The 144,179-nt window shown below is 48.4% G+C and overlaps 1 protein-coding gene across 2 annotated transcripts; it reads right to left on the minus strand.

Moving 5' to 3' along the window:
• Positions 1–2,739: 2,739 nt before the first annotated feature.
• plxnd1 (plexin D1) lies at positions 2,740–118,543 on the minus strand. Of its 2 annotated transcripts, none has more exons than XM_060835796.1 (37): positions 118,474–118,543; positions 111,076–113,965; positions 93,222–93,392; positions 86,284–86,415; positions 83,823–83,923; positions 80,486–80,618; positions 75,138–75,318; positions 72,714–72,822; positions 69,607–69,718; positions 68,528–68,632; positions 62,009–62,095; positions 60,718–60,808; positions 58,718–58,881; positions 57,769–57,920; positions 57,361–57,460; positions 53,457–53,596; positions 50,532–50,702; positions 49,792–49,882; positions 46,740–46,967; positions 45,437–45,583; positions 43,155–43,269; positions 41,853–41,960; positions 39,786–39,898; positions 38,696–38,818; positions 37,381–37,511; positions 34,441–34,639; positions 33,815–33,961; positions 27,221–27,377; positions 26,049–26,152; positions 24,390–24,453; positions 22,962–22,996; positions 22,439–22,543; positions 20,299–20,462; positions 14,776–14,923; positions 9,845–9,985; positions 8,839–8,913; positions 2,740–3,606 (listed from the first exon to the last, which is right to left on the minus strand). In XM_060835796.1, the coding sequence occupies exons 2-37, from the start codon at positions 112,297–112,299 to the stop codon at positions 3,490–3,492; spliced, it is 5,685 nt and encodes a 1,894-aa protein (XP_060691779.1). In that variant the 5' UTR covers positions 112,300–113,965; positions 118,474–118,543; the 3' UTR covers positions 2,740–3,489. The 2 variants fall into 2 exon arrangements, with proteins under 2 accessions (XP_060691779.1, XP_060691778.1); XM_060835795.1 differs by having other exon boundaries at positions 93,222–93,398.
• Positions 118,544–144,179: the final 25,636 nt, after the last annotated feature.

Below are 144,179 nucleotides of genomic sequence, written 5' to 3' on the forward strand. Positions count from 1 at the left end.
TTGGCTAACTGATCTATTCGTTGGAGAATTATCTTGGAATCCCTACAGTGTGGAAACAGACTATGCAGCCCAACTATGCCAACTTGTTCCAAAGGGCATCCCACCTAAACTCACCCCCATACCCTTCCTCTGTAACCCTACATTTCCCATGGTTAATCTATCTGACCTACATGTCCCTGGATACCATGGACAATTTCTCATGGCTAATCCACCTAACCTCCACAGCTTTGGACTGTGGGAGGAAACTGGAGCACCCAGGGGAAACCTACTCCAACACAGGGAGAACGTGCAAACTCCATACAGGTTGAATTGAGTGCAAGTCCCTGCCACTGGGAGGCAGCATTGCTAAGCAATGAGCCACTCTGCTGCTATTTTCCATTCTGTTGGGACCCTCCGGAATTTAGAATGTTCCGGAATATTTTGATTAATGCCTCCATTGTATCTAGAGGCAACATGAAGGCAAAAGGTTTTCCTAACATAGATATCGTGGTCAGCAATGTTTTTGCTAATAAGGTGTTGGAACCTGGTTCAATAATAACTTACAGCTTAGATTGAATAAATACCCACAGGCTGGGATTTGAATTGAATAAGAATCTGGAATTAAGTATCTACCAATGACGACAAACCTATTGGATTCAGTAATGGCCTTTATGAAGGAAACTGTCAACTGTGCCTGGTCCACATGTGACTCCAGACCCACAGTGATGTGGTTAACTCTTAGCTGGGCAATTAGTGATGGTAGTTGAAAATGTGTTGCTGGTTAAAGCACAGCAGGTCAGGCAGCATCCAAGGAATAGGAAATTCGACGTTTCGGGCATAAGCCCTTCATCAGGATTCCTGATGAAGGGCTTATGCCCGAAACGTCGAATTTCCTATTCCTTGGATGCTGCCTGACCTGCTGTGCTTTAACCAGCAACACATTTTCAACTGTGATCTCCAGCATCTGCAGACCTCATTTTTTTTAAAATTAGTGATGGTAATCAATGCCGTCTAGTCAGCAATGCTAGCTGTAAATGAATTTTAAAAATAATTTTCAAGCCCACATCTAACATCAATCTGTCTGGTCCGATACAATGACTCTGTTTGGGAAGAAAGGTTCTGTAACGTGAATGATGAGTGCCATTAGAGTTAATGTCTAAGGCAGCCAGTGACACTGCAGTAATGAGTGATGCCAGCCATCTTGGCACAAGGTTCAGACAGCAAACGGCTTGTCCGTCATTGAAGAAATGAGTGCGCGCCACTGAGCAAGAAAATGTTTTATTGGAAAGAAAGACTTGCAGAGCTGGTCTGAAACATTCAAATGACATCCACACTGTCCCTGGCAGGGTCTTTCACTGATTTAGGATCCACATTCCTGATGAAGGGCTTATGCTCGAAACGTCGATTCTCTTGCTCCTCAGATGCTGCCTGACCTGCCGTGTTTTTCCAGCACCACACTCTCGACTCGGATCTCCAGCATCTGCAGTCCTCCCTTTCTCCATTTTACCAATGCCAGCAATCTCCTAATCAGGACCACGCAACAAAGATGAGAGTCTGGGCATAATTGGAACAGTGAAACAAGTGCTTTATTTAAATCCATTGTATATGCTAACCCGATTTCGCCCAAGTCAATGCATCCTACCACAACTGTAACAATGGCTGTATAAAATAGCACAATGGTAGTGACCCTACCCTGGACCGGGGAGGCCTGGGAAGCCAGGTTCAAGCCTCACCTGCCCCAGAGGCGTGTAATAACATGTCCAAACAGGTTGATTAGAAAGGAAAATGGATAACTAAAACATACTTGCATACTTGAGCACAACAGAACCTGGCCTCTTCCTAAGCCTGCCTCACCTTTCAATCATCTCATAGCTGCTCTGATTTGAGCCTCAGAGCTCCAACGGTGTCTATTCCCCACATCCTGGTCAATCAGAATGGTCTAACACAATTTTGTATACGCAATGACCCAGCCTCCACTGCAGAAGACAATTCCTGAGACTCCAGCAAGGAATTCCTCCTCATCTCCGTCTTAAACAGAAAGACTTCCTTATTTTTAAAATGGAGCCCCTCACCGTGTGCTAGATTGCCCTCCTCCCTGGTGGGATTTGCACATTGGTGGTCCCATACAATCCAATAAATTCACTTGCAAGCCGGCTTCACCCTGATCCAGGTACGGATATCAGGCAGTAAAAAACAGAGGCCTTTCTTGACATTGGAGGTGGCTGATCTACCTGCGGAATGGACCCAATCATGCTAGCAAGTGGACCGGGTTCTCATTTGATATTCCCAAGATGTACCTAGTCCTATCAAACATGGAGATCCCGCCCTCCAGCTTTCCTGGGAGGCACTTTTGTTTGGACGAAGTAATGGCCTTCCATATGGTTTCCTGTTATTGTCCTATGCTGGACAGATGCAGTTTCTCTCTGGCGTGGGGGGGGGGGGTCACCCAAAAACGTCTGATTTTCATAGCCACAGAGATGTCCTCGTCTGGTCCTGGGGCACACACAGAGCTTCCGAGGCTTCCTGAGGGGCAGTCCCAACTTAGGAGGCCTTTTCCTGTGCTTCCCATCCTATTCCGACCGGATCGCAGGAAGCCCACTCTCATTATCGGAGCTCCCCAACTGCTGAGATATCCAGCTCCATTAGCACACATTAAACCACTTTGGTTAGTAACTTGTCAGTAGTTAAATATGCTAAATGTAATCAGTTGTGTCAGTAAAATTAAACACGCCCCCGCCCACCCCCCCTCCAATTCCCCCAACTCCCTATTTATGAACTGAAGCCCCTATACACAGGTTGGAAGCAACTAAACATGTCTAAGAATAGAATCTTAGTTCCTTGCCTCCATTTGAGAAACCGATCAAAGTGGTCTGACCCTGTGCAACACTGAGAATGCCTCATTTATAAAGTAAAACCACCTCTGCACACCCACCCCACGCCCCCACCCCCCCTCAAGATCTGGAGTGAATCCCTGAGAAGGAAGGGGCTGTCACTGGATGACTCCCCCATTCCCAATTGAACAGACCCTGAGATTATCAACATCCACTCTGAGTACATTTTCTACCCTCCTTTTACTCTGGTTCCTCTTCATTGACAGATGGGCACACACCCTAACCCACCCCAGCTCCTGCCAGCTGCTGCTGCCGCCCTCAATTGGGATCAGACTGTGCCCCCAGAGGTCTGCCAGATGTGGTTTTTCTCTCTCTGGCTGATGAGATCACTGTTCCAAGGGCATCCCATCCTCGCCATTCCGTCGGCACACTGGTTGACCACCTATCAGACACAGAAATGCCACTCGCATTGCTTATTGGCGCACCGGTCACCAGGGCTGTCCAATGGCCAATATTACTTGCGCTCATCCATCACTCCCAGATGTACCACACAGTCTGCTTCACATTGTGGTGTTGTGGGCATCAAACAGCATTAGTTGGCACAGGCACCAGTCCATCGAAGGTTGTCAGTGTTAGGAGGTGTAGGAGATAATGTACTCAGTCAGTCAGCCTCCGCCAGCTAGGCTTCACTGCAACATTCATAAATATTGTCTTCCATTAATGCGATCACTTGCTCAAACTTGTGTTGGAACTGCATGCGTCTGGTCACTGAATTAGATTCCAAGGCATTCATCACCTGAAGAGACAGAGAGAGGGAGAGTGTGAGAGTATGAAATAGTGAGGGGGGTGTGGGGGAGTGTGAGAGAGCATAAAATAATGAGGGGGGGATTGTGAGGGGGGTGTGGGGGACTGTGAGAGGATGAAATAGTGAGGAGGGAATGTGAGAATATGAAATAGTGAGGGGGGTGTGGGGGAATGTGCGAGTATGAAATAGTGTGGGGGAGTGTGAGAATATGAAATAGTGAGGGGGGTGAGGGGGAGTATGAGAATCTGAAATAGTGAGGGGGTGTGGGGGAGTACGAAATAGTGAGGGGGGTGTGGGGGAGTGTGAGAATATGAAATATTGAGGTGGTGGGGGGGAATGTGAGAGTATGAAACAGTGAGGGGAGTATGGGGGAGTGTGAGAGAGCATAAAATAGTGAGGGGGAGATTGTGAGAATATGAAATAATGAGGGAGGTGTGGGGGAGTGTGAGAGTATGAAATAGTGAGGGAGGTGTGGGGGAGTGTGAGAATATGAAATAGTGAGGGGGGTGTGGGGGAGTGTGAGAGTATGAAATAGTGAGGGGGGTGTGGGGGAGTGTGAGAATATGAAATAGTGAGGGAGGTGTGGGGGAGTGTGAGAGTATGAAATAGTGAGGGAGGTGTGGGGGAGTGTGAGAGTATGAAATAGTGAGGGGGGTGTGGGGGAGTGTGGGAATATGAAATAGTGAGGGGGGTGTGGGGGAGTGTGAGAGTGTGAAATAGTGAGGGAGTGTGGGGGAGTGTGAGAGTATGAAATAGTGAGGGGGGTGTGGGGGAGTGTGGGAATATGAAATAGTGAGAGGGGTGTGGGGGAGTGTGAGAGTATGAAATAGTGAGGGGGGTGTGGGGGAGTGTGGGAATATGAAATAGTGAGAGGGGTGTGGGGGAGTGTGAGAGTGTGAAATAGTGAGGGAGTGTGGGGGAGTGTGAGAGTATGAAATAGTGAGGGGGGTGTGGGGGAGTGTGGGAATATGAAATTGTGAGGGGGTGTGGGGGAGTGTGGGAGTATGAAATAGTGAGTGAGAGAGAGTCACAGAGACAGAGTAATGGAGAGAGGCACAGACAGGGATAGGAAAAGTGTGGGAATATGAAATTGTGTGTGTGTGTGTGTGTGTGTGTGTGTGTGTGTGTGTGTGTGTGTGTGTGTGTGTGAGAGAGAGAGAGAGAGAGGAGGTGAGGGAATATGAAATAGTGAGAGGCAGAGATGTAGAAAATGGGCGTGACAGAGACATTAATAAACTGAGAGGGGAAGGGTGGACAGGGGAAGGGAGGGGAGAGTAAGTATTAGCAGCTAACATTCACAACTGAGTTTTAAATGTGGTTTTCCTCTCAAAACCTCTGAAAAGTGTTCCTAATGGCAGCACCATTAGGTGGGACACCAGTGATGCTACACTGGGACTTTGTGAGACCCTATTTGGGCCTGATGGCATTTACCCTAGGATTCTCTGGGAAGCTAGAGAGGACATAGCGGGGCTATTGGCCTTGATTTTTATGTCGTCATTGTCAACGGGAATAGTGCCAGAAGACTGGAGGATAGCGAATGTGGTTCCTTTGTTCAAGAAGGGGAGTAGGGATAGCCCTAGTAACTATAGGCCAGTGAGTCTCACTTCTGTTGTGGGCAAAGTCTTAGAGAGAATTGTAAGGGATAAGATTTATGAACATCTGGATAGGAATAATGTGATCAAGGATACTCAGCATGGTTTTGTGAAGGGCAGGTCGTGCCTCACAAACCTTATTGAGTTCTTTGAGAAGGTGACTAAGGAGGTGGATGAGGGTAAAGCAGTAGATGTGGTGTATATGGATTTTAGCAAGGCGTTCGATAAGGTACCCCATGGTAGGCTAATGCAAAAACTACGGAGGTATGGCATTGAGGATACATTAGAGGTTTGGATTAGGAATTGGCTGGCTGGAAGGAGACAGAGCGTAGTAGTTGATGGACTAGGTTCATCTTGGAGTGCAGTTACTAGCGGTGTACCACAGGGATCTGTTTTGGGACCGTTGCTGTTTGTCATCTTTATAAATGATCTAGAGGAGGGGCTTGAAAGCTGGGTGAGCAAGTTTGCGGATGACACAAAGGTCGGTGGAGTTGTGGACAGTGAAGAAGGATGTGGCAGGTTACAGCGGGATATAGATAGGTTGCAGAGCTGGGCAGAAAGGTGGCAGATGGAATTCAATGTAGCTAAGTGTGAAGTCATTCACTTTGGTAGGAGTAACAAGAAGATGAATTACTGGGCTAATGGTAGGCTACTTGGTAGTGTGGATGAGCAGAGGGATCTTGGTGTCCATGTACACAGATCTCTGAAAGTTGCCACCCAGGTAAATAGTGCTGTGAGGAAGGCATATGGTGTACTGGGCTTTATTGGTAGAGGAATTGAGTTCCGGAGTCCTGAGGTCATGTTGCAGTTGTATAAGACTCTGGTGCGGCCTCATCTGGAGTATTGTGTGCAGTTTTGGTCGCCATACTATAGGAAGGATGTGGAGGCACTGGAACGGGTGCAGAGGAGGTTTACCAGGATGTTGCCTGGCATGGTAGGAAGATCGTATGAGGAAAGGCTGAGGCACTTGGGCCTGTTCTCATTGGAGAAAAGAAGGTTTAGGAGAGATTTGATAGAGGTGTATAAGATGATTAGGGGTTTAGATAGGGTAGACACTGAGAACCTTTTACCGCTAATGGAGTCAGCTGTTACTAGGGGACACAGCTTTAAATTAAGGGGTGGTAGGTATAGGACAGATGTTAGTGGTAGATTCTTTACTCAGCGGGTTGTGAGTTCATGGAATGCCCTGCCAGTAGCAGTGGTGGACTCTCCCTCTTTATGGTCATTTAAGCGGGCATTGGATAAACATATGGAGGTTATTGGGCTAGTGTAGGTTAGGTAGGATTTGGTCGGCGCAACATCGAGGGCCGAAGGGCCTGTACTGCGCTGTATTTTTCTATGTTCTATATGTTCTATGTTCTATTCCCCTCACTGTCCTGTAGAGGGGGGGTTACGTGAGGGATGTGTGGGAGATTATCCCTGCCTTTGAAATATGGAAGCATGGGACAAATGCCAACAAATTTCCACCCTCAGAATGGGAAACAAATGGAACTGTGAGAGTGACAAGAAGTCTCGTTAGTGACGTCTTGAAAGGAGGAGAGCCCGAGGTTTTGGCAGCTTGCTCTGGACTGAGGAGGTGTGGAGACTCCCGCTGAAGTCAAACATAAGGCAAAAAGGAAGAGGTTAGACAGTAAAAGTCACAGAGCAATGTGGATGGGGGTGAGGGGAGGGGATGTGGTGATGGAGGATGAGGTAAGGAAGGAGAGTATGAGGGAAGTTGGGGTGAGGGAGAATGGGGGTGAGGGAGGATGGGAGGAGGGAGGATGGGGTGATGGTGGAAGGGGTGATGGTGGAAGGGGTGAGGGAGGATGGGAGTGAAGGAGGATGGGGGTGAGGGAGGATGGGGGTGAGGGAGGAAGGGGTGAGGGAGGATGGGGGTGAGGGAGGATGGGGGTGAGGGAGGATGGGGGTGAGGGAGGATGTGGTGAGGCAGGATGGGGGTGAGGGAGGATGGGGGTGAGGGAGGATGGGGGTGAGGATGGATGGGGGTGAGGGAGGATGGGGGTGATGGTGGAAGGGGTGATGGTGGAAGGGGTGATGGTGGAAGGGGTGAGGGAGGATGGGGTGGGGGAGGATGGAGTGAGGGAGGATGGGGTGAGGGAGGATGGGGTGATGGTGGAATGGGTGAGGGAGGATGGGGTGAGGGAGGAAGGGGTGAGGGAGGATGGGGTGAGGGAGGATGGGGTGAGGGAGGAAGGGGTGAGGGAGGATGGAGTGAGGGAGGATGGGAGGAGGGAGTGAGAGAGGATGGGGTGAGGAAGAATGGGCGTGAGGGAGGATGGGGTGATGGTGGAAGGGGTGAGGGAGGATGGGGGTGAGGGAGGATGGGGGTGAGGGAGGATGGGGTGATGGTGGAAGGGACGAGGGAGGATGGGGTGAGGGAGGATGGGGGAGAGGGAGGATGGGGGTGATGGTGGAAGGGACGAGGGAGGATGGGGTGAGGGAGGATGGGGGTGAGGGAGAAGGCAGTGAGGGAGGATGGGGGTGAGGGAGGAGGGGGGTGAGGGAGGAGGGGAGTGAGGGAGGATGGGGTGATGGTGGAAGGGGTGAGGGAGGATGGGAGTGAGGGAGGATGGGGTGAAGGAGGATTGGAGTGAGGGAGGATGGGAGTGAGGGAGGATGGGGTGATGGTGGAAGGGGTGAGGGAGGATGGGAGTGAGGGAGGATGGGGTGAAGGAGGATTGGAGTGAGGGAGGATGGGGGTGAGGGAGGATGGGGTGAAGGAGGAGGGGAGTGAGGGAAGAGGGAGTGATGGTGGAAGGGGTGAGGGAGGATAGGAGTGAGGGTGGAGAGAGTGATGGTGGAAGAGGTAAAGGAGGATGGGAGTGAGGGCGCGATGGTGGAAGGGGTGAGAGGAAATGGAGATGGAAGAGTGTGGGATGAGGGTGGATGGGGTGATGGTGGAAGGGGATGAAAGATGATGGGGTGAGGGTAGAAGAGGTGACCGTGGATGGAGTAAGATTGACATGTCGTGTACAGTATGTCCGAGCAGCAGTGTGCCACCCCTACTGACAGACTGCACGTTTTGTGAGCAGATGGACACAGGGTTTCAGAAGCACACACTACTTTCAATATTTCCCTCCTTATCCCAGCGGATGGGGAAAACCCAGTGATAAGAGTCGCTGTGTCTGAACTCAACTCATTCGACTTTGTAATATTCTTCCCCAGAGCCCAGTGGAGGTTGGACTCAAGGCAGATTGAGACTGTCAGGGGTTATCGGGGGAGTGGGAGGAACGTGAAGATCAGAGCTATCACAATCTTATTGAAGGACAGAACAAGATCAGAGGGCCGATTGGTCTGTTTTCCATCCTAGCTCATGTGATGCCAGCACATGTGCGCCAATAAAGGAGAACTCAGTTGGAGTGTGAGTCTGTGTCCCAGTCTTTGAGGGTGAATGTGTCTGACTTGTACCTGAGCCTGACAGTGTTGGGAGTGACGAGAGGGAAATATTTGTGGATGTCCCTGCATGCCTCTCCACATGGTAGTGAGGGAGGAAGGGAGTGCGGGCTGGGCTTGGGGGGGGCAGAAGACTGTCTACTGGGCTCCGATTGGTTACATGACCTGTCAATTTCACAAGCACCACCTTCTGCAGAACAGAAACAGCCGGAACTAACACACACAGTGGACCCACCTGACCGCGATATCTCTTGGCGTATTTGTAGATTTCAGCCATGGCGAAATTAGTGTTGAACTCATTTTGGTGTTTCTGCAAACAAAATAAAATGAGAATGCTCCAATTTCAGAAACACCGTTTTGCTACATCTTACTGGCAGAATGCAAAGCCAGTTTCATTGTTGATTCAGTTCAACATTTGACAGCTATCAGCACAAAGGAACAACATATCACATTGACTGTACTCTTTCTTACTGCATCAAATACAGAGCTCCAACAGTACTTACCTCATCAAACACTCCCATGACAGGGACAGCACAGAGTTATATACAGAGTAAAGCTCCATCTGCACTGTCCCCTATCAAACACTCCCAGGACAGGGACAGCATAGAGTTATACACAGAGTAAAGCTCCATCTGCACTGTCCCCTATCAAACACTCCCAGGACAGGGACAGCACAGAGTTACACACAGAGTAAAGCTCCATCTGCACTATCCCCTATCAAACACTCCCAGGACAGGGACAGGGACAGCACAGAGTTATATACAGAGTAAAGCTCCATCTGCACTATCCCCTATCAAACACTCCCGGGACAGGGACAGGGGCAGCACAGAGTTATATACAGAGTAAAGCTCCATCTGCACTATCCCCTATCAAACACTCCCAGGACAGGGACAGGGACAGGGACAGCACAGAGTTATATACAGAGTAAAGCTCCATCTGCACTATCCCCTATCAAACACTCCTAGGACAGGGACAGCATGGGGTTAGATAAAAGTAAATCTCTCTCTATATTGACCACCATCAAACATTCTCAGGGCAGAGACAGCACATGGTTAGATACAAAGCTCCCCCTACACAGTCCCCATTAAACTCTCCAAGGACAGAAACAGCGTGGAGATAGAGACAGAATAAATCTCTCTTTAGGGTGTCCCCAGAAAACACTCCCAGGTCAGGGACAGCAGAGGGGTTGAATACAGAGTAAAGCTCCCTCTACAACCTTCCACTCAGTCTCTGCTGCTTACCCGAGACTCCTCTGCCAGGTGAGCATTCATTTCCTGTTCACTCAGTGTGATCATTTCCTGGATCTCTCGGTAATATCTCTGCACAGCTTTCTTGTATTCTGGGATTTCCTTTGCGTATAAGAGTTTATTTGTTGGTGAATCCTAAAGGAGAAATAAAAACAACAGAAGATTCTGCATTGTGATCCTATGTTGCCAAGATGTAGGAGTATGTAAATCAGGAGTAGGCCATTCAGCCCCTCAAGCACTACTGTCTCAGAAGGTCCTGGCTGATCTGAGGGCTCCATATTCCTGCCCAGCTGCTGATAATCTTTCATCCTCCTTACTTAAGGTGAATGCTTAATGATATTCCCACCTCCTTTTGATGCAAAGCATTCCAAGGACTCATGACTCTGAGAGAAAATTGCTCCCTGTCTTTGCCTTCAATGAGTGACTCCTTATTTTTAAACAGTGTCCCTGAATTTTCGAGCCTCCCACAACATCCTCTCCATGTCCACCCAGTGAAGGTCCCTCCAAAACATAGGATCCTATCAAATCACCTCTGACTCTTCTAACCTTCAAAGGATACACACCCAGCCTGGCTAGCCTTTCCTCAGAACACAGGCCATTCCAGCTTTTAGTCCAGTAAACCTTCTCTAAGATGCTTCCAGCATGTTCACATACATATACTGACTAGTACTGTACAGAGTACTCCAGGTGTGGTCTCACTAATGCCCTGTATAACTGAAGCTTATCCTCCCTCTTCTTGTATCCTTTGTCACAATAAAACATAACATTCTGTGAGCTTTCTTGATTACTCACTGTACCTGCACACTGACCTTCTGCACTAGGACACCCAGGTCTCTCTGCGCGTAAGAGCACTGCAGCCCCTATATTATAACAGATAATATGCTTCTTTTTTTAGTCTTCGTCCCAAGATGGACAATTTCCAATTATTACACTCTCTGGGTTGAACCTTACGGTTTTTTTTTGGTTGATTAAATGCAAGTTGAGTTTTGCGAAGGGATTCTCACTATGAAGTTTCTCATCTTTTCTTACAGGGCTCACTGCATTGAGTGGGGTTTCAGTACCTGCAGTGTCTCTGATCTGATCGCTGCCCCCATCCTAACGCTCGCCGTTCCCGGTGCAACTTGTCTCTCGGCAGTGATCCTGGAATTCACCGGCATTCTGATTTAAATCCTGGTGCATACCTGGACACGCACAGTCAGTCTGGAGCTGTCCTGTTCAGTTTCTGGCAGGAGGGTGGATAGGGCAGATGGTGGGGTCTGAAATTGGTGTGACACTGTGCAGGCAGAGAGTTTGCAGTAATATTGCATGTGGTGGTGCAGAGACCAGATTTCTGAGGACTAGCAGTGGAGGCCACAACACCTGACCTTGGTCCGAGTCTCACCATCTGGAGGATTACCCATTGCTCAGTGTCCTTCTCCACTTTGCCAGTGTCAGGGCCATCGTCTTCTCTCTGTTAGTTTGCACTCACGGTTTCTCCATGATTCTCACCGAGATTCATGCTCCACCACTCTCACAATTGCCTGTCACCCACCCCAGCCTCCAATACCACCAATTGAGCCTGACCCCTGTGCTGCCTGCTCACTTACTTGAGACATCTCCCCACCTGCGCCAACAGCACCAGCTGAACCACCCACGTTCACCTCCAATTAATACCTGGATCCTTTTATTGCAGGAGGAAAGCAGCCCCCAATAGAGCAGACAGAGTCAAGATGGATGGCTCCTCACCCATGGACTCTGTCTCTTGTGTCTCACCCATGGACCCTGTCTCCTGTGTCTCACCCATGGACCGTGTCTCTGTGTCTCACCCGTGGACCGTGTCTCGTGTGTCTCACGCATGGACCCTGTCTCGTGTGTCTCACCCGTGGACCCTGTCTCCTGTGTCTCACCCGTGGACCCTGTCTCCTGTGGCTCACCCATGGACCGTGTCTCTGTGTCTCACCCGTGGACAGTGTCTCGACTGGGACTGCCCCCAAGGATGGTGGACTAGCCAAATCAAAAGGCCCTGCCCTAGTATCAGAGACTACTCTAATTTAATGGGGGGGGGGGGGGGCCTAAGTGAAGGGTCAACTTGACTGAGGCTGGCTGACAACCACCACAAGCTTCTTGCTTGGTGTATGTGCTCAATGGCAAGGCAGGACGGGAGTAATATTCGCTTTGATTCTCTGGCTGACCTGGCCAAAAAAGAAAGTGAGTGGATACTCTAGCAGTGAGAGAAGAGGCCGGAGACACAGCCTATCCCAGGCCATGAGTTGGGTATGTGTCCCTCAGCATTATAATGAGTGTTACTGGCACAGCCTGAGGTGCAACACTGAATTGCAGATGCTGAGATTGCCTTGCTTCCCCATGTCACTCAGAGCCTGCTGGGATTCTGTCCCGATTGCCACAAACCTACCCTACTCACTCAACACATCACTTTGTATTCTCCATAAGTCCTCCTTACAAATTACTTTCCTCTCTATCCTTGTGCCATTGCAAATTCAGCAACCATTCCTTTGATCCCGTCATCCAAGACCATAATAGTTGTCATCTTGTCAATATGCTACCCGCAAAAACACAAGCATAAGGTTTCTGTAATAAACGTAAATGCTGCAGCTTATCTGGAAACCTACATACGGTATATTCCACTAATTCTGCCCTATCCACAGCATGTATTACCTACTCTAAGAACTTCAGTACATTGGTCATATATGATCTCCCTTTCACATAACCATGATGCTTCTGCCTGATTACCTTGAATCTTTTTTTAGCTGCCCTGATAGAACATCTTTAATAAGAGTTCTAAACTTTCTATATTCTCGATTCCAGTCTGGAACTCACTCCTAGGTATCTGTTATTCTATATACAAATAGAATGGTTGCTTTCTTATGAAGCTCTGCATTATAGGAAAACCATGCTTTAGAAACAGTGCTTTAAGTGTTGGCAATGCAATTGCATCACAGCCACCACTTTTTAAAAGTTTGCACTTTAGAAACAGTGTCTAGATTAGAGTGGTGCTGGAAGAGCACAGCAGTTCAAGCAACATCCGAGGAGCAGGAAAATCGACTTTTCGGGCAAAAGCCTTTCATCAGGAATAAAGGCAGAGAGCCTGAAGGGTGGAGAGATAAGCTAGAGGAGGGTGGGGGTGGGGAGAAAGTAGCATAGAGTACAATAGGTGAATAGGGGAGGGGATGAAGGTGATAGGTCAAGGGCGGGGTGAGGGTGGAGTGGATAGGTGGAAAAGAAAATAGGCAGGTAGGACAAGTCATGGGGACAGTGCTGAGCTGGAAGCTTGGAACTGGGATGAGGTGGGGGAAGGGGAAATGAAGAAACTGTTGAAGTCCACATTGATGCCCTGGGGTTGAAGTGTTCCAAGGTGGAAGATGAGGCGTTCTTCCTCCAGGCGTCTGGTGGTGAGGGAACGGCGGTGAAGGAGGCCCAGGACCTCCATGTCCTCGGCAGAGTGGGAGGGGGAGTTGAAATGTTGGGCCACGGGACGGTGTAGTTGATTGGTGCGGGTGTCCCTGAGATGTTCCCTAAAGTGCTCTGCTAGGAGGCGCCCAATCTCCCCATTGTAGAGGAGACCGCATCGGGAGCAACGGATACAATAAATGATATTGGTGGATGTGCAGGTAAAACTTTGATGGATGTGGAAGGCTCCTTGGATGGAGGTGAGGGAGGAGGTATGGGCACAGGTTTTGCAATTCCTGTGGTGGCACGGGAGAGTGGGTTTTTGGGGGGCGTGGACCTGACCAGGTAGTACGGAGGGAACATTTCAACTCCCCCTCCCACTCTGCTGAGGACATGGAGGTCCTGAGCCTCCTTCACCACCGCTCTATCACCACCGATGCCTGGAGGAAGAACGCCTCATCTTCCACCTTGGAACACTTCAACCCCAGGGCATCAATGTGGACTTCAACAGTTTCCTCATTTCCCCTTCCCCCACCTCACCCCAGTTCCAAACTTCCAGCTCAGCACTGTCCCCATGACCTGTCCTACCTGCCTATCTTCCATTCCACCTATCCACTCCACCCTCCTCTCTGACCTATCACCTTCTTCCCCACCCCATCCACCCATTGTACTCTTTGCTACCCTCCCCCACCCTCCTCCCCCGACCTATCACCTTCATCCCCTCCCCCACTCACCTATTGTACTCTCTGCTACCTTCTCTCCACCCCCACCCTCCTCTCATTTATCTGTCCACCCTTCAAGCCTGTATTCCTGTATGCATGTATTCCTGATGAAGGGCTTTTGCCCAAAAGGTCGACTTTCCTGCTCCTCGGATGCTGCCTGAACTGCTGTGCTTTTCCAGCACCACTCTAATCCAGACTCTGGTTTCCAGCATCTGCAGTCATTGTTTTTACCTACTTTAGAAACAGTGTCCCGATTCGTCAATCGCGTTACACGAATTCACATTATATAAAACACGTGTTGTTGCAGAATTCCCTGTATAATCTCTACCAAACACCTCGATTAGATTCCAGTCTGTAACACTCCCAGGTATCTGTCATTCTATATATAAACCCCCACCTCACCCCTCGACTAGATTCCAATCTGTAACTCACTCCCAGGTATCTGTTATTCTATATATAAATCCCACCTCACCCCTCGATTAGATTCCAATCTGTAACTCACTCCCAGGTATCTGTCATTCTATATATAAACCCCCACCTCACCCCTCGACTAGATTCCAATCTGTAACTCACTCCCAGGTATCTGTCATTCTATATATAAACCCCCACCTCACCCCTCGACTAGATTCCAATCTGTAACTCACTCCCAGGTATCTGTCATTCTATATATAAACCCCCACCTCACCCCTCGACTAGATTCCAATCTGTAACTCACTCCCAGGTATCTGTCATTCTATATATAAACCCCCACCTCACCCCTCGATTAGCTTCCGGCCTATCATTCCTCACTAGTTGCCCACTGGGCTGGGTTTTTACCTTGCCCAGCTGCAGGTCAGAAATGGAGCAGGCATCAATGAATGCTTGGGCTATGACTGACAGACAGGCATCCATATGGTCAGTCTTCTCCACATCGAAAACAAACTGTGGGTTCTTCAGGATGTTCACCCAAAAACGCAGCGGCAAGCTGGGAAGGAAGGATAAACCACACGTTACTCTGAAGGGCTAGGGATATTACTCCACACAGCAGCGTGGAATTCTGAGCAGAACTGAACAGGGAACCTTTCTGAGGATACCACTTGCTACATTGAAAAGGGAGAACCAGTGGACATGGTGTGTTTGGATGTTCAGAAGGCATTTGAGAATGGCCCACGCAGGAGGTTAGTAACTAGACTGAGAGCACATAGGATTGAGGTAACTATAGGAGTATGGTTTGAGAATTAATTAATGGAGAAAATGCGGATGGCAGCAATAAATGGTTCTTTTCAGAACTGCAGACTCTGTGGTACTGGAAGGATTGGTGTTAGCTGGACAAGTGTTCACAGTCTTTATAAATAATGTGGAAAATGGCTCTTGTAGTGTAACAGTAGTGTCCTTAAGTCAAGAGGCCTGGGTTCAAGTCCCATCTGCTCCAGAGATGTGTCATAACATCCCCAAACAGGTTAACTGAAACTATCCAGATGTGGGGCACAGATTGTGACATCTCCAAGTTTCTGATCAGCTCCCGAACTGAGTGGAAACAGATGTTGTGGTAGAAATGCGAAAAGGTTTCAAGATGACTTGAACAGGCTGAGTGAGTGTGTTACAACAAGAAGGTTGTTCTAATCTAACGTGAGGAACTAGGTTATTCACTTTGGTGAATAAACAACAGCAAGGCAGTGTGTTATGTTAACCAGTGAGAGGTTGGGAAGAAACTGGGTGTTCAAAGGGTTCTGGGTCTAACTGCCCATGAGGAGAAAATGAGGACTGCAGATGCTGAGATCAGAGCTGAAAATGTGTTGCTGGAAAAGCGCAGCAGGTCAGGCAGCACCCAAGGAGCAGGAGAATCGACGTTTCGGGCATGAGCCCTTCTTCAGTAATTTCGGCTCATGCCCGAAACGTCGATTCTCCTGCTCTTTGGATGCTGCCTGACCCGCTGCGCTTTTCCAGCAACACATTTTCAGCTACTTGCCCATGAGTCAGTCAAAGCTGGGTCAAAGAGAACAAGGAAACACATTGGTCAATGAGAACAAGGAAGCATTCATAAGGTCTAGGAGGATGGGAACTGATGAAGTCATGAAGTATATAAAGAAAATAGGAAAGAACTTAGACAAGCATTCACAAGGGCTAAAAGGGGTCATGAAAAGTTGTTAGCAAATGGGATTGAAGAGAAACCCAAGGCTTTTTATACATATGTAAAAAACAAGAGAGTAACGAGGGAAAGGGTTGGTCCACTCAAGGACAAAGAAGGGAATCTATATGTGGAGCCAGAAGAGGTACTTTATGTCAGTATTCACCAAAGAGATGGAATTGGTGGAGGTTAAGTTGAGGGAGTGGAGTGTCGAATTTCTAAGCCAAGTTGCTATTAGAAAGGAAGAGATGTTGCATGCCTTAAAAAGTATTAAGTAGTTAAGTCCCTAGGTCCTGATGGGGTCTATCTCAGAATATTGAGGGAAGCGAGAGAACAAATTGCTGGACCATATACAGACATCTTTGTATCCTCTTTGGTCACTGATGAAGTCCCAGGGGACTGGACAATAGTCAATGTTGTCCCATTGTTTAACAATGGGCAGTAGAGGTAATCCAGGAAATTACAGGCCTGGAGCCTCATGTCGGTAGTACGGAATTCAATGGAAAAGATTCCCAGTGACAAGATCTATACTCATTCAGAAGCAAATGGACTTATTAGGATAGACAGGGGAGGTCATGCCTCACAAACTTGTTTGTGGTTTTTGAGGAGGTGATGAAAATAATACATGAGGGAATGAGGGTAGAGCAGTTGATGTTGTCGATATGATCTTTAGTAAAGTCTTTGACAAGGTTCCTCATGGCTGATGGTACAAAAGGTGAAGTCACAAGGTATCAGGGTTGAGCTGGCAAGATGGATACAGAACTGCCTTATTCATAGAAAACAGACGGTAGCAGTGAAAGGATGCTTTTCAGAATGGAGGGTTGTAACTAGTGGTCTTCCACAGGGATCAGTGCTAGGATCTCTCCTGTTTGTAGTCTACATAAATGATATGGAGGAAATCGTGACTGGTCTAATTAGTAAGTTTGCAGAAGATACAAAGATTGGTGGAGTTGCAGAGAGTAAGGAGGATTGTCAGAGGAGACAGCAGGATGTGGATCAGTTGGAGGCATGGGCAGAAACCTAGCACAGAGTTGAATCCAGACAAATGTGAGATGATGCATTTTGGAAGGTCAAGTACAGGTAGAAATCATACAGTGGATGGCGAAACCCTAAAGAGTATTGATATGCAAAGGGATTTTGGCGTGCAGGTCCACAGATCGCTGAAGGTGACGGTGCAGGTAGATAAAGTAGGAAAAAGACCGATGGAATACTTGCCTTCATTGGAAGGAGCATTGAGTATAAGGATAGGCAAGTATGCTGCAGCTTTATAGACTTTTAGTTAGGTTACACTTGGAATATTGCTTCCTGTTTTGGTCAGCACACTACCAGAAAGATGTGGATGTTTTCGAGAGGGTGCAAAACAGGTTTAACAGTGGGGGGCTTTAGCTACGAAGAAAGGTTGGACAGACTGGGTTTATTTTCACTGGAATGCAGGATGTTGAAGGGGCAACCTGATAGAAGTTTATAAGATTGTGAATGGCATGGATAGAGTTGGAAGTATAGGATGGAGGGGTCAGTTACCGGGGGACACAGGTTTAAGATGTTGTGGGGGTGGGATGAAGCTTAAGAGATGTGCGAGGTAAGTTTTTCACACAAAGGGTGGTGAATGCCTGGAACACGCTGCCAGAGGATGTGGGGGAAGCAGACACAATAGCGGTATTCAAGAAACACATGGACGAATACATAAATAGGAAGGGAATAGAGGGATACCGGTCCTGTAAGTGAGGATAGTTTTAGTGTGGAAGGACAAAATGCGCTGTTGGAGAATATAGATCTATTGGAGAGTTGGACATTGAAATGGCAGTTGGAGTGCAATCCAGGCAAATGCAAGGTGTTGCATTTTGGAAGATCCAAGTCCTTCCCTAGAAGGGTGGCACAATGGCTCAGTGGTTAGCACTGCTGCCTCACAGCATCAGGGTCCCAGGTTCAATTCCAGCCTTGGGTGACTGTCTTTGTGGAGTTTGCACGTTCTTCCTGTGTCTGCGTCGGTTTCCTCCGGGTGCTCTGGTTTCCACCCATAGTGCAAAGATGTGTAGGTCAGATGAATTGGCCATGGTAAATTGCCCGTAGTGTTAGGTGCATTAGTCAGAGGGAAATGGGTCTGGGTGGGTTACTCTTCGGAGGGTCGGTGTGGACTTGTTGGGCCGTAGGGCCTGTTTCCACACTGTAGGGAATCTAATCTAATCTAAATGGAAAGGTCCTGGGAAAAATTGATGCACAGAGAGATCTGGGTGTTCAGGTCCATTTTATCCTGAAGGTGGCAACGCAGGTCAATAGAGTGGTCAAGGCGGCATATGGCATTGCTTTTCTTCATCGGACGGGGTATTGAGTACAAGAGTTGGTAGGTCATATTACAGTTGCATCGGACTTTGGTTCGGCCATATTTGGAACACTGCGTACAGTTCTGGTTGTCACATTACCAAAAGGGTGTGGATACTTTGGAGAGGGTGCAGAGAAGGTTCACCAGGATGTTGCCTGGTATGGAGGGTGTTAGCTATGAAGAGATGTTGAGTAGGTTAGGATTATTTTCATTGGAAGGACAGAGGTTGAGGGGGGACGTGATTAGAGGGTCATAGTATATAGGAGCAAGACTTGTTACAACTTCATGAACCATTGGTTAGGCCACAAATGGAATACTGTGTGCAAATCTGGTCACCATACTATCGGAGGGACGTGACTGCAGTGGAGAGGGAGATTCACCAGGATGTTGCCTGGGATGGGAACTCTCAGTTATGAGGAGACAGTAGATAGGCTGCACTTGTTTTCCCTGGAACAGAAGAGTTTGAGGGTGGATCTGATTAAGGTACACAAAATTCTGAGAGGCACGGATAGAGTTTTAAGGAGATCTGAAGAAAATCTTTATTCACCCGGAGAGTGGTAGAAATATGAAATGTGTGCCTGAGAGGGTGGTGGAGTCAGGTACTCTCACAATATTAAAGTTTGAGTTTGATTTATTGTTGGAGAGTGAGGACTGCAGATGCTGGAGATCAGAGCTTAAAAATGTGTTGCTGGAAAAGCACAGGGTAACAGAACAGAGAGAATACAGTGTTACAGTCACTGGGAAGATGCAGAGAGGGAGATCAACATTAACATTTGAGAGGTCCGCTCAAAAGTCTGATAAGAATCAGGAAGAAGTTGTTTTTGAATCTGGTTGAATATGTGTTTAAACTTCTGCCTGATGGAGGAGGGTGGAAGTGAGTACAACTGGGGCAGGAGGGGTCTTTGATTATGCTGGTCGCTTTCCCTTGGCAGTGCAATGTATGGATGGAGTCAATGGATGGAAGGCTGGTTTGCATTCGTAACTCTCTGTAGTTCGTTATGGTCTCGAGCAGAGCAGTCATCATACCACGTTGTGATACATCCAGATAGGATGCTTTATATAGTGCATCTATAAAAATTGGTAGGAGCCTTAGTGGACATGCTGAAAATTTGAGAAGCATTCAGATGAGAACTCAAAATGCCAGGCTACAGACCAAGTGCAGGGAAATGGGATTAATGTAATCTTGTGTTTGTTGGCCAGTCTGTTTCTGTGCTGTATGACTCTATGACTCCATTTGTGGATAACTTGTTTGTTAGCTTGTACTAAATTAAATATATAATGTCTGAGAAACGAATGCTGTCTCTTAGGCTGAACCGAGTGATGATTATTGCGAAAATCAATGAATTCTTCAAATTCTGCTTCTGTCTAAGTCCAAATCCCCTCTGTATCAACAGAAAGAGTTGACTCTTATTGACTACATCACCTCATGAAAGAGTAAGCGAGTCTGTAAAAGGAGCCCCTGAAAATGGCAGATGGCCAAAAATTAGGAAAGAGACCCTGCGAAACCTCAAAAGGGGTCTTCGAAACAACATTCGAGCTCTGATCAATGGCAGTGATACTCTAACTGTGTATGAATGAACAGGAGACCAGTGCAAGGTTAGAACATAGAACATAGCACAATACAGCACAGAACAGGCCCTTCGGCCCACGATGTTGTGCCGAACATTTGGCCTAGCTTAAGCACCTATCCATGTACCTATCCAATTGCCGCTTCAAGGTCACCAATGATTCTGACTCTGCCACTCCCACAGGCAGCGCATTCCATGCCCCCATCACTCTCTGGGTAAAGAACCTACCTCTGACATCCCCCCCCTCCAATACCTTCCACCCTTCACCTTAAATTATGTCCCCTTGTAACACTCTGTTGTACCCAGGGAAAAAGTCTCTGACTGTCTACAGGTTACTCACGCACCTGTTGGTTTTCCAGATGTGCAGGGTGTCCGGGTCTGTGGTGCCTCGTTTCTCAGCCTGCTCTTCCAGAAAATCAAAGAAATATTTCACCGCAAACGGAGGCTTCACTGCATGGATACTGAGCACTGCTCGGAACAAATCATCCAGGAACTTCTGCAGCGTGCCCTAAAGGAAGAACAGAGTCAGTTAGAGGGAAATAAGCATTGTCCAGAAGGGGAGAAAGGCATTGAAGGAACGCTGATGTATTTTCAAGCCAGGATGGTGAGTGTCTTGGAGGAGAACTTACCAGAGATGTTCCCCTGTATTTGCTGCCTTGCTTTCCCCTGGATGGAGCTGCTGTCATCCAGGCAAGTGGAGATTATTCCATCACACTCCTGACTTATGGCTTGTGGACAGGCTTTGGGGAGTCAGGAGGGGAGTTACTTGCCATAGCATTCCTAGCTTCTGCCCTGCTTTTGTAGCAGCTGTGTTTGTACGATGAGTCCAGTTGAGCTTCTGGCCAATGGTAATCCCCAGGATGATGATAATGGGGAGTCAGTGATGGTACACTATTGAATGTCAGGGGCAGTGATTAGATTGTCTCTCATTGGAGACAATCACTGCCAGGCATTGTGTGGCATGACTGTTACTTGCCACATTTCAGCCCAAACCTGGATATTGACCAGGTCTTGTTGCATTTGAACATGGACTAATTCAATATCTGAAGAGTCGCGAATGGTGCTGAACATCCCCATACATTATGATGGAGGGAAAGTCATTGACAAAGCACCTAAGGATGGCTGGGCCTAGGGCACTACCCTGAAGAGCTCCTGCAGAGATGTCCTGGAGCTGAGATGACTGACCTCCAACAAACACAACCATCATTTCTAACCTTTGACCTGCTCTTGAAGCCAATGTGATTGTGTAGTGAATCCAGTGGAGTTTTTAATCAATGGTAAGCTCCTTGGATATTGATAGTGGGAGGATTCAGAGATGGTAATGTTATTGAATGGCAAGGGGCAATGTGAACTATATTTGAAGCAAGAGTGAACCATTTGGTCTCTGCCATTTCACTAGATCTGATTGTCACCCCATATCCACATTCTCACAACTCCCTGATTCACTTTCACCCCTTGCTCATTGAGAACCTATCCACCACTACCTTACAAATATTCAAAGACTCAGCTTCCATCACCTTCTGAGCAAGAGAACTCCAAAGACTCTTGACCCTCTGAGAGAAAAGAATTGTGTGAGTAACTTTTCAAATCCAAATTTATTATGTCTTCAAGGTTTACAGTGGCAGGGTTTGAGCTGATGTGAGGGGCCCGAGGATTTTGGAAAATCAAATCTACCTTTCACTGCACTGCCACATATGATACCCAATGTGAAGAGCCTCATAAACATTGACACAACTTCTCTTTCCCGCTCTCTCTCTTGTATACACACACAAACACAGGTAGCAAACCTATCTTTCTTTTACACACACAGACACATACACACATATACAAACGTCTCTGTTACACACACACCCCTCTGTCATTCATACACACACAGATATACACTCTCTCACTCACACACACAGATACATACTGTCTCTCTCACTTACATACACACAGATATACTCTCTCTCTCACTCATACACACACAGATATATACTCTCTCACTTGTACACACAGACACAGATATACATTCTCTCTCACTCTCACACAGTCTCACACACACACAGATATACACACTCTCTCACACAGGTATACACACTCTCTCTGTCTCTCACACACAATCACACACACAGATATACACACACATGTACACACTCTCACACACAGATATACACACTCTTTCACACACACATACACACACAGATATACACTCTCACACACATACACACACAGATACACATTCTCTCTCTCACACACATACACACACAGATATACACACAGATAAACGCTCTCACACACACACATACACTCTGTCTCTCAAACACATACATGCACAAACACACACTCATGTACACATACAGATATACAGTCTCTCTCTCTCACACACACAGATGTACATTCTGTCACACACACACATTCTCTCTCTCTTACACATGCACATGAAATCCTTGTCTGGGTCTCTGAGTGGGTTGTGCAGCAGCTCTCATGTTCTCTGTACTGTACCTTGGTGGAGAGCAGTCTTGTCAGGTAGATCTCTGGTAAAACCTTCTTGCGGTGACTGTGCTTGTGAGATTTCTTCGTTTCGATAAGTTCGTCATTTGGAAGGACCTGGTATGGGAGAAAGGAAAAGTTCCAATGGATCAGGAGCTGAGTGCAACTCAACACTGCCATGGTTCATATCACAATTTCCTCTAGCCTGTACTACCACCATCCACCATTCAGATCAGACACTATTACACATCCCATGTCAATTCTTCACTCTGAACTCAACTGTGGTCTAACTATAAATCCCCACCAAATGAGAGGTGGAGATTGAGATTGTCAAGTATTAGTGACATTCAATTTCCCGAGTGAGGCCCAGTCCATTCTCCATATCAACAGCAAATAGCTATCAGGCTAGCTAGTAAGGGCCAGTGTTGCTCCTGTCTGAGAGCTCCACTTGGTCTGCTGGTCACCCAGAGATCGTACACAGAATGAGAGTTTGCTGCAGTGGCAAGTGAATGATTCTGAGCTCCAAGGCACTCACCAAGTGGAAGTATTTTTCAGTATCCAAGTCCTTCACTGTAAGAGAAAAACTGACCATTTAAAGTGTCCATTTGAATACATTAATATTTATAATATAAATAAAACCCAGAAGAGTCAATATTGGCCCATTTTTGCCATAGAGTATGGATGGAACAGGATAGTGATCCCAAACTTTCTTGGTTGATCTTGCGTCAGCTTTAATTGGCAGAAAGGAGAGGAGTCAGTGGTGTAATGGCAGTGACCCAGGTCCTAATGCTTTGGGGACATGTGTTCAAGACCATGAGTTGGGAATTTTAATTCAATCGATAAATCGAGAATTGAAATCCTATCCTCACTGAGGTAACCACAAAACTGTCCTCGGTTGTTGTGAAAGCCTGTCTGGTTCCTTACCCTACCCACAGAGCCACAGCAATGTGGGTGACTCTGAAAAGCCCTTGCATGCCACTCAGTTCATGGGTCATTAGGGGTGAAGACCAAATACCAGCCTTGCCAGTGACCATCAAAGAGCCTTACCACTTTCTTGCCTCAAAGCAGGAAGTCTCACTGTTTAACATGGCCCTTAGAACAGAACAGAAAGCCATTTGGCCCCTTGAACTTATTCTGTCATTTCATTCGATCAAGGCTTTATTCACATGTGTTGGTTCAATCCCTGCTAAGCTAAAACTAAAGCTCATGGATTTGAGGGGAAATGATTGACTTTGTCAGAAGATTGGAAAAGACAAAAGAGTGAGGACAATAGTGTGTAACCAGATTGGAAGTAAGTCACTAGTTGTGTCCCACAACTATCTGTGTCGGTGCCTCAACTATTCACTGTACTTGTTCATGACTTAGATAACACAATAAAGAGACATTGAACCAAATTAAGTGAGTGGGCAAAATGTGGCAGTTAGATTTAAACACAAGAAAGTGTGAGGTCACTAAGTCTGGACCAAACAAACAAACATCAGTCTCAGTATCCATGAAATGATTAAAAAGTGGACGCCAAAGAGGTTTAAGGGCTCATCGTTCACAAAGCATTAAAATGATACGAAGGTTAATTTATGAAATGCTAGGTTTTCTACCCAGAACAACCAGAGAGCTGCATTTACCACCCTAGCTATTCATACATCCTGTACTTACCTATGAGTTATTCATACCCCTTTACTTACCCTCTGGAATTCATACCCCTGGGCTTTTCACAGATTCTGTATTTACTCGTTGACGATTCACAGAACTGTAATTACCCCCCCCCCCACCCCCGAGTAACTGCTTTTACTCCCTGGGCCACTTATCCCCCTATTTTTTTCCCCCTGGGCTGTTCACAGTTCCTGTTTTACCCCCAGACTTCACAGAGCTGTATCTGTCTCCTTGAAGTATTGCCTGTGTTTTCCCTTCTCGACAATTCCAGAAACGTTAGTATAGCTGGAGGTCCAACATCGATGAGACCCACCTCGTCCGAGTGTACCATCCCACTTGTCCTTTAAGCTCATGGCCAGGGAGGCTCCATCAGGGACCTGAAGACAGAGGTGAAAGGTCACTACCACAGTGTCACATCGCAGCCAGCCCCGAATGTAGCCGGTCCTGGAGTTATGGTAATACGCAGAGTGAGATCTGGCTCAATTTTACTTTGTTTTGTTAATGTGGTGGTTAATCACTGAGACACGTTCACATGAGCCATCAAGTCTTACAGAGCGGAAACAGACCCTTCAGTCCATCCCGTCCATGCTGACTAAGTTTCCCAAACTAAACTAGTCTAATTTGCCAATGTTTGAATCATACCCGTCTAAGCCTTTCTTGTTTCTGTACTTATCTAAATGCCTTTTAATGTACCTGCATCTACCACATCCACACCTGAACCACCCTCTGTGTGAAAAAGTTGCCCCTTATGTCCCTTTTAAGTCTTTCTTCTCTCAACTTGAAAAAGATACTCACCAACCCCAAGGGAAAGATCTTTGCTATGCCCCTTCACGCCCTTCAAGCCTGCCATGTCATTCAATAAGATCATGGCTCATCTGATTTTAATATCAACTCCACAATCCTTCACAACCCTGATAATCTTTCATCCCCTTGGTAATTAAGAACTGACCTTAAAAATATTTAAATATTCTGTGAGGAAGGGAATTCCAAAAACTCTCAATCCACAGAAAATAAAAAGTCCCAATCTCTAGGAGGAGGGGGAGGGGGGGCGATGGGATTTGGTGTGAATTAGGAGATAGACAGCTCAGGTTTTGCGAGTTGCCAACAGATTGTTGTTATGGTGAACTCCGGAGGAATCAGAGAGTTTGAGGCCTGCAGGAGCAGAGATCGGAGGAGTCAGGTGGTGTTCCTGAGGGGGAGCTCAACAGTTTGCTGATAGTCAGCATTAATGGTAGGGAGTTTGGAGTCAAACTGAGGGACGTAGAGAGGCTGGTTCAGTCTGAGTCAGGGCAGGACTCACTGCGGCAGGGTCTGAAGGGAGGGTGTCAATCATCGCAACATTTAACAATATGAAGTTGCAGCTCATCCTTGCATTGTTCACTGCATCCCACGATGTTTATCTTCACACGTTTACTTCACGCTTAGTAATTTACTGACTCTGGGACTGCTTAAGATCTATGAGGAAAACAAAATGTTCAATATATTTAGCCGTGTCAGAGAGATGAACAAGGGTCTCAGACAGTGTCTGAGAGAGACAGACAGACTGGAAGGGTTTGTATGTGGGGCGTCAGTCAGTGTCAGGGATGGTTAGCTGGAGTCAGCAACTTTGAGTGTAGTAGCCTTCAAGGGAAAGCAACAGGCTGAGGACACATACGCTATCCAAAGATTTGCAAATTTGGAGGACTAGCCATGCTAAATTACCCATAGTGTCCAGGGATGTGCAGGTTAGGTGAATTAGCCATAGGATTTGCAGGATTACAGGGAGAAGGGAGCAGGATGGGCCTGGGTGGGGTGCTGTTTGGAGGGCTGGTGCAGACTCAATAGACTGAATGGCCTGCTTCCACACATAGGATTCTGTGATTCTACCCCAGTGAAGGCTGATGCTGGGAGACGTTGGTTAGCCTCTGCAGTGGGGCTCCCAGGGCTGGCAAGTGAATTGGTTTGGAATGAATTTGACCCAGCTGCTTCTTACCTTGCAATGGGCCAGGGTGTTGAGCTTCTTTCGGCCGTCCTCCATCACCGAAGTGTTGTCCAGGTCCCGCAGGATCCTGCTGTCGCTACTTGATGCAAACCACTCTACCAGGAAGAAAGGGAGCTCTGTCACAATGAACTGTAGCCGAGATTCAAATACAGCATTACCGCACTCTTACCAGGTCCTGTGCTTCACACTGGGGGCTGGGCCTGGTCTCTGTGCTTCACACTGGGCACTGGGCCTGGTCTCTGTGCTTCACACTGGGCACTGGGCCCGGTCTCTGTCTTCACACTGGGCACTGGGCCCAGTCTCTGTGCTTCACACTGGGCACTGGACCTGGTCTCTGTGCTTCACACTGGGCACTGGGCCCGGTCTCTGTGCTTCACACTGGGCACTGGGCCCGGTCTCTGTGCTTCACACTGGGCACTGGACCTGGTCTCTGTGCTTCACACTGGGGGCTGGGCCTGGTCTCTGTGCTTCACACTGGGCACTGGGCCTGGTCTCTGTGCTTCACACTGGGCACTGGGCCCGGTCTCTGTCTTCACACTGGGCACTGGGCCCAGTCTCTGTGCTTCACACTGGGCACTGGACCTGGTCTCTGTGCTTCACACTGGGCACTGGGCCTGGTCTCTGTGCTTCACACTGGGCACTGGGCCCGGTCTCTGTGCTTCACACTGGGCACTGGACCTGGTCTCTGTGCTTCACACTGGGCACTGGGCCTGGTCTCTGTGCTTCACACTGGGCACTGGACCTGGTCTCTGTGCTTCACACTGGGGACTGGGCCCAGTCTCTGTGCTTAAAACCGGGCCTGGTCTCTGTGTTTCACACTGGGCACTGGGCCCGGTCTCTGTGCTTCACACTGGGCACTGGACCTGGTCTCTGTGCTTCACACTGGGGACTGGGCCCAGTCTCTGTGCTTAAAACCGGGCCTGGTCTCTGTGTTTCACACTGGGCACTGGGCCCGGTCTCTGTGCTTCACACTGGGCACTGGGCCCAGTCTCTGCGCTTCACATCGGGCACTGGGACCGGACTCTGGAATTCACACTGGGCACTGGGCACAGTCTCTGCGTTTTACACTGCAGACTGGGCCCGGTCTCTGTGCTTCACACTGGGGGCTGGGTCCACTGGCATTTCACACACACATACCAAATCTGCTCACTGTGATCACTTACCCAGATCCACATCTTCTACTCTAGGCCACTGAGAGAAAGGTACATTTTTGTAAAATCCTTCCAGAATCTTCTCCTTGACTTGGCTGATGGAGTCACTGTCCATGACACGAACTGTGATGGAATCCATTCCACAGCCTTGGAACGAGACGTTGAGGTTCTGTGGGAGTGGAAGGACAGAGAGTCACCGTACAGTCCACAATGTGGCAGACCACTCAAAGGAGGGGTCTGGCTTTAAATTTTAATTTTTGTAAACTCTGTACCAGACTACAGATGCTGAGGATCAGAAACAAAAACAGGACATTGCTGGAGAAACTCAGCAGGTATGGCAGCATCTGTTGAGTGTGTTTACATTTTGGGTCCCAATGACCCTTCTTCTGTGAATAATAGTTTCTTCATTTAATTCCTGAAAAGTTTGACTCTCTTTTTTAAGATGATGCTCGCTCTGCGTGATATATTGTGCTTCCTAGAAATTTGAAATAAGCACATTTTTAAACAGAAAGACTGAAGTTTTGAGTGTATTTTTTCAAATCTGACTGTAACCCTACAAATCTACATGTAACCCTACCAGGATAACATTGCTCCCAAATCATATTGGGAAGAATGGAACAATGTGACATTAACCATGTTGCTTCTCTCTCGGATTCAGTGAGAGTTCACATTATGCAGTCAGCATTTTAAACTGTCTACCTGGGTCATTGTGTGTCCTGGCAGTATTTACAGACTATTTTGTCGTGATCTTGTTCCTTCCTATCAAAAAGCAATTGTGCTTCAAGAATAAAGGATGGCATTCAGTAGTGACTGAGGAGGGTGGCACGGTAGCACAGTGGCCAGCACCCCTGACTCACAGGGTGAGAGACCCGGTTTCGACTCCAGCCTCAGGATGTCTGTGATCAAGTCTGTCTTAGACTGTCTGTACATTCTCCCTGTGAGTGTGCGGGCTTCCTCCCACGGTGAAAAGATGCGCAGGTCCGGGTGGATTGGCCATGCTAAATTGCACAAAGTGTCCAAGGATGTTTAGGTTAAATGTATTGGCCATGGGAAATGGTGGGGGTGGGGGGCGGAAATGTTGTATGGAGGGCTAGTGTAGTCCCAATGGGCTCAATGGCCTCTTTCTGCCCTGCGGGAATTCTATGATTCCAGGTGTTCGTGCACTCACCACAACTGAAGAGAGGATCGCAGAGCTCTCAGTGCCAAAAACAGCTTGGATTTTCCTATCAGCCTCACTCATTCCCCCACCATAGAAAAGCTCTCTCCTAGCCACAAAAGGATGGACCTGACACTTCCATTGTCATTAGTGCCTTTTTGAAAATTATCAATTGTCAGCCTGCACTGCTCTTCCAACTCCTCAAAGTCATCTGCCCTTTTCTCTTTTTTTTCCACTCTTTCTCTCTCAGGCACTATTTCCGGCTTATTTCTTAATCTATTTTGACACTCTGTTCATTGAGAATAACTGGGCTTTTACTCAAAGACACCTGCTGCCACCATGTTGTGTTGTAATTCCCAGAATTCAATGCAACCTCACCAAGGGATGGAGTGTATTTGAAGTCCATTGTTGTCAGATCTCACTGTGTGTTCCAGAAAGATATAGTTTTGCCTCAGTATGCTAACTGTAAATCAGTAAGTACACAGGACTCTGGAAATACTTGTATACTTTGTGGGCGGCACCGTGGCACAGTGGTTAGCACTGCTGCCTCACAGTGCCAGAGACCTGGGTTCAATTCCCGTCTCAGGCGACTGACTGTGTGGAGTTCGCACATTCTCCCTGTGTCCGTGTGGGTTTCCTCCGGGTGGGTGCTCCGGTTTCGTCCCACAGTCCAAAGATGTGCGGGTCAGGTGAATTGGCCACACTAAATTGACTGTAGTGTTAGGTAAGGGGTAAAGTAAATGTAGGGGTATGAGTGAGTTGCGGGTCAGTGTGGACTTGTTGGGCCAAAGGGCCTGTTTCCACACTGTAAGTAATCTTTTCCACACTGTAAGTAATCTAATTTATGCAGGTCAACGTAGCCCTGTTATCCTATTAGAATAAGAATTTACTGTGCCCGAATGTAACAATATTGCAACAATCTGATTTTCTTAATGCCCTGAAAACATCAACCAACTCTGTGGGGTCCCACAGGGGCCCTTGCTGTGTGTGTGATGGGGTGGTAAATAGTGAGAAAGATAGCCTTAGATTACAGGAGGATATAGATGGGCTGATCAGTGACAAATAGAATACAGTCCGGACAAATATGAGGTGATGCACTTGGGCTGGACAGACAAGGCAAGGGAATACATGGAACATTAGGACCACAGGAAGCACTGAGGATCAGAGACACCTTGGTGTACATATACACCAGTCCTTTACAGTATGAGGATGGGTGAATAAAGTAGTTAAGAAAGCAGATGGGATACTTGCTTTAATTAGTTGAGGCATAGAGTTCAAGAGCAAGGAGATAAAGCTGGAACAGTATAAAATATTGGTTTGGCCACATCTACAGTATTCACATTACAGGAGGGATGTGATAGCGCTGGAGATTTACCAGGATGTCGTCTGAACTGGAGAGTTTCAGTAATGAAGAGAGGTTTGACACACTAGGGTCCTTTTCCTGAGAGCAGAGAAGACTGAGAGGGGACATGATTGAGGTGTATAAATGCATGAGGGACATAGATAGAGTAGATGGGAATAAACTAGTCCCCTTGATGGTCAGTGACCAGGGGCATATATTTAAAGATAAGGGGTAGGAGGTTTACAGGAGATGTGAGGAAAAACGTTTTCAGCCCGAGGGGAGTGGAAATCTGGAGCTCACTGACTGTAAGGATGGTAGAGCAGAAACCCTCAACAACACTGAAGATATATTTAGGAGTGCACTTGCGATGCTATGTCATACAAGGCTATGGGTGAAGTGCTGGAGAATGGGATTGGAACCGTTAGGTAACTGTTTTTGATCAGTGTGGATGCAATGGACTGAAGAACCTTTTACTGTGCTGTAGATCTCTATGACTCGAACTCATCCATTAATCTGCTAAATTCCAGTAAATGCAGCCTCCTCAAAATCCATGCATTGTTAGCTTTGGGGAAGGAGGTGTAATTCTGGTAAGTTTGCACTGGACTCTCCCTTTGAAGTCAATCCTTCCTTCTGACAGTGTGTCAGAGTGGCTTACAATGTCTTTAGGTGTGATCTATCCTGGGCATGGTGTACAACTCAACTATCACATCCACTCCGGGTGACATGGTGGCACAGTGGTTAGCACTGCTGCCTCACAGTGCCTGAGACCTGGGTTCAATCCCCGCCTCAGGTGACTGACTGTGTGGAGTTTGCACGTTCTCCCTGTGTCTGCGTGGGTTTCCTCTGGTTTCCTCCCACAGTCCAAAGATGTGCAGGTCAGGTGAGTTGGCCATACTAAATTGCCTGTAGTGTAAGGTAAGGGGTAAATGTAGGGGTAGGGGTATGGGTGGGTTGTGCTTTGGTGGGTCGGTGTGGACTTGTTGGGCTGAAGGGCCTGTTTCCACACTGTAAGTAATCTAATCTCCCTTGTATCCTAGTCTCTGGGTAGAAAGGCAAGTATTTCATTGGCCAGTTTTGAAGAAGTTTGTGACATTTTAATGACCAAATATATGGACTGTCAGATTTCTCAGCTTCTCCAACTGCTGTGGCCCGTTCAGCCATTCCTAAGGACGGAGGTGTATCCTATCCTGGGCCCACTGGTGGTGTGGTTTCCATATGCCGTGTTTAGGGATCTGATTCTGGAACAGGAGAACGGGATCTGCTGCAGGCTCTGGGGACATTTTAGAATCGGTACACAGCACATTCAACTCCCAGTCGGAGCCATGTTTTCAACTCGTCCCCTCGGGGCTTGGCCAGGGGTTGGGAGGAGAGGTGGGAGTGGGAACAGGGATGTCCCTAAGTGGGGACAGGCCATTCGATCCCGCATCTCCAAAGGGTCACTGGGGTTGGGTGTTAGTCTGGGGGTGCTGGTGTTGGGTGGGTATGGGGTGGTATTTTTCTGGGAGGGGTAGTGTTAGTCTGGGGGTGCTGGTGTTGGGTGGGTGTGGGGTGGTATCTTTCTGGGAGGGGTAGTGTTAGTCTGGGGGTGCTGGTGTTAGGTGGGTGTGGGGTGGTATCTTTCTGGGAGGGGTAGTGTTAGTCTGGGGGTGCTGGTGTTGGGTGGGTGTGGGGTGGTATCTTTCTGGGAGGGGTAGTGTTAGTCTGGGGGTGCTGGTGTTGGGTGGGTGTGGGGTGGTGTCTTTCTGGGAGGGGTAGTGTTAGTCTGGGGGTGCTGGTGTTGGGTAGGTGTGGGGTGGTATCTTTCTGGGAGGGGTAGTGTTAGTCTGGGGGTGCTGGTGTTGGGTGGGTATGGGGTGGTATTTTTCTGGGAGGGGTAGTGTTAGTCTGGGATGGTGGTGTGGGGTGGTGTCTTTCTGGGAGGGGTAGTGTTAGTCTGGGGGTGCTGGTGTTGGGTGGGTGTGGGGTGGTATCTTTCTGGGAGGGGTAGTGTTAGTCTGGGGGTGCTGGTGTTGGGTGGGTGTGGGGTGGTATCTTTCTGGGAGGGGTAGTGTTAGTCTGGGGGTGCTGGTGTTGGGTGGGTGTGGGGTGGTGTCTTTCTGGGAGGGGTACAGTTAGTCTGGGGGTGCTGGTGTTGGGTGGGTGTGGGGTGATGTCCTTCTGGGAGGGGTGGTGTTAGGGCCACCCCCTCTTCTGTGGCTCTGCTGAGCACAAGAGATATTGGCCTCTGATTGGCCAGCACGTGTTGCTAGGCAGGTGCATCCTTCTCCGTCCCTCTGGTACTGATTCCAGGGCAGGGGTCACCAGTGGCCTCAATGATGGTTGGTGGAGGTGGGGTGCTGGGAAGGTGCTCCTCCCAAGTGGAAGCAATCTGGGTCACTCTCCAGCAAGAGGGCAACCCTGAGCGCGTCCCCCCTCCCCCAATAACTTAATGACTTTTCATTCAGTGACTATACATAGCAGCAGGCCCTTCAATCATCGTAAAAAGGCTATCAGTTGGCACTGTTCCCCCTCAGTCCTCATCCTTCCACCTCAGCCCTGCCATTATAACTGCTTCAATTATTAACCCAAATGGCTTTGAAAACTTTCTGCTGAACCTGCCTCCATCAATCTTCAGGCAATGGCTGTATTCCATGACCAAGGGAAATGGGAGAGTTCCAGCCAAGGCCAGGCAGTTTCTATGTTCACAAACTAATCAAATCTCTGTACACATTGCATCCCATGTCTCTGTTTGCACTTCTAATGAGCTCATTCTTAAAGGAACTACTATGTAAACATGTCACACTGCATTTAGTTTCCTGTCAATAGGGACTTATCAATCCCCAGTCTGAGATGGGACTAAACAACCGGCCTTTCGCCACGGTCTCCAAAACCTAGCCCAAATCCCCCAGAAACACCGTTAGATTGAGCTGTGGTCAATGTTCCATTCTGTTCATTGTCGTGTTCCCCTTACCTCCACTCCCCTCCCTTCCATTCCTCTCCTCTCCATTGTGGTCCCCTCCCCTCTATTCCTCTCAACTCCATTATGTTCTTCTCCCCCCACTCCATTCCCCTCCCCTCTGTTGCCCCCCCACTCCATTCCCCTTCCCTCTGTCACCTCCACTCCATTCCCCTCCCCTCTGTCACCTCCACTCCATTCCCCTTCCCTCTGTTGCCCCCCCACTCCATTCCCCTTCCCTCTGTTGCCCCCCCACTCCATTCCCCTCCCCTCTGTCACCCCCACTCCATTGCCCTCCCCTCTGTTCCACCCCACTCCATTCCCCTCCCCTCTGTTCCACCCCACTCCATTCCCCTTCCCTCTGTGTCTCCACTCCATTCCCCTTCCCTCTGTTATCCTCCCCATTTCATTCCCCTCCCCTCTGTTCCCCCCCCTCCATTCCTCTTTCTTCTGTTCCCCCCCACTCCATTCCCGTTCCCTCTGTTTCATACCACTCCATTCCCCTCCCCTCTCCTCTGTTCCCCCCCCACTCCATTCCCCTCCCCTCTGTTCCCTTCAATTCCACTCCCCTCCCCTCTGTTCCCTTCCACACCATTCCCCTCCTGTCTTAGCTTACTTACAGTGTGGAAACAGGCCCTTCGACCCAACAAGTCCACACTGACCCGCCGAAGCACAACCCACCCAGACCCATTCCCCTACATTAACCCCTTCACCTAACATTATGGGCAATTTAGCATGGCCAATTCACCTAACCTGCACATTTTTGGACTGTGGGAGGAAACCGGAGCACCCGGAGGAAACCCACACAGACCAAACTCCACAGGGACAGTCGCCTGAGGCGGGAATTGAGCCTGGGTCTATGGCGCTGTGAGGCAACAATGCTAACCTCTGTGCCACCCTGCCGCCCCCTCTGTTGCCTTCCACTCCATTCCCCTCCCCTCTGTTCACCTCCACTCCATTGCCCTTCTCTCTGCTCCCCCCCACTCTGTTCCCCCCTCACTCTGTTCCCCTTCCCTCTGCTCCCCTTCCCTCTGCTACCCCCCACTCCGTTCCCCTCTCACTCCATTCCCCTCTCACTCCATTCCCCTCCCCTCTGTTCCCTTCCACTCCATTCCCCTTCCCTCTGTTCCCCTCCAATCCGTTCCCCCCAATTCCATTCTGCCTGTTTCTTACCATCGGTCTTGCTTCAATATTTTCTCTGAGGAGCCACTCTTCATTCAGGGTGTACCGAGCTTTTCCTGTAATGGCGTCCACGGAGCCTTTATTAATCTGCTGCTTCATGGCACACAGTAATAAGAAGAAAGGCTCTCCAACAGTGTCCTGTGATACAGCACATACAGACAGTGAAAGGCACGGTTCAGGCCAGAGTGACTGCGACATCCATTTTGGGGACAGCATCGCTGGACACAGCATTGCTGCACAGGCAGCAGCATCATAGAGTACCAGCATCACTGGACACTGTGTCACAGGTACAGTGTCACCCAGCACAGTATCATTGGTTAGTGCCAGCGGTTACACTGTTACTAGTTACAATCCTGCAGAGCACAGCATTACTGGGTGCAGTGTCACTGGTACCACCCAGTGGCACTGGGTACAATGTCTTCAGTTCATATCAGTGGTTACAGTGCCATTGGGCACAGCCGTATTGGTTAGTGCCATTGGTTACAGGCTCCACATGGTGCTCTCTTATCCCTGGATATGGACAGTCCCGGGGCAGTGTGTGGAATGCTCGAGGGGCCCTATGATTCTCAGTGGGGCTGAGTCTCTGGGGAAGCTTGCTAAGAGCGGTCAGTCCATACCTTGAGGAAGCTGTACATACAGATGGACATCCAGTTGGTCAGCATCTTCTCCACCACCGACTCTGTCCGCCGCAGCATCAGCTTGGGATTCTTGGAGGCTGAGGCATCGATGAGATCCACCAGCAGCTCCTTCATGATACTGGTGTAGTATTCCAGCTTCCCGTGCAGTGCGATGGTCAGTAAAGAGGCCAGATTACACCTGGAGGGCAGGGGGAACAAATAACTCCGGTCTTATCCCTAAATCCCAGAACTGTTGAGGTGCAGGAAGAGGTCAAGTTCATACCCTAGTGCTAATCTACTGTCTTTGCCCCCTATCCCTGCACACCATTTCTACCCAAATAACCATCCAACGTTCAAAGTTTATGAGATGGTTTGTAGCTCGGGTGCTCATTGTGGTTCTGCTCGCAACACAAGTTCCCAGCTCGGCGACCATAACCACAACAACTATCCAATGTCCCTCTTGAATAACTCAATTGAACCTACCTTGAAAGAATGCATTTCACAATTTAACCATTCACTACGTGGAAAATTTTTTTCTCACTTCCCCCCACCCTCTTTGCTTCGTTTGCACATCATTTTGAATCCATTCCCTGTGTTTCTTGTTCCTTTCACAGGCAGGAACAATTTCTCCTTTTCCCCTCTATCTGGCCCGCTCACGGATTTTGAAAACCTCCATCAAATCTCCTCCCTGCCTCCTTCTGTCCAGCGAGCACTGACCCAACTTCTTCAACCTATCCTCACGGCCGACGGTTCCGATAACCCGTAAAACTCTAACAAGATTGGTCAGGGTGCAAACTGGAAAGATGTTCCCAATGACTGGGGAGTCCAGCACCAGGGATCGCAGTTTAAGAATATGAGGTGGGTCATTTCGATTTGATTTGATATGTTTTGATTTATGGATGTAGGTTTGCTCACTGAGCTGGAAGGTTCATTTCCAGATGTTTCGTCACCCTACTGGACAACATCTTCAGTGGGCCTGAGGCAAAGCACTGCTGAAAATTCCTTCTTTCTATTTATATGTTTGGGTTTCTTTGGGTTGGTGATGTCATTTCCTGTGGTGAAGTCACTTCCTGTTCCTTTTCTCAGGGGATGGTAGGTGGGGTCTAACTCGATGTGTTTGTTGATAGAGTTCCGGTTGGAATGCCATGCTTCTAGGAATTCTTGGGCGTGTCTTTGTTGGGATTATCCTAGGATGGATGTGTTGTCCCAGTCGAAGTGGTGTCCTTCCTCATCCATATGTAAGGATACTAGTGAGAGAGGGTCATGTCTTTTTGCAGCTAGTTGATGTTCATGTATCTTGGTGGCTAGTTTCTGCCTGTTTGTCCAATGTAGTGTTTGTTACAGTCCTTGCACTGTATTTTGTAAATGACATTAGTTTTACTTGTTGTCTGTATAGGGTCTTTCAAGTTCATTAGCTGCTGTTTTAGTGTATTGGTGGATTTGAGGGCTACCATGATGCCAAGGGGGGTTTTGATTTATTTTTGTCATGTGTACCTAGGTACAGTGAAAGGTTTTGTTTTGCTTGCAGTACAGGCAGATCACACCATACAAAGTGTATTAAGATATGAGAACTGAGCAAGGAATACAATGTTACAGCAGCCGAGAGGGTGCACAAAGAATGAGGTCAACATTAAAATGGAAAGCTGAAAAATGTGTTGCTGGAAAAGCGCAGCAGGTCAGGCAGCATCCAAGGAGCAGGAGAGTCGACGTTTCGGGCATAAAGCCCTTCCTGGAGAAGGGCTTATGCCCGAAATGTCAATTCTCCTGCTCCTTGGATGCTGCCTGACCTGCTGCGCTTTTCCAGCAACACATTTTTCAGCTCTGATCTCCAGCATCTGCAGTCCTCACTTTCTCCTGTTAAATTGGAGAGGTCCATTCTGAAGTCTAGTAAGAGTGGAGAAGAAGCAGGACTTGAATCTGTCGGCCCACGTGTTTTGAGTATTTGTATCTTCTGCCTGACGGAAGAGATTCTAAGCAAGGTGGGTGGGATCTTCGAGGACGTTGGCTGTCTTTCCAAGGCAGGGAGAAGTGTCAATGGGGGTAGAAGTAAAGATTTCAGACCGAGCTGAGGAGAAATGTCTTCACCCAGAGCCTGTGGAATTCTATGTTGCAGAGAGTGATTGAGGTTAAAAAAAAGGAGTTGTGATAGTTCTTTGTTTCTTTGTTTCCCATTCCTGTAAATCATTTCAGCTCTCTCTCTCTCTCTCCCTCTCTCTCCCTCTCTCTCCCTCTCTCTCCCTCTCTCTCCCTCTCTCTCTCTCTCTCTCTCTCCCTCTCTCTCCCTCTCTCTCCCTCTCTCTCCATTGCATTAACATCTTTCCTATAATGTGGCACCCACAGCTATACACCATACTCTGGTTGAGGTCAAACAAGGCTTTGGTCCAAGTTGTCATCACCTTCCTGCTCTTGTACTCTAAGGTAAAGTTGCTGGAGAGAGAGATAACTCGGGTGAAAGGGGCTGGGTGGGGAGGACAGCCTTTCATTGTGACCTGAGTTGGTTTAAGGAATTGAGCCCACACTGTTGGTGTCACTTTGCATTACACAACAACCATCCAGTCAACTGAGCTAACCAAAGTAAGAGAGATGTATATGGGCGGTGTGGTGGGTCATTACAGAGATACCACACAGAGATGGAGGGGGATTACACAGACAGAACACAGGGCTGGGGGAGTAACAGACAGGGCATTGGGATGGGGTGTAACAGAGACAGGGCATTGGGATGGATGGGTAACAGAGAAACCCACCCATCCCAATGGAGTGGGGGAGTAATAGACAGACTCAAAGACAGTCTGCCCCTGTCCTCCATGTGACTCCAGTCCAACAGCAGTGGGCGAGTCCTAGCACCCAGTGAAGGGAGGGAGAGTAAAAACTGGCGCTATCACAGGGCAGCGAGTGCTGGATGAGGCCGGTCAGAGAGAAGCAGCCTCCAGGTATACCTACCTGTCCCGTACAGCAAAATCCTTCTGCTGTTCAAGGGCATGGACAAAGCTGATGAGGAAGTGTTTGTTGTTGAGGAGAAACGAGAACAGGCTGATCCCCTCCTCCATGTTCTGACGACAGTTTTCCGGAACCTACAGGGAGGGCAAAGAGACAACTTCCAATCAGACCAGAGACAGCAGCAGAATGTGGTCAGTATGAGTAAATAGCCCTCCCTCACCTTGGTAAAGGGTCAGTATGAGTAAATAGCCCTCCCTCACCCTGGTAAAGGGTCAGTATGAGTAAATAGCCCTCCCTCACCCTGGTAAAGGGTCAGTGTGAGTAAGTAGCCCTCCCTTACCCTGGTAAAGGTCAGTATGAGTAAATAGCCCTCCCTCACCCTGGTAAAGGGTCAGTATGAGTAAATAGCCCTCCCTCACCCTGGTAAAGGGTCAGTATGAGTAAGTAGCCCTCCCTCACCCTGGTAAAGGGTCAGTGTGAGTAAATAGCCCTCCCTCATCCTGGTAAAGGGTCAGTGTGAGTAAATAGCCCTCCCTCACTGTCCCTTGCCCTGGTCGAGGGTCAATCGGAGTTAAATAGTCCCTTTATTTATCCCACCACAGTGCAAGTGAAACAACTCACTCACACCTCTCAGCCTTGATATAGAGTCTCTCAGAGTCTGGATACCCCCCTCACTCCCCAGTACAGGGTCACTAACTGTGGATACCCCCCCCCCCCCCCCCTCACTCCCCATGCAGGGTCACTGTGAGTGTAGATAACGCCTCACGCTGAGTATGGATACCACCCCCACACTCCCCCTGGTACAAAGTCGTGCAGTTCCCACTGTCCCAGCTGGAGCTCCGGGAGCCCCTTCCCCAGTGTTGCTGCACCTTTATGTGTACACAGAGGTACGCTGAAACTACAAGCAGTGTACATGGGCTGCTCTGTTTGTCCCAGAGGCCTGCTCTCCGCCCTGGCCTGCCTCACACTGATTTCGGAAATTCATCTTTAAGTATTGCGAACTCATCTGACCTGCCCCTCCCTAAAGGAGTGGATTCCTGAGCTGGATCCGTGGGGGTGGGCCTGACCATGTGATTAGACAACACTTACAAGTCACCTCATACACCATGTCGCCTGTATCATTAGATCCAGAGTCCAGTTAAAAAAAAATCATAGTCATATTAACACCAGGGGACTTAATGGAACAAAACCACTTTCACTTGCTACAAAAGTCACCACAGACGTGTGCCACTGGATCCAGTGTCACACCAGAGGCAGCTTCACTGGACTCAGCATCATACTGATATCAGGCAGTGATTCCTCGCCCCTCGGGTCTCACCTTCCAATCAGGCTGCAGCAGGGGGTGGGTCTCTGGAGGGCTCCGGGAAATGGCAGCTATGCGGGACTGAGTGGTCAACTGGTGGAAACGCTCTGGGCTCTGGCTTTCACTGTCAATGGAGCACTGGAAGAAAAGATGGCACAGTGGCAGGGTGATTGTCAGTCAGACACACACACAGGGAAAGGTCTGGTCATTTTGAGTAAACCCCCATCTGCCTGGTATAGACTGAGATTGCTGGGCAGTCAATCATTGCTTCTGTCTGGGTTTACCCTCCGTCTTCAATGGATGCAGATATTTCCCAGGCAATTATATTCACTTCTCCTTCCAGATCACATGCCAGCAGGATAAAAACATTTCCTGTGACTCAATTAAATCCCATCCAAACGAATTTTGATCCCAGGCAAAATCTGTCTGATCCCAGGCAAAATAAATCCTACCCCAGTCAAATTCTTAACCAACTAAGTCAAAATCAGTATAATCCCAGTCAAAATCAGTATAATCCCAGTCAAAATCAGTCCAATCCCAGTCAAAATTAGTCCAATCCCAGTCAAAATTAGTCCAATCCCAGTCAAAATCAATCCCATCCCAGTCAAAATCAGTCCAATCCCATCAAAGTCAATCCCATCCCACTCCATAGGAATCCCATCCCACTCCATAGCAATCCCATCCCAGTCAAAGCCTGTCCCATCAAAGTCAAGATAATCTAAGGAAGAGATGAAGGTGAGGGAAGATGAAGTGTGAGAGGGAAGAAGTGGTGAGTGAGTGGAGAAAGAGGTGGGGTGTGGAGGTGTGGGAGTGAGAGGAGGAAAGAGAAAAGAAAGACAAGAGGGGGGTACGGAGAAAAATGAGATCAGTCGAGGAATCAGTGGAAGGGAAGGAAGAAAGAGGAAAGAAGGGAGGAAAGAGGAAATGAAGAAGGGAAAAGTGGGGGAGAGGACATGATTGAGGTATGGTTTGTGGGTGGATGGAGAGGCTGAGAGAATGTGCTGAAAGATAGGAGAGAATGAGTGAGAGAGACAAACAAAGAGGGGGCCCATCATGAGGCACTGACTGTGAAACTGAAACAGATAGGGAGATGACGGGGCCTTACCTTCGGGAAGAAAGTCCGGATGACAAAGTATCTGTACTCAAGGAACGGGATTCCCTGACTGCGGTTTAACTCCTTCGTCAGATCCGTCATATCAGTCTGTAACTCAGCAAAACCTGAAGCACCAGAGAAAGCCCAAAGGTTAGGGCGAGGCAAATCCCAAAAAGCAAGATTTGCATTTGTATAGCAACTGTCACAACCACAGGAGGACGTAAATCACTTTCCAGCCATTGAAATACATTCGAAGTGGGAAATACAGCAAAGGAGCTGTTCACTGTCCCATGACAGTGAATGCAATGACAACCAAGTAATCAGTTTTTGTGATTGCGACCAATGGCCTATATCTGGGAAAGATCTCCATGGCTCCATCTCAAAATAAATCCATGGAATCTGACTAAGTAGCTCTCCCTCAGTCCTGCACTGGAGAGTCTGCTTGAATTTAAGGTTAAAGCCTCTATAACTGGAATTGAACACATAACCTCCTCAAAACCATCAGAAATTATTTGGGTGAACATGTTTAGTATCATGAGATTCATGCCTATGGGAATAATACAGGAAAGTGGGACTAATGTAGATAGTACAGATTCAATTGGTTAAAGGGTCTCCTCTGTGCTGTATGATTCTACGATTCTCTCCATGAGAGAAGAGAGTCTATCATTAGCTAAATTGCCTATCGTAACCAGGAATGTGTAGATTAGGTGGATGAACCATGGGAAATGCAGAGGTACATGGGTACGGTAAAGTGGATGGGTCTGAGTAAGATGCTGTTTGGAGGGTCAGTGTGGACTCAATGAACTGAATGGCCTGTTTTCACACTGTAGGGATTCTATGGTTCTATGACTCAAAATTGCTGTGAAACAGTCCTAAAATATAGATCAGAGAGACTTAGTTTGGATTCAGATGGGATACTGAGGGGGTTGGGTTTAGATTAGTTCACAGGTCGAAGTGCTGTATTGTTCTATGTTCTACAAATTGTTGTACACTGGAAACTTTGCTCCTATATAATGTAGATGTAAATAAATCTAAATCACGGCTTAGTCACATGCTTCACGTTTTTTGATCTGTGTTGCACAATATTTCTTCCTGAAGCAGTGAAGGAGAGGATTTAAGACTGAGGAAGACAGAGATGTTTCTAAGTTTGGGAAATTCTGCCTGACGACATCCCTCTGTCTGCCTGGGCTGCAGACTGTTAGAAGCTACAAGTGCGAAAGCCTGCAAACAGAAATCATCCAACTCTCATTCTCCCTTTTCCTTTCCATGTGGAAAAATGCAGAATAATCAATAAAGCCTAAAAGAGACAATATGAACCAGACCTAGATCTAACTGATCGCTTATCCAACTGAAGAATGAACATCACTCTACAGAGAACAATATGTCCTCAGTGAGAAAAAATTAAATAAGACTACGCGAGACAATTTAACCCTCCTTTGAAATTTGGACTTGAGATCTTTGGATATTTTTTGTTCACTGTGTCTGAGTTCTTTTCCCACCTGTAATATCTATGACAATGGTTTGCCTTTTGCCTGCCTTTATTCTGATCTGAGTGTGCATGGATTTGGGTGTTGCAGGGTATAGTTTTTTTTACATAGTGGTAGATTAGAAATCCTTTCCTCTTTCTGCTTTTTTGTTAGAGTGAAGTAGGTTTCTGTTAATGCTAAAACCTGTTGTGAGTTGCTTTTGCTCTGATTAGCAGTCAAGCAGGTAAATGGTCATTCTTAATAAGGATCACTGGATCCAAAACGCTAACTCTGATTTCTTTCTACAAGTGCTGCCAGATCTGCTGAGTTTTTCCAACACTTTCTGTTTTGTGGTCAATTACACATTTTTGGTGGCCTAACTGGGGAACAATGAGGCAGCATTATCAACGCACTGTTCCCAGTGAACAGCATGTGTGTTTATTTTGTTTCAGCTTCCATTGTCGAAGGTGGACTGGGCTGACTTGTCAAAACTGAAAAAGGCAGATCAAGTTTTCTCACTGAGTCAATGGGAAAGCCTGCATTGCTCCAATTCTCCCTGGGGAGCATGCCAAGGTGGAGGGGTGGGGGGGGAGGAAGCTCACAACTCCCATACCTTTTCGGATCTCCTCCCTGATCTGAGCCTCCATCTCCTCCATCTGGAGCAGGGTCTTCTGCCGATATCGCTCTGCCCGTCTGCTCTTTGTACAAAAAACAACCAGAGCTGGAAAATACAAAGACACATGGAAATATGGGATGTTGGGATAAACTGCTGGACATCAGGATAAACATAGACATTGGGATGAACTGATGGACATCGGGATAGACTGATGACATCGGCATAGACTGCCAGACATTGGGATGAACTACCAGACATCAGAATGAATTGATGGACATCAGGATAACTGCAGGACATTGGGATAAACTGCTGGATATCAAATATTGAGATAAACTGACAGACATTGGGATAAATTGATGGGACATCAGGATAAACTGCCGGTCACCAGATGAGCTGTCAGATTTTGGGATAAACTGTAGGCCATTGGAATAAATTGCTGGAAATCAGATTAAACAGCTGGATATTGAGATAAACTGCCGGACATCAGGATAACTGCTGGATATTGGGATCAAGTGCCGTGCTTTGAAATAAACTGCTAGATATCGGGAAGTAATACCAGGCATTGGGTTGAAATTAGGAGATTCCTCAACCACACAGGAAGGCTCTGACAGTAGGGAGTGAGCTTTGGGGAATTCATCAACTCAACAGGAACCAGCACACAAATAGCATGAGGTCATTCAGCCCATCAACCATCATGGAGAGGAACGGGTCACGCCATTCAGGCTCTGGAACCTGTTTTGACATTCAACAGGTTTTAGGCTCATTGGGTACCAATACCCTATTCCCCTCCACCAAGTTACTTGTGTCTATCGTGTATGGGGATTGAACCTCGCTTCAGCCTACACGGTGAAGCAGATTTCATGACAGAGCTGATTAGATTAGATTACTTACAGTGTGGAAACAGGCCCTTCGGCCCAACAAGTCCACACCTACCCTCCGAAGATCAACCCACCCAGACCCATTCCCCTACATTTACCCCTTCATGGGCAATTTAGCATGGCCAATTCACCTGATTTTTGGACTGTGGGAGGAAACCGGAGCACCTAGAGGAAACATACGCAGACACGGGGAGAATGTACAAACTCCACACGGACAGTTGCCTGAGGCAGGAATTGAACCTGCGTCTCTGGCGCTGTGAGGCGGCAGTGCTAACCACTGTGCCACCGTATCGCCTCCCTGTTAATTTTGCGTCAATTCCCCTGTCACGTGAAACAGAAGCTCCCCCAAGTATAATTCCCATCGAGTCTGCTTTGCTGCTGAGAAATGCTGCCTTTTCCCACATGTGGGGTAAATTCTTACCAATAGCACAGGCCAGCAGCAACACCACACACACCACAATGGACATGATGATGGAAAAGTCGCTCTCACTCAATTGTACCATTGCAATGGTCTCATTGTATTTCCCTACGTGTACCTGCAACACAATTCACATGTGTTAGTCCAGAAAATCAACACATCAAACCTGTGTACACCAGCATCTACCAACCCAAAGTATGCCAGTATATACCAGGATTTATTAAACCATAATGACCATTAAGATGGAGAGCGATGTAGGTGATTCGGAGACTAAAGGTCTTAGTACTAAAAAAGGAAGCTATGATGTTATGAAGCTTGGGCTGGCTATGATAAATTGGTGAACATTACTTAAAGAAATGTCAGTGGATAGACAATGGCAAACATCTCAAGAGTGCAAGGAGGAACTGAACAATTGTTCCTTCCTGTCCAACATAAACAAATTAGGAAAAGTGGATTGACCATGACCACAAGGTTAATTTAGGGATGGTGTTAGATCCAAGGAAGGAACACACAAATTGGCCAAAGGAAAACGCAGCAGACCTGAGGACTTGGAGCAATTTAGATTTCAGCAAAGAAAAACAAAGGGTTTGATTAACAGGGGAAAATTAAGTATGAGTATAAACTTACACAGAGCATACAAATTGATCATAAATGTTTCTATGGGTCTGTGAAGAGAAAAAGATTTGTCGCTTATAGTTGGAAACAGGGAAAATTATAATGGGAAACAAAGAGATGACAATTAAATGCATGGGTTGGTGATGTCATTTCCTGTGTTGATGTCATTTCCTATTGTGATGCCATTTCCTGTTCTTTTTCTCAGGGGGTGGTAAATCGGGTCCAAGTCAATGTGCTTGTTGACAGAGTTCTGGTTCCTACCCAAAGAAACCCAAACATAAATAGAAAGCTGGAATCGTCAGCAGTGCTTCATTCGGAGGCCCACTGAAGATGTTACCGAGTATGGTGACGAAACGTCTGAAAACGAACCTTCCAGCTCAATGAGCAAACCTACATCCAGAAACCCAACCTAAGCTTCAAATCTTATCAAAACTCGCTAAATAGTGGATACATTGGTGGTCATCTTCCAAGATTCTATAGGCTCTGAAACAGTCCCTATGAATTGGAGGGTTGCTAATATAGCCCCTCTGCTTAAAAAGGCAAGCCGAGATAAATCCAGGAATTACAGAACAGTTAGACTGACATCAGTATGATGTCATATTGATCGGGAGGCAAATACTTGAGCCCATTATAAATTGCTTAATAGCAGAGCACTCTGAAAGCAATGACAGGATCAGACAGAGTCTGCATGGACTTATGAAAAGGAAATCAACGCATGACCAATCTAGTGGAATTCTTTGAGGGTGTAACTAGTAGATTTGATTAAGGGGACCTGACGGATGTGGTCCACTTGGACTTTCAGAAGGCTTTTGACAGAATTCCACGAGATGAATGTGTAAAATGAAAACACATGGGATTGAGAGTCATGTACTGAAATGGATAGAAAACTGGTTAGCAGGCAGGAAACAATAGGAATGGCAGGCACTCACTAGTGGGTCACCACAGGGGTCAATGCTCGGATCCCAGCTATTCATAGTATGTAGGAATGATTTAAATCTAGGAACTAAATGCAATATCTCCAAGTGTGCAGATGACACAAAGTTGGGTGGGAGGGTGAGCTGTGAGGAGGATGCAGAAATGTTGCAGTGTGATTTGGCCAGGCTGCCTGAGGGCGTACATGCACAACAGCTGAAGCACAATGTGGATAAATGGGAGGTTATCCACTCTGAGAGCAAAAACAGGAAGGCAGATTATCATCAGGAAGGTGATAGATTGGGAATGGGAAAGGTGCAACAAGACGAGGGTGTCCTTGTACACTAGTCACTATCGGTGAGCATGCAGGTGTGGCAGGCGGTGAAGAAGGCAAATGGTACGTTGGTCTTTGTAGTGAGAGGATTTGAGTACAGGAGCAGGGATGTCTTGCTGTAATTATACAGGGCATTAGTGAGACCACACCTGGAGTATTGTTTGCAGTGTGCCTTGTTTAAGGAAGGGGGGGTTCTGGCTTTGGAGGGAGTGAAATGAAGGTTTACCTGACTGATTTCTGGGACAGACATATGAAGAGAGACTGGATAGGTTAGGATTATATTTACTGGAGTTCCGAGACTGAGGTGGGACCTCATAGAAACCTATAAAATTCTAACAAGGTAAACACAGAAAGGACGATCCTGATGACTGGGGAGTCCAGACCAGGGGCAACAGTTTAAAGATTCAGTCACCATTCCACTCACCGACACTGGTAACTGCCTCTCGTCGGATTCCAAAGAGACATTCACTGAACAATGAATCTTTCCCTTCACAACATAGATATCACAGGGGAAGGAGCCAATCATCACTTTGTACTCTTCAGGGGCTAGGTTCAAGTTGTCTTGTATTTTCTGAAAGACAGAGAGAGAGAGAGAGAGAGAGAGAGAGATGATGCAGTGAGAATACAGACTAAAATGTAGAGAGAGAGGGAGAAAAGGGGTTGAAGAGAGAGAGAGAGGGAAAGAGAAACGGAAGGAGAGAGATGGAGAGATGGGAGAGAGAGAGAGAGAGAGAGAGAGGAAGACAAAGAGGAGAGAGAGGAAGAGGGAGAGAGAAGCAGAGTAAGAGAGAGAGTTAGAGAAAGAGAGAGAGAGAGAGAGAATACAGAATATAGACCATGAGAAAGATAGAACATCGTGATATAGAGACCAAGTGACAAGGGAGTGACAAAGAGTGACTGAGAGGGATCAGGAGCAGGAACCCTGACTGACAATCCCCCCACCCCCTCTCTAACCCAAGGATCCGGAGCAGGATCCCTGACTGACAATCCCCCCACCCCCTCTCTAACCCAGGGATCAGGAGCAGGAACCCTGACTGACAATCCCTCCACCCCCTCTCTAACCCAGGGATCAGGAGCAGGAACCCTGACTGACAATCCCCCCACCCTCTCTCTAACCCAGGGATCAGGAGCAGGAACCCTGACTGACAATCCCCCCACCCCCTCTCTAACCCAAGGATCAGGAGCAGAAACCCTGGCTGACAATCTCCCCACCCTCTCTCTAACCCAGGGATCAGGAGCAGGAACCCTGACTGACAATCCCCCCACCCCCTCTCTAACCCAAGGATCAGGAGCAGAAACCCTGGCTGACAATCTCCCCACCCCCTCTCTAACCCAGGGATCAGGAGCAGAAACCCTGGCTGACAATCCCCCCACCCCCTCTCTAACCCAGGGATCAGGAGCAGAAACCTAGACTGACAATCCCCCCACCCACTCTCTAACCCAGGGATCAGGAGCAGAAACCCTGACTGACAATCCCCCCACCCCCTCTCTAACCCAGGGATCTGGTGCAGAAACCCTGACTGACAATCCTCCCTCTCTTTCACTAACCCAGGGATCACTGGACAGTGATTAAGGACAGGACCCTGGCTGATTTCCCTTTTATCTTTCTACAGTGGTCCCTGTGATCTTGGACTGTGAGTTATGAATAGTCCCTGGATTGAGAATTGTCTGTGATTGAGGGACAGACCTTCCTAAAGAGGAATAAAGGTGAAATTAGGTGTCCTTACCTCAATCACCAGGGTGAGTGGCTCTCCCTTATGGTGTTTAATCAGTTTCTCTTTACGATAGAAATGGGGGTCATTGTAATAGTGCAGTGTAAAGGCTGCACTGGCACGAGCCAGACTTGCTGCTTTTTTATAGCGGATCCCATTAACCTCAAAGTGAACATTCACTGTGGAAACTGGATATGGAGGTGACGGGCAGGTTAGGATGGAGTCACTCTCGATGATACAGACCTAGAGATAACACAGTACATGTCAGTGACACTCTCACCCATCTCATGTTCTCTCATCTAACACTGTCCCTGTCCCACCCGACTCCTCCACAAGTCATGCACACATTCCCCTTGCCTTGTGCATTGATACTCCTGTCAGTATCATTCTCTCTCTCCATCAGTATCAAACCACTCTCCATCAGTAACCCCCCCGTGAGTATCCCCTCTCTCACTGTCAGTATCATCCTCTCTCTCGATCAATATCCCCCTCTCTCTCTCTCCGTCAGTATCTACCTCTCTCTCTTCATCAGTATCCACCTCCTCTCTCCATCAGTAGCCACCTCCTCTCTGTCATTATCCCCCCCTCTCTCCTTCAGTATATACCTCCTCTGGATCAGTATCTCCCCCTCTCTCCATCATTATACACCTCCTCTCTGTCATTATCCCCCCCCCCATCAGTATCCACCTCCGCTCTGTCAGTATCTCCCCCTCTCTCCATCAGTATACACCTCCTCTGTGTCAGTATCTCCCTCTATCTCTCTGTCAGTACCCAACACCTCTCCATCAGTATCCAACCCCTCTCAGTCAGTATCCCCCCTCTCTCTCTGTCCGTATCTCCCCCCCCCCCTCTCTCGGTTCGTATCTCCCTCCCACTCTCTCTGTCTGTATCTTCCCCTTTTCTCTCTGTCCGTATCTCCCCCACTCTCTCTCTGTCCGTATCTCCCCCCTCTCTCTGTGTCCGTATCTCCCCCACTCTCTCTCTGTCCGTATCTCCCCCCTCTCTCTGTGTCCGTATCTCCCCCACTCTCTCTCTGTCCGTATCTCCCCCCTCTCTCTGTGTCTGTATCTCCCCCTCTCTCTCTCTGTCCGTATCTCCCCCCATCTCTCTGTCTGTATCTCCTCCCTCTCTCTTTGTTCGTATTCCTCACTCTCTCTGTCAGTATCTCCCCCTCTCTCCATCAGTATCCACCTCCGCTCTGTCAGTATCTCCCCCTCTCTCCATCAGTATACACCTCCTCTGTGTCAGTATCTCCCTCTATCTCTCTGTCAGTACCCAACACCTCTCCATCAGTATCCAACCCCTCTCAGTCAGTATCCCCCCTCTCTCTCTGTCCGTATCTCCCCCCTCTCTCTGGCCGTATCTTCCCCCCTCTCTCTCTGTCCGTTTCTCACCCCCTTTCTGTCCGTATCTCCCCCCCTCTCTCTGTCCGTATCTCCACCCCACTCTGTCTCTGTCCGTATCTCCCTCCCCCCCTCTCTGTCCGTATCTCCCTCTCTCTCTGTCAGTATCTAACCCTTCTCCATCAGTATTCTCCCACCTCTCCATCAGTATCCAACCCCTCTCAGTCAGTATCCCCCCTCTCTCTCTGTCCGTATCTCCCCCCTCTCTCTGGCCGTATCTTCCCCCCTCTCTCTCTGTCCGTTTCTCACCCCCTTTCTGTCCGTATCTCCCCCCCTCTCTCTGTCCGTATCTCCACCCCACTCTGTCTCTGTCCGTATCTCCCTCCCCCCCTCTCTGTCCGTATCTCCCTCTCTCTCTGTCAGTATCTAACCCTTCCCCATCAGTATTCTCCCATCTCTCCATCAGTATCCAACCCCTCTCAGTCAGTATTTCCCCCTCTCTCTGTCAGTATTCCTCCCGATCTCTCTCAGTCAGTTTTCCCCTCCTCTCTGTCAGTATCTCCTCCTTTCTCTCCATCAGTTTTTCCCTCTTCTCTATCAGTGACCCCTATGTCTCCATGATTGCCCCCCTGTCCCTGTCTAGATACTTTCTATTCAGCCTGTTAAGGGATGTTACGTCACGTATCTGGGGCCAGGTGGGACTTGAATCCATGCCTCCTGGCTCAGAGATAGGGTCACTACCACCCCACCATAAGAGGCCCCTCCCTCTCCCTGTCGCTTACACTCCCTCCATTAATAAATGCCCTATCTAATGTAAATGACACCCTCTCATACAGCCACATGCCCCAGTATAAAGCACTGAAGGACAAAGCTCTCTCTTGAAACACACCCAAATATGCGAGTTATTAGAATAAAGCCTTCCGTTGACAGCACATGATGTGGATAGGCAACATAATCATATTTAAGGAGAAAGTGAAGACTGAAGATGCTGGAGATCAGAGCTGAAAATGTGTTGCTGGAAAACTGCAGCAGGTCAGGCAGCATCCAAGGAGCAGGAGAATCGGCGTTTCGGGCATGAGCCCTTCTTCAGGAATGAGGAAAGTGTGTCCAGCAGGCTAAGATAAAAGGTAGGGAGGAGGGACTTGGGGGAGGGGCGTTGGAAATGCGATAGGTGAGACAAGGTGGGGGGAGGGGAAATGAGGAAACTGGAGAAATCTGAGTTCATCCCCTCTGCCCAGTACACACCCCAGGTCATCTCCTCTGCCCAGAACTTCCGCCTGGGAACCCTCCAACCACAAGGGATGAACTCAGATTTCTCCAGTTTCCTCATTTCCCTTCCCCCCACCTTGTCTCAGTCAAATCCCTCGAACTCAGCACCGCCCTCCTAACCTACAATCTTCTTCCTGACCTCTCCGCCCCCACCCCACTCCGGCCTATCACCATCACCTTGACCTCCTTCCACCTATCGCATTTCCAACGCCCCTCCCCCAAGTCCCTTCTCCCTACCTTTTATCTTAGCCTGCTGGACACACTTTCCTCATTCCTGAAGAAGGGCTCATGCCTGAAACGTCGATTCTCCTGCTCCTTGGATGCTGCCTGACCTGCTGTGCCTTTCTAGCAACTCATAATCATATTTAACTCAAATTTTAACCAGCTGAACCTGAGCTCTGTCAACGCAGAGCTGTGCCGAGACTGATCAATTGCAGGCAGGGTTAGAAACTCACTGACTGGGCTTTCCCACCGTCTTCAATCACCATGAGGATGCTCTGCGCTAAGCGGAATCTCTGTCCGGTCACTGTGATACGCCTTCCACCACTGTGGGACAAAAGGAGGATGTTACAACAGCCCCTCCCTATCCCCCCTGCCAAATTTGCTGAACAAGGTCCCTCCCCTCTGCAGGTGGAAGTGAGCTACACTTGGACAAAACATCTGGGGAAGCTGGTGAGATGGACAACAGAAAACTGCATCAGTGGTGAGCTCAGCAATACAGGCTGCAGTTACAGAGGCAATATTTCAATCACTCTGCTGTTAATCTCCCAAACAGGGAGACATTTCTTCACATCCACACAGTGCTGTTTACCCTGATCCGATCCATCCAAGATGCAGCAGTTATGGGGTCTTTACCTTCAGCCAAGATCATTGTCCCTTAATGAGACAATCCTTACATTGAGCTCCCTTAATGTAAGAACGAGAAGGACTGAGGGCTGGGAGGTGAGCAAAATCCTGAATGATTCATAGGTTCTTACAACAGCTCCTGGCATCTTTCTGTATTACAGGCTCTGGCCTAGACCTGAACTAACACTTCAATTGTAGCAGTAACAATGTGCCACGCTGCAAGTGAACTGGTACTATAGTGTCAGAGAGTTTGATGCTTTCAAACACTATGATATAAGGATGCCTTTTATAAGATGCTGAATCTGGGACGTAAATCTAACAATCTCCCTTCCACATACTCCTCTCTTACCTGACGTAGCTGGTATTGGGACTGATGCCTTCGATCAGTGGGTTTTCCCGATACCAGAAGGTCATGTTCTTCCTGAGGCAATGTTTCTTCTCAAACTGGACACATATCGGAACAGCAGACTCAGTGACATGAAACGATGGCATGACGCAGACGATCGACCTCCCCGTCCGTCTGAACAAAGAGATGGAGAACAGGTCTGAGCCTCACAGCTCTGAAGCTTGAGCTGAAAAACTCAGTCACAGGAAGGGGCTGGAGCTCCATTGGAAAGGTTGGCATAGTAAAAGGAAGCCTTGGATCCCATCTTGGAAGAGGACTGAATTCCTCAGAAGGGAATGTGGGACTGGAACTGCGAACCAGTTAGAAAGTGTTGCTGCTTTCTCTGTAGCTTATAGTGAGGAAGAGGTAGATTTGGTAAGGGAGAGATCAGTGGTTGTTTAAGAATTGAGTTGATAGCTAAGGGCACTCAGAAGTGAGTTTGTACAGATTTCTTCGAATTGTGTGTCACACAGGAGCTGATAGGAGGGGGTATCTGCTGAATGGGCATTGGGTTGGGTAAATGGAAGGGAGTGGTGGAGATTCTGCTTCACTCTGTGGGGTTCACTGGGTCTATTCATTTCCCATGGACACTCCCCCCCCCCCTCCTCCAACCCAGTTTCCAAATAGCCTCTTTATCAGGATCATCCTCCTCCATTTCTCCTACTCCGGTGTGTTGTGAAGATGTGGGTGTACTGTACCTTTAAGAGAGTTAAAAGCTAGCAGAACTACCTGACTCAGCACCAAGTGTTCTGAACAAGGTAACAATGTAACAGTCGGTTGAAAACTAGATTAGCTAGGTTGCTTGGAAACAACAAAACAGATTCAAATTAGGCCAATCAGTTTAAATTATACCCCGAAAAGTACCAAACTCCAATCAAGTTTGAATTGAGTACATTGACAATCTTAAAAGCCAATGACACAACCCAATGCTTTGGTGGTATAAGACCGGGGAAAATTGAACAGTTGGGTGGAGATCTGCCAAACCAAGACATCTGCAGACTGCCCGGAGAATAGCTCTCTTCAAGGTACCTTTATCGATCTGTGACCTGTGAAACATAATCTCTAAGAAGAGGCAAAGAAGACAAAGGAAGATCCAAATAGAAGATTTGACAGCTGGCTGGTTTTGAAAACTTGAATCTTTGGTAAATTTTAATCGGGGGGGTTTATTGGACTAGTATGGTCGAAGGGGAAGGTAAAAGATAGGTTAGAAGAAGGAGTTGTAAGTAGTTGTTAGTTAATTATTCTCTGTTATATTTTAAGAAATAAAGTTGTTAATTTTTACTTTAAATAGTTCTTAGACTCATGAATTTTCATAGATTACTGCATGGGATGAATGTTTTCTGTGTTGCTGGTTTAAATTAAGCAGGAGGGTTTACCCTGTGTCGTAACAAGTGGGATGCTGCTACCAAATACATTTGCCCCTTCTCTTCCTTGTGAGCATTCTGTGAGGATCGATTAGACCAAATAGCCCAGTTCACTCCTTCATCATCTCTTCCCACTGCTCATCTACATGCAATCGCAGGAGATGAAATTGCGTGGCCTCCTTTGTCCTCACTGTCCAAGGTTCCAAATGCTCCTTTCACGTGAAGCAATGATTTATGAGTACTTCTTTCAATCTAATCTATTCACTCCTCACAATGCGATCTCCTCTACATTAGAGAGACCAACACAGACTAGACAATTGCTTTACCGACACTGCCATTCAGAGTTCTCCACCTTCCCCTCACACTGACATCTCGATCCTCAAACTGATGTATGGTTCCAGTGAAGCCCAGTAAGGAACAGCACCTCAACGTTCAATCCACCACTTGCCAATCCTCTGGACTCAGTGTTGAAGTCAGTCATTTCAGATCATGCAGTATGTCCTACGTTTTGATTCATTTTGCTTTGCTGGCATTTGTCTTTAATTTTCTTTTAAAAGTCTCTTTCTCTCCTCTTGTGTACAGCCACCATTGCCATTTCCCTTCTTTTATGTCATCAATGTTGGCATCTCCCTCCAGCATTGTCCCTTTCCTGTTTCTGCAGTCTCTTCCAGCCCCACAACTCTCTAAGGTTCTAAGCCATTTGGCACGCTTGACTTCAACGGTCAGAGCATTGAGGACAGGAGTTGGGACATCATGTTACAGCTTTATAGGACATTGGTCAGGACACATTTGCAGTACTACATATCATTTTGGACCTGGGAAGGACGTTAATTAATTGGAAAGGGTACTCAACGGATCAACAAGGATGTAACCGAGACTGGAGGGCCTGAGTAGAGGCTAGATATACTGGGACTTTTTTTCCCTGGAGCGTAGGAGGCTGACAGGTGATGTGATAGAGGTTTATAAAATCATGACAGCCATAGACAAGGTGAATAGCCAAGGTCTTTTCCCTAGTTCAGGGGAGTTCAAAATCTGAGGGTATAGGTTTAAGTTGAGAGGGGAAAGATTTGAAATATCGAGTATGGTGCGGACATGGAATGAGCTGCCTGAGTAAGTGCAAGAGGTGGGTACAAACTCAACATTTAAAAAAACATTTGGACATGTACGTGGATAGGAAAGGTTCAGAGGGTCCAAAATCAGGCGAATAAGACTAGTTCGGTTTGGGAAACCTGGTTGGCATGGACGAGTCGGGCCACAGGGCCTGTTACCATTCTGTCTGACTCTATAATCCTGGGTGCTATATAAATGCTGTTTGCTGTTGAGGGAGATAATTCCAATTTGTCGGTACTTAACCTTCAGGTTTCTTGGAAGCTTAAAGTGAAATATAAATGGATGCCCACTTTAAAAGTGATCCTCACCACCTCTTCACTTGGTCCCACTCAGTCAGATATGTCCAGCACTGAAATGCACAGAGGAGACAGGAACAGCTATTTTCCCCAAGGCTAACAATGTGTGTATCACTTACTTTAAACTTGTACAATCCTTCGCGCCATTGACAAGGACCCTCAGGGCAGAGCCGATGTGTAAGTTGGTGCCATTGATGGTAATCCTGGTGCCCCCAGCTTTGGGTCCTTGATCTGGATAGAGTGTACCAATCTCGGGAAGCTGCTCAGGATCAAGACCAACAAAAAGAGAGGCGAGAGTACAATTTGCAGCAATCTCCTAACATCCCATTAACCGCACTAACAAATCAATAAACAAACTATCATTGTGGAAAGGCAGTGTCATATCAGACAGTGGAGTAGAGTCAATGATGACATTGTTCGGGGTAACTCTGTGTCTCTATTAACACATTGAGTGCATAGCAATGACAAACAGCTCAATGTTAAACCCCTTCCCAAAATGCAACAGCCATTCCCCCTCACTGCCCTAGTGTCCGTAGGCCATCTTACTATCAGCCCAGTGTCTAACTTCACCACACTGTCAGTCCAGTATTCATCCCCCAGCACAGTGTCCATCCCCCAGCAGTGTCCTGCCTTCAGACCAGTGTCCATCCTTCAGACTAGCGTCCATTCCCCAGCACAGTGTCCATCCTTCAGACCGGTGTCCATTCCCACAGCAGTGTCCATCCTTCAGACCAGTGTCCATTCTCAGATCAGTGTCCATCCCTCAGACCACTGTCTATCCCTCAAACCAGTGTTCACTCCCAGCCCAATATCCATCTCTCAGGCAGTGCCCATCCCCCAAACCAATGTGTATCCCTCAGACCAGTATCCCTCTCCCAGCCCAGTGTCCATCCCTTTGCCCAGTGTTTATCCCCCCCCAGCCCAGTGTCCATCCCTTTGCCCAATGTTTATTTCCCCCCAGTCCAGTGTCCATCCCTCAAGCCCAATCCGGTCCTATTGGCTGGATCCACAGATTGATGAAGATATTTGGAAGTGGGGATTACTGGCTGTGCCCGGTGTTGGTTCTGACTGTGACAGACAGAGTGCAATGTTACCTAGCAGCCTGCTCCTTATCTCACACACACACTCTGGATGATGAAATGACAGTTTATAGGACCAGTCATATTCCAGGGCATGACACAAAGGCAATAGAGCAATTCCTTTTCCGTGAGCTGCGTTAAGTCAGATATCCCTACAGCTCAGTGTGCAGCTGTTTCCTGTTTTGTTTCCCGGGTTATTCTGGGATTTCCACTGAGATCTCTCTCCCTTTGTCCAGGTCCTGGAATGTTCCCTGGTTGAAATCAGACTCAAACAGCAGATCAGGCCCAACAGGAAGCTTCCACAATCCTCCTGGACAGTGGGCAGTCCACATTTGGCAATTTCCACATCCCCAAGGGCAGGCTTCCCAGCAGCCAAATTTCACAACATCTACCACCCAGACTTCACAATAAATAGGGCCAAGGATTAACAACTTAAGCAGAGAATATTGCAGAATGAACAACTGTACTAAATCAAACAAATGCTTCAGAGAAAAAGACTGAATTGAATTACAATCTGGAAGCTAACCAAGGGGTTCAGGGAAGAATGCTGATACAGAATAACAGAGGCCAAGTGTGAGTTACAGTATGGGATCTAGTCAGGGTGTTTGGGGTGGTTCATGTATAGAATAACAGATACTCAGGAGTGAGTTGAAGACTGGAATTTAATCAATAAGTTCAAGGTGTTTATATATAGAATGACACACTAGGAGTGAGTTGCAGATTGGAATCTAAATGAGGAGTTTACATAAGAAATAACCGGTACCCGGGAATGAGTTGCAGACTGGAATCTAATCAAGTGGTTCTTTGGAAGGGGGGGTGGGAAATATTCGTACAGAATATCAGATACTAGGAGTGAGTTACAGACCAGAAAAGGAAATCAGTTAGCTGAGTTGGCAGGATGGATGCTTTTTAATGCTGCCCAACGCCAGCAGGTTGGGTTTGATTCCCTCACCAGCTGAAGGAACCAGGAATATCCCACTTTCTCAATCTCATCCCTTACCTGAGGCAGTATGACCCTTAGGCTAAATCACAACATGTCCTTTCTCTCTAACGAGAGACGGTGGGCTTGTGTGGCTGTGGCAAATTTACTTGAATTGGGCGTGTCAAGGGCAGCTGGCAGTTGAAGAGGAGAAGAATTACAAAAACAAGACTCTCCCATTCCGGTTGAGCTCGATCTGGGAAAAGTGAGTTCAAGAAAATCATGGACTGTCGGCCATTGCAGAGGCTGAGATGCGACGGCTAGGTCGGGATGTTGAATGGAGCCAGTTTCTGAACAGTGCTCGGTGGAGATAATTATCTCACAAAGGGAGGAAGAAGACATGAATGATGAGATGTTAATCACCAGCATTTAAGTTCAGATAGGGGTTAAACGACGATAACATTAAAGTAGGTCCATTACATTCCAGACAGTCATGAATTTCACAGTGGTGTATAGGTCCAAGTTAGAGACAAACTATAACACACCAATGAACCAATAGGGTTAATCCTGACTATCTAGAGAGCAATTTAATTTTAAATTGAATAACGCAATGCATAAGGACTTCTCAATGTCAATAAAATCATTGTTTTTCCTCAGTTTAATAAATAGAATGGCAGTTTAAATGGGAAACAAACACAGATTAGGATACTTTGAGTGAGTTTGGAACTCATTATCTGATGAACCTCTCGATTAGATTCCAGTCTACCGGGAAAGTTACCATAGTCTTAGCAGCACTGAGGTTTACTCTATCATTAGAGAGTGGGAGACGACTGGTGGTGGTTTAACCTGAGGGTCACCATGCCTCAGGTGAGAGGGGAAGTTGACAAGGAGAGTCCTTCATGGTGCCCTCAGCTGATATTGAAATCGAACTCATGCAGTTGGCATCACTTGACATTGTAAACCAGCTACCCAGCCAATTGAGCTAATGGACACCGAATGCCTCCAATTCACCATCTGGGTTATAGCCTTGTTTTACTCCGTCCAGGATCCCAAAAGTCCTTTAGCCTCTCGTTTCTGATTGACGTAACTGCCCACACTCTCGACTCTGATCTCCAGCATCTGCAATCCCCACTTTCGCTTAGTAATCTGCCCAGATACAAGCCAGGCCATCATGGCCAACACCAGATGTTACACGTTAGTTAGACAGAGTCCAATCGCACACTATCTGCTCAGGGCTTAATTTCAATCTACAACAGGACAAACTACAAAACAAAAGTTCGTTTGCTTGATTTCTGTCTACAACCTGCTAAGAAACGTTATGAGGAGGAAGAACTTGAATCCAGCCTTCCTGTCTCAGTGCCAGGGACATTACTATTGCACAACAAGAGTTCCTTCCCCATTCTCACCTCATTACTCCTTTATTTACATACAACCACCAACTATTCCCTAGTTACAAAACATATGAGATAATGATAGATATCCCCATTTTTATAAATAATTATATAAATAATAACATTCAAACAAAACTAAAACATGAAATGATAACTTATTTTGAAGATTCACAAAGTTATGTTTCCATGCCTTATTTTTGTTGTTTATATACCCCCCTGTCCATCATTTTTAACTATTTCTTGGAGTTTGCTCCTTTCCCTGTAAAGGGAATGAACTAACGGCCACTATCCACCCTCCCAATATCAAGGTTTCTCTGTTCTCTAGCTTTGAGCTTGGCAGTTGATTGTCAGTCATCACTAACTGATGTATTCTCCATGGCAAGTTACAAACAAACAACACTCCTCTTATACAGTATGAATGTTATTTCCCCTTTAGATTGGTACTTAGCATGAATTGTCCTGATGTGTGCAAGACCAAAATGTCTTTTATCTAAAAAATCTAAATTCGGTCCTACCGAATGATAATCATTCAGTTCTCGTGCTTTCTGACAGTATCCTCCTGGCTGTTCTAGCTGACAGAGAATATTGAGATCTGAGGGAATTATATGTGGTGAAAGGAGAATGTTAGACTTACCAGGAATGAGAATTTCTGGCTGGAGTGACCTTCCTTGTGGACCTTCACTGTCACAGAGTCTGTAAATACTTGATTCGCTCCATTAGTGCTGCACACAATCCTGCAGAAAGGAACACAACCAGGCAGCAGAAAGGCAAACCATTTCTCACAAGTCTCCCTCACCATCCAATCCATATCACCTCACAGCCCCCTCTCTTCAATTCCTATTTCTTTCCCTTTCTAACTCACACACACACACTTATGCACACAGACACATATATATGCACACTCATATGCACACACATGCAGACACACACACACTCACATGCACACACGCACTTAGATGCACACACTCACACATGCACACCAACCATCCGGAGGTGGGAGAGGGGATTTATGAAATCCACTGCCACCAGTTGAATTACTCACTGCTCAGAGACGATGTAGCTGTCCTGCACAGGCACACACGCCACTTCACCAATGCATACGCCGCTCTCAATGTCGCTGAACCTACGGCCCAGGTTCTGGCCTCGAATCGTGAGGAGGGTTCCTCCATCTACAGGACCAGTCAGTGGCTCTATCTGAAAGACAACCAGCAGTTAGTCAGCCTCCTCCTCATTGAGAGGTTAGCATTTAACCAGAGTTGGTTCAAAACCTCACAGTTAAAAATTCACACCCGGGATGTGGGCACCACTGGCATTTATTGCCCTAGTTGCCCTTGAGAAGGTGGTGGTGAGCTGCCTTCTTGAACCGCTATAGTCCACCTGCTGTAGGTGGACCCACAATATCCTTAGGGAAAGAATTCCAGCATTTGACCCAGCGATACTGAAGGAATAGCAATATATTTCCAAGTCAGGATGGTGAGTGGCTTAGAGGGGAACTTGCAGGTGGTGGTATTCCCATATATCTGCTGCCCCTTGTCCTTCGAGATGGAAGTGGTCATGGTGCTGTGTAAGAGTCTTTGTGGTGAATTTCTGTAGTGCACCTTGTAGACGTTACACACTTCTGCTCCTGAGTGCCTGGGGGTGAAGGAAGTGGGTGTTTGTAGATGTGGTGCCAATCAAGCAGGCTGCTTTGTCCTGAATGGTGTTGAGCCTCTTGAGTATTATTGGAGTTGCACCCATCCAGGCAAGTGGGAATTATTCCATCAAACTCCTGACTAGTGCCTTGGACAGACTTTGGGGTGGTCAGGAGATGAGTTACTCTCTATATCCTTCTGACCTGCTCTTATGGCCACTGTATACAGGTTGAGTTTCTGATTAACGGTGATGCTTCGGTGGGGAACCAGAGGAGCTTCAGTGATGGAGAGGGAGATATTATTGACAAAGGAATCCAGAGCGAGGTCTGGGCAGAGCGTGACATGTCAGGAATTACTCACCTGATGAATCTTAGGAGCAGGGCAGGTCGCCTCGATCATTCCACACTCAGAACGCAGTTTACAGCTCTTCGTGCTCATACACCAGGCACACTTGTGACCCCAGTCAACCCGACCCCAGCAAGCAGAGCAGTCAGATCTCCCAACCTCACAGTTATAAACCTCCACTGCAGAGAGACACACAGAATGCAGCAGTTAGTGATGAAACTGAGGGAACGCATCCATGCAAACAGCCTGAGCATTGAGGAGCATCGTTTTACGGGAAATATTCTTCCCGTGACTGAAGTTGATCATAAGCCCAGCACTGTCCCTATCTAAGACTTCCCATGACGGGAACAGCACAGGGCTAGATACAGAATAAAGCTTCCTCTACACTGTCCCCCTCTAACACTCCCAAGGACAGGGACAGTACGCAAAGTAAAGCTCCATTGATGATGTCCCCATCTACGACTCCCAGGACAAGGTTATATGGGGTTAGATACAGAGTAAAGTTCCCTCTGCACTATCCCCGTTTAACGGTGGACAGCATGGGGTTAGATACAGAGTAAAAACCCCACCCCCTCCACACTGTCCCCCATCAAACACTCCAAGGACAGCACAGGGTTTGAACAAAATAAAGCTCACTCTACACTGTCCACATTAAACACACTCAGGAAAGGGACAGCACGGGGTTAGATTCCAGAGTAAAGCTCTCTTTACATTGTCCCCATTGAACACTCTGCAGGACGGGGACAGCACCAGGTTGGATATAGAGTCAAGCTGCCTCAACCATGTCCCCATTCAGTACTCCCAGGACAGGGACAGCATATGGTTCAATACAAAGCAAGTCTCCTTCAACACTGTCCCCATTAAAGACTCCCAGGATAGGGACAGCATGGTGTTAGACAGCATTTCAAAACTGTAGTCCTTTCTGCACTCGATTCTTTGCTAATTCCACCTTGACTCTCACTTTGTGTATGTATGATAATTCATTCATTAAGGGTAGGAGGTTACAGGGACTCTGTGCTGTACTGTTTGGGTGGGTTTGATTTTTGATGGCTGTTCCCCTCTCCTCCTCTGCCCTGAAGGGTACCTCACCTGCTGCTGCTTCAGTCTGGAATATGAGGAGCTGAGGTACCAGTGACTAGATGCTGACCGCTCTGTTCTGAGACCAGGGGAAGGAGCTGCTGGTGTGTTCAATCTCACAGGCTCAGAGGCCAGTCTTGGGCCCTCAGCCTGGTACATTATTCTCACAAGCTTGAGCCTCGGCCTAGTGCCTTCCAGCCAGAGACCTGAGCGGCCCATGATCCAGGTTCTGGTTGGCTCTGGGTAGGTCAGGCCTACCCACACAATGTGTACCCATCACAGCAGCACAGGCTTGGCAACGCCCAGTCTGATCAACACTCTGTCTTAACCACCCGCTGGACCTCCCGACGCACCAGCGCTTCACTATGAGGGCAGAGCCAAGCAGGATCCAGGTAATTCGAGAGGTGTGTGGAGGGCACTTTGTGCTGAGGTCCTTTGGCAACAAAGAGACAGAACAAGTCTGAGCAGAAGTAGGCTCTGATGGGGGTAAGGTTGGAAAGGAGCACCAAGGGGGGGGCACCCTCCAAGGATTTGACCTTTGCCCAGTTTTCTCCCCAGGCACACCATCCCCCCACCATCTCAATCCTAGTTAATCAATGCTGGAGGATAGAAAGCTCCAAAGGATCCTTCTCAATTGGTTCACACACACACACCCCCTTCCCCCCACAAACTGGCACTGACCGCAGTTCAAACCCTGCTCGACTTCAAATATCTCTGATTCTCGAGGGGTGGTCTCAGTGTGGGTAACACAGGGGAGGGCAGTTCGTGCTCACCACATCCTGCTCAAAGCCAGCTCGCGTCAAAATGTCAAGGGTGTCCTGCCGAGTATGGCAGTCACCATCCCCCGCCATTCCCCCATCACCGCGCTGTTACCTCTCACACCACCCCCCCCCCCCCACCCCCCAACTAATTATCATGAAGGCACTGGTCAGTGAAACCTGAGGTGGTGGTTGGATTGTCGATAAATCTGTGGTCCCCGCTCAACCTCAGCTGCACTGGAAACAAACGGCTCCTGTTCAATGTGAACAGCTGAAAGAGGAAAGGAGAAAAGGTGGGATGGGTGTGAGCTGCAGAGGGTCACTCAGGTAAGGGTGAGGCACGGGGGTGGAGAGCATGGGTGTTAGAGAGGGGGAGTGGGCACCGCGCAAATACTTGAACACGGCAAGCACTGGAACCTGTAAACAGGGTAACTACCAGACACTGTGCACTGGATAGACCTGCCAGGTTAAACAGCAGTCATGTGTAGTGAGGTTATAGTTAGGGAGGTTACAGAGGCTTAGTAAAGGTTGTTAGGGAAGATTATACAGCCTTAGTAAGGGATAGTTAGCCATGTTATAGAGACTTAATAAGGGTCACTTAGGGACCTTATAGAGGCTCAGTAAGGGACAGTTAGCAAGGTTATAGAAAATTAGAATTATGAGGTGGAGATGTCAGTGTTGGGTTTCTGACTTTGCCTGACAAAGGAGCATTGCTCCAAAAGCCTGTGATTACCAATCAACCCGTTGTTGTATGACGTCAGGCTTAGAGTCAGTTAGTGAGGTTATAGGGCTTAGTAAGTGTTAGGGAGGTTATAGGGTGCTGATAAGGGTTAGTTAGGGGAACTTTAAAGTGTTGGTAAAGTTTGATTAGTCAGTTTGTTTTAAGGAAAGTAGCTGGTTTGCAAAGATTGTGGTTAGCTTACAATTCCATTTCAAACAGCTCAATAAGATAAACAATCCAAACACGCGCGTTTGACAGAGTGAGAGTAAGAATGTACTTGAGCGATACTGTGTAAGAGTCTGTCAGAGAGAGAGAGAGAGAGAGAGTGTGTGTGAGAGCATGAGAGTGAGGGTGTGCCCAAGAGACTGTTTCAGAGAGCGATCTGGAGAGTGAGTGTCTGAGAGAGTGACGGTGTGAGAGTCAGTGAGAGAGAGAGAGTGAGACACAGAGAGAGTGGGGGAGTCTGAGAGAGCATGTGTATGAGGGTGAAAGTATGTTTAACTGTGAGAGTCAAGTGTGTGGTGGTGTTAGAGTTTGACAGATTGTAAGTGTGAGAAATTGTGAGCGTGTGTGAATGAGTGCGGGAGAGTATGTGTGTGACAGAGAGACAGACAGAGTTTGAGTGCGAGTGTGAGAGTGATAGTAAGTATGAGTGTGTGAGTGTGAGTGTGTGAGAGAGAGATCATGAGATTGTGTGTGTACATACTTGCCCTGAACAAGGTTGGCAGAGAATTTCACTGTCACACTTACCGTGACATCCTCACAGAGCACCTGGGAGCTGTTGAGCCAACGTGCTCGGTATTGCTGGTGACCAATCTCACACCGTAGGTCGGTATCCTAGTGGAGTGGGGGGTGGGTGGGGGGAGGGGGGACATCGAGAAAGCAATGAGAATCTGACCACACTCTGTCACAGGAAGCACACCTGCCAGTCTGAACAACTGCCTTCTGACATTGAGGTGGTCACTGCAAACCACATCGGGTGGACTGTGGAGCATTAGTCAGTGCAAGGATACAGAGCATCAACTGTAGGTCAGTCATTAGCCCCAGCCAGGCACGAGTATCCCCTCCCACCTTCCCATCCATCTCCTCCCACCACTGCACCCAGGCCTTCACCTTCACTGAAGCCATCTCCTCATCTACTGCACCCACTTCCCTTCCCCACCCCACCTGCATTCCCTCACCCACCCACCCACCCACATCCCTTCCCCACCACACCCACCTCCCCTCCCCCACCCCACCCCACCTGCCTCCCCTCCCCCACCCACTCACATTCTCTTCCCCACCACACCCCTATCCCTCCACCCCACCCGCATCCCCTCCCCCACCGCACCCGCATTCCCTCCCCCACCCCACCCACCTCCCCTCCCTCACCCACATTCCCTTCCCCACCGCACCCCCATCCCCTCCCCCATTGCACCCACCTCCCTTACTCCACCTGCATTCCCTCCCCACTGCACCCACCTCCCCTCCCTCACCCCACCTCACCCGCATTCTCTCCCTCACCCCACCCCCAGCCCACCCACATTCCCTTCCCCACCGCACCCCCATCCCCTCCCCCACTGCACCCACCTCCCCTCCCTTACTCCACCCACATTCCTTTCTGCACCGCACCCCCATCCCCTCCCCACTGCACTTACCTCCCCTCCCCCACCACAACCACCTCCCTCCTCCACCCCACCTGCATTCCCTCCCCCACCGTACCCACTTCCCATCCCCCAATCGCACCTACATTCCCTCCCCCACCCCACCCAACCCCACTTACCTCCCCTCCCCCACTCCACCCACTTCCCCTCCCCATCACAGCTGCATTCCCTCCCCCACCCCACCCCACCCACATTCCCTTCCCCAATGCACCCACCTCCCCTCCCCCACCCCACCCACATTCCATCCCCTACCCCACCCACCTCCCACACCCACTCCACTCACTTTCCCTCCCCACCACAGCTGCATTCCCTCCCCCACCCCACCCCACCCACATTCCCTCCACCACCGCACCCACATTCCCTCCCCCACCCCCACCCCACCCACCTCCCTTCCCCCACCGCACCCACCTCGCCTTCCCCACCCCACCCACATTCCCTCCCCCACCCCCACCCCACCCACCTCCCTTCCCCCACCGCATCCACCTCCCTTCCCCCACTGTATCCACTTCCCCTCCCCACTCCACCCACATTCCCTCCCCCACCGCACCCACTTCCTCTCCCCCACCTCACCCATCTCTCCACCCACAGTGCACTCACCTCTGCTCACCCATACACACTATCGCCCCTCCCAAACCATCGTCAATGGACTATTAGCTTCCTCCTACTCCTACTCCTCCCTGCTCCCTTTTCCCTAAGCCCTCTCCTCTTCCTCCCCTTAACCTTCTACACCTCACCTCTTTGCTCTCCCCCATCCCCGAGGTAAAAACAATGACTGCAGATGCTGGAAACCAACTTCTGGATTAGAGTGGTGCTGGAAAAGCACAGCAGTTCAGGCAGCATCCGAGGAGCAGGGAAATCGACGTTTCAGGCAGAAACCCTTCATCAGGAATACGGGGCTGAAAACTGGGTTCTGGAGGAGCAACTCTAGACTGGGTATCCCTGATGTGCTTCAAGCCATCAGAACTGTATTCCAGAGGCCTACAGCATTTGGAGCTACCCAAGCTGTAGAGCTACTTAACAGCAAATAGATAGTACCCACTTCTGTGATTTATGGCTTTTAGTAAAGTGTACTGAAACATTCTAAATGGGTTTAACTTCTGGTTATCTCAAATTCCTGAAATGTTCAACGACTTAGCACCATTGTCAGCCGTAAGCAACAGAGAAATCTGCTATAAAATGCAGGAAAAGAAAGATGGAATATTCAACTTTGCACTTTTGGTTTATGGTTCTTACCAATCCCTCTGTCTTATCTTCTGTACTGATAGGCTATGAGTATCCATCATTAGAAATGGGGACAGTAGTGGGCCCTCTGCCTTCGGTTAGTTTATTTGCTTTTTCATGACTAGATGTAGCGGGATCGCAGTGGTAGTCCTATTTTTCACTTCGTTAAGTTGACTCCTTGTTTTTAAGATATGCCTGGTGTAGCTCCTGGCAAGCTCTCCTGCATTCTCCTTTGAACTAGGATTGATCCCTTGGCTTGATGGTAATGTCAGAATTGGGAAGCTGCTGAGCCATGAGGTTACAGATTGTGTTGGAGTTTAGTTCTGCTGCTGATGACCCACAGCACCTCGGGTGTCCTGTCTTGAGTTGCTAAATCTATTTGAAGTCCATCCTATTTCGCACGCTGATAGTGCCACATACCATGATGGGTATTCTCATGCTGAAGGTGGGATTCTTCATCCACAAGGACTGTCCATTGATCATTCCTATTAATACAGTCTTGAGCAGATGTGTCTGCAGCAGACAGTTTGAATGAGGTTATGTACGTTTGACCGTCTTATTGATTTAGGAGAAAGTGAGGACTGCAGATGCTGGAGATCTGCACGGTGGGCGGGCGGCACGGTGGCACAGTGGTTAGCACTGCTGCCTCACAGCGCCTGAGACCCGGGTTCGATTCCCGACTCAGGCGACTGACTGTGTGGAGTTTGCATGTTCTCCCCGTGTCTGCGTGGGTTTCCTCCGGGTGCTCCGGTTTCCTCCCACAGTCCAAAGATGTGCGGGTCAGGTGAATTGGCCATGCTAAATTGCCCGTAGTGTTAGGTTAGAGGTATGGGTGGGTTGCGCTTCGGTGGGTCGGTGTGGACTTGTTTCCACTCTGTAAGTAATCTAATCTAATCTAATCTGAGCTGATCCCGGCACCTTCCCCTGCAACCGCAAGAAATGCAAAACTTGCGCCCACACTTCCCCCCTCACTTCCCTCCAAGGTCCCAAGGGATCCTTCCATATCCGCCACAAATTCACCTGCACCTCCCACACAGGTGCACCTGATGTGGCCTCCTCTATATTGGGGAGACAGTCCGCCTACTTGCGGAACATTTCGAGAACACCTCTGGGACACCCGGACCGACCAACCCAACCACCCTGTGGCTCAACACTTCAACTCCCCCTCCCACTCCACCGAGGACATGCAGGTCCTTGGACTCCTCCATCGCCAGACCATAGCAACACGTCAGCTGGAGGAAGAGCGCCTCATCTTCCGCCTCGGAACTCTCCAACCACAAGGGATGAACTCAGATTTCTCCAGTTTCCTCATTTCCCCTCCCCCCACCTTGTCTCAGTCCCAACCCTCAAACTCAGCACCACCTTCCTAACCTGCAATCTTCTTCCTGACCTCTCCGGCCCCCACTCCCACTCCGGCCTATCACCCTCACCTTAACCTCCTTCCAGCTATCGCATCTCCAACGCCCCTCCCTCAAGTCCCTCCTCCCTACCTTTTATCTTAGCCTGCTTGGCACACCCTCCTCATTCCTGAAAAAGGGCTCATGCCCGAAACGTCAATTCTCCTGCTCCTTTAATGCTGCCTGACCTGCTGCGCTTTACCAGCAACACGTCTTAATGATTTCCTCACTATATGCTGTAGACACAGTCTACCAGCTTTGTCCTGTAAGATTTGACCAACTTGCCCATACTTTTGCTGCTGAGCCACTTGATGGACATTCAAGCTCCCCACAGTACATTTTGATTCCTCCCTGTAAGGGTGGGTTACCTGGTAATTAGCAAGTGTCTTCTTTAACTTGATACCATGACACTTTGTGGGTTCTGGGATGCTGAGGTGTTGTCTGGAGTGTAGTATATTAGATGTGATTCGCTGGATATGACTATACCAGGCTGTTGCTTTACTAGTCTGAAACAGCTGTCCTTATTTTAGCATATAGAAAAAGACTTTGAAACATTGAGTTTACATCTGAATTATTGGTAAAAACTACAGGTGCTGGAAACCAGATTCTGGACTAGAGTGGTGCTGGAAAAACACAGCAGTTCAGGCAGCATCCGAGGAGCAGGAAAATGGACGTTTCGGGCAAAACGCCTTTCATCAGGAATACAGGCAGAGAGCCTGAAGGGTGGAGAGATAAGCTAGAGGAGGGTGGGGGTGGGGAGAAAGTAGCATAGAGTACAATGGGTGAGTGGGAGTGAGGATGAAGGTGATAGGTCGGGGGAGGAGGGTGGGGGAGGGTAGCAAAGAGTACAATGGGTGGATGGGGTGGGGAAGAAGGTGATAGGTCAGAGAGGAGGGTGGAGTGGATAGGTGGAAAGGAAGATAGGCAGGTAGGACAGGTCATGGGGACAGTGCTGAGCTGGAAGTTTGGAACTGGGGTGAGGTGGGGGAAGGGGAAATGAGGAAACTGGTGAAGTCCACATTGATGCCCTGGGGTTGAAGTGTTCCGAGGTGGAAGATGAGGCGTTCTTCCTCCAGGCGTCTGGTGGTGAGGGAGCGGCGGTGAAGGAGGCCCAGGACCTCCATGTCCTCAGCAGAGTGGGAGGGGGAGTTGAAATGTTGACCTACAGGGCGGTGTGGTTGATTGGTGCGGGCGTCCCTGAGATGTTCCCTAAAGCGCTCTGCTAGGAGTCATCCAGTCCAGTGTAGAGGAGACCGCATCGGGAGCAACAGATACAATAAATGATATTGGTGGATGTGCAGGTAAAACTTTGATGGATGTGGAAGGCTGTATTCCTGATGAAGGGCTTTTGCCCGAAATGCCGATTTTACTGCTCCTTGGCTGCTGTCTGAACCGCTGTGCTTTTCCAGCACCACTCTAATCCAGAATCTTCCCCCATCCCCTTCTCCCTTCTTGCCTCACTACCCCCTTCCTCTCCCTCCTCCCTCTCTCCCTTCACACCATCCCCTTCCCCTTTCCTTCTCCCCTCTCCCCTCCCCGCTCCATTCTCCCCTCTTCCCTTCCTTCCTTCCTTCCTCTCTCTCTCCTCTCGGCCGCCTCCTCTCCCTCTCTACACCCTCCCTTTCCTCCTCCTCTCCCTTTTCCCTCTCTCCTTTCCTCCCCCTCTCCTCCCCCTCCTCCTTTTCCCAAACGCTTCATAAAGCCAACAGCAATGTATGAGTTAATTTAATCTTGGTTGTGGGGAGCACGGCTGACACTTTCAGAAACAATAGTCCAGGGCAGAATCAATGAGAGAATCACATATCTGCAGGAGGAGGCCATTTGGCCCATCATATCATAGACGGCTCTCTGAGTGACAATATCTCTTAGTGCCATTCCACTACCTTCTCCTGCAAACTGTGAGGAATACAGTGCCGAATTTCTCAAAGACAGGTTCGGGGAATGGCAAACACAATAGCAGTTGAGATTGAAGGCCGAGAGATCATACGTGATTCATTTCAGTGGGATCAATGCCGAGAGATAATTGAAACTAAAGGGTGTGGTCAGAAAGATGGGTGCATGAGCAGAGGAACTAGCGGAATGGGCACAACTCAGTCAATGGGACAGGACAGGTTCAGAGGGCATTTAACACAACATGCGGCAGCTAGGGAGAAAGAGTAAGGTGGTTCTGTTAAAAATATATTCATCACCAGAGTACGGTGTCTGGATCCCACACATCAGCAATAATGTGAAGGCAAGAGAGAGAGAGAGAGAGAGAGAAAGAGAGAGTGAGTGCAAAACAGGGTGCAGTGTCTGGAATGTACTGTGTGAGAGTGTGGGGGAGGCAGGTTCAGCCGAGGGGTTAGGGTCTGGAATATACTGTCTGATAGAGTGGGGGGAGGCAGGTTCACATGAGGGGTTAGGGTCTGGAACATACCATCTGAGAGTATGGAGGGGGGGGTAGGTTCAGTCAAGGGGTTAGGGTCTGGAATGTACCGTCTGAGAGTGTGGGGGAGGCTGTTAGGGTCTGGAATGCATTGTCTGATAGAGTGGGGGGAGGCAGGTTCACTCGAGGGGTTAGGGTCTGGAATGTACCGTCTGAGAATGTGGGGGAGGGGCAGGTTCATTTGAGGCTTTCAAGTGGAAATTGGAGAATCATCTGAATAGGAATAATTCTGCAGGGTGACGGGGAACAGGTGGGGACTGGGATAAGGTAAACTGCTCCTGCAGAGGGATGGTATTGACAATGAAGTGCTGATTGGTGTCCTACTGAGAGGTAAAAGATGACACTGAATACCACGCATCATGTCCTATCATATTCCTGTTACTCCTCGATATCCTGTCAGCTGCACTGACCAACTGATATCAGGGTCTCACTGATAAAGATAATGTGACCAAGGGCTGGGGGATGGAGTACTGAGATAACACCAAACACCAGGCCTCTTTCTAACCACACTGTTGAAGTTAGAAGTTTCCCACCATTCCCCTCTCTGCTGCTCTATGAAACCGAAATACATTTAGAAGTTTACCTTCAGCAACTGACTGTTGACCAGGGAGACTGAAATGTCCAATGTTCCTCCTGTTGGCACAGGGTCGATGTCTGTTGGTATGACCTGTGGGCAGTGGCTGGAGTTCTGTAATAGAGAATACTTCATCAAGAGTCAGTTCCCAGCTTCAGATTGTTACAAAATCACCTCAACTTGGTTGGTGGAGGGGTGGGGTTCCTGATCACTGTCCAGTAATCTCTGGATTAGAGAGAGGGGGGAAATCAGCCAGGGCTCCTGCTCCTGCTCACTCTCCAGTCATCCCTGGGTTAGAGAGACAGAAAGGGGAAATCAGCTAGGGTTCCTGCCCGTGATGACTCTCTGGTGATCCCTGGATTAGTGGGATAGACAGAGAGAGAGAAGAGGGGAGATCAGCTATGTTTCCTGTTCCTGATGACTGTCCAGTGATCCCCGGACTAGAGAAAGAGAGAGAGAGAGAGAGAGAGAGGCACAGCCAGCCAGAGAGTGAGACAGAGAGAGAGGGTAGGGTGGAGAGTGGAGGGTGGGGGGTAGGGAGGGGGTGGAAAGGTGTGGAAATCAGCCAGGCTTCCTGTTCCTGGCCACTGTCCAGAAATCCCTAGATGAGAGAGAGAGAGAGAGAGGGAGAGAGAGAGAGAGAGGAGGAGGGGGGTGTAGGGTGGAGGAGGGGGGTTTGTTAATGGGAAGGTGCGGAAATCAGCCAGGCTTTCTGTTCCTGGCCACTGTCCAGAAATCCCTGGATTAGAGAGAGAGAGAGGTGAGGGAGGGGGTGTGGAGGGAGGGAGAGAAAGAGAGGGGAAATCAGCCATGGTTCCAGCTCCTAATCACTGACCACAGCCCGGCACACTGCAGCCAGTAACTCCCACACAGTCACACATCTGGAATAACACAACCTGAAGCTTGTAGCCCTGTCCAAAACCAAACACCCAGCGTTTCCCCAGTTGAGACTCCAGTATCCTGTATCCCATGCAGTTCAGAGACAATCCCATCTCAGTCTTCAGAAGCGAGTTGATTGTTTATGCAGGTCATGGCGAAAGCTGTATGGAGGGACAAATATCAGTGAATTAACCCTGTCCTGGCCTTACCTCAGACAATGCACCTAGTGACAGCCCATGACAGTGCGCTCTGTCTGACACACATCGGTGCTCAGTCACACACCAGAAACAGGCCCATTTGGTCTGTAGACAACTTCTGCACCTGGAATAGAAACAGTTGCTGGGTCAGACTGAGAGCTCATCTGTGCAGCAAGCAAGAGGAACCAACCCCTAGGACTGCAACCCCACACCCTCTTCCACCCCTCACCCTCAGTCTAACTGCCTCTGTACTGACTTCCCGCAGAGATTCAAATTGCAACCCCTCCAGCACAACTACTGCCTTCCTGCATCAGGTCCCCCATCCCACATGTCCCCCTTCCCCGGAAAAGAGATACTGCCACTGGAATCGTCCAGTACATATACCCACAAACACAGCCCAATAAATACACCCACAGATACAGTCCGATAACACTGACTGATAGTCTCCCAGATACACCATCCAATACAATCACCCAAAGGCCGTCCGATACAATCACAGAGAGAGAGAGATAGAGAGGGGATGGAGATGGGAATGGAGACTGGGGAATGGGAATGGGGAATAGGGAATGGGAGGGGGAAGGGGAGAGGGAATGGGAACAGAGGAATAGAGATGGGGAATGGGAATGGAGAATGGGAGGAGGAAGGGGACAGGGAATGGGGAGAGAGGAATAGGGATGGGAATGGGGATCGGGAATGGGAGGGGGAAGGGGGCAGGGAATGGGGACAGAGGAGAAGGGGTGGGGAATGGAGATGGGGAATGGAATTGGAGAATGGAGATGGGGAATGGGGATGGGGGGGTGAAGGGGACAGGGAATGGGGACAGAGGAATAGGGATGGGGTAATGGGGCTGGGGAGTGGGGAAAGGGGATGAGGAATGGGGAGGGTGAAGGTGTAGGAGGACAGGAGATGGGGAACAGGGAGGGGGAGTGTGAACAGGGAATTGTTAATGAAGAAGGTGGAATGGGGGCATGGAATGAGGATTAAGAATGGGACAGGGAATGCAGAATGGGGACGGGGAATGGGATGGGAATTGGGATTGGGGAAGGGAGTGATGTGGAGTGGAAAATAGCAGTGGGAGAGGGACATGGAGCAGGTCAACAGCACAGACAAGAGAACTCCCAACATTGCCCCATGTATCCCAACATCCCCATTTCCCCCCCCACCTACTGAAAGACAGAGCCCCATTGAAAATCCGTGGGTAAGAAATGTAACAAGCGGAAATTCCCAGTCATTTACAATTGTATGGAGAACTCCAGCCCTTTCCCCCAGCAGTGGGCAGTGTCTATATAAAGGTAGTATTGCATACAAACCACTCTGCCACTCAAATACTGTCCATTTTTTAAAAAACCTGCATATTTACCAGATGAAACACAATCGAGGTGCAGGAATTTTCATTTGAACCGTATCATTCAGTCTGGAACAGTACACAATGTCCCAGTGAACCAAACACTCCTGCAGAATATGGTACAATTAGTCTTGATGTTTTAAAAATTGCTCAGGGGTCTGTGGTTTAAGGATTCATTTTTATCTGATTAAATATCCCTTTTGTAACCTAAATATCCCTGTTAAAGGCCAATAATCGGTTGTGACTGCGGTTGTCACAATCTGAGAGTTTCGATCCCCTCTCTGAAGAGCTGTATTTTCCAACAGTACAGCGTGAACTTTAACTTGCTTGTCAACAGGCATGTTTCAAACTCTCACTTTAAAAACAAATTGGGGCTTGACTTTGGAACAAAAATGACTTGGTTATCATTTTAGGCGTCACTTGATGATGTTCAGATGTCTCAAGCAGCTCTATAATCTCCCTCCCACCCCCTGCCACTGTCCCAGGAGAACGGACACCATTTGCCAGTGGTTTTCCTCAGAGCCAGCAGTTTCCTGATGATGCACTGTGAACTAGCTGTAAATTATGAGCTGTCTGTACAGATGCCGCAACAGCAGACAGCTCTGGGGTTACTCCAGGTCATGATGAGAAAGTGGAGGGACTGTACAATCTAAAGTAAAGAATGGATTGAGCTGTACTCTCAGGCTTCACATCCTCAATGTTAGCACACAGATTTCGCAACACGTTATCTGAGTCACACTGCACTGACTCAGTCTCCGTTCCCAGCAACAACTCTCTTCCAAGACTCCCCATCTCAGTCTCCAATTCTCGTCTCCAATCTCTATCCCAGTCTCCAATCCCAGTCAATCCTAATCCCAGACTCCATTCCCAATCTCCAATCCCAGGCTTCATCTCCAAGCTCAGTCTCCAAACCTAGACCTCAAATCCCAGTCTCCATCCCAATATTCAATCCCAGTCTCAATAGACAATAGACAATAGGTGCAGGAATAGGCCATTCTGCCCTTCGAGCCTGCACCATCATTCAATAAGATCATGGTTGATCATCTTTAATCAGTATCCTGTTCCTGCCTTATCTCCATAACCCTTGATTCCACTATCCTTGAGAGCTCTATCCAACTCTTTCTTAAGTGAATCCAAAAACTGGGCCTCCACTGCCCTCTGGGGCAGAGCATTCCACACAGCCACCACTCTCTGGGTGAAGAGGTTTCTCCTCATCTCTGTCCTAAATGGTCTACTCCATATTTTTAAACTGTAACCTAAACTGTGAGAGTCTCCAATCCCTAATCCAGTTTCCGTTCCAATCGCCAATCCCATTTTCAACCTCAGTCTCCAATCCCAATCTCTAATCCCAGTCACCAACCAATTCCAGTCTCCAAACCCCATGCCTATCTCAGTCTCTCAACTCAGCCTCCAATCCCAATCCCCGTCATCATCCCAATGTCCAATTCTGGTCGCCAAACCCCGTCACCAATCTCCAATCCCAAACCCAATATCCAATCTCCATCCCAATCTTCTATTTCAGTTTCCAATCCCAATCCTGGTCTCCATCCTAATCTCCAGCCCAATCTCTGATCTCAGTTTCTAATCCAAGTTTCCAATCTCTGTCTCCAATCCTAGTCCCAGTTTCCATTGCCATTGCAACTCCAGTCTCTTTAATCTCCATCCCATCTCTAAATTATGTGATCCATGATCTGTCGGTTCCATAACTGGAGATTCCTCTGTCTCTGTCTCTGGTGACAGGGTTAGTGACAGGTGATAAGTGACAGTGACTTACGCTGTTTTGGGGTAAACCTGTCCCGTTTTCTCACAATTGTAGATGGTTAAATTTCCCCACATGATCGGTCGATTCAACACCTCAATTGCGACTGTCAGCAGAGCATGATCTGAATATGAGATGACTGATGTTAGTCGGGACTTTGTGATGTACATAGGTAAATATAGCAGCAAATGTTAGCCATGTTTCTGTATTCTCAATATTACATGAACAAACAGGACTCTCTATGGACTGTAAAACACATTTCTTGCCTGTGATGTCCTTTTAGAATGCGGGGTTATATTGAAAAATGGTTTCCTGTTTATGTCATCATTAGGTGCCAAGGAATGCCATGTGACCTGAGTTTGCCATGATGTGGACAGCTAAGAAGGAAAAGGCAATTAGAAAGCTCACTGTAGTGCAGTTGGGTCAGCAACTGTTTGCTGGTGGCCATTTCAGAACAAACTTGAGAATTTGATGGAACAAGCAAGGTTGTCTCTAAATGGAACAGTGACAGATGGGCCAGTCTTTGACCAGATCCCCTGGGCCTAATGCAGCTCTTTGAGAAAACTGCAGAGGTGGTGTTACTGGGGGAGTTATCCAACTGGAAAGAGCCGAGAGAGAGCTAATAACAGAAACAGTGAGGAATTATGGATTGAAGGAGACCTATTGTTATTGTTCTAACATTTCCAGAGCATTTAAAGACAATTAGCCAGAGTTAGCCAGTGCCCAGTGAAGTGAACTCTGTGAATTAGCCAGTGCCCAGTGAACGTAAACCTACGAATTAGCCAGTGCTCAGTCAATGGAAACCTGTAAGTTATCCAGGGTTAAGGCTATGAAACCTGAGAACCTAGCCAGTGCCCAGTAAACCGTAGTCTGTGAACTAGCCAGTGCTAAGTCAAATGAAACCTACAAATTAGCCAGTGTTCAGTGAACTGAACCCTGTGAATTAAACAGTGCCCGATGAACTGAACCCTGTGGGTAAACCAGTGCTTGAACAGTACATGATCGACGATGCCCTCCACCGCATCTCCTCCACTTCCCGCTCCTCCGCCCTTGAGCCCCGCCCCTCCAACCGCCACCAAGACAGAACCCCACTGGTTCTCACCTACCACCCCACCAACCTCCGTATACAGCGTATCATCCGCCGTCATTTCCGCCGCCTCCAAACGGACCCCACCACCAGGGATATATTTCCCTCCCCTCCCCTATCAGCGTTCTGCAAAGACCACTCCCTTCGTGACTCCCTCGTCAGGTCCACACCCCCACCAACCCAACCTCCACTCCCGGCACCTTCCCCTGCAACCACAGGAAATGCAAAACTTGCACCCACACCTCCTCCCTTACTTCTCTCCAAGGCCCCAAGGGATCCTTCCATATCCGCCACAAATTCACCTGCACCTCCACACACATCATCTATTGCATCCGCTGCACTCGATGTGGCCTCCTCTATATTGGAGAGACGGGCCGCCTACTTGCGGAACGCTTCAGGGAACACCTCTGGGATGCCCGGACCAACCAACCCAACCACCCCGTGGCTCAACACTTTAACTCTCCCTCCCACTCCACCGAAGACATGCAGGTCCTTGGACTCCTCCATCGCCAGAACATAACAACACGACGGTTGGAGGAAGAGCGCCTCATCTTCCGCCTGGGAACCCTCCAACCACAAGGGATGAACTCAGATTTCTCCAGTTTCCTCATTTCCCCTCCCCCCACCTTGTCTCAGTCGATTCCCTTGAACTCAGCACCGCCCTCCTAACCTGCAATCCTCTTCCTGACCTCTCCGCCCCTACCCCACTCCGACCTATCACCCTCACCTTGACCTCCTTCCACCTATCACATCTCCATCGCCCCTCCCCCAAGTCCCTCCTCCCTACCTTTTATCTTAGCCTGCCTGGCACCCTCTCCTCATTCCTCATGAAGGACTCTGGCCCGAAACGTCGAATTTCCTGTTCCTTGGATGCTGCCTGACCTGCTGCGCTTTAACCAGCAACACATTTTCAGCTCTTGAACAGCTAAGCCAGCTGAGCAGAGCGAAGGTAAGGGGGAGGAGGAGGAATGGTGGGTGCAGAGCTCTCAGGAGTGGGGAAACCTGGAGGGAAACTCAAGGGGAGCAGCATGACTCTTTCAGTAATCTGTGTCCACACAGCACGGGAGGAAGGGCAGGGAACTCCTGGCACACTCTGACGGAGCCGGGCACGAGAGAGAAATGACATGGGTGGGAGGTCACAGCATCGATGTAAATCTCATCAGCCTCACATTAAGCTGCAGGTAAATGTTTCAAAGAGTCTTCCCCACACTTGCATGGTCTGCGTATGGGCGATGGCACATTTCCCCACTAGCTCTATGCTCACCACCCTGTAACACAAGAGGTGCTTCAATCCTCTCTCTCTCTCTCTCTCTCTCTCTCTCACCTTCTCACTAGTCCACAAGACTCCGTACCTTTGTCCACCAAGAACATGGAGTATTTATCCTTCTTCAGAAAAGGACAGTGAACTAACTGGGATTGGCTGGAGTTATTTTCATAGGCAGTGACTGGGGTCTTCTCCTCATCCCCATAAACACAATAGACGTCTCTCCCAATCAGCTGGGGCACATTCCCATGGATGGTGATTCCGATGTTCTGGTGGGGTTAAAGCAATAGCCTAGTTAGCAATGCTACAACAACAACAACCTGTCTTCATACAGCACCTTGTGAATAGAACCACCAAATGGTTTGCATGACGACCAAACTGATTTTCACACTCAGTCACGCTAAGGCGAATAATTAACCCATACAGGGTGTGTTTTTTTAACCAGAAAGCTGATAGCTTCACCCTCACCAGACCATGCACACTGGCTTCCTCATCCAGACTGGAATCACTGCTTGATTTCCAGTTCATCCAGTTGCTCTGGTGAGAGGAGAACTTATTTGTTTGGAACAGTATTCCAGGATTCGGGATTACAGCAGCAGTGACATAACCGCCAAGGATCATCTTCGCTATCAGTCAGGATTATTCCTGACTGTATTCACCATCGGTCAGGATTATTACTCAGCTCATTCACTATTGGTTGGGATAGTTAATGTGTTTTCACTATCAGTCAGGATGGTTAATGTGTGTTCACTATTGGTTGGGGTAGTTAATGTGTGTGTGTGTTCACTATTGGTTGGGATGGTTAATGTATGTTCACTATTGGTTGGGTTGGTTAATGTGTGAATTCACTATCGGTCAGGATGTTTAATGTGTGTGTTCACCATCGGTCGGGATGGTTAATGTGTGTTCACTATTGGTTGGGATAGTTAATGTGTGTTTACTATTGGTTGAGATGGTTAATGTGTGTATTCACTGTCGGTCAGGATGGTTAATGTGTGCTCGCTATTGGTTGAGATAGTTAATGCGTGTTCACTATCGGCCAGGATGGTTAATGTGTGTTTACTATTGGTTGGGATAGTTAATGTGTGTGTTCACTATCGGTCAGGATGGTTAATGTGTGTTCACTATTTGTTGGGATGGTTAATGTGTGTGTTCACTATCGGTCAGGATGGTTAATGTGTGCTCACTATTGGTTGAGATAGTCAATGCGTGTTCACTATTGGTCAGGATGGTTAAAGTGTGTGTTCACTATCGGTCAGTATGGTTAATGCTTGTTCACTATTGGTTGGGATGAATAATGTGTGTATTCACTATCGGTCGGGATGGTTAATGTGTGTTCACTATTGGTTGGGATGGTTAATGTGTGTTTACTATTGGTTGAGATGGTTAATGTGTGTTCACTATCGGTCAGGATGGTTAATGTGTGTGTTCACAATTGGTCGGGATGGTTAATGTATGTTCACTATTTGTTAGGATGGTTAATGTGTGTGTTCACTTTCAGTCAGAATGGTTAATGTGAGTTTTTACTATTGGTCGGGATGGTTAAAGTGTGTGTTCACTATCGGTCAGGATGGTTAATTGTGTTCACTGTTGGTTAGGATGGGTAATGTGTGTATTCATTATCAGTCAGGATGGTGAATGCGTGTTCACTATTGGTTGAGATGGTTAATGTGTGTGATCACTATCAATCGGGATGCTTAATGTGTGTTCACTATATGTTGGGATGGTTAATGTGTGTTCACTATCGGTCGAGATGGTTAATATGTGTATTCGATTTCAGTCGGGATGGTTAATGTGTATTCAGTATTGGTTGGGATAGTTAATGTATGTATTCACTATCGGTTGAGATGGTTAATGTGTGTTCACTATTGGTTGGATTAGTTAATGTGTGTGTTCACTATCGGTTGGGATGGTTAATGAGTGCTCACAATTGGTTGGGTTAGTTAATGTGCGTGTTCACTATCGGTCGAGATGGGTAATGTGTGTGTTCACTATTGATCAGGATAGTTAATGTGTGTGTTCACTATCGGTCAGGATGGTTAATGTGTGTGTTTACTATCGGTCGGGATGGTTAATGTGTGTGTTTACTATCAGTCGGGATGGTTAATGTGTGTGTTCACTATCGGTCAGGATAGTTAATGTGTGTGTTCACTATTGGTCAGGATGGTTAATGTGTGTGTTTACTATCAGTCGGGATAGTTATTCTCCATGTTCACTATTTGTCAGAATGCATCAATCAGGCGATAAAGAGGACATGTGACAAAGGCTGTACATTAATTGTGGGTGACTTTAGCCTTTGTGTAGATTGTCAGGGAAAGCCAGCAGGAAGAATTCATAGAGAATATTCAGGAGAATATAAGACCATGCTGTTTTGGATCTGGTGATGTGTAATGAGGCAGGTTTAATAAATGATGGCAGAGTAAATGATCCACTTGGAAACAGTGATCATAACTAGAATTTAACATTCAGTGAAGAGAGAGGAACTTGATTTGGCAGCAACATTGAAAAACCTAAGTAAGGATAATCACAAGGAACGAGAGGGCAGCTCTCTGTTTAGCAGAAAAGACAGGGGAGGAACAGGAAGAAATTGAAATATATTGAAGAAAATAGTTCATGACTCACGGCAAAGATATATTCCACTGAGGAAGAAGGATTCTGGGAAAAAAATAAGCCAACCCTGGTTAACAAGGGAGGTTAAGGATAGTCTCAAATTGAAAAAATATGGCAAAGACGGATGATAAGCCAGAGGACTGGGCAAGTTATAAAAACCAACAAAAGTCAATCAGAAAAACAATGAGAGCTAATAAACTTTGAGGGCGGACTTGCAAAAGTCTGAAGACAGACAGCAAAAGGTTATTGAAACGTATATAAAAAAGGAGAGAGATGAGCCAAAACTAACATAGGCCCCTTAGAGAATGAGGCTGAGGATATATTAATGGCAAACCAGGAAATGACTGGGGAGTTGAATAAATACTTTAGTATCAACCTTCATTATTAGCATTCCAAAACTCAAAGGGCAAAAGGAGGAGCAGAAATAAATACACTATCACTGGAGAATAAGTGCTCGGGAACTAATGGGGCTAAAGACAGAAACGCCCCCAGACTTGATGGGATGTATGCTAGGATATTAAAGGAAGGCGCTACAAAGATAGTGGATGAACTGGTAGTAATCATCCTGAGTTCCTTTAGATTGTATAAAAATCCTAAAGTATTGGATAACTGCCAATGTAATATCTTTATTTAAAATGGAAAAGAGACAGTAAAAACAGGTAACTATAGGCCAGTTAGCCTAAAGGGTGTTATTAGGAAAATGTTTTAGTCTATTATAAAGGATGCAGCAACAGACCATTTAGAAATATATAATCTAACCAAACGGAATCAGCATGGTTTCGTGATGGGAAAATCATGTCTGACAGGTTTACTATGCTGATCAACGATAAGGCTACAATTATTTACAATACATATTAATGACTTGGGTGTGGAAAGTGAATGTGCTGTTGCCAAATTTGCAGATGACTCAAAGGTAGGTGACAGGGCAACTGTGAAGATTTCACACAGAGTCTGCAGAAGGATAGAGACAGTTTAAGCGAGTGGGCTAAAATGTGGCAGATGGAATATAAGGTGGGAAAATGTGAAGTTATACACTCTGGCAGGAACTGAAAGGCTGAATATTATTTAAATAGAGAATCATAGAATCCCTACAGTGTGGAAACAACCCTTCGGCCCAACAAGTCCACCCTAGATTAACCCACCCAGACCCATTCCCCTACATTTATCCTGACTAATGCACCTAACCTACACATCCCTGAATTGAATATAGAAGCAAAGAGGTGCTTCTGCAGCTGCACAGGGCCCTGGTGAGACCACACCTGGAGTACTGTGTGCAGTTCTGGTCTCCAAATTTGAGGAAAGACATTCTGGCTATTGAGGGAGTGCAGCGTAGGTTCACGAGGTCAATTCCTGGAATGGCGGGATTACCTTACACTGAAAGACTGAAGCGACTGGGCTTGTATACCCTTGAGTCTAGAAGACTGAGAGGGGATCTGATTGAGACATATAAGATTATGAAAGGGTTGGACACTCTGGCAGCAGGAAACATGTTTCCGCTGATGGGTGAGTGCCGATCCAGAGGACACAGCTTAAAAATACGGACAGAGATGAGGAGAAACTTCTTCACCCAGAGAGTGGTGGCTGTGTGGAATGCTCTGCCCCAGAGGGCAGTGGAGGCCCAGTCTCTGGATTCATTTAAGAAAGAGGTGGATGGAGCTCTCAAAAATAGTGGAATCAAGGGTTATGGAGATAAGGCAGGAAGAGGATACTAATTAGGAATGATCAGCCATGATCATATTGAATGGCGGTGCAGGCTCGAAGGGCTGAATGGCCTACTCCTGCACCTATTGTCTATTGTCTATTGTCTATTTAACAATTCGCCTAACATGCACATCTTTGGACTGTGGGAGGAAACCAGAGCACCCGGAGGAAACTCAATAGAAATGGGGAGAATGTGTAAAATCCGCACAGACAGTTGCCCGAAGCTAGAATCGAACCTGGGTCCCTGATGCTGTGAGGCAGCAGTGCTAACCACTATGCACCGTGCCACTCAGAAAGAGTGCAAAAGCTATAGAACAGAGTCCTCATCCATGAACCACAAGTCACTAGCACCCCAAGTTCAGTGGGTAATAGGGAATGTGGTGCTCCTTGTTTAGCGGAGTATGGGAAGTATGAAAAGTAGGGAGGTTTTTGCTAAAACAACACAAGGCACTTGTCAGATCTCTGCTGGAATACTGTGAATAGCTTTGGACCATTATCCAAGGAAAAATATACTGGTATGAGAGGCAGTCTGAAAGAAAATTCCCTGGGTATGAAGGGACAGTCTTACGAGGAGAGATTGAGTAGATTCGGCCCATACTCACTGGAATTTAGAACAATAAGAACGTTATTGAAGCATTTCGGATTGATTGGGAACTTGATAGGGTAGATGTGGAGAGGTTGTTTATCTGTTGTGGGAGAGTTCAGGAACAGGGGTCAAAATCTCAGAAAAAGGGGTGAAGATAGAGATGAGGAGTGAGTGTTGAAGATGTGAAATTCTTCACCACAGAGCGCTGTCGAGGCTGTTAAAGGCTGAGACAGATAGATGTTTTATTAGAAAGAGAACCAAGGGTTATGGGAAACAGGTAGGAAAGTGGAGTTAAGGATTATCAGGTCAACCATGGCCTCACTGAATGGTGGAGCACTCATAGTGTACTGAACGGCCTATGCTTTATGGTCATATACCTCACCTTGTTCTCAGCTGGTCAGGACTATTACTGAACATATTTAGCTTTGGTCAGAAATACGAGAGATCCTGGCCTTTTGATTTGACGTCAAATTGAGCCGGTGAAATTGCAAACAGTGAAGCTATAGCTGCAGCCATCGGATAAGCTGCTGGACAGGTACCTGCTGGGCCACGCTGGCTGCATCGATTTCCGATGGTACAATACTCATGCTGGGGCACAGCTGAACACCAGAGCTCAGGCTGGTCCAGAACAACGGCTCGCTGGAATTCACACAGTCCTGCTGCAGGGAACACCTGCCAGAGAGATCAAGGTCACTGCTGGAGAAGAATGCACGAGAGAATCCCACATTGTCTAATTCACACAAAGCAGCCTCACAAATGGATATTTGCTGCTGTGACAAATGACAATGTTTTGTGTTATATGTAGTGTGCCAAACAAGCCAGTTTAGATTAGATTACAGTGTGGAAACAAGCCCTTCAGCCCAACAAGTCTATACCGACCCGTCGAAGCACAGCCCACCCAGACCTAACACTAGGGGCAATTTAGCATGGCCAACTCACCTAACCTGCACATCTTTGGACTGTGGGAGGAGCACCCGGAGGAAACCCATGCAGACACGGGGAGAATGTCAGTCGCCTGAGGCGGGTATTGAACCCGGGTCTCTGGCACTGTGAGGCAGCAGTGCTAACCACTGTGCCACAGTGCCACCCTATTTACATTTTACTGTCATGCTGTCCAAAGCTGTGTTGGATGTTAGTGAGCCCATTGGATTCCCAGCATATTCCGAGCCGCGGCTGAGTTATCTCTTGAGGACCAGTATTCTTTCAATCAGATATTTCTTTCCTCATGGTTCCTCACTGCTCCTCACTCCTCTTCACTGCTCCTCACTGTTCCTTATTTCTCCTCACTGCTCCTCATTCCTTCTCCCCACTGCTCCATTTTCCTCCTCACTGCTCCTTATTCCACCTCACTGCTCCTTATTCCTCCTCACAGCTCCTTACTCCTCCTCACTACTCCTTACTCCTCCTCACAGCTCCTTACTCCTCCTCACTGCTCCTTATTCCACCTCACTGCTCCTTATTCCTCCTCACTGCTCCTTATTCCTCCTCACAGCTCCTTACTCCTCCTCACAGCTCCTTACTCCTCCTCACTGCTCCTTATTCCACCTCACAGCTCCTTACTCCTCCTCACAGCTCCTCATTCCTCCTCACAGCTCCTTACTCCTCCTCACTGCTCCTTATTCCTCCTCACAGCTCCTTACTCCTCCTCACAGCTCCTTACTCCTCCTCACTGCTCCTTATTCCACCTCACAGCTCCTTACTCCTCCTCACAGCTCCTTACTCCTCATCACAGCTCCTTATTCCACCTCACTGCTCCTTATTCCTCCTCACAGCTCCTTATTCCACCTCACTACTCCTTATTCCACCTCACTGCTCCTTATTCCTCCTCACTGCTCCTTACTCCTCCTCACAGCTCCTTATTCCACCTCACAGCTCCTTACTCCTCCTCACTGCTCCTTATTCCTCCTCACAGCTCCTTACTCCTCCTCACAGCTCCTTACTCCTCCTCACTGCTCCTTATTCCACCTCACAGCTCCTTACTCCTCCTCACTGCTCCTTACTCCTCCTCACAGCTCCTTATTCCACCTCACTACTCCTTATTCCTCCTCACAGCTCCTTATTCCACCTCACTACTCCTTATTCCACCTCACTGCTCCTTATTCCTCCTCACTGCTCCTTACTCCTCCTCACAGCTCCTTATTCCACCTCACAGCTCCTTATTCCACCTCACTGCTCCTTATTCCTCCTCACTGCTCCTTACTCCTCATCACAGCTCCTTATTCCACCTCACTGCTCCTTATTCCTCCTCACAGCTCTTTACTCCTCCTCACAGCTCCTTATTCCTCCTCACAGCTCCTTATTCCTCCACACTCTTCCTTACTCCTCCTCACTGCTCCTTATTCCACCTCACAGCTCTTTACTCCTCATCACAGCTCCTTATTCCTCCTCACAGCTCCTTATTCCTCCACACTCTTCCTTACTCCTCCTCACTGCTCCTCACTGCTCCACACTCCTCCTCACTGTTCCACACTCCCTCACTCCTCCTCACTGCTCCTCACTCCTCCTCACTCCTCCACTCTTCCTCACTGCTCCTCACTCCTCCTCACTGCTCCTTACTCCTCATCACTGCTCCTCATTCCTCCTCACTGCTCCTCATTCCTCCTCACTCCTCCACACTCTTCCTCACTGCTCCTTACTCCTCATCACTGCTCCTCATTCCTCCTCACTCCTCCACTCTTCCTCACTGCTCCTCACTCCTCCTCACTGCTCCTTACTCCTCATCACTGCTCCTCATTCCTCCTCACTGCTCCTCATTCCTCCTCACTGCTCCTCCTTCCTCTTCACTGCTCCTCCTTCCTCCTCACTGCTCCTTACTCCTCATCACTGCTCTTCATTCCTCCTCACTGCTCCTCATTCCTCCTCACTGCTCCTTACTCTCCCTCACTACTCCTTACCCCTCCTCACTGCTCCACACTCCTCCTCACTGCTCCTCATTCCTCCTCACTCCTCCACACTCCTCCTCACTGCTCCTCATTCCTCCTCACTGCTCCTCATTCCTCCTCACTCCTCCACACTCTTCCTCACTGCTCCTCCTTCCTCCTCACTGCTCCTTACTCCTCCTCACTGCTCCTCCTTCCTCCTCACTGCTCCTCCTTCCTCCTCACTGCTCCTTACTCCTCATCACTGCTCCTCATTCCTCCTCACTGCTCCTTACTCTCCCTCACTACTCCTTACTCCTCATCACTGCTCCACACTCCTCCTCACTGCTCCTCATTCCTCCTCACTGCTCCTCATTCCTCCTCACTCCTCCACACTCTTCCTCACTGCTCCTCCTTCCTCCTCACTGCTCCTTACTCCTCCTCACTGCTCCTCCTTCCTCCTCACTGCTCCTTACTCCTCATCACTGCTCCTCATTCCTCCTCACTGCTCCTTACTCTCCCTCACTACTCCTTACCCCTCCTCACTGCTCCACACTCCTCCTGACTGCTCCTTACTCCTCCTTACTCTTCCTCACTCCTCCTAAATGAGGAGGCTTGTATGTTCCCGGGATTAGGTGGTCAGTTTGTGCTGCATGATGAATGGATCGGGTAGCAGGATAGAGGGAAACTGTTGTCATTGGAGAGAATGGTAGAACCGGGGTTGTGGGGGAATGGGGCATCATGTTACAATTGGAGCCAGGCCAACTGGCGTGCCCTCAGCAGGCATTTCCCGACATAAAACCCAGTGACGATTGGCAACTTCCACACCTCGGCCCAGTCTGGCAATCTGCGGACACTGAACATTCCCCAATTGGGAATAATGCTTGAGAAAGGTTGAGGGAAATCAGGAGATCAGGATCATGCTGTAACTGCAGCTGAAAGACTGACCTGCCATCACCTCAATACCTGAGAGAGTAAAGAGCTAACCATCCCCTGAGCATCCTGACCAGCTTTGTACCTGCTCTCCAGGGTACACCATCCACAGTGGGCATCGTCTGCTGCGAGGCACTCCTGGCATGTCTGGTACTGGCCACACGTAGCCACCTTCACCCGACTAACCTATAGAAAGCAAAGGTGCAAAAGTGAGAGGTGGACTGGGGAAAGACCACTGGGAGGAATCAAAGGGCATGGGGAGGGCAGAGATAGCCGGTAAATGACCAGGCAGGGTGGCCAATGGGAACCCACACAGTAACAGGATCCCTGCATCACTCATTGACCGGGCAGAGTGACCAATGGGAATCCACACAGTGACAGGATCCCTGCATCACTCATTGACCGGGCAGAGTGACCAATGGGAATCCACACAGTGACAGGATCCCTGCATCACTCATTGACCGGGCAGAGTGACCAATGGGAATCCACACAGTGACAGGATCCCCTGATCAGTCACTGGCCAGGTAGGGTGACCAATGACAACCCACACAGTGACAAGATCCCATACTGACACAATGAGGCAGAGTGAAGTCACGATTGGTTGGTTAGTCTTGCAGAGCGGGCGAGCTCTGATAGAGATAGACTTGTTATTGCTGCTCATACACAGGGTGAGGGCAGCCAGGATCAGTCAAAGCACAGGGTAACGCAGTGGCAACATAAATACAGGAAACTCAGCAGGCAGCCTATCAGATCCCCGGGGGTGAGTTACACAACTGGACTCTAATTAAAAGGTTCGGGGCAATTATATATAGAATAACAGATAACCGGGGGTGAGCTACAGATGGGAATCTAATTGAAGGCGTCAGGGGCTTCTATATATAACAGCAGATACCTGGGAATGTATTACAGACTGGAATCAAATCAATGGAGTTCAGGGGGGTTATGTATAGAATAACAGGTATCCAGGAGTAAGTTACAGCCTGGACTCTAATCGAGTGGTTCAAGGTGGTTTATATATAGAATCCCAGTCACAGTGAGCACTGGTAGGTGTCCTGGTCACAGTGAGCACTGGCAGGTATCCTGATCACAGTGAGCACTGGCAGGTGTCCTGATCACAGTGAGCACTGGCAGGTATCCCGGGCACAGTGAGACTACTGGCAGGTGTCCTGATCACAGTGAGCACTGGCAGGAATCCTGGTCACAGTGAGCACTGGCAGGTATCCTGATCACAGTGAGCACTGGCAGGTGTCCTGATCACAGTGAGCACTGGCAGGTGTCCCGGGCACAGTGAGCACTGGCAGGTGTCCTGGTCACAGTGAGCACTGGCAGGTATCCCGGGCACAGTGAGCACTGGCAGGTGTCCTGATCACAGTGAGCACTGGCAGGTGTCCCAGTCACAGTGAGCACTGGCAGGTGTCCTGGTCACAGTGAGCACTGGCAGGTGTCCCGGTCACAGTGAGCACTGGCAAGTATCCCGGGCACAGTGAGCACTGGCAGGTGTCCTGATCACAGTGAGCACTGGCAGGTATCCCGGTCACAGTGAGCACTGGCAGGTGTCCTGGTCACAGTGAGCACTGGCAGGTGTCCCAGTCACAGTGAGCACTGGCAGGTATCCTGATCACAATGAGCACTGGCAGGTGTCCCAGTCACAGTGAGCACTGGCAGGTGTCCTGATCACAGTGAGCACTGGCAGGTGTCCTGATCACAGTGAGCACTGGCAGGTATCCCAGGCACAGTGAGCACTGGCAGGTGTCCTGATCACAGTGAGCACCAGCAGGTATCCTGGGCACAGTGAGCACTGGCAGGTGTCCCAGTCACAGTGAGCACTGGCAGGTGTCCTGGTCACAGTGAGCACTGGCAGGTGTCCCGGTCACAGTGAGCACTGGCAAGTATCCCAGTCACAGTGAGCACTGGCAGGTGTCCTGATCACAGTGAGCACTGGCAGGTGTCCTGGTCACAGTGAGCACTGGCAGGTGTCCCAGTCACAGTGAGCACTGGCAGGTATCCTGATCACAATGAGCACTGGCAGGTGTCCCAGTCACAGTGAGCACTGGCAGGTGTTCTGATCACAGTGAGCACTGGCAGGTGTCCTGATCACAGTGAGCACCAGCAGGTATCCTGGGCACAGTGAGCACTGGCAGGTGTCCCGATCACAGTGAGCACTGGCAGGTGTCCTGATCACAGTGAGCACTGGCAGGTGTCCCGGTCACAGTGAGCACTGGCAGGTATCCCGGGCACAGTGAGCACTGGCAGGTGTCCTGATCACAGTGAGCACTGGCAGGTGTCCAGGTCACAGTGAGCACTGGCAGGTGTCCTGATCACAGTGAGCACTGGCAGGTGTCCCAGTCACAGTGATCACTGGCAGGTGTCCCGATCACAGTGAGCACTGGCAGGTGTCCCGGTCACAGTGAGCACTGGCAGGTGTCCTGGTCACAGTGAGCACTGGCAGGTGTCCCGGTCACAGTGAGCACTGGCAGGTACTGGTCACACTTACTGCTGGATTGTTTAAGATGTGCTTATACTTCAGGTTCTCACTTTCTGCTCACCTGGTATGTTGTCATAACATAGAGGTAGCTCTCATCCGCAGGGTCAAAGTGCATGATATGGTGCACAGCCTCGCCTGGGGCCAGGTACAACAGTTCCCTCTTCCCGATTGACAGGTTATTGCGCAGATTGAGCTGGAAGGATAAAGTTCAACGGTGAACACAACAGGAGTCACTTCATGCAGAAAGAGACCAAAGGGCCCAGAGCTTTGTGTGACTTCACCTCAGGCAGGTTCCTGCTCAGGAGCCAGCTCCGATCAGATACTGCTTCCAGTGGGAATGGCCAGGACCATCACCACCACTTCCAATCCATCACCAACTCCTCCAACCCCATCACCAACTCCTCCAACCCCATCACCACCACCTCCAATCCAATCACACTTCCTCCAACACCATCACCACCACCTCCAACCCCATCACCAACTCCTCCAACCCCATCACCAACACCTCCAACCCCATCACCAACTCCTCCAACACCATCACCAACTCCTCCAACCCCATCACCACCACCTCCAATCCCATCACCACCACCTCCAACACCATCACCAACTCCTTCAACACTATCACCACTTCCTCCAACACCATCACCACCACCTCCAACCCCATCACCAACTCCTCCAACCCCATCACCACCACCTGGGCGGCACGGTGGCACAGTGGTTAGCACTGCTGCCTCACAGCACCAGAGACCCGGGTTCAATTCCCGACTCAGGCGACTGACTGTGTGGAGTTTGCACGTTCTCCCCGTGTCTGCGTGGGTTTCCTCCGGGTGCTCCGGTTTCCTCCCACAGTCCAAAGATGTGCGGGTCAGGTGAATTGGCCATGCTAAATTGCCCGTAGTGTTAGTTAAGGGGTAAATGTAGGGGTATGGGTGGGTTGCGCTTCAGCGGGTCGGTGTGGACTTGTTGGGCCGAAGGGCCTGTTTCCACACTGTAAGTAATCTAATCACCAACTCCTCCAAACCCATCACCACTTCCTCCAACACCATCACCACCACCTCCAACCCCATCACCAACTCCTCGAACCCCATCACAACTCCTCCAACCCCATCACCACCACCTCCAACCCCATCACCACTTCCTCCAACACCATCACCACCACTTCCAACCCCATCACCAACTCCTTCAACACCATCACCACCACCTCCAACCCCATCACCAACTCCTCCAACCCCATCACCACTTCCTCCTACACCATCACCACCACCTCCAACCCCATCACCAACTCCTCCAACCCCATCACCACCTTCTCCAACCCCATCATCACCACCACCTCCAACCCCATCACCACCTCCTCCAACACCATCACCAACACCTCCAACCCCATCACCAACTCCTCCAACCCCATCACCAACTCCTCCAACACCATCACCTCCAACCACATCACCAACTCCTTCAACACCAGCTCCTCCAACCCCATCACCAACTACTCCAACTCCATCACCAACTCCTCCAACCCCATCACCAACTCCTCCAACCCCATCACCAACTCCTCCAACCCCATCACCACCTCCTCCAACCCCATCACCAACTCCTCCAACCCCATCACCAGCTCCTCCAACCCCATCACCAACTCCTCCAACTCCATCACCTCCAACCCCATCAGCAACTCCTCCAACCCCATCACCAAATCCTCCAACCCCATCACCACGACCTCCAACCCCATCACCAACTCCTCCAACCCCATCACCAACTCCTCCAACCCCATCACCACCACCTCCAACCCCATCACCAACTCCTCGAACCCCATCACCACCACCTCCAACCCCATCACCAACTCCTCCAACCCCATCACCACCACCTCCAACCCCATCACCAACTCCTCCAACCCCATCACCAACTCCTCCAACCCCATCACCAACTCCTCCAACCCCATCACCTCCAACCCCATCACCAGCTCCTCCAACCCCATCACCTCCAACCCCATCACCTACTCCTCCAACCCCATCACCAGCTCCTCCATCCCCATCACCAACTCCTCCAACCCCATCACCAGCTCCTCCATCCCCATCACCAACTCCTCCATCCCCATCACCAACTCCTCCATCCCCATCACCAACTCCTCCATCCCCATCACCAACTCCTCCATCCCCATCACAACTCCTCCAACCCCATCACCACCACCTCCAACCCCATCACCACTTCCTCCAACACCATCACCACCACCTCCAACCCCATCACCACTTCCTCCAACACCATCACCACCACTTCCAACCCCATCACCAACTCCTTCAACACCATCACCACCACCTCCAACCCCATCACCAACTCCTCCAACCCCATCACCACTTCCTCCTACACCATCACCACCACCTCCAACCCCATCACCAACTCCTCCAACCCCATCACCACCTTCTCCAACCCCATCATCACCACCACCTCCAACCCCATCACCACCTCCTCCAACACCATCACCAACACCTCCAACCCCATCACCAACTCCTCCAATCCCATCACCAACTCCTCCAACACCATCACCTCCAACCACATCACCAACTCCTTCAACACCAGCTCCTCCAACCCCATCACCAACTACTCCAACTCCATCACCAACTCCTCCAACCCCATCACCAACTCCTCCAACCCCATCACCAACTCCTCCAACCCCATCACCACCTCCTCCAACCCCATCACCAACTTCTCCAACCCCATCACCAGCTCCTCCAACCCCATCACCAACTCCTCCAACTCCATCACCTCCAACCCCATCAGCAACTCCTCCAACCCCATCACCAAATCCTCCAACCCCATCACCACGACCTCCAACCCCATCACCAACTCCTCCAACCCCATCACCAACTCCTCCAACCCCATCACCACCACCTCCAACCCCATCACCAACTCCTCGAACCCCATCACCACCACCTCCAACCCCATCACCAACTCCTCCAACCCCATCACCACCACCTCCAACCCCATCACCAACTCCTCCAACCCCATCACCAACTCCTCCAACCCCATCACCAGCTCCTCCAACCCCATCACCTCCAACCCCATCACCAGCTCCTCCAACCCCATCACCTCCAACCCCATCACCTACTCCTCCAACCCCATCACCAGCTCCTCCATCCCCATCACCAACTCCTCCAACCCCATCACCAGCTCCTCCATCCCCATCACCAACTCCTCCATCCCCATCACCAACTCCTCCAAACCCATCACCAACTCTTCCAACCCCATCACCAACACCTCCAACCCCATCTTCACCTCCTTCAACCACATCCTCTACCTTCATCCCCTGCACTGCCTCCTCCACATCCATCTCCATCACTACGGCTATGTCCACCTCCTCCACCACCTCCATCATAGCCTTAACTCTCTTCCCACTATCTCATTCCCCTCCAACTCCCCTTCTCTTCCTTCATTTCCACCACCTCCACCTCCACTTCCTCCAAACTCTCTATCATTTTCATCCTTTACTTCCATCCCCACATCCTCTTCCTCCACCTACATCTCATCTTCCATAAACTCCGATTCCTCCACTCCCACATCTTCCTCCATCTTTTCACTTTCGCCATCATCTTCTTCTCCACCTCCTCCACCTCCATCACTCCATCTCCTCTTCCTCCAACTCCACCTTTCTGTCTCCTCTTCCTCCTCCACCTCATCTGTGTGCATGTGTGTGTATGAGGGTGTGTGGGTGTGTGTGTGTGTGTGTGGTGTGTGTGTGGTGTGTGTGCAAGGGTGTGTGTGTGTGTGTGTGTATGAGGGTGTGTGTGTGTGTGTGTGTGTGTGAGGGTGTGTGGGTGTGTGGGTATGTGTATGTGTGTGTGTGTGTGTGTGTGTGATTGTATGTGTGTGTGTGTAGGCACGCGAGACTGTGTGCGTCTGTGTGTTGTCATGTTAAAGATGCTATCTTAGTTCAGGTTGTTGTTAAAGGAAATGCAAGGCTGGCCCTTGTCTCCTGGAGCGGAAGGAGAATTCCAATGGCAGTGATGGAAGCCAGGCAGCCCTACAGCTTCCTGAATACTCAGCCTTGGACTAATCAGCTCTGTAAAAGGGAGATAGCATTGCTCACTGCGGGCTGCGAGGAGGTGTTGGAGAGAGCGGGCGAGAGAGAGAGAGAGAGAGAGCAAGGGGTTGTCAGGAAACTGCAACCTGTGTGACTTGGACCATGGCTGTTTACAAAGCATTGTGGTGTAGGCAAGACCAAACCAACAGGGAATCCACACTTCCAGAAAGGATGGATCCATCCAACAAAGCACAGCGTCCCATTGACAAAGAGGGGAGGGGTGGAGAGCAGCAGGAATGGTATCCGGACTGGGGGAACAAAAGAGAGACCCTAACAGTAAAGTATAAGAGAATAGGACCTAGGAACAACTGTGGGTCTGGGATTAGATAGCACAAGAGAAGTCTGAACTGTGCTATTTATTGTGTAACTTCAATCACACTGACTCCTGAGCTGATGGAAATATACCAGTGAGAGCAGGAACTAAGGGTGCCAGCCCGTGGTACTGCAGTTCAGTTCAGTTATGGTGAGACAATGCAGATTGACTGATGGAGACTATCACAGGCTGGCTTTGGAGTTAACTACTCAGTAAATGTGTTGTCGAACAAAGAGACGTCAGGGTGCAGACCCATAGTTCCTCGAACGTGGTGTCACAGGGTAGACAGGGTGGGGAAGAAAGCATTTGGCATGCTTGCCTTCATCAGTGAGAGCGCTGAATACAGGGGTTGAAGGCTACATTTGGAGTACTACGTTCAACTCTGGTTGCCCTGCTATAGGAAAGATGCTATTAAACCAGAAAGGTGCAACAAAAGACCTATTCCCGAGGCTGGAAGGTATGAGTTATAAGGAAAGGCTGGAGGGTGTGAGGCTGACAGGTGACCTCGAGGAGAAAGTGAGGACTGCAGATGCTGGAGATCAGAGCCGAAAACGTGTTGCTGGAAAACCGCAGCAGGTCAGGCAGCATCAAAGGAGCAGGAGAATCGACGTTTCGGGCATAAGCCCTTCTTCAGGACAGATGACCTCATAGAGGTTTATAACATCTTGATGGGCAGAGATAAGGTGAATAGCCAAGGTCTTTTCTTCCAAGGCTAGGGGAGTTCAAAACTAGAGGGGAAAGCTTTAATAAAAGGACTTGAGGGGAACTCTTTCACGCAGAGGACAGCGCATGTATGGTCTGAACTGCCAGAGGAAGTGGAAGATGCAGGTACAGTGATAATATTTCGATGACATTTGGACAATTACATGGGAAGGGAAAGGTTTAGGGGGATGTGGGCCAATCACAGGCAAATGGGACTGCTCAGTTTAGGAAAGCTGGCTGGCACGGACGACTTGGGCCGAAGGGTCTGTTTCCAGGCTGTCTGACTCTATGACTCCCCCACCCCCACCCCCCTGCCACTGTTCCCTTCACAAGGCATCACAGATCCAGCTAAAACAGCCCCTTGGTCTAATGCCATCCACCCTGCCCCGCCCCCTTCAAAACATTGTGGAGATGTCTGCCAGGAGCTGAAAGGCTTAAAAAAACTGATTATAAAAGCCCCAACCATAAAACTATAGAACGCATTGTATCTGTGCTAGTCAAAAACAACCAGCTAAACTATTCCAATCCCGTTCTCCGCCACTTGACATGTAGCCTTGGCAGTGCAAGTGTAGATCTAAATATTTCTTCAACGTTTTGATGGCCTGAGGATTTGGTAAGAGAATAGTGGGTGACGCGGTGGCACAGTGGTTAGCACTGCTGCCTCACAGCGCCAGAGACCCGGGTTCAATTCCCGCCTCAGGCGACTGTCTATGTGGAGTTTGCACATTCTCCCCGTGTCTGCGTGGGTTTCCTCCCACAGTCCAAAAATGTGTGCAGGTTAGGTGAATTGGCCGTGCTAAGTTGCCCCTGGTGTTAGGTGAAGATGTAAATGTAGGGGAATGGGTCTGGGTGGGTTGATCTTCGGAGGGTCGGCGTGGACTTGTTGGCCGAAGGGCCTGTTTCCACACTGTAAAGTAATCTAATCTAATGTAGGTCCTTGTGTGAGACAGGAACGAGGAACTTCAGCCATGAGGATGGACTGAAGAAGTTGAGACCATTCTCCCTGAAGGGGGAAGAATGATCAAGATTTTCAAAGCCACATACAGGCTGGACAGACTTAATAGCAGGGGAGGGGAGGGGGGCGCTGGGGGCGGCTGTTCCTGTCTGTAAGAGGAAATACACTCAAAATGATGCACAAACAAAACAAAGGGGGAAAAGTGAGAAGAAACGTTTGGACACAGCAAGTACCTATGGTATGGAAATATGGAGGGAGCAGGCACAGTGGAGGTGTTTAAGATTATCTTGGTAGAAATAGTGTGCAGGATAGGAGGAAAGGCAGGAGATTTGCACTAGTGCATAGAACCAGCACAGGCAGAATGAGCTGAGCATTCTCCTCTGCACTGTAACGGAGCTTAGACTTGCTCCTCCTGACAGTCTTCGGGGTAATGTTAAGAGTCGATCCTGAAAACCTGTTTTAGAATTACATTCAACCACGTCTTGTTTGTTGTTCCAGGCTCTTCTATCCTCAGGGACACTGGACGATGGGAGCCCCAAAAGGCTTGACACATTGAGTTGGTACAGAAGGCAGCAGATACATACACTGACAGTGCAGTGCTCCCTCAGCACAGGACTGAGGTGTTCGCTCTCATTCTGCGTTGAACCCTCAAGCTCCCACCAGCAGCCACTTGTCCTCCCCGGTGATACTGAGGGCAGTTCCCAATCAATGCACACAGTCAGTGAACTACCCATCCCAATAACGCAGGGTGAGCTGAGGCCTCACTCACCTCCCCCTGAACCTCCAACTGACTGCCGGGGTCACCATTTGGAAAGCAAAGCAGTGAAGGTGTCAGGGGTAACTCTGTGAGTGAACTGGCTCCTGGACAGTACAGGCTGTGGTTTCAGGGGATGTAGAGAGCAGTGAGTGTGTCACCCAAGGAGGGAGAGCACTGGGCCTTTGCCCAGCCAAGTGACATACCTTCAGCAGCTGCCCGCTGACCGTGCCCAGGAACACCACTGTGTGGTTATTCACACTGGATACTGCCACTGAGGTGAGGCCTCTGTCTGTGTAGATGGGCCGGGCTGTCAGTGGCTTTGTTATAGACAGGGGATGCTGGAGGTGAGCAGCTCCACAGTCCAACTGTTCATTCTGCAGCTGTCAACGCAAATAGAAATGCAGTTAGTTCCCACATGCTCTCCGAGAGGCCCCAGTCCCGTCCACCAGACCCTCTCCACCAGCCTTTCAGACCCCCTCCCCCTCCCCCCCACTTCTCTCCCTAAACCCCCTCCCCGGATCTCCCTGAGCTCCACTCCTGTCTCCCCCTCTTCCACAGCCCATCTCCCGTAGCACCCCCCCCTTGCTCCTCTCCCCTCTCCCACAGCCCCACTCTCTGGGACCCTCTCCCCTCTCCCACCCTACCCCAGCCACTCTCTCTCCCCTCCACTGTCTCCACACGTTTTCCTGAGCCCCAATCCCGCTTTCCCAGACCCTCTCCCCTCGACCTCTCTGCCCCCACCTCTCTCCCCATTCCCTGCTCTCCCTTTCCCTTCTCTCCCCGAAACCCAGCCTCTCTCTCTCTCTCTCTCTCTCTCTCTCTCTCAATCCCTACTCCACTTTTCCCCTCTCCACCAAACCGTCTCTTCCAGCTCCTGTCCCCGGGGCCCAGCCCATCTCTCCCCTCCCTGCCACCAAACCTCCAGCCTCTTTCTCTCCCTGCCCCCTCCCCTCTTTCCTCAAAACCCTCGCCCCAGACCACTCTCCCCTCAGCCCTTACATTCCTTCTGATGTCTGCTGACAGTTCCCTCTCATACTTGACCTTGAGCTCACACGTTGCCTTTCTCTCTGAACTTCCTGCATCCATCTGCCTCATCATCACCCAGCGCCGTCCTTTCTAGCTTCACTTCACTCTCTAACCCCTCGCCATCCAGCCAGTTCTGGCTTTTTTGGTCTCCCTTTCTCCTCATTGGAGAGATATTAATGACTGAGGCTGGACTACCTTCTCCTTATAGGGCGGCCATCTTTCCTCCTACCTTCTCCTTATAGGGCGGCCATCTTTCCTCCTACCTTCTCCTTATAGGGCAGCCATCTTTCCTCCTTCCTTTCCTTTCTGGTTCTGCTTTCAAATAGCAGTCTTCCCTTGAGCTAACGTGATGGAACTGGCAGCAGCAGCTTGACTATGGTTCAGAATGAGAACCACATACAATTCCATCACCCAGGAGGGCGCTTCCTTCAGCTGTGGTGCAGGCCTGAGGGCCTTGTGTGAAGTCTGGAATTGACTGGTTTCTGCATAGTGACTGAGTTTATGTTGTGGTGCTTTCTTGATAACGAGAATCTCCTGGAGCCTCTCTCCTTTGGGAATTAAACAGAATTTCCCACAGCTTTTCCAATGTCTGGTTTTGCTGATTTTGTTCTTTGCGAGGAGTCTGTCTGACTGATGGCTGGGGGAAGAGGCTGATTCACGGTGGTGGGAGGGAGTGGGGGGGGACTGGGGAGGAAGGCACGCATGATGGTAGGGGAATGTGCAGGGAGTGAGTGTGACAGTGGGGGAGTGTGCGGGGAGTAAGTGTAACGGTGGGGGAGTGTGTGGGAGTGAGTGTGATGGTGGGGGAGTGTGCGGGGAGTGAGTGTGACGGTCGGGGAGTGTGCGGGGAGTGAGTGTGATGGTGGGGGAGTGTATGGGGTGTGAGTGTGACGGTGGGGGAGTGTGCGGGGAGTGAGTGTGACGGTCGGGGAGTGTGCGGGGAGTGAGTGTGATGGTGGGGGAGTGTATGGGGTGTGAGTGTGACGGTGGGGGAGTGTATGGTGCGTGAGTGTGATGGAGGGGGAGTGTGCGGAGTGTGAGTGTGATGGGGGGGAGTGTATGGGGTGTGAGTGTGACGGTGGGGGAGTGTGCAGGGAGTGAGTGTGACGGTGGGGGAGTGTGTGGGGAGTGAGTGTGACGGTGGGGGAGTGTGTGGGGAGTGAGTGTGATGGTGGGGGAGTGTGCAGGGAGTGAGTGTGATGGTGGGGGAATGTACGGGGGGTGAGTGTGACGGTGGGGGAGTGTATGGGGAGTGAGTGTGACGGTGGGGAAGTGTATGGGAGTGAGTGTGACGGTGGGGGAGTGTGTGGGGAATGAGTGTGACGGTGGGGGAATGTACGGGGAATGAGTGTGACGGTGGGGGTGTGTGTGTGCAGTGAGTGTGAAGGTGGGGGAGTGTGCGGGGGGTGAGTGTGACGGTGGGGGAGTGTGCGGGGAGTGAGTGTGATAGTGGGGGAGTGTGCGGAGAGTGAGTGTGATGGTGGGGGAGTGAGTGTGACGGTGGGGGAGTGTGCAGGAAGCGAGTGTGACAGTGGGGGAGTGATTTGTGGTTGAGGCCTACAGGGCCAATCATTCAATCTGAAATTCCCAGATTGATCCCTGCTAAATCAGGCTCAGATCACAAGAGGACGATCAACTTCCCCCATCAGCCCAAAAGTCAAGATCTTTGAGGAGTCGTCTACTGAAGTAGTATGTGCTGAGGTTAGAAACAGGAAAGGAGAGGTCACCGAATAGTTCCTGAGCTGTAGAGGAAAGGATAGCAAAGGTGATTCTGGATAGGAGCGAGAGTGACAGGGTAGTTGTTACGCGGACTTTATCTTCCCAAATATTGACAGGAAATACTATAGTTCAAGTACTTTAGGTGGGTCCATTTGTGTCCAATGTGTATAAGAGGGTTCCTGACACAGTATGTAAGCAGGCCAACAAGGGGCGAGGCCACATTGGATCTGGTACTGGGTAATGAACCCGGCCAGGTGTTAGATTTGGAGTTAGGTGAGCACTTTGGCGATAGTGACCACAATTCAGTTGTGTTGACTTTAGCGAAGGAAAGGGATAGGTAAATACCGCAGGCAAGATGGTGGGGGGGGGGGGGAAAGGCAATTATGATGCGGTTAGGCAAGATTTAGGATACATATGATGGGAAAGGAAACTGCAGGGGATGGGCACAATTGGAATGTGGAAGTTATTGATGGAACAGCTACTGCGTGTCCTTGATAAATTATGTCCCTGTCAGGCAGGGAGGAAGTGGTCAAGTGAGGGAGCCGTGGTTTACTGAGGAAGTTGAATCCCTTGTCAAGAGGAAGAAAGAGGCTTATGTTAGAATGAGACGTGATGGCTCAGTTAGGGTGCTTTGGAGTTACGGTTAGCCAGGAAAGACCTAAAGAAAGAGCTAAGAAGAGCCAGGAGGGGACATGAGAAGTTGTTGGCAGATAGGATCAAGGAAAACCATAAGGCTTTTTATAGATTTATCAGGAATAAAAGAAAGACTAGAGTATGAATGGGCCAATCAAGGACAGTACTGGGAAGTTGTGCGTGGAGTCCGAGGAGATAGGGGAAGCACTAAATGAATATTGTTCGTCAGTATTCACACCGGAACAAGACAATGTTGTCGAGGAGAATACTGAGAAACAGGCTACTGGACTAAATGGGAAGGAGGAGGTGTTAGCAATTCTGGATAGTGTGAAAATAGATAAGTCCCCTGGGCCGGATGGGATTTATCCTAGGATTCTCTGGGAAGCCAGGGAGGAGATTGCAGAGCCTTTGGCTTTGATCTTTGATCTTTATGTCACCATTCTCTACAGGAATAGTACCAGAAGACTGGAGGATATCAAATGTTGTCCCCTTGTTCAAGAAGGGGAGTAGAGGCAACCCTGGTAATTATAGACCAGTGAGCCTGACTTCAGTTGTGGGTAAAGTGTTGGAAAAGGTTATAAGAGATAGGATTTATCATCATCTAGCAAGGAATAAGTTGATTCAGGATAGTCAACATGGTTTTGTGAAGGTAGGTTGTGCCTCACAAACCTTACTGAGTTCTTTGAGAAAGTGACCAAACAGGTGGATGAGGGCATAGCGGTTGATATGGTGTATATGGATTTCAGTAAGGCGTTTGATAAAGTGCCCTATGATAGGCTATTGAACAAATACGAAGGCATGGGATTGAGGGTGATTTAGCAGCTTGGATCAGAAATTGGCTCGCTGAAAGAAGACAGAGGGTGGTGATTGATGGGAAATGTTCATCCTAGAGTTTAGTTATTAGTAGTGTACCACAAGGATCGGTTTTGGTGCCATTGCTGTTTGTCATTGTTATAAATGACCTGGATGAGGGTGTAGAAGGATGGGTTAGTAAATTTGCAGATGACACTTAGGTCAGTAGGGTTGTGGATGGCGCTGAAGGATGTTGTAGGTGACAGAAGGGCATAGATAAACTGCAGAGCTAGGCTGAGAGGTGGCAAATGGAGTTTAATGTGGAAAGATGTGAGATGATTCACTTTAGAAGAACTAACAGGAATGCAGAGTACTGGGCTAATGGTAAGATTCTTGGTAGCATAGATGAACAGAGAGATCTTGGTGTCCATGTACATAGATCCCTGAAAGTTGCCATCTAGGTTGATAGGGTTATTAAGAAGGCATACAGTGTGTTAGCTTCTATTAGGAGAGGGATTGAGTTTTGGAGCCATGAGGTCATGCTGCAACTGCGCAAAACACTGGTGCGGCCACACTTGGAGTATTATGTACAGCTTCTGGTCACCGCATTATAGGAAGGATATGGAAGCTTTGGAAAGGGTTCAGAGGAGATTTACTAGGATGTTGCCTGGTATGGAGGGAAGGTCTTATAAGGAACGGCTGAGGGACTTGTGGCTGTTTTTGGTAGAGAGAAGAAGGTTGAGAGGTGACTTAATTGATACATATAAGATAATCAGAGGGTTAGATAGAGTGGCAAATGGGACTGTTCCTGGTCAGCATGGATGGGTTGGGACAAAGGACCTGTTTTGTGCTATGACTCTATAAAGGGTAGAGAGAGTGTTGCTTTCCATTTACTTTTAAAATAAGTGAGTAGAGAGGGTTTACCATTCTGCACCTGTTCTGGGAGTCCTTTTTTTTTGATGGAGGCTGTGTGGAGGGACCTTTGAGTTCAGTTTGCTTTCAGTTTAAGAATGTACAGGCAGCTTTACTCAATATCCAACCCCATGCTGTCCTGGAAGTGGCAGTGTAGAGGGAGTTTTACTCTGTATCAAACCCTTTGCTGTCTCTGTCCTGGAAGTGTCTGATGGGGGACAGTGTGGAGTGAGCTTTACTTTGTATCTAACCCTATGCTGTCCATGTTCTGTGAGAGCCTTTTTCCTTGTATGGTGATGGCTAGCACAGGGGGACATAGTTTTAAATTGAGGGGTGATAAATATAGGACAGATGTCAGAGGTAGTTTCTTTACTCAGTGAATAGTAGGGGCGTGGAACACACTGCCTGCAACAGTCGTAGACTCACCAACTTTAAGAGCATTCAACTTGGATAGACACATGGATGAATCCAATCCAAAGATGTGCAAATAAGGTAAATTGGCCATGCTAAATTGCCCATAGTGTTAGGTGCATTAGTCAGAGGGAATTGTTGGGTGAGGGAATGGGTATGGGTGGGTTACTCTTCAGGGGCTGGTGTGGACTTGTTGGGCTGAACAGCCTGTTTTCCTACTGTAGGGAATCGAAACTATGAGTGGAATAGTGTAGGTTAGATGGCCTTCAGATTGGTTTCACAGGTCAGCACAACATCAAGGGCCGAAGGGCCTGTACGGCGCTGTAATGTTCTATGTTCTACGTAATTAGCAAAAGTAAAGTACTCCAGAACATGGAATTAACAACAGAAAGCTCGGGAATTACTCAGCAGGCTGAGCAGCCGAAGCATTGAGGTGACAGAGGCTCCTAGTGACAAATCTGCAAAATGGACAGGTGGCGAGAGAACCAACAAAGCGGGGAAAAACAAATTCAATCTGACGGCTGCAGGTGCATCTGTCCATGACAGTATTGGCTAAGAGTAACCACCACAATAGTGGAGACAAAGTCCTGCCTTCACACTAATAATACCCACCATTGTGTTGTAGAACACAGAACATAGAACAATACAGCACAGAACAGGCCCTTCGGCCCACGATGTTGTGCCGAACATTTGTCCTAGCTTAAGCACCTATCCATGTAGCTATCCAATTGCCGCTTAAAGGTCACCAATGATTCTGACTCTGCCACTCCCACAGGCAGCGCATTCCATACCCCATCACTCTCTGGGTAAAGAACCTACCCCTGACATCCCCCCTATACCTTCCACCCTTCACCTTAAATTTATGTCCCCTTGTTGTATCCAGGGAAAAAGTCTCTGACTGTCTACTCTATCTATTCCCCTGATCATCTTATAAACCTCTATCAAGTCACCCCTCATCCTTCACCGTTCCAATGAGAAAAGGCCTAGCACTCTCAACCTATCCTTGTATGACCTATTCTCCATTCCAGGCAACATCCTGGTAAATCTCCCCTGCACCCTCTCCAAAGCTTCCACATCTTTCCTAAAGTGAGGTGACCAGAACTGCACACAGTACTCCAAATGTGGCCTTACCAAGGTCCTGTACAGCTGCAACATCACCTCACGACTCTTGAATTCAATCCCTCTGCTCATGCTCTGCTAATACACCATAGGCTTCTTACAAGCTCTATCCACCTGAGTGGCAACTTTCAAAGAGCTATGAGCATAGACCCCAAGATCCCTCTGTTCCTCCACCTTACTAAGAACCCTACCGTTAACCCTGTATTTCGCATTCTTATTTGTCCTTCCAAAATGGACAACCTCACACTTGATAGGGTTGAACTCCATCTGCCACTCCTCAGTCCAGCTCTGCATCAAATCTAAGTCCCTTTGCAGCCGACAAAAGCCCTCTTCACTATCCACAACTCCACCTATCTTCGTATCATCTGCACTATCACCGTGCTAAATGGGAAGGACTTTGAACAGATCTGACAACTCAAGACTGGGCATCCATGAGGTGCTGTGGGCCATGAACTGTACTCCAGCACAATCTGCAGTCACGTGGCCTGGCATATTCCCCCAGTCAACCATTACCATCAACTCTGGCTCAATGGAGAGTGCAGGAAGGCAAATCAGGAATAGCACCAGGCATTCCTAAAAATGAGGTGTCAAACTGGTGAAGCTACTAAACAGGACTACTCGCACACAAACAGCATAAGCAGCAAGTGATGGACAGCTCAGTGAGCCAACAAACAAGTCTATGCTCTGCAGTCCATCCACATGTAGTTGTGCATAATGGTAGGCAACTAAACAACTCACTGGTGGAGGATACATACACATTCCTACCCTCAATGCTGGAGGAGCCCAACACATCGGTGCAAAAGAAAAGACTGAAGCATTCGCAGCAGTGTTCAGTCAGAAGTGCAAAGTGCACATTTGCTGCATCTGCTGAATCCCACACCATCAACATCCTGGGGGTTACCATTGACCAGAAGCTCAACTACACTCGCCACATAAACACAGTGGCTACAAGAGCAGGTCAGAGGCTGGAAATTCGACAGTGAATAATTCACTTCCTAACTCCCCAAAACTTGTTCACCGTGTACAAAGTACGGGTCAGAAGTGTAATGAAGGACTCCCCACTCTCCTGGATGGGTGCAGGTCCAACAACATTCAAGAAGCTTGACACCATCCAGGACAAAGCAGCCCGCTAGATTGGCGCCAGATCCATTCTCTCCACCACTGAGCTCAGTAGCAGCAGTGTGCACTATCTGTAAGATGTACTGCAGAAATTCACCAAAAATCTTCAAACAACGCTTTCCAAACACACGACTACTTCCATCTAGAGAGCAAGGGCCATAAATACGAGGGAACACCATCCCCTGCAAGTTCCCTTCCAAGCCACTCACCATCCTGACTTGGAAATATATCTCTGTTCTGTCACTGTCACTGAGTCAAAATCCTGAAATTCCCTCCCTAAAGGCATTGTCGAACTTCCTACAGCACAGGGACTGCAACAGTTCAGGAAGGCCACTCACACCAACGTCTTAAGAGGCATCTAGGCACTGGTAAGAAATGCTGGCACAGCCAGCGCCACCCATGTTCTGTGAATGAATAGAAAGAGTGGTGTTTACTGAGGGGATGAGACAGTGAAGTGTGAGAAGTCGAGTTGGAGGTTTACCAAAGCATTGAAAAGAGAATGAGTGATTGTACATTCAGTGATTTTGTGACTGATGGTGAAAGCTGTGTTGGTTGCACTGAGCAGGAAGTGTGGTACAACAGGGAGGGAACAGAGTGTGGGTGATGGATCTGTCACTGTGATATCCTGAGCTTTCATCCTCTGCACAGCCACAATTAACAAGAGGAAGACAAGATTGGGAATGGACGGGAAACAGAAGTCGGAAGTGGAAGGGTTGGCAAGAGTCAACACAGAGCTTAGTATTATGTTACAGTCCATAAATAATTACACTCCCAGGACATGGACAGCACGGGGTTAGATACAGCATAAAACTCCCCTCGACATGGTCCCCATCAAACACGCACAGGGCAGGGTCAGCATGGGGTTAGATACAAAGTAAAGCATCCTTTATACTGTCCCCATCGAACACTCCCAGGACATAGATAGCACGGGGTTAAAAACAGGGTAAAACTCCTTGACACTGTCCCCCCATCAAACACTTCCAGGACAGAGACAGCATAGGGTTAGATACAGAGTAAAACTATCTCTACACTGTTCTCCATCAGACACTCCCAGGACATGGAAAGCATAGGGTTAGATACAGAGTAAAACTGCCTCTATCAAACATTTCCAGGACAGCATGGGGTTGGATATTGAGTAAAGTTGCCTCTACTCTCTTAAACTGAAAGCAAACTGAAAATAAAGGTCCCTCCACACAGCCTCCATCAAAAAAGCACTCCCAGAACAGGTGCAGAATGCAGTTAGAAACAGGTAATCTCTCTCTACTCATTTATTTTAAAAGTAAATGGAAAGAAACACTCTCTCTACCCTTTTGTAGAGTCATAGAGTCACACAGCACAAAACAGGTCCTTTGTCCTAACCCATCCATGCTGACCAGGTTTTCTTAACTGAGCTAGTCCCACTTGCCTGCATTTGGTCCCTATCCCTTGAAACCTTTCTTATCTGTATACCTGTCCAACTCCTTTTTAAATGTTGTAACTGTACCTGCCTTTATCACTTCCTCTAGAGACAAAAAAACTCTAGATACTGGAATCCAAAGGAGACAGGCAGGAGGCTGGAAGAACACAGCAAGCCGGGCAACAGCAGGAGGTGGAGAAGTCAATGTTTCAGGTGTTAACCCTTTCTCAGTCCTGAAGAAAGGTTATACCCGAAATGTTGACTGCTCTACCTCCTGATGCTGCCTGGCTTACTGTGTTCTTCCAGCCTCCTGCTTACCTACCTCTAGCACTTTCTCTGTCAGTTCATTCCATATACACACCAACCGCTTTGTGAAACAGTTGCCCCTCAGATCCATTTTAAGTCTTTCCCCCCTCAACCTAACCAATGCCCTACAGCTTTGGACACCCCCTACCCTTGGAGAAAGACCTTGGCAATAAACCCTACCTACGCCCCTCACGGGTTTGTAAACCTCTATAATGTCAACCCTCAGCCTCCTATACCCCAGGGGAAAAAATCCCAGCCTATCCATCCTCGCCTTACAATTCAAATATTATATCCATCCCCTTGTAAACCTTTTTACACCCTCCCCAGTTTAATAACCTCCTTCCTCAAGCAGGGTGACCAGAATTGGATTCAGCACTCCAAATGTGGCCTTGCCAATGGGCTGGACAGCCGTAACATGACATCCTACGTCCTGTACAAAATACTCTGACCGGTGAAGATAAGCATGCCAAACGCCTTCTTTATCACAGTGTCTATTTGTGATTCCACTTTCAAGGAACTATGCACTTGCACCCCTAAATCCCTCGGTTCAGTGATACCAGGATGCTAAGAGGCTGCAGATTGACTTGACTGGCTGGTGAAGTTGACAAATGCAATTTAATGTGGATAAATGTGAGGTTAACCAGTTTGGTGGCAGAAACAGGAAGGCAGATTATTATCTGAATGATGAGATTAGATTACTCACAGTGTGGAAACAGGCCCTTTAGCCCAACAAGTCCACACCGACCCTCCGAAGCGCACCCACCCACACCTATTACCTTACATTTACCCCTTCACCTAACACTACGGACAATTTAGCATGGCCAATTCACATAACCTGCACACTTTTGGATTGTGGAAGGAAACCGGAGCACCCAGAGCAAACACGGGGAGAATGTGCAAACTCCACACAGAGAGTTGCTTGAGGCGGGAATTGAACCTGGGTCTCTGGCGCTGTGAGGCAGCAGTGCTAACCGCTGTGCCACCGTGCCGCCCGGTGGCAAGGAAAAGGTGAGGTGCAATGAAACCTGGGTGTTATGGTAGAACAGTCACTGAAGTTTGGCATGCAGGTGCAGCAGGCAGTGAGGAAAACTAATGGCCTTCATAGTAACAGGATTTGAGACTAGGAGTAGGGATGTCTCGCTACAATTACACAGGGCCTTGGTGAGGGCACACCTTGAATATTGTGCGCAGTTTTGGTCTCCTAGCCTGAGAAAGGATGTTCTTGCTATTGAGGGAGTCCAACAAAGGTTCACTAGAACAATTCCTGGGATGGTAGGACTCACATATGGATCAACTGGGTTTGTACTCATTGGAATTTAGAAGGATTGAGGAGGGGGGTGGGTGCCTCATAGAAACACACAAAATCCTGTTGAGACTGGACACGCTGGATGTGGACAGTATGTTCCTGATGTTGAGAAAGTTCAGAACTAGGGGTCATAGTCTAAGAATAAGAGGTAAGCCAGGAATTCCTTCACACAGAGAATAATGAACTTGTGGAATTCTCTACTGCAGAAAGCTATTGGGGTTAGGTATATTCAAGAGGGAGCTAGACGTGGTCCTTGCAGCTGAAGGGATCATGGGGTATGGAGAAAAGGTGGAAGGGGGATACTGGAAGTGTATGAGCAACCTTGATCATGTTGAATGATGGTGTATGCTCGAAGGGCCAAATGGCCTACTCCTGTACCTATATTCTGTGTTTCTATGGGTCTATTAACTGTCTAAGTCTTGCCCTGGTTTGTCTGACCAAAATGCAACACCTCACATTTATCTAAATTAAACTCCATTTGCCACTCCTCAGCCCTCTGGCCCAGTTGATCATGATCCTGTTGTACTTTTAGATAACCTTCCTCATTGCCCACTGAATCACCAACTTTGGTGACATGTGAAAATTTCCTAATCAAATTGTTTATATAAATGACAAACAACAATGGACTCAGCACCAATCTGATTGGCACATCTGTGGTCACAGGCCTCCAGTCTGAGCAACAACCCTCTTCCACCACACTCTGTCTTCGACAGTCAAGCAATTTTTTGTATCCAATTGGCTAGCTCTCCCTGGATCCCATGTGACCTAACCTTACTAACCAGTCCACCATGTCGAATCTTGTCGAAGGCCTTGCTAAAGTTTATGTAGACAACATCTACCACACTGTCTTCATCTATCTTCTTGGCTACCTCTTTAAAAAATTCAATCAAATTTGTTAGACACAAGTTTCCATGCACAAAGCGGGATGGGACCATTCGCTGCCGCTGATTAGCCACTGCCCTTTCACCGCTGAGGACGCTCAGCCACTGCCCATTGGCCGCTGAGGACGCTTAGCCACCGCCCATTGGCCGCTGAGGACGATTCGCCACCGCCCATTGTCTGCTGAGGACGCTTAGCCACCGCCCATTGGCTGCTGAGGATGCTTAGCCACCGCCCATTGGCCGCTGAGGACGATTCGCCATCGCCCATTGGCCGCTGAGGACACTTAGCCACTGCCCATTGGCCGCTGAGGACACTTAGCCACTGCCTATTGGCCGCTGAGGACGCTTAGCCACCGTCCGTTGGCCGCTAAGGACGCTTAGCCACCGCCCATTGGCTGCTGAGGATGCTTAGCCACCGCCCATTGGCCGCTGAGGACGATTCGCCATCACCCATTGGCCGCTGAGGATGCTTAGCCACCGCCCATTGGCTACTGAGGACGATTCGCCACTGCAAGTGTTTGTAACTCATTTTTATGTATAAACCAATAAAATGATATTTATTTCACCTCTTTTTTTTAATCAATATTTTGTTGTATAAATAAAGGGGACTGAGAAGTATGGAAGAACAGACAGGAGGGAAAACAATCACTACATATATATCCTTCCGGTGGTGAATAGTCTCCAGAGGTCAAACGACCCCAGTGGAGAAACGCTGGTGGCGAATGAGCAGTGGCAAATCGTCACTAACCCACACAAAGCCATGCTGACTATCCCTAATTGATTCTTGCCTTTCCAAACACATGTGGATCCTGTCCCTCAGAATCACCTCCAACAACTTAGCCACCATTGACCTCAGGCTCACTGGTCTGTAGATCCCTGGCTCTTCCTTGCAGCCTTTTTTTTAAATAAAGGCACAGCATTAGCCACCCTCCATACTTTTGGCACCTCTCCTGTAGCTGGAGAGGTATACAAATATCTGTACTAGTGACCCCACAATTTCTTCCCTAGTTTCCCGTGATGTCCTGAGATACACTTGGGTTTTAAGACCTCTAGCACCTCCTCTTCTGTAATGTGGATGCTTTCCAAGCCATCACCACTTACCTCCCCAAGTCCCCCAGCTTCCATGTCCCTCTGCACAGTAAATACTGACAAAAATATTTGTTTAGGATCTCACCCATTTCCTGTGGCTCCATACATATATGGTTACGTTACTATTTAATGGATCCTATTCTCTATCTAGTTACTATTTTGCCCTTAATATATTTGCAGAATCACATTTACTTTATGCGCAAAAGCTATCTCATAGCCCCCTTTTGCGCTCCAGATTTCCCTGTTAAATGTTCTCCTACACCCTCTATAATCCTCAAGGGATTCACTTGATCCCAGCTACTTTCACCTTACGTATGCTTGAGTCAAAAAGTGTGGCACTGAAAAAGCACAGCATGTCAGGCAGCATCCGAGCAGCAGGAGAATCGACGTTTCGGGCCTAAGTCCTTGGTTACTGGTCCCAAAGTGCTCCCCCGCTAACACCTCAGTCACTTGCCCAGCCTTCTTTCTCAAGAGGAGGTCAAGTTGTGCTCCTTCTCTGGTTAGGGCAACCTATATATTGAGAGAGTTTTCCTGAACACACTTAACTAATTGCCCCCCATGCAGGCACTTAACACTAGGGTAGTCCCAGTCTATGTTTAGAAAGATAAGAACCCCTACTCTTACAATTATTATTTCGTCCCATCAAAAACTCTCAGGGCAGGCACAGCATGGGTTTAGAGACTGATAAAAGCTGCCTCGACTCTTTTAAATGGAAAATGAAGCTTCCTGTGCACTTTTAATATGCTTTAAAACTAAGAGTAAATTGGAATCAAATCTCCCTCTGCACTATCCCCATCAAAAACTGCTAGGACAGGGTTAGATAGAGTAAAGCTCCCTTTACATTGTCCCCATCAAACACTCCCAGGACAGGGTTAGATAGAGTAAAGCTCCCTTTACATTGTCCCCATCAAACACTCCCAGAACAGGGTTAGATAGAGTAAAGCTCCCTTTACATTGTCCCCATCAAACATTTCCAGAACAGGATTAGATAGAGTAAAGCTCTCTTTACATTGTCCCCATCAAACACTCCCAGAACAGGAAGCATGGGAAAAAGACAGCATTAAAAAGCATCATTTGCCAATGAGACTTTGTTGACTCGTCCATACAGCCCTCCTGTGAGTTCTCTGTTGCTGCTCTTTCCAAATAATTCAATAATTTTCTTTCTACTTGAACAATTTATCCAATTTGCTGTGAGATATTGCTGCCAAATTTGTATTGTTTCTCCCACCCCCATCATTGATGAGATTCCACATCCCAACCAATCTCTGGGAAAACATACTTAATTCTCATGTTGCCTCTGGTTTCTTTATCAGTCTGTGTGTCCTGGAGTTATAACACTTCTCCTTACACAGATTTCCCTTGACTCAAAAAAAATGGAGTGAACAACACAGTCCTGTATTAATCTCAGTCAATACCGATTGCCTCACTCGCTTCCCATCGTCCTGTATCAATCCCCAAATTAATCCCATTGCCCTACACTCCTCCCATAGCTCTGTATCAGAGAATAGAACATTACAGCACAGTACAGGCCCAGCGGCCCTTGATGTTGTGCCGAACTTTTATCCTACTCTAAAGTCAAACTAACCTACGTCCCCTTCAATTTACTATCATCCGTGTGCCTATCCAAGAGTCGCTTTAATGTCCCGAACATATCTGAGTCTACCACCACAGTTGGCAGTGCATTTCACACACCCACCACTCTCTGTGTAAAGAACCTATCTCTGACATCTTGCCTAAACCTTATTCCAATCACCTTAATGTTATGCCCCCGTGATAGCCATTTCTTTGACTAGCCACTCTATCTATGCCTCTCATCACCTTTGTACATCCCTATCAAGTCACCTCTCAGCCTTCTTCACTCCAATGAGAAAAGCCTCAATGCCCTTAACCTTTCTTCATAAGACATGCCCTCCAGTTCAAGCAGCATCCTGGTAAATCTCCTTTGCGCCCTCTTTAAAGCTTCCACATCCTTTCTACAATGAGGCGACCAGAACTCAACACTTTTTTCCAAGTGTGGTCTAACCAGGGCTTTATAGAGTTGCAGCATAACCCCACAGCTCTTAAACTCAATTCCCCTGTTAATGAAAGCCAACACACCGTATGCCTTAATAACCCTATCAACTTTGAGACATCCATGAACATGGACCCCAAGATCCTTTTGTTCCTCCACACTGCCAACAATCCTGCCTTTAACCCTGTATTATGCATTCAAATTTGACCTTACAAAATGAATCACTTCCCACTTTTCCAGGTTGAACCCTGTCTGCCACTTCTCAGTCCAGCTCTACATCAATGTCCCATTGCAACCTCCAACAGCCCCCCGCACTATACACCATTCCACCAACCTTTGTGTCATCAGCAAACTAACTAACTCGCCATTCCACTTCCTCATCCAAGTCATTTATAAAAAATCACCAGGAGCAGAGGTCCCAGAACAGATCTCTGCAGAACACCACTGGTCACCAAGCTCCAGGCTGAATACTCTCCATCTGCTACCATCCTCTGTCTTCTATGGGGCAGCTAATTCTGTATCCAGAAGGCAATTACCGTGTATCCTGTGCCTCCTTACTTTCTGAATCAGCCTACTGTGGGGAACCTTATCAAACTCCTTGCTCAAATTCACGTACACTACATTCACTGTTCTACCTTCATCAGCGTGTTTTGTCACATCCTCAAAGAATTCAATAAGGTTTTTAAGGCATGACCTGCCCATCACAAAGGCCGTGCTGACTATCTCTAATCAAACTATGGGTTTCCAACTAATCATAAATCCTCTCTCACAGAATCCTCTCCAATAATTTGCCCACTACCGATGTAAGACGGACCGGTCTGCAATTCCCAGGACTAGGAGGAAATGAGAACTGCAGATGCTGGAGAGTGGGGTGTTGGAAAAACACAGCAGGTCAGGCAGCATCCGAGGAGCAGGAGAATCAACATTTTGGGCAAGAGCCCTTCATCAGTAGTGGCTACTCGTGAAGGGCTCTTGCTCGAAACGTCTACTCTTCTGCTCCTTGGATGCTGCCCAACCTGCCGTGCTTTTCCATACTCTCAATTCCCAGGGTTATCCCTATTCTCTTTCTTGAACAAAGGAATAACATTTGCCACCCTCAAATCATCTGGTACTACTCCAGTGAGGACGCAGAGATCATCGCCAAAGGTGCAGCAATCTCTTCCCTCATTTCCCGTAGTAACCTTGGGTATATCCTGTCTGTCCCAGGGGACTTATCTATCCTAATGTTTTCAAAGCTTTCAGCACATCCTTCTTCTTAACATCAACCTGTTTGAGCATATTAGCCTGTTTCACAAATGTCCTCACAAATGACAAGGTCCCTTTCACTTGTGAATACTGAAGCAAAGTATTCATTTAGGGCCTCCCCTACCCCCTCCATCTCCAGGCACAAGTTCCCTCCACTATTCCTGATCAGCCCTACCCTCATTCTGGCCACCCTCTTCCTCCTTATATTACTGTAGAATGCCTTAGGGCTTTCCTTAATCCTACCCACTAAAGCTTTCTCGTGCCCCTTTCTAGCTCTCCTAAGTCCATTCTTCAGTTCCTTCCTGGCTACCTTGTAACCCTCTAAAGCCCTGTCTGATCCTTGCCTCCTCAACCTTAAGTATGTTTCTTCTTCCTCTTGACTAGATGTTCCATATCCCTTGTCACCCAAGGCTCCTTCGCCCCACCATCCCTTCCTTGCCTCAGTGGGACAAACCTATCCAGCACTATCAGCAAGTGCTCCTTAAACAACCTCAAGTATCAATCCTCAAAGGACAGAGGATAGTAGTTGATGGTAAAGGTTCATCTTGGAGTGCAGTTACCAGCGGTGTTCCGCAAGGATCTGTTTTGGGACCATTGCTGTTTGTCATTTTTATAAATGACCTGGAGGAGCGGCTAGAAGGTTGGGTGAGCAAGTTTGCAGATGATACGAAAGTCGGTGGAGTTGTTGGCAGTGAGGAAGGATGTGGCAGGTTACAACGGGATATAGACAAGCTGCAGAGCTGGGCAGAAAGGTGGCAAAGGGAGTTCAATGTAGGTAAGTGTGAAGAGTAACAAGAAGATGGGCTAATGGTCGGATACTTCGTAGTGTGGATGAGCAGAGGGATGTTGGTGTCCATGTACACAGATCTCTGAAAGTTGCCACCCAGGTAAATAATGCAGTGAAGAAGGCATATGGCATACTGGCTTTTATTGGTAGAGGAATTGAGTTACGGAGTCCTGAGGTCATGTTGCAGTTATATAAGACTCTGGTGCAGCCGCATCTGGAGTATTGTGTGCAGTTTTGGTCGCCATACTATAGGAAGGATGTGGAGGCACTGGAACGGGTGCAGAGGAGGTTTACCAGGATGTTGCCTGGTATGGTAGGAAGATCATATGAGGAAAGGCTGAGGTACTTGGGGCTGTTTTCAATGGAGAAAAGAAGGTTTAGGGGTGACTTGATAGAGGTGTACAAAATGATTAGGGGTTTAGACAGGGTTGACCATGAGAACCTTTTTCCACGTATGGAGTCAGATATTACGAGGGTCATAGCTTTAAATTAAGGGGTGGTAGGTATAGGACAGCTGTTAGGGGTAGATTCTTTACTCAGCGAGTCGTGAGTTCATGGAATGCCCTGCCAGTAACAGTGGTGGACTCTCCCTCCTTATGGGCATTTAAACGGGCATTGGATAGGCATATGGAGGATAGTGGGCTAGTGTAGGTTAGGTGGGCTTGGATCGGCGCAACATCGGGGGTCAATGGGCCTGTACTGTGCTGTATTTTTCTACGTTCTATGTTCTAATACTAATATCACTGCTCTGTGCTCTCCCTGCAGTCCTATATCCATTCCAAACTAATCCCACTGTCCTGCACTCTCCCCGTAGCTGTGTATCAATCCCAAATTAATCCTGCTGCCCATGCTCTCCTCATAGCACTGTATCAGTCCCAAACTAATTACACGGTTTCCCCCAAGATCTCTCCCCTTGTGTCTGTATCCTGCACTATTTGAAGTTTTTATAATGAGTGCATGTCTGTGAGTCATGTTTCTGCATTACTCATACCTGCAAAGTTCTACAAAGTTGCAGTGTATTCTTGCTCAACATTCACATTCACCCCCACACTCATCCCAGCTAAAACATCCACTCCTCTCCCTTACCCTTCCTCTTCTCGAAGCCCCAGTTCCCCACAGCTTCCCTGTTGCCCCTCTCCCTTCATGACTGCGGGTCTACCCTCTCACGTCAAAGCCCAACTCTAGGTCTAGTCCTCTCTCCTCACCTTACTCCTTCGCCTTTTCCTCAGCCTCCTTTCCCTCAGTCCCGCTGCCGTCACTCTGCCCGTGTAAGCCCCCTACCCTTCCCCGCCATGCCCCGCTCACCGTGATGTTCCGGCGAACACAGGCCGGGCCGCTCCCCTGGATCACGCTGTCCAGCACCATCACCTCTTGACTGTGGTCCTCCTCGAAGCACTTCCTGCGGGCCTCGCGGATGCGCCGTTCGATGTCCGGGAAGCTGAACAGGCAGAGGGCTGTGTCCCCGCTCCTGGACTCAGGTCTCTCGAACAGGCCATACAGGCTCTGAGCAGGCCCGGCCCACACCGACAGCAGGCGGCTGTAGAGCCTGAGGTCTGAGCTGCACCGCAGGCCCAGCTGGATGTACGACTCGGTCAGTTTACGGCTCTCGGTCCCTCTCGGGCCCCGGGCGCCGGCGCAGATGCGGGCCAGCAGGCTACGCGGGCGCCCGCCTTTGCTACCCGAGTTAGCATCATTGTTGAGGGCGAGGTAGGTGTAGGCCCCGTGGCCAAAGGCCCTGATAAAACTGAGCCGGTTCCGGGCCTTGGCTTCAAACTTGATCTTGAAGACGTTGTCCTCGGAGGGGTTGATGTCATAGGTGAAGAGCCGCGAGAGGCGGCCAGTGTCCAGGGCGCGGATGGCGATCTCCGGAGTGTTCTCGAATCGCAGGTCCTCGCGGCTGCTGTTGGTCGGGAAGTAGCGGGTGCCCAGGCCCGTGTAGGTGGCAGCCACCAGTAACCGACTCCCAGGCTCCGACCCACCGCCAGGGCCTCGCAGGACCAGGCCCACGGTGGAGGCCTGAGGGTGGTTGGCAGCCACGTACAGCATGCTGGGGAAGACCAGGTCTGTGCCAGCTGCCGGCGGGAACTGCACCGCCAAGTGACTGATGTTAACCAAGGCCCGGAGTTGGCAGAAGCCCTGATGCACGGATCCACAGACCACCAGCAGGCCCTGGGCACGGTCAGCCTCCAGCAGCTTGTTGTAGTTGTCCGTCAAGCGGCGGGGATGCTCGCAGTTGTTCTGGGGCAGTTGCGAGGCGTGGCACAGGGCACTGTCATTCACAGGGCCCGTCTTCACCTGGCTCTGCAGCCGCAGGCCCGGCCCCAGCTGGTACACCGCATTGACAGCCCCCACGTACACCCGAGGCTCAGGTTCCAGGCCCCGGCCTCGCTGCAGGCCCCCCACCACAAGCAAGTTGTTGGTGGGCGTGGAGCTCCGAAAGGTATCCTCGAGCTTCATGGCCAGCACGGTAGGAAGGACCCCAACTAGGAGGCCAATCAGGAGCCCGAGAGCGAGCCCCATCAGGCCCATCCTTCGCCTCTCTCCCTACTCCCTGAGATACACACTCACTCCCTGCTCCTGAAGGCCCCTACTTACTTCCAAGACTCTCGTCACTCTCTGCCCCAGAGACACCTCCTCACTCCCTACCTCCTCCTCACCTCCTATCCACCCAGACGCCCCCTCACTCCTTGCCCCTCCAGAGACACCGCTCACTCTCTCCAGTTCCTCCTTACACAGCCCACAGCCTTTCCTCACTCCACCCTGCCCCAGCCCCTGCTCACACTCTCACTTCCTCCTGTAATCCACCCCACCCACTGCTGTTTATGTCACCCTAGCTCCAACCCTGCAATCTCTCACCCTGTTTCTCCCTGCCCTGCTGCCTGATTCTGCCCCTTTTTTCCCTGTTTCTCAGTCTCTCTCCCTCTTTCCCTGTAGTGCCTGTGAGCTTCCTCTTTCTCAGTGTCCCTCTCCTGATGTCACCCGGCTCCGTGTCCCCCGATTCCTGTCTTCCCCTCTTCTATTCTTAATCTCGCTCACTCCCTGTCTCTCCCTTTGTGTCTGTCTTTCTGTGTTCCTCTCTCTCTCCTCGTGTCCCTCACTCCCTCTCTCTCTGTCTCTCCCTGTGTCTCCCTCACTCCCTCTCTTTCTGTGTCCCTCTCACTCCCTCTCTTTCCGTGTCCCTCTCACTCCCTGTCTCTCTCTCTCTCTTTCTGTGTCCCTCTCACTCCCTCTCTCACAGTCTCTCCCTGTGTCTCCCTCACTCCCTCTCTTTCCGTGTCCCTCTCACTCCCTGTCTCTCTCTCTCTCTGTGTCTCCCTCACTCTCCCTCTCTCACTGTCTCTCTCTGGGTCGCTCTCTGTGGCACTTTCACTCTACGCTCCCCCTATGCCTGGATCTCACTGAATGATTCTCTGACAGCTGTCTCTCTCTGCCCCTCTCTTTCTGTCTATTACTATTTCGATCCCCTTTCCCTCTCTCTCTATCTATCACTCTGTCTCACTCTGTGTTTCCTTGTCTTTCTATAGTCCATTCTTGTCCCTCTCTGTCTCTGCCTGACAATCTCTTACCCTACTCCCTTGGGTTCTGTCCCCCTGTCCTGACTCTCCAGCCGACAGTAACTCAGTCAGAAGCTCCCAATCCCGGTTTTCCCACCTGTCTGCTCCGGCTCCCTCCTTCTCTCTCTCTCTCCGTCCGGTTGGAATGGTTTACTGCTTCTCGCTCTCTGTCGGGCTGAGTTTAGCGGATGGTTTTCCTCTGCTCTGATCACAGGAAGACCCTTGTTTCCTGTCAAGACGTTCGGGCTGTGTATGACGCGAGTCAGTCCGACTGAGACACCGAGCCTGAGAGAGGGGGAAAGAGAGAGAGAGAGAGAGAGAGAAGGGGAAGTGGACTGGGGAAGATGGGTGGGAGTGACAGAGAGAGGGGGGATAGGGGGAAAGAGGGAGACAGAAGGGGGGCGGGCGTTGGGGTGAGATGGGTGGGAGTGACAGAGAGAGAGAGAGACGGGGGCACAGAGAGAGGGACAGAGTGATAGAGAGAGAGTGCCAGGGAGAGAGAGAGAACAGGATGGAAAGAGAGGGAAAAGAAAGGGGGACAGAGAAAGAGGAGATAGAAAAGTTGGGGATGGGGGTGTGTGTAGACGGAGAGGTTTAGAGAGAGGGGATTGAAGGGGCGGGGGCGGTAGAGTGAGAGGGATCTAGGGGGGAGAGGAATGAAAGTAGGGAAGGGGGAGAGGAATGGATAGAGAGATGGGAATATTATAGAGAGAGGGAGGGAGATAGAGAGACTGGAATAGGGAGAGTTAGGGACTGGGGTATAAATCCGGTCCCAGGTCTCCGCTCCAAAGTCTGCTCATGATACAGCAGCTCAGCAGCCGGGATAACTCCGGTCCCAGCCGGGATAACTCCGGTCCCAGCCGGGATAACTCCGGTCCCAACCGGGATAACTCCGGTCCCAGCCGGGATAACTCCGGTCCCAGCCGGGATAACTCCGGTCCCAGCCGGGATAACTCCGGTCCCTGTCTGTCCACCTCATATCTCCTGTTATCTCCATATAACTGTCGCCAGTCAGTGTCGGTATAACTCCGGTCCCAGTCGTTAAAAGATTAGTCCCTGGCAGGATAATTCTGACCCATGTCGGTATAACTCCGGTCCTTCTCAGTGCCACCAGCCAGTCTGATTCCAGTCCGGCTCTGTCCCCAGTCCTGGCAACACAGCACCGGGCTGATGCTGGTCCCGGCAAGTAAAAACACCAGTCCTTCCCAGTATAACTCCAGTCCCAGTCGGTATAACTCCGGTCCCTGTCAGTATAACTCCGGTCCCAGTCGGTATAACTCAGGTCCCAGTCAGTATAACTCAGGTCCCAGTCGGTATACCTCCGGTCCCAGTCGGTATAACTCAGGTCCCAGTCAGTATAACTCAGGTCCCAGTCGGTATAACTCCGGTCCCAGTCGGTATAACTCAGGTCCCAGTCGGTATAACTCCGGTCCCAGTCGGTATAACTCAGGTCCCAGTCAGTATAACTCAGGTCCCAGTCGGTATAACTCAGGTCCCAGTCAGTATAACTCAGGTCCCAGTCGGTATAACTCCGGTCCCAGTCGGTATAACTCCGGTCCCAGTCAGTATAACTCCGGTCCCAGTCGGTATAACTCAGGTCCCAGTCAGTATAACTCAGGTCCCAGTCAGTATAACTCAGGTCCCAGTCGGTATAACTCAGGTCCCAGTCGGTATAACTCCGGTCCCAGTCGGTATAACTCAGGTCCCAGTCAGTATAACTCAGGTCCCAGTCGGTATAACTCAGGTCCCAGTCAGTATAACTCCGGTCCCAGTCAGTATAACTCAGGTCCCAGTCAGTATAACTCCGATCCCAGTCAGTATAACTCCAGTCCCAGTCAGTATAACTCAGGTCCCAGTCAGTATAACTCCGGTCCCAGTCGGTATAACTCAGGTCCCAGTCGGTATAACTCCGGTCCCAGTCGGTATAACTCCGGTCCCAGTCGGTATAACTCAGGTCCCAGTCAGTATAACTCAGGTCCCAGTCGGTATAACTCCGGTCCCAGTCAGTATAACTCCGGTCCCAGTCGGTATAACTCAGGTCCCAGTCAGTATAACTCCGATCCCAGTCAGTATAACTCCGGTCCCAGTCAGTATAACTCAGGTCCCAGTCAGTATAACTCAGGTCCCAGTCGGTATAACTCAGGTCCCAGTCGGTATAACTCCGGTCCCAGTTGCTATAACTCCAGTCCCAGTCAGTATAACTCGGGTCCCAGTCGGTATAACTCCGGTCCAAGTCTGTATAACTCGGGTCCCAGTCGGTATAACTCCGGTCTCTGCTGTCGCTGTCAGTACAACTTCGGTCTATGTCAGTATAGCTCCTGTCTGTGTCAATAGAATCTATGTACCTGTCAGATTAGACTCTGTCTTTGTCGGTGTTACTCCTGTCTGAATCCAGAAACCACCAGTCCCTGGCAGTGTAACTCCAGTCCCTGTTGGTATAACTCTCCTCTCTACTGGTATAATTCTACTCCCTACTGATGTAACTCTGCTGTCTGCTGGTATAAATGTTGTCTGCTGGGATAGCTCTGCTCCGTGCTGGTATAAGCCTACCCTTTGCTGGTATAACTCTTCTCCCTCTAATAACACCGCAGTTCCTATCAGTATATGGGTGGCACGGTGGCATAGCGGTTAGCACTGCTTCCTCACACCGCTAGAGACCTGGGTTCAATTCCCGCCTCAGGTGACTGACTGTGTGGAGTTTGCGCATTCTCCCTGTGTCTGCGTGGGTTTCCTCCGGGTGCTCTGGTTTCCTCCCACAGTCCAAAAAATGTGCAGGTTAGGTGAATTGGCCAATGCTAAATTGTCTGTAGTGTTAGGTGTAGGGCTAAATGTAGGGGTCTGGATGGGTGCGCTTTGGTGGGTCAGTGTGGACTTGTTGGGCCGAAGGGCCTGTTTCCACACTGTAAATAATCTAATCTATAACTCTGGTCCCTGTCAGTTATAACCCTGTCCATGTTGGTATAACTTTGATGTGTAGTTGGTATAATCCTGGACTCTGTTGGTGCAACTCCTGAACTTGATGATATATAGCTGGCCCTTGTCTCTGTCAGTGTAACTCCTATCTCTGATGGGATAACAACTGGCCAGTGTCCATGAAATCATATTATGATGTAGGATCAGTCATTGACCATTCGGCCCATCACGTCTGCTCCACCATGGCTGATCTGATAATCCTCAACTCCACTTTTCTGCCTTTTCCCCATAACTCTTAATTTCCTTGCTGATTAAAACGTGTCGATCCCAGCCTTGAATGTCTTGAATGTTTTCCAGAAGGAGTTGAAGATTCTGTCCTCTGGTCCTACACTCCCACAAGGGAAACCAACCTTTCCTCATCTACACTGTCAAGGTCCCTAAAAATTTTATATATTTCAATAGAGTCACCTCTTGTTCTTCGATATTCCAACTCATCCTCATAAGACAATCCCTCCATACCAGGGGTCATTCTAGTGAACCTTCTCTGAAGTGTCTCCAATGAAATGATATCTTTCCTTATTAACGGGATCGAAACTGCAGACAGTAGTCCAGATGTGGTCTCACTAACACCTTGTAGTCCAGATGTGGTCTCACTGACACCTTGTAATACTTCCCTACTTGGATACCCCAACTCCCTTGAAATAAGAGGTCACATTCCATTGGCCTTCCTAATTACCTGCTGCCCGTGTGTGCTAGCTTTCTGTGTTTCGTGAGTAGCCTCAAGTCCCTTGGCGTTGAAGTCTTCTGTAGTTTATATCCATTTAAATAACATTCACTTCTTTTATTCCTCCTTCCAAATTGAACAACTTCACATTTTTCCATATTATACACCATTTTCCAAGCTTTTGCCTGCTTATTTTAGTTATCAATTGTTGCTGTTGCTTTCACTCTGTAAACTGTTTGTATCCTTCTCACAACTTGCCTGTGCGTCATCTGCAAATTTAGCTGCAGTACATACACTTCCTTCCTCCAAGCCATAAATATATGTTGTAAACAGTTGCAGTCCCTGCAGAGCCCCACTGGTTACAGGTCACCAACCTGAAAAAGAATCCCTTATCCCCACTCACTGTCTCCTCCCCATTAGCTAATTCTCTATCCATACCAATATACTACCTCCAACACCTTAGGGTCTTATGACTTAACCTTTAATGAGCTATCTTGCCGAATGCCTTCTGCCCAAATACAGCACATCCACTGCTTCCCATGTATCCTCTCTGATTGAGAATTCCTTGAAAAACTCAATTAGTCAGACACTATTTCCCCTTCATGAAGCCATGCTGACTCTGTTTAATTAGAGTCTGATTTTCTGAATGTATTGTATTGATGTTGCCTTGGCAACACAAGTGCACACCAAAATGCTTCTTCAGTGTCACAGGGGTTGCTGCCTCTACCAACCTTGCAGGGAGTGAGTTCCAGATTTTCATCACCCTCGTGGCAAAAACATTTTTCCTCGCATCTCCTCTGAGCCTTCTGCCCCTTCCCTTAAATTTATGCTCCCAGTCAATGATCCCTCCAAAACGGGGAAAGGTTTCTTCCTGTCTTCCTGTCTATGCTCCTTCATTATTTCATACATCTCAGTCATGCCCCCTCTCAATCTCCTCTGCTCTAAGGAAAACAACCTCAGACCGTCCAACATCTTTTCAGCCCTTACAACATCTGGTAAATCTCCTCTGCACCCTCTTCCAGTGCTATCATGTCCCTCTTATCTAATCCTTGTCTAGTTCCTGAGAGTATAGCTTCCTTCCCAATTCCAAATCCATTAGTTTAGGGGTGTGTCCTGCCTGTTTCCTAACCAAGCTGTTCCAGGTAGTTACAATACCAATATCTACCTGAAAGTATGAACGATTTCCCAGCTAAATCCTGTACACAACAATCAGGAAGACCTGGCCAATTACAGCTAGTCTACTCTTGATCATCAGTAGAGTGATGGAAAGTGTCCTCAACAGCACCTGCTCAGCAATAACCTGCTCAGTGATGCTCAGTTTGGGTTCCATCAGAGCCACTCAGCTCCTGATCTCATTACAGCCTTGGTTCAAACATGGACAAAAGAGCTGATGTGAGAGTGACAGCCCTTGACACCCAGGCAGCATTTAACAATGTGTGGCCTCAAGAAGTCCTCGCAAAACTAGAATCAATCAGAATCAGGAGGTAAGCTCTCTGCTGGTTGGAGTCATACCTGGCACATAGGAAGATGGTTGTGGTTGTTGGAGGGTCAGTCATCTCAGCTCCAGGACATCTCTGCAGGAGTTCCTCAGGGTAGTGTCCTAGGCCCAACTGTCTTCAGCTGCTTCATCAATGACCTTCCCTCCATCATAAGGTCAGAAATGGGGATGTTCACCAATAACTGCACAATGTTCAGCACCATTCACAACTCCTCAGATACTGGAGCAGTCCATGCTCAAATGCAGCAAGATCTGGACAAATCCAGGCTTGGGCTGATAATGGCAAGTAACATTTGCACCACATAAATGCCAGGCAATGACCGTCACCAATAAGAGGCAGTCTAATCACCGTCCCTTGACATTCAATGGTGTTACCATCACTGAATCCCCCACCATCCTGGGGATTACCATTGACCAGAAACTGAACTGGACCAGCTCTATAAATACAGTGGCAACAAGTGCAGATCAGAGGCTAGGAATACTGAGGTAAATAGCAATACTCCTTCTCTTTGATGATTAACATGGCAACCACCTCACCTTCCATTTCCAAGAGATGGAAGAGATTGGCCAGAGTGGACGAGACTGAGCTGTTAATAAATCAACCTCCGGGCAAACAATGAGAAATATTTCAATAATTGTTTGAGAACGAGTACGTTCCCCTAAAAGGCAAAAGCTCCACTTGTGCTGTTAACTGTGATCAACAAGCGAGATATCAGATCATGCTCCCACGGTGCCTGCAACATGGAACTGTGAAGGCTGGATGGAACAATAAAAAACCCTCTAAAGATAAGTCCGAGCAAAGGACTGTGAACCAAATGGAAGAGATAACAAAGCCTGGGTCAAATGGTTTTGTAAATATGTTACGAGAAAGAAAGTGGGAAAGGGAAATCAGACCCATTAACAAACAATACTGGACAATAATAAAAACTATATTCTGATTAAATGATGAGGAGGAGCCGGTATTGGACTTGGGGTGGACAAAGTTAAAATTCACACACATCCAGGTTGTAGTCTAACTGGTTTATTCAGAAGCACTTGCTTTCGGAGCACTGCTCCTTTATCAAGCAGGCGCCGCCCTCTAAAAGCTATGATTTGCAGTTGCCAGTGTTGGACCGGGGTGGGCAAAGTTAAAAATCACATAACGACAGGTTATAGTCCAACAGGTTTAACTGGAAGCACTAGCTTCCGAAAGCTAGTGTTTTCAAATAAACCTGTTGGACTATAACTTGGTATTGTATGGTTTTTCACTCTGTTTATTTCTATTTCTCTTTAAACAAAGTGACTAAAATATAAAGGGGATAAGAAATGTAATAATAAGCTAAAAGGACAAAATGGACAATTTATCATAAATGATATAAAATTATAATTCAGAATCTAACTGTATTTAGAGTAACTTTGCGATATGGGTTGGGAATTGGTTGTATGGCCAGATTTGGAATGTGGGTCTGGAATCACTTGGAGACCAGAGCAGGTAAGCTGGATTGTTACAAACATTGACAGTAGTTAGATGGTCACTGAATTCAAATATCACCATCTAGCATGGCAGGACTTGATCCCAGAACCATTATCCTGGGGTTCTGGATTTCTGGTCCATTAAGATTACCATGGCACCACCATCTCCCCCTAAAGTTTTCTCAATGGTGGGGAACTTGAAACTGTAGAGCAGTAAATCAATTGGGAGTTTATGTCCTGTCTATTTCATTCACTGTTCCCATCTACACTGTTGCTTTTACTTCACCCAGCATCTGAAAGGACAAATTGGCATAGTGCCTGGTCACCAGAGTAGTTGATTAGATTAGATTACATTAAATGACTTACAGTGTGGAAACAGGCCCTTCGGCCCAACAAGTCCACACCGACCTGCCGAAGCGCAACCCACCCATACCGCTACATTTGCCCCTTACTTAACACTATGGGCAATTTAGCACGGTCAATTCACCTGTCCCACACATCTTTGGACTGTGGGAGGAAACCGGAGCACCCGGAGGAAACCCACGCAGACACGGGGAGAATGTGCAAACTCCACACAGTCAGTCACCTGAGGCAGGAATTGAACCTGGGTCTCTGGTGCTGTGAGGCAGCAGTGCTAATCACTGTGCTACCGTGCCACCCACTACCACCGTGCCGCCCACCGCTGCCGGTTTTCAAGTTTTCCAATCAGTTTAGAACTTTTGCCAACCAATTCTCTCCCCATGAGAGTTCACTAAACCCCCAAACCCACGAACGTTAGTTTTACATGCTCATCTGTTATGTGAGTCCTTGTGAGAAGCGTTCTGCAAGTCCAAATAAACCACATCCACTGGCTCTGCCTTATCAACTCTACTAGTTACATCCTCAAAGGATTCTGCTAGATTTGTTCAAGCATGATCTCTCTTTTATAAATCCATACAGAATCTGTCAAAGCTTGTCACTGTTTTCCCAATGCTCAACTATTATATAGAGTCATAGAGCTGTACAGCACGGAATCAGACCCTTCGGTCCAACTCATCAATGCTGACCAGGTATCCTCAACTAATTTAGTCCCATTTGCCAGCATTCGGCTCACATCCCTCTAAACCCTTCCTATTCATATCCCCATCCAGATGCCTCTTAAATGTTGCAATTGTACCAGCCTCCACCACTTCCTCTGGCAGCTCATTGCATAGACATACCACCCTCTGCCTGAAAAAGTTGCCCCCTTAGGTGCCTTTAAAATCTTTCCCCTCTCACCCTAAACACATGCCTTCTAGGTCTGGACTCCCCCCACCCTGGAGAAAAGACCCTGTCTATTTACCTTATCCAAACCCGTCATGATTTTAGAAACCTCTGTAAGGTAACCCTCAGACTCCGACGCACCAGCCTAATCAGCCTCTCCTTATAGCTTGCTTTTATAATGGATTCCAGCATTTTCTCCATCAAGTTGACTGGTCTATAAATTTTCTCTCATTCTCTTTTTAAACAGAGAAGTCACACTAGCTATGCCGTGGTCCATAGGAACTGTTGTAGAACCTAAAGAATTTTGGAAGATGACCATTCATGTATTCTATTCCTAGGGCCTTTGGATTATCAGGCCTGATTATTTATCTAACTTCAGCGGATCAAACTCCCTAACACTATTTTTCTACCAATATTGATTTCCTTCAGTTCTTCCCTCCCACTAAACCCTGTATTTCCGAAAGTTTTGTGTCATCCTTTCTGAAGACAGAACCAAACCAGTCTGCCATCTCTTTGTTCCCCATTATAACTTCCCTTATGTCTGACTGTAAATGATCCACATGTGTCTTTACTAATCTTTTCTCTGCTACCCTATCACTTCTCTTTTCTCTGTACGTTCCCTGCTAGCTTAGTCTCATACTCTATCTCCCCAGTTGAAACAATTCTGCTGGTTCTCCTTTGCTGGAATCTAAACTGCTTCCAATTCTCAGGACTGCTGCATTCTTTGGCCCAATTGGTGTGCCCTTTCCTTAGATAAACAAGAAACTACTTCTAGTTTTCCTTGTTAGCCATTCTTCCTGTTTTAGTTTTATCATACTTTAAATACTTGCAGTGCTCTGGACTCTGAAATATTCACTATCGTTGGGGGAATAAATTCTTTCACAATCTCGGTTGTAAACAAGTCCCCCCCCCCATCTTTGTGTAACTATCTTCCCTAGTTCGAGAGCCCTCCACTAGTGGAAACATCCTCTCAGCACCTACCTTTTCCAACTCCCTCTGAATCATGTTTGTTTCAATAAAGGTCACCCCTCATTCTTCCAAACCCCATTGAGGAAAGGTCTAACCCATTTAAGCTACTCTTGACGAGTCAACCCCTTCATCTCAGGGCTGAAAATGTGTTGCTGGAAAAGCGCAGCAGGTCAGGCAGCATCCAAGGAGCAGGAGAGTCGACGTTCCGGGCATGAGCCCTTCTTCAGGAATCATCTGCACACATTTCCCTTCATCTCAGGAATGAGTATAGTGAACCATTTTTGGACTGCCTCCTAGGCCAGTACAGCTTCTTTTCAAATATACATGGACCAAAACTGCACACAGCTCTCCTGGTGTGCACACTCTTTTTCAAACCTCAAACCCTGAGAAATAAATGCCAAAGTTCCATTTACCTTCTTAACTGCTTGCTGCATCTGCAGCAACTTTTTGTGTTTCATGTACAAAATCACCCAAATCCCATACTGTTGCATCACTTTGGACTCTCTCTCTTTTTAAATAATAGGCTGCATTTTAATTTTTCCCATCAAAGTACTTGAACTCACACTTTTCTGCATTAAACTCCATCTGCCAGGTTTTTTGCTGTCCTACGCAACTTATTTATATTCTTTTGCAGATTCCTTATGTCTTCACCACAGCATGCCCTTCTGCTGATTTTTGTATTGTCGGCAAATTTAAATACGTGACTCTGTGCCCCTTTCTTCAACTCATTGTTAGTAAATAATTGTGGCCCTAGGGCTATTCTTTATGACACTCCACCAAATACATATTTCCAATCTGAATAAGACTCATTAATCCCAAATAATCTCCCTTGCCGATCTGATTTTGCCAGTCAATGTGCAGATTGAAATCACCCATAACAATTGTTCTTTCTTACACATGGGCATCATTCCCTGACAGATTCTTTGTCTGACAGTGAGGCAATGTTTTGGGGCCTGTAGATGTCTTTCTGTTGCTATTCCTTAATTCCACCCAAACTGATTCTGTATCACAATCTATTGAACTTACATTACAACTTAACACTGAAGTGATATCCACTTTATTAACAAAGTTACGCCACCTCTTTTTCATTTTTGCCTATTCTTTTACAACATCATGTCCTCTTGAATAATTGAGTTCCCAGTATTCGTCACTCTATAACCATAAAACCATAGAAACAGGAACAGAAGTAGGCCATTTGGCTCCCTGAGCCTGCTCTGTCATTCAACAGGATCACAGTTGATCCTCCATTCCTCATATCCACTTTCCCGTCTTTTCCCTGTACCCTTGATTCCCTGACTGGTCAACGATTTATCAATCTCAGCTTTAAATATAGACAAGGACTCTGCCTCCTGCTAATCTCTGCGACAAAAAGCTCCAAAGACTCTTAAGCCTCTGAGAGAAGAAACTCCTCCTTATCTCAGTCTTAAATTGGTGTCCCTTTATTCTGACATGGTCCTAGATTGTCCCATGAGGGGAAACATCCTCTCAGCATTTACCCTGTCAAGTCTCTTTAAAAGTTCGATGTATTTCAGTGAGATAATTCTTCTACATCCCTTTGTTGCCAAGACTCTGTGATACCTATCAAGTTGTTCACTTATTTCTATTTGTGCCATCACCTCATCTGTCTTCCTATAACTGCTGTGTGCACTCAAATAAAGAGCCTTAACTTTTGACTTTTAAACTATTACTACTTACATTGGTTCTAATTTCTGCTGCAGTCTTCTGTGTGTGGTTTCTAACCCATCCTGTCACGTTGATTACTGTTCACCTCTTCACCACCCTGCACCTCTTCTCTCAGTTTTCTTGTTGATTTTTTAAACCACCCTTAAACTGAACCTGCCCTGCCACCATTAATCAGTTCAAAGCCCAATCGACGAACATCGTCATAATGATTCATCCGGAAACTCGTCCCATCATGGATCCCACTCAAAACTGGAAAAGCTCCCTCTTTCCTCCGCACTGGGGCCAGTGCCCCACGAATAAGGACATGTTTGTCCCACACCAGCCTTTGACTTAAGCATTAATCTTCGAATTCCATTTACCCAACTTGCATGTGGTTCCGGATGTAATCAGGAGATTATTAACATTGTGGTTCTGCTTTTTAAAGTTGTCTCCACAGAACCATTTCCTTAGTCCAATCTGTCTCCTAGCTGATACCTATGTGGAATGTGCAAGTAGATCCTTCCCCTCTTACTCAGTGTTGGACCTTGGCAACAGGTGGGCACACCATTGCCTTATAGAGCCATAGAGTCATATAGCATGGAAAATAGCCTTTGAGACACTGTCTTATCGTCATCCAGTACGGAAACAGACCTTTCAGTTCAATTCATCTTTGCCAACTGGATATCCCAATCTGACCTAATCCCATTTGCCAGCATTTGGCCCATATTCCTCTAAACCCTTTCTATTCATATACCCATCTAGACACCTTTTAAATGTTGTAATTGTTCCTGCCTCTACCACTTCCTCTGGCAGCTTGTTCCATAAATGCACACCACCCTCTGCATCTCACTCCAGAGAACAGTAAATATTCCCCAAATAATTGCCTTCTTGAACTACTACAGCCCACCTACTGAAGATTGACCCACAATGCCCTTAGGGAGTGAATTCCAGGAATTTGACCCAATGACAGTGAAGTGGAGATATATTTACATAAGTCTGTAAGAACTAGGAACAGGAATGGGCACATCAGCCCCTTGAGCCTGCTCCGCCATTTAACATGATCATAGCTGATCTCATCTGGGTTTCAACTTTACTTATCCCTGCTGGCTCTCCATAACCCTTCAACCAGTTACTAATTAAAAGCCTATCTCCTCTTCAAATCTACTCAGTGTCCCAGTATCTGCTGTTCTCTGGAGTAGTGAATTCCCCAGATTCTTGACGCTTTGAGAGAAGACATTTCCCCTCAACTCTATTTTAAATCTGCTTCCCCTTCTCCTAAATGTATGACCCCTCTAGATAGTGTGAGGAAACATCCTCTGTACGACTATGTTGGCAATCTCTTTAGGATCTTATATCTCTCAATTAGATCTCCTCTCGTTCTTTTAAACTCCGGAGAGTATAGTCCCCAACTGCTTAATCTCTCCACATAAGACAGCCTCTTCATCTCTGGAATCTAGTGAACCTCCTCTGAACTGCCTCCAATACAACTATGTCCCTCTGCAAGTCAGGGGGCCAAAACTGTACACAGGACTCCAGATGTGGTCTCACTAATGCCTTGTACAGTTGAAGCAAAATTGTTCTACTTTCACATTACATTCTTTCAGCGTTAGATACCAAACTTTCATTTGTTTTCCTTATCACCTGCTGTTTCTGCATATTACCTTTTCTGTGGTTCATGCATAAGGACATCCAGATTCCCTCTGCATTGAAGCGCTCTGAAATTTCTCTCCATTTAAATAATAAGTTGACTTTCTATTCCTCCAATCAAAATGGATAACCTCAGACGTAAACACGTTCAACTTTATCTGCTGAAATTTGGCCCATTTACCTGTCCATATCCATTTGTAAATTTCTTATTTCTTCATTGCAACTTATCTATCTTAGTGTCAAGTGGGCTGTAGTACTTTCTATCTTTGCATCCAAGACATGAATCAAGGTTATAACATTATTGTGACTGAAGGAGCAAAGCCTATAGTACCTGATTTGTTGCATCTTACCATTTATCTTGACTCTCTAGCCAATCCTCTATCCAAATTAAAATAATTATTCCTAACCCCAAATGATCTTCCCTTGTGTGAGGCACCATTACAAACACCTTATGAAAGTCCAGATATATTGCAATTACCGGATCCCCATTATACAAATAAAACCATAGAAATCTACAGTGTGGAAGCAGGCCATTCGGCCCATCAAGTCTGCACTGACCCTCAGAAGAGCATCTCACCCAGATCCAACCCTCTGCCTAATCCCCAGAGCATTTACCATGGCTAATGCACCTAGCCTGCATATCCCTGGACAATATGGGTAATTTAGCAGAGCCAATCTATCTAATCTGCACATCTTTGGGCTGTGGAAGAAAACATCACTCTTCCCATCTTCAAACAACTCTAGAAAATTAATGAAAAATGTTTAATCCGCATAAACACACGATCACTGTGATTTCCAAGTCAGGACGGTGAGTGGGTAGGTGGGGAACTGGGAGGTGGTGTTCCAATGTACCGACTGCCCTTGTTCTTTTAGCTGGAATTGTTTGTGGGTTTGGAAGGTGGTGTGTAAGGATTGTTTCTGTGGTGCATCTCATAATTGTTCTCCACTGCTGCTATTGAGCATCGGTGGTGGAGGGAGTGGACATTGAGGGTGATGGGCAGAGCTGTGTGAATATTCTACACCGTAGAAAATACTTCAATTTAATACTTACTTATATCAAATTTCATCTGATGTCGATTTGCCAACTCACTTAATCTGCCCTAATTCATGTTGTAACCCCCAATCATAGAATCCCTACAGTGAAGAAAGAGGCCATTCAGCCCATCAAGTCTGCACTGACCCTCCAAAGGACTTCCCACTCTATATCCATAGCCACGCATTTACTACGGCTAAACCACCTAGTCTCCACATCCCTCAACACCACAAGGCAATTTAACATGGCCGATCCACTTAACCTGCACATCTTTGGACCATGACAGAAAACTGGAGCACTCAGAGGAAACCCGGGCAGACATGGGGAGAATGCCAAAGGCTGAAATCAACCCCCGGTCCCTGATGCTGTACAAAACACTGAACATTATGCCACCTTTATCCTAGCCACCAACTATGCATTCCTTACTGTCCCACCTCAATCAGCATTGGCCAGAACCCTGGAGATATACTTGTCCCTTCTCTTATCCACCTCCCTATCCATCATGGGAAGTACAGGCTCACTTACAGAGTTTCAGTGAGTGCCACTTGTCACAGCTTGCCAGCCCAGGTCTCCCTCCCTCACCTTGGACCAGCCAGCACCAGGAACTGAGGAGGCAACCTGAAAGGTGAAAGGCCCAAAAGAATGAACACAGGGGCTTAAATTACCGAGGCTTCCTGAGGGACAGGGGACATTGCCCTCAGAGGGCCACCAAGGAGAGCTCTCTAACTGTGATGGTTAACCATAAAGGTCTGACAGAAAGGGGTTGCGGTTTCGATTGGTGACGCTGATCAAGTGTTGATTTGTCTTTCTCCCCTGCTCATGTCCTGGTGATCCACGTCTATGTCCTGATGGTCCAAGTCCTATATCCTGTCGGCCTAAGCTCCATGGCTGGTTGGTCTGTGTCCTTATGTCCTGCTGGTCTCCCATGTCCTGCTGGTCTGTGTCCCTATGTCCTGCTTGTCTCCACCCCCATGTCCTGCTGGTCTCTGCCCCGTGTCCTCCTGGTTTCAGCCCATGTCCTGCTGACCTCAGCTGCAGGTCTTGCTGGTTTGAGGCCCATGTCCTGCTGGTCTGTGTCCCCATGTCCTACAGATCTGAGCCCTATATCCTGCTGGTCTGTGTCCCCATATCTAGCTGGTTTCAGTCCCATGTTCTGCTGCCCTCAGCTGCAAGCCCTGCTGGTCTGTGTCCCCGTCTCCTGCTGGTCTATGCCCTACTGGTCTCAGCCCCGTGTTTGGCTGGTCTGAGCCCTATGTCCTGCTGGTTTCAGCCCCCCCATATCCTGCTGGTCTGTGTCCCCATGTCCTGCTGGTTTCAGCCCCTCCATATCTTGCTGGTCTGTGTCCCCATACCCTGCTGGTTTCTGCCCCCTATGTCCTGCTGGTCTGTGTCCTCACGTCCTGCTGGTTTCAGCCCCCTATGTCCTGCTGGTCTGTGTCCTCACGTCCTGCTGGTTTCAGATCCTATGTCCTGTTGGTCTGTGTCCCCACGATCTGCCAGACACTATTCTCTCACTGGGCTCACACTAAGCTTGCCTCTTCGTGGGAAAATCCAGTCAGAATGCAATATTCCCAGAAACTGCTGGCTTTCCTCCAAAAAGCAATGTCCAAATAAACTTAACAGATCAGCAATCCCAGCTCCCTCCCCCGTGCTTCTCCCAAACTCCGAGCTCAGACACATCGATCCGAATGCTACTTCCACATTGGAATTATTTATCTCACTAGAAAGGGACCATCAGGGAGTGAGTCGGAACCCCATCCCACAACTGCCACTCGCAGGAAGCCCTGTGTAGGAGGTTGTTAGTCCCTACATCATTCACTCTGACAGAGAGCAGCAATCCTGTCAAATTCCATCCACTGGGAAATACCATGAACAGCAATCCTGAACAAAGTCCCACGGGCTCTGGGTACAATGTTGAGGGACAGGCACTGCGTCCCAGCACATGGAGCCAAGCTTCCAGCAGCCATACTCCAGGCATAGGTACATTCACCAGCTCCCATTGGAGGCTGCACATTGTCCACAGCCTCAGGGTATGATGCTGAGTGGAAAATTCTGCAACTGGGCATTCACACTGGGAAGACAAGACACTCAGACTGACCTGATTGAGGCTTATTAGAATTTGGAAGGAATTTGAGAGAGAGACAGAGAAAGAGATAGGCCGACAGACAGAGAGAGGGTGACAGACAGAGAGAAAGTGTCAGAGAGAGAGAGGGTGACAGAGAGAGAGAGACAGACAGACAGACAGAGAGAAAGTGACAGAGAGAGAGGGTGACAGAGAGAGAGAGAGACAGACAGACAGACAGACAGACAGAGAGAAAGTGACAGAGAGTGACAGACAGACATAGAGAGAGAGACATACCGACTGACAGAGAGAGAGAGACAGAGAGAGTGACAGAGAGAGACAGAGAGAGAGACAGACAAACTAGAGAGAGTGACAGAGAGAGACAGACAGACCGAGAGACAGAGAGATAAAGTGTCAGAGAGAGACAGAGAGAGAGACAGACAGACAGATAAAGTGACAGACAGACAGACATAGAGAGAGAGAGAGAGAGACAGAGAGAGTGACAGAGAGAGACAGACAGACATAGAGAGAGTGATAGAGAGAGAGAGAGAGACAGACATAGAGAGAGTGACAGAGAGAGAGACAGACAGACAGAGAGTCAGAGAGAGAGAGAGAGAGAGATTAGATTAGATTAGATTACTTACAGTGTGGAAACAGGCCCTTCGGCCCAACAAGTCCACACCGACCCGCCGAAGCGCAACCCACCCATACCCATACATTTACCCCTACCTAACACTACGGGCAATTTAGCATGGCCAATTCACCTGACCTGCACATCTTTGGACTGTGGGAGGAAACCAGAGCACCCGGAGGAAACCCACGCAGACACAGGGAGAACGTGCAAACTCCACACAGTCAGTCGCCTGAGTCGGGAACTGACTGAGAGACTGAGAGAGAGACAGAGAGACAGGCAGACATAGAGAGAGTGATAGAAAGAGACACAGAGAGAGAGAGAGGGAGACAGACATAGAGAGAGTGATAGAGAGAGAGAGAGAGACAGAGAGACAAAAAGGGAGTAACAGAGACAGACAGATGGAAAGACAGAGAGATTGAGACACACAGACAGACAGACAATGTAAATGACTGAGAGAAACAGAGAAAGTGTGTAGTGAGTGGAACAAGGTCAGTCAGTGGATCGCATAGAGTACTAGCCCCCTGATTGTGGCTGTGAACCTAGTCCAATCGGGGAGCCCTGGCTGACAGATATAAACAGGAGTGAAATAAGCACTACCGCAGTTAGGCAGTACTGTGGGGGAAATAATAGAAAAAAAAGAAAGAAAAAAAAGAGGGGGGCTCCCTTTGATAAAAATAAAAAAAAAAGAAAAAAAACAGGAGTTGTAAGGGCACTGCTTGTCACAGGCCACTCGGGTGTTTTCCTATTTTTCCTGGTGGTGGAAATTAAATAAAGATTTGTGCACTTTGTGTCTCTCACTGTGTCTCACACCTGCACACACACACCATGGGTGCTGGGGAAAATAAGCACTACCGCAGTTAGGCGGTAGTGTGGGGGAAAAAAAAGAAAAGGAAGAAAAAAGAAAAGAAAAAAGAGATAAAAAGAACAGAGTGTCAGAATGCATTTTTTTAAAAAAAAAGATAAACAGAAGTGAAATAAGCACTACCGCAGTTAGGCAGTACTGTGGGGGTTAAAAAAAAACAGGAGTGCCACAAACTGGCCATAAACAGGTCCAGGCAGCGGGCCGTGGAGGGGGTCATTAGGGCTGACTGCCTGCCCCTCTTCTGCGGTTACGTTAGAGCCCGGGTGTCCTTGGAGAAGGAGCACGCAGTGTCCACCAACACCCTGGAGTTGATCAGGGAGAGGTGGGAGCCGCAGGGAATGGAGTGCATCATTTCCCCCTTCAACGCTATTTTGATTTAGTCCCTGCCCTCCCCTTCACTGTTTGATCACACAGCATTGCCCTTTGACGTGAAGGGCACTGCTTGTCACTGGTCACTCAGGTGTTTTCCTATCTTCCTGGTGGTGGAAATTGAATAAAGATTCGTGCACTTTGTGTCTCTCACTGTGTCTCACAGCTGCACACACACACACACCATGGGTGCTGGGGGGAAAAAAAAAGCACTACCGCAGTTAGGCGGTAGTGTGGGGGTTAATTTAAAAAATAAAAATAAACAGGTGTGTTCCCCCTCCAAAAAAAAGAAAAAAAAAGAAAAAAGAAAAAAATAGAAAAAAGAAAGAAAAAAATAAACAGGAGTGAAATAAGCACAACCGCAGTTAGGCGGTAGTGTGGGGGTTAAAAAATAAACAGGACTGCCACAAACTGGCCATAAGCCAGTTATTTCTCCCTCCAACTCTATGGGCAGCACAGGCGACTGACTGTGTGGAGTTTGCACGTTCTCCCTGTGTCTGCTTGGGTTTCCTCCGGGTGCTCCGGTTTCCTCCCACAGTCCAAAGATGTACAGGTCAGGTGAATTGGCCATGCTAAATTGCCCATAGTGTTAGGTAAGGGGTAATATGTAGGGGTATGGGTGGTTTGTGCTTCGGTGGGTTGGTGTGGGCTTGTTGGGCCGAAGGGCCTGTTTACACACTGTAAGTAATCTAATCTAATCAAAAAAAGCAGGTCCAGGCAGCGGGCCGTGGAGGGGGTCGTTAGGGCCGACTGCCTGCCCCTCTTCCATGGTTACGTTAGGGCCCGGGTGTCCTTAGAGAAGGAGCACATGGTGTCCACCAACACCCTGGAGTTGTTCAGGGAGAGGTGGGCGCTGCAGGGAGTGGAGTGCATCATTTCCCCCTCCAACTCTATTTTGATTTAGTCCCTGCCCTCCCCTTCACTGTTTGATCACACAGCATTGCCGTTTGTGAAGGGCACTGCTTGTCACTGGCCACACTGGTGTTTCCTTTCTTCCTGGTGGTGGAAATTGAATAAAGATTCATACACCTTGTGTCTTTCAGTGTGTCTTACATCTGCAAAACACAATGAACAGGAGTGCCGGCTCTGAGCTGGCTGGGTCGGTGTCATGTAATATGCACATGTTAACAGAAGGTGACTTGGTGATAGGTTGCTGGCCTTACTGCAGTGTGATGAGAGAAAAACCTGCCCCTGAAGAGATTCACTCACAACAGTCATCTTTCAGTTTAAGCATCTCAGGCACCACGCCACTATTTGGGAAGTTTGACTTGTTCAATCCAGCAATTGGAGACTCAGCCCAGTATATGGAATGAATATGATATTTCTTCTGGGAAAATGACATCGGTGCAGACACAAAGCAGTGAATAATTCTCCTGACTGCTTGTGGACTCACAATCTTTTCGGTTACTGGGAGCCGAACTTTCCCTGCAGCATCAGATACTAAAACTTGCAAGAGTTGACGGATTGAGCTAAGAAGTATTACAACCCCCATGCTCCTCTAATTCTGAGACACTATTAACAGTTCGACAACCTGGGGAATCTGTAATGGGAATTTTGACATGGTGAGGACAACTGGCAGAATGTGATTTTGGTTAAACCCTAAGTGAGGTGCAGAGAGACCGTTTGGTTTGTGCCATTGATAATGTAACCATACCACTAGCTGGACTTCGAACAAACACTACAACTAGCTGAGTCATTGAAAATGTGGTTCGTGGGGTTTATGACTGACAGGGTAAACTGATGCAAGTGGACACCCTCACCAGGCCAACTGAGCTTGGCGAGGATCTCTTACATGAAGGCAATTGCATGGCCTCACACAGGGCATATCCTGAGCACAGTGATTCTAGTCGGCCCACACTACAACACCAACAACAAAGCCAAGCCTTGGCCCAAATGGCTGACATTTTCCTGATGATCCAGGCCAGTAAGCCATTACAGTTTCTGCAAGTCTGTGGATCCATTCAGTCTGAATTGAGTAAGAGAACTCACAGGCCAGTATTCAGGAGAGTGCACACCCTGGAAAGAACACTTTTGGCTGATTTGGAATAGTTACGTTTCTCAGCAATAGCCAAATCAGAACCAATCTGGTTAAACGGTCAGCCAGTTCAAATGCAGGTTGAAACAGGCATGGCTGTATCAGTGATTATGGAACAAGCCTTTCCCAAACATCACTCTGGATTCCAATCCTGACGTTTGCTTAAGCCTCAGGCCAGGCTGAGACCCTGTACCAGGGACCCCCTACTAATTAAGGGGACAACTTCAGTTCCAGCTTCTTATGAGAAGAAGCTGGTTCAGTCACCACTGACTGGAGTAAGAGTCAACTTGATTGGCTCAATGTTTGACATGGGGACAGCACGATGGCTGCTGCCTCACAGTGCCACGGACCTGGGTTTGGATCCACCCTCTGTCTGTGTGGAGTTTGCACATTCTCCCCGCATCTGCTCCGGTTTCCTCCCAAAGGTATGCAAATTAGGTCGATTGGCAATGCAAAAGATTCCCCTCATGTCCAAGATTGGGCAGGGTGGGTGGATTAGCCATGGGAGTTACAGGGATAGGCTGGGTCTGATTGGGATGCTCTTCGGGGGGGTGGGGGATGGGGAGGGTCAGTCAGTGGGCCGAATGGCCTGCCTCCACACCATAGGGATTCTATGACTTTTTAATTAGAAAATGGCTGTCTGAGTGTAGTTTTACTTAACTAGGAAAGTTTCGGACTAACAAAGGGGTCAAGGCCACCTCACATATTGACCACAATTCTGCAATGCCTGCCTGATTTCAAACTAGAGAAAGACATCGTGAGTCATCAAACAGATTGAGCAGCGTCGGTCCTGCCTATTGTGAAGCCCAATGATTCGGTTCACCATTATGGGATTTCAAGCAAACAGTAAAGTGCTTTTTGTGGCTAGGTAAATGCCCATTCTCTCACATAGAGAGGGCTAATACACAAAGCCGGTGGGGTGCTGTCCTTCACAAAACTGGACATGTGCCACAGGTGCTTGGCAAAACTAAAACATCTGATGGTGCTGGGGGAAACCAAAAGGTCATCACAACCAGAACTGAAACCCTTCTGGACCTGGCGAGATCAGATCACCATGCATTGTGGCGGTGGGGAGCAAGAGTGATTGTCCAGAGTAAAATTCACCATCAGATATTGACTGAACTCCACTTGGGGTCATCAGGGGCTTCCAAAATGAAGACGTTGGTGAGGTATTATACCCAATGACCAGGAATGGATGCCAACGTAGCCACTTTGGCGGGTCAGTACCCACTATACCAAGTAAGACAGAATTTTTTTTATATATTTCAAGAATATACTTTATTCATAAAATATTCATAAAATAATTTGATACACTGTACATTAGGTAATGCCATACATATGTCCACATTTACATACACAGCTCAGGATTATTATTATTATATACAGGTCTGTGCATTTCTCACTCATATATTGAGCTGAGGCGTCAGCAGAGCTCAAATGACTGCATGGGCCCCCTGATCTTCTTTGGACAGGCAGATGTTAAACGGTGGTCTTTCCCCACTGCGCCTTGGCGGCAGCTGCCCCAAGCTTCAGCACGTCCCTCAACACGTAGTCCTGGACCTTGGAATGTGCCAGTCTGCAACACTCAGTCGGGGTCAACTCCTTCAGCTGGAAGATCAACAGGTTTCGGACTGCCCAGAGAACGTCCTTCACCGAGTTGATGACCCTCCAGGCACAGTTGATATTCGTCTCGGTGTGCGTCCCGGGGAACAGGCCGTAGAGCACGGAGTCCCGCGTCACGGCGCTGCTCGGGACGAACCTCGACAAACACCACTGCATTCCTCTCCAGACTTCCTCTGCATAGGCACATTCCAGAAGGAGGTGTGTGACAGTCTCGTCCCCCCGCAGCCGCTTCGAGGGCAGCGTGCGGTGCGGCTGAGAGTCCGGGCGTGCATAAACGATCTCACCGGTAGAGCCCTTCTCACCACCAGCCAAGCCATGTCTTGGTGCTTGTTGGAAAGTTCTGGCGATGAGGCATTCTGCCAAATTGCTTTGACAGTCTGCTCAGGGAAACACTCAACAGGATCCGCCCTCTCCTTTTCCCGAAGGGTCTCAAGGATGCTACGTGCTGACCACTTCCTGATGGACTTGTGGTCAAAGGTGTTTTCCTTCATAAACTTCTCCACGAAGGACAGGTGATACGGAACGGTCCAACTACTCGGAGCGTTCCGCGGCAGCGAGGCCAGGCCCATCCTTCGCAACACTGGGGACAGGTAGAACCTCAGTGCGTAGTGACACTTGGTGTTTGCGTACCAGGGATCCACGCACAGCTTGATGCAGCCACACACAAAGGTGGCCATCAGGGTGAGGGTGGCATTGGGTGTATTTTTTCCGTTGCCCAGATCTTTGTACAGCGAGTCCCTTCGGACCTGGTCCATCTTTGAACTCCATATGAACTGGAAGATGGCCCGGGTGACTGCAGCGGCACAGGTTCTGGGAATAGGCCAGACCTGTGCCACGTACAACAGCAATGACAGTGCCTCACACCTGATGACCAGGTTTTTTCCCGTGATGGAGAGCGACCGTAGCTTCCATCTGCCCAGTTTCTGCCTCACTTTACTGATACGCTCCTCCCAAGACTTGGCGCACGCCCCAGCCCCCCTCCCTCCCCAAATCAAATACCCAGCACCTTCAGGTGGTCAGTGCTGACGGTGAAGGGGATCGAGGATTGGTCGGCCCAGTTCCCGAAGAGCATGGCCTCGCTCTTGCCTCGGTTTACCTTGGCCCCCGAGGCCTGTTCGAACTGGTCACAAATGCACATGACAGCGGATCCGAGCAGAAAACGGCGACATCATGCATGTACAGGGAGGCCTTAACCTGCAGGCCCCCGCTGCCCGGAATAGTCACCCCTCTCAGGCTCGCATCCTTCCCGATGGACTCGGCAAATGGCTCTATGCAGCACACAAACAAGGTAGGAGAGAGAGGGCAGCCCTGCCTGACTCCAGATCTGACTGGGGAGCTATCTGATTCCCACCCATTGATTGAGACTGCACTGACAATGTTGGTGTAGAGCAGAAAGACAGAAATTGCTGCCAGCAGATTCCCCCCCTCCATTCGTGGAAATGGTCAGGTAGCATTTTGACAAGGCCAGTCCATTCATGGGCTCTATATTTTTAGTCATTGTGAACACCCATTCAAAATGGTTGGATGTGCATAGATGGATGACAATTGACAAGTTGCGAGGATCCTTGGCAATGCATGGACTCCCAGACATGTTGGTCACAGACAACAGACCATCATTTTCCAGCAGGGAATTTGAATATTTCCTAAAGTTGAATGGCATTCGGCATAGGAGGACAGCTCCATACCGTCCAATGGTCTAGTGGAAAGAGCGGTCCAAACTTTGAAGCCAGGCTTAAAGAAACAGCCTAAGGGTTCACTCTATACCAAACTGTCCCGGTTCCTGTTTGATTATCAGACCATCCCTCCTGCAGTGTTGCTAATAAAGAGAAGACTCTGCATTCCCTGATCTTCCCAGACCTGGTGAGAGAAGGAATGTGAAATGGCAACAGGAATACCAATGTCGGATGCAAGACTCTTCTGAGTAAGAGAGACGATTTACTTTGTGGGATGATGTTCGGTGCCAACACCATACAAATGGCCTGGAATGGGTCAGAGACATGGTCAACGTGAGGTCAGATCCCGTGATGCAGAAATTTAAAATATGAGTGGCAATCCTGAACAAGCACAGAGACCACATGAAAGGTGTAACCTCGCAAATGGAGCAGGAGCAAAACCTACCTGGCCCCTCAGAACATCCAGCAAGGTTGTCAAAACCCGCAGGTTGTCCTCTTCTGCCAAGTGTTGTGAAAGCCCTGGAATCTGAGATGGACACAGCCAGGAATACATTCCCAGCTCCAGAGGATGGATTTCGGCTAAGACACAAACAATAGGCTACGGTCAAGTCTGAGGCTGAGTCGAAGTAAACGACTGTTTTTTTGTGCTACATTGATACACAGCCATGCTGTGTTCTGGAATGTTCTGTCTGCGCTGTATGGGTACACAGCCATGCTGTGTTCTGGAATGTTCTGTCTGTGCTACATTGATACACAGCTGTGCTGTGTTCTGGAATGTTCTGTCTGTGCTGCATGGGTACACAGCCATGCTGTGTTCTGGAATGTTCTGCCTGCGCTGCATTGGTACACAGCCATGCTGTGTTCTGGAATGTTCTGCCTGCGCTGCATTGGTACACAGCTGTGCTGTGTTCTGGAATGTTCTGTCTGTGCTACATTGATACACAACTGTGCTGTGTTCTGGAATGTTCTGTCTGTGCTGCATGGGTACACAGCCATGCTGTGTTCTGGAATGTTCTGCCTGCGCTGCATTGGTACACAGCTGTGCTGTGTTCTGGAATGTTCTGTCAGCGCTGTATGGGTACACAGCCATGCTGTGTTCTGGAATGTTCTGCCTGCGCTGCATTGGTACACAGCCATGCTGTGTTCTGGAATGTTCTGCCTGCGCTGCATTGGTACACAGCTGTGCTGTGTTCTGGAATGTTCTGTCTGTGCTACATTGATACACAACTGTGCTGTGTTCTGGAATGTTCTGTCTGTGCTGCATGGGTACACAGCCATGCTGTGTTCTGGAATGTTCTGCCTGCGCTGCATTGGTACACAGCTGTGCTGTGTTCTGGAATGTTCTGTCAGCGCTGTATGGGTACACAGCCATGCTGTGTTCTGGAATGTTCTGTCTGTGCTACATTGATACACAGCTGTGCTGTGTTCTGGAATGTTCTGTCTGTGCTGCATGGGTACACAGCCATGCTGTGTTCTGGAATGTTCTGCCTGCGCTGCATTGGTACACAGCCATGCTGTGTTCTGGAATGTTCTGTCTGTGCTGCATGGGTACACAGCTGTGCTGTGTTCTGGAATGTTCTGTCTGTGCTGTATGGGGGTAGGTAGCTGAGCATTCTGGAATATTTTGTTTGTGCTCAAGCAGCTTCCAGAGGCCTACACACAGGAGACGAAGCAGTCGTTGTAAAATGAAGTCACTGAGAGCCTGCTGTTCTTTGTGGGCTGTCAGTGCGTGGACGAGTGTTGGTCAGGGAGGAGACCCCATGCTGTTTCAGACAGGAGCCAAAGAGCAGCCAGGCCTGGTCCACATTGCGCAGCATGGGATCAGGACTAACCTTACCCTGCAGCAAAAATTACCTCCCGTTTGAGCGACTATTCCTAGGAAATCAGGATGGCCAGGCAGATTGCACTCACCCACTGCCTCAGGTACTCCCCAAGAGCACCACCCCTCAAGTACTCCCCCAGGGACAATGTTTCTGCTCCCTCTCTGCACTGGTACTGGAGCCAGACAGCAGAGGTCTGCTCCTTTACAGACGTCAGCACCACTCTCTCAGCCATTGGCAGGGCTCCCAGTCACTGTTCTTTCAGCCAGCCTTGCTAATTCCACGCTGGTTACTGGGCAACAACAGATGTTCCCTTGAGGAATTGTACGTAGCTCCAGCCAGGAATACATTCCCAGCTGCAGAGCAGGCCTCAGAACCCCAGCCAAGCTGCCTCAGCAAAGACCATGGAGTGGGAAAAGAACGGTCTTATGTCAACGGCACTGCAGCTCCTTGCAGTGCTCCCGGGAAGATTGGAAGCACAGGCTGGAACTTTGCCGTTCGCTGAAGGGGTTCACTGTCCAGAGAGAACAGGCCAGCCGACAGCTCAAAGAGCAGCACTACAGGTGCACAAGGTGGGGGAACGTGACCGTAATGCGATAGAATTGACCCTGCAGTTTGGGACGGACGAATGGCATTGCAACTGAGTGACGGTGACTGCAAAGCCGTGAGGGAGGAACTGGCTAGAGTTGATTGGTGCCGGAACCTGGCAGGGAAGACGGTGGAGCAACGATGGCAGGAGTTTCTGGGTGAGGGCGCACAGCAGCAAGGTATCCCAAAGAAGAAGCATGCTAAGGGATGGGAGTGGAAGAGGAGAGGGGCAGCAAGGCACCCCTGGCTGACTAGAGAAATCAGGGACTGCATAAAAGAAAGAGGAAAAGCATGCGATGTGGGGACGATTCACGGGAAAACAGATTGGGAGCCCTTTAAAAACCAGCAGAGGATAACTGAAGAAGTAATATGAGACGAGAGGATGAAATACGAGGATAAGCTACCTAGTAACATAAAAGAAAATGGCAAAACTTTTTTAGATATCTAAAAGGTGGGAGAGATAAGAGTGGACTTTGGAACACTGGGAAATGAGGATGGAGAAGTAATTAAGGTGGGACAAAGAAATAGCAGAGGAACTGGATAGCTATTTGCCTCAGCTTTCCCAGTAGAAGACACCAGCAACACACAAGAACTTCAACATAGTCAGGGAGCAGAGGTGGGTGCAGTGACCATCACAAAGGGGAGGGTGTTGGGAAAGCGAAAAGGTCTGAAGGTGGATAAATCAGGTGGACTACACCTCAGAGGTCTGAAGGAGATAGCTGAGGAGATTGTGGAGGCATTGGTGGTACTTCTTTCAGGAATCATTGAAGTCAGGGAGGACCCAGAGGACTGGACAATGGCTAATGTAACACCCCTGTGGAGGGAGGTAGAAAGCAGGAAATTATAGGCCGGTTAGCCTGACCTCGGGCGTTGGTAAGATTTTAGAGTCCTTTGTAGAGGATGAGATTGCAGATTACGAAGAAGTACATGGCAAAATGGGTGAAGTCAGTACAGTAAAGGGGAGGTCAATCTGTTAGAATTCTTTGAGGAGGTAACCAGCAAGTTAGATAAAGGAGAGCCAGTGGACACCATCTATTTGGCTTACCAGAAAGGCTTTTGACAAAGTGTCTCACAGGAGGCTGCTAAATATGATGAGCCCATGGTGTTAGAGGCAAGATACTAGCATAGATAGAGGATTGGTTGACTAGCAGAAGGCAGAGAGTGGGGATAGAGAGGTCTTTTTCAGGATGGCTGGTAGTGATTAATGGGGTTCCGCAGTAGTTAGTATTGGGACTACAACTATCACCTTATACAGTAATGATCTGGATGAAGGTACTGAGGGCATTGTTGCTACATTTGCAGGTGGCACGAAGGTAGATAGAGGGACAGGTAGTGTTGAGGAAGTGGGGGGAACTGCAGAAGAATTTGGACCTGCTAAGGGAGTGAGCAAAGAAATAGCATATGGAATATAATGTGGGAAAGTGTGAGGTTATGCAAGTTGATAGGAAGATTGCAGGCATAGAGTATTTTCTAAAGGGGGACAGACTTTGTAAATCTCAAGCACAAAGGGACTTAGGAATTTTTGTGCAGTATTCCCTTCAGGTTGAAATGCAGGTGAAGTTGGTGGTGAGGAAGGCATTCATTTAACATTCATTTCAGGAGGGCCAGAATACAAGAGCAAGGATGTATTGCTGAGGCTGTATAAGGCTCTGGTCAGACTGCTTTTGGAATATTGTAAGCAGTTTGAGCCCTGTATCTCAGGAAGGCTGTGCTGGTATTGGAGGTGACCCAGAGGAGGTTTACAAGAAAGATTGCGGGAATGAAAGGCTTGTCATATGAGGAGTGCTTGAGGACTTTGGGGTCTGTGCTCAGTGGAGTGGAGAAGGATGAGCTGGGGTCTGATTGAAACTTTCAGAATACTGAAAAGCCTGGATAGACTGTTTCCACACTCGAGGGAGAGACTGAAACCTGAGGGAACAGCCTCAGAATGAAGGACCGACCCTTTGGAATTGAGATGAGGTGGAATTTCTTCAGTCAGAGGGTAATGAATCTGTGGAAGTTATTGCCGCAGAGGGCTGTGGAGACCACGTCATTAAGAGTATTTAAGACAGAGATACATAGCTTCTTGATTAGTAAGGGTTATGGGGAGAAAGCAGAAGAATGGGGCTGAGAAACATATCAGCCATGAATGAATGATGGAGCAGACTTGGGCTGAATGGCCCAATTCTTTTCCTATATCTTATTTTTTTATTCTGCATTCCATGGAGCAGAGGAATCTAAATATTGTAGTGCGTGAGTGCAGGTAAATTAGTGTGCAGGTCCAGCAAGTAATGATGTTATCCTTTATAGCGAGAGGGACTGAACATAAAAGTAAGGATGCAATGCTTCAGTTATACAGGACAAAGGTGAGACCACATCTCAAATACTGTGTGCAGTTTTCATCTGCTGAGTTAAGGAAGAGTGTAAATGCTCAGAGTAGGTCTCACTGGTTTGATAGTTGGAATGAGTGGCTTGTCTTGAGAGCTAAGATGGGACAGACTGGGCTTCTTTCTGCTGGGGATAATTTGATTGAAGTGTTCTTGACAAGTAAGCTTGCAGACGACACCAAACATTGGTGGCCTAGACGGCAGTGAAGAAGGTTATCTGAGAGCGCAACAGGATCTTGATCAGCTGGGCCAACAGGCCGAGGAATGGCAGATGGAGATTCATTTAGATAATTGCGAGGTTTGCATTTTGGTAAGACAAATCAGGACAGGACTTATGCCAGTTAATGGGAGGGGAGAGTTGTTGAACAGAGAGATCTAGAGGTGAAGAAGGTATTTGACGCACTTGTCTTTTTTAGTCAGAGCATCGAGGACAGGATTTGGGATGTCATGTTGCAACTGTACAGGACATTGGTGAAGGCACTTTTGGAGTACTGCATACAATTCTGGTCGCCCTGCTGTCGGAAGGATGTCATTAAACTTGAAAAAGTTAAAAATAGATTTACAAGGATGTGACCCAGACTGGAGGGCTTGCAGCCATTCCTTCTCTCCACGGAAGATAGGAGGCTGAGGAGTGAGGTTTATAAAGCCATGAGGGGCATAGCTGAGCTGAATAGCCGAGCTCTTTTCCCTAGGCATAGGGGAATTCAAAAACTCGAGGTCACAAGTTTAAGGTGAGAGGGGAAAGGTTCAAAAGGAGCCTGAGGGGCAACGTTTTCACACAGGGTTGTGCACACGTGGAATGAGCTGCCAAAGGAATTGTCAGAGGCAGGTATCATTACAACATTTAAAAGATTATTGAACAGGTATATGGATAGGGAAGGTTTACGGGGATATGGACCAAACACAGGTAAATGGGACTAGTTCCATTTAAGACACCTGGCCAGCACAGATGAGTTGGGCCGAAGGGCCTGTTTCCCTACACATGGAAATGATGTTTCCTCTTGTGGGTGAGTCCCGATCTAAAGGCAGCTATTAAAATTTGGGGCACCTTTTTATGGCAGAGACGAGAGGATTTATTTTTCTCTGAGAATTGTGTGGCTTTGGAACTTTCTGTCTCAGAAGGTGATGGAGGTGGTCTCATTGAATATTTTTAAGGTGGAACTGGATTGGTCTGTGTGGGCGAAGGGAATTACTTGATAAGGTAATGTGGTTTTCAGAACATAAACAGATCGTGTTGGACGGCAACACAGACTGTGAGGGCTAAACGGCCTCCTCCTGCTCCAGTTTTATATTCCCACTCGTCTGAGGTTCGATGTGAGGAGCTGGAGTGGTTCAGCGTTCGGAGTGTGTTAGGGCTGGTGTGAGGCTCCACACAGAACAGGATATGGTCTGTACATCAGGGGAGGGAGAGGCCTCCCCCAAGACTGACATAGTATCAGCAGAATAAAGTTTCTGTGTGGAGACAATTGCCTTGTTTTGGATTCTCTGCAAGTCTGGGCTGTGGTCACCCAGACAGGAATGTGCAGATGAACAAGGCTTGTAGTGTCAGGGACTCACAGCGATTTAGTAATAGCCTCAGGAATCTTTCCCGTCCCAGGCTTCTGCTGATTTCCAAGCCCCCGAGTTTCCTCAATCTTTCCGTATGGGATGAGTGCTTCTCTGTCTGTATGGGGTTCTATTTAATTGCCTCCTCTTGATCTAACAACAAGACAGCGACTGTCACTGTTCCGTCTCTTCCTTGTCTCAGGAAGAATTGTCCGATGTTTTCCCCTGCAGCCCTCTCCGCAAATTTTCCGATGATGGCTCAGTGGGAATGTGATCGGTGAAGCTTAGCCTGTGCTGGGCAAGCTGTCCTCAATCCCCCTCACAGTGACATGAACATAGCTGGAGACATGTCTGCAGAGGGACGGGGTGAAGATAGTACAGCGTGCAAATCAGTAATGAGATCCTGAGGAGAAGTTATGCTGCGTTCAGCTTGATGGTCGTTTCCGTTCTGAAATTATTGTGTTAATCAGCTGCCTGAGACCTCAGCAGAGGTAGACTCATAGAGGTCTGCAGCACTGAGAAAGGCCCTTTGGCCCATCAAATCTGTGGTGGGTAGAGCCAACCATCTAACTATCCTCATCCCATTCTCTAACACTGAGGCCATAGCCTTGTATGGCTTGACATATTGAATGTTCTAACAGTTTCTGCCTCTGTAGGCAAATTTCAGGGAAGTGTAAAAGTGAAAGGGAAGTGATAGTGGGGGATTTCAACTTGCCCCACATTAACTGGGATAGTCATCATGTGAAAGGTTTGGAGGGAGCAGGATTCTTAAAGTGCTTCGAGTTTAGCTTTCTATGGGGCGGCACGGTGGCACAGTGGTTAGCACTGCTGCCTCACAGCACCAGAGACCCGGGTTCAATTCCCGACTCAGGCGACTGACTGTGTGGAGTTTGCATGTTCTCCCCGTGTCTGCGTGGGTTTCCTCCGGGTGCTCCGGTTTCCTCCCACAGTCACAAAGATGTGCGGGTCAGGTGAATTGGCCATGCTAAATTGCCCGTAGTGTTAGGTAAGGGGTAAATGTAAGGGTATGGGTGGGTTGTGCTTCGGTGGGTCGGTGTGGACTTGTTGGGCCGAAGGGCCTGTTTCCACACTGTAAGTCTAGTCTAATCTAATCTAAGTCTAATCTAAGACAGCCTGTACCAGGCCCAAAAAGTGAAGGGCCAGTCCTGGACTTAATTTTAAGTGATGAAGCTGGTTAAAGTATCAGTGGGGCAGTATTTTGTAGACCGTGATCACCTCCCTGTTAGACTCAGGATCTAACACAGATCTTAGGCCTGAGATCAAAGTTCTCAACTGGGAGAAGGCTGATTTTAATAAGTTCAGACATGATTGGGCCAGACTAGACCGGGAGCAGATAATTTCAGGTAAGTCTGTCGAGTACAGGACCAACATGTTCCAAGAAAGAAAATGGGTGGGACCCTTAAATTCTGTGATATACAGGATTGGATTAAGAAAAAAAGGGAGGCTTATTGAGGATCCCAAGGGCTCAAAAGAGCAGAAACCCTAAAGGAGCATAGAATGCGCAGGAGGGAATTTAAATGGGAGATTAGGAGAGCTAAATGCAGACGACATAAAGGAAAATCCTAAACTCTTTCACAGGTACATTAAGATAAAAGGATAACGAGAGAAAGCGTAGGGCCCATTAGACGAAAATGAGGTCTGCAGATACTGGAGGTCAGAGTCAAGATTGGAGTGGTGCTGGAAAAGCACAGCAGGTCAGGCAGCATCCAAGGAACAGGAAAACTGACGTTTCAGGCAAAAGCCCTTCATCAGGAAGGGCTTTTGCCTGAAACGTCGATTTTCCTGCTTCTCGGATACTGCCTGACCTGTTGTGCTTTTCCAGCACCACTCCAATCTTGACCAGGGCCCATTAGAGACTACAGTAATAATTTGTGCGTTGAACCCACATAACATTCAGGAAGTATTTAATGTGTACTTGCGGTGCCAAGACGTATTAGGCTATGGGCCAAGAGCTGCAAAATGAGTTTGGAATGTGGGAGGAAACCAGACCACTCGGAGAAAACCCGCACGGACACAGGGCAAATATGCAAACTCCACACAGACAGTCACCTGAAGTTGGAATCAAACCTAGATCCCCGGTGCTGTGAGGCATCTGTGCTAACCACTGAGCCACTGTG

Source organism: Hemiscyllium ocellatum, chromosome 14 (genome assembly GCF_020745735.1).
Source record: "Hemiscyllium ocellatum isolate sHemOce1 chromosome 14, sHemOce1.pat.X.cur, whole genome shotgun sequence".
Taxonomy (NCBI): Eukaryota; Metazoa; Chordata; class Chondrichthyes; order Orectolobiformes; family Hemiscylliidae; genus Hemiscyllium; species Hemiscyllium ocellatum.

Coding starts and splice junctions, on each gene's coding strand:
- plxnd1 (XM_060835795.1), bottom strand. CDS start 112,299: ATGGGCCTGATGGGGCTCGCTCTCGGGCTCCTGATTGGCCTCCTAGTT. Junction 72,823..75,137: donor CATGTTCTTGGTGGACAAAG/GTACGGAGTCTT, acceptor TCTCATATTCAG/ATCATGCTCTGCTGACAGTC. Junction 37,512..38,695: donor TGCTGCAGCCTGATTGGAAG/GTGAGACCCGAG, acceptor CCCTCCCTGTAG/GTTCCGGAAAACTGTCGTCA.